At 38.2% G+C, this 144,179-nt stretch overlaps 1 protein-coding gene, 1 non-coding gene and 1 pseudogene across 3 annotated transcripts; 1 reads left to right on the forward strand and 2 right to left on the reverse strand.

Annotated features, from left to right (window-relative positions):
• Window positions 1-869: 869 nt before the first annotated feature.
• KPNA4 (karyopherin subunit alpha 4) lies at window positions 870-67,423 on the reverse strand. 2 transcript variants are annotated; one of them, XM_021669524.2, is made up of 17 exons: window positions 67,290-67,423; window positions 40,593-40,637; window positions 39,692-39,781; window positions 39,549-39,578; window positions 39,400-39,452; window positions 35,891-35,986; window positions 35,294-35,379; window positions 32,732-32,818; window positions 30,245-30,414; window positions 30,111-30,155; window positions 26,473-26,604; window positions 20,679-20,807; window positions 19,319-19,423; window positions 9,189-9,260; window positions 7,305-7,467; window positions 4,261-4,355; window positions 870-1,506 (listed from the first exon to the last, which is right to left on the reverse strand). In XM_021669524.2, exons 1-17 carry the CDS (start codon window positions 67,356-67,358, stop codon window positions 1,408-1,410), a joined length of 1,566 nt encoding a protein of 521 aa, XP_021525199.1. In that variant the 5' UTR covers window positions 67,359-67,423; the 3' UTR covers window positions 870-1,407. The 2 variants fall into 2 exon arrangements, with proteins under 2 accessions (XP_021525199.1, XP_064234945.1); XM_064378875.1 differs by lacking the exon at window positions 67,290-67,423 and adding an exon at window positions 66,585-66,617.
• LOC135275981 (small Cajal body-specific RNA 7) lies at window positions 20,130-20,459 on the reverse strand. Its single transcript, XR_010343557.1, has one exon. It is a non-coding gene; the product is annotated as a small Cajal body-specific RNA 7 (non-coding RNA).
• Window positions 67,424-67,893: 470 nt separating the features above from the next.
• Window positions 67,894-71,526, forward strand: LOC105713544 (keratin, type II cytoskeletal 8-like; annotated as a pseudogene).
• Window positions 71,527-144,179: the final 72,653 nt, after the last annotated feature.

A 144,179-nucleotide genomic window follows, 5' to 3' on the forward strand; every position in this document is an offset into this window, starting at 1 on the left:
GTTCATGGCTGCCTACATCTAAGATAAAAAGATTCTAAAACAATTGAACAGATTAGGCATATTATTAAAGGTGTTCAAACCATTACTTGATTTGTACATCTACTCAAACCTCTTCATCGGTCTTTATTCAGCAGTACATATGCACCAAATTCCATTTTAGAAGTTTCCATATCATTTTCATAGAAAACAAAGTTTGAAAACAAGTAACATTTAAACACAGCACAGTATTCTACCACAACTGAAACTTTTTTCTTCTTCTTCTTTACAGGACTCAACAAAATCTAAAAATGAACTCTATGCTGTAGATTTACCTCATGCAAAGATCTTTATGTTATCTCTGAAAATGAAAAGGATGGCCTTTTAAGCACATTTTACTGTTTTATACTATTATGGCAACTTGTGTACTGCAACACAGTCTATTTTGAGGGAAATTTATGATTTTTTTCATGCAAAAATCTACACAAATTAGTTTTGATGATATGGAAAGCTTTTCATAGCATCAAACATTCATCTGGTGCAAATGCACAGGGAAACCTTCCTGAAAAGTTTTCTGACTTGAGAAGCAACTAAAAAAAAGGCATACTAGGTAAAGTAAATAAAAACTTAAAAAAAAAAAGGAGTGGGGTAAGGGGAAGGAGGTGGGAAAGGAGGAAATAGAAAACACAGGCTGCAGAGTAAACTAATGTCTGCTGCTAAACCAGTCTTTGTTTTCATGTCCAGTGTACATTAACACTTATGATCTCATTATTCTGATGATTTACTAGGTTTGTTATTAGCCCCCTGAAGGTGAATCAAGCTTGCATGCGTTCACATATAGCACCACAACCACACTCTCGTACACAGTCACTCCAGGACTAGGAGTCTGCTTCATGAGTGAAGAGCCCTAGATTTCAAAGATGAACCTGGCTCTCCATCACTGAGCCAGACATTCATTCAATACTGTTCATTCACACACTGCTTCATAGCAAGGCCTGGGCTCATTTTCCTTTGACTTATATGGGCAGCCTATTCTCTTTTATGCTTACAAGGCTTGAAGATGACAGTACTGCACTTTCCCCTCAATTGATATAGAGTAAGTCAATGTTCTTTCTCAGGCACTGACGATCTGTGACCTGTAGCCCTTTTTACTTTGAACAACCTAAATAAGCATTCATGTAAAGTTTTCATTACATTTTGCCACTCATTCTCACTCGCACCCACTCGCCATCTTGACCTCATTTGGGCATTTTCTGTGATTCCAAATGAAATCTTCACATTTTCTTTCCCGATTTAATGCAGCAGCAGATCCCATGAGCCAAGCTTGATGGATCAAACCATTTTTATATATATGTATATATATATATATAGACAGATATATATATATATATATCTCAGTGCTGCATTGTACCTAACTTCCACAACATCTTTCTAAAACTGGAACCCTTCTGTTGGTACATTGGCAGATGAATTGAAACCAAATGTTCCGCCTTGAATTGCCTCTGGAACAAGGCTAGGGTCTTCATCAATCTAGGTGAAAAAAGAAAAAGAATGTGATAATTAGTTTTAAAATATGTGTAAACAGTATTATAGTACTAATCCCATTACCCTTAAAAAAAGTCTGGAGAGATGATGAGTGCCAACACTTTAGAAAGTTGAAACACTTAATAAAAGGTTTAATAAACACTTAATAAAATCCTTTAGAGAAAGTTGAAACACTAAATAAAAGGCTTTTTTCTTTCTTTTTTGAGATGGCATCTCACTCTGTTGCCTAGGCTGGAAGTCAGTGGCACAAACATGGTTCATCGCAGCCTCAACCTCTCGAGCTCAAGTGATCCTCCCACCTCAGCCTCCCGAATAGCTGAGACTACAGGTGTGTTCCACTACAACTGGCTAATTTTTGTATTTTTTGTAGAGATGGGGTTTCACCATATTACCCAGGCTGGTCTCAAACTCCTAAGCTCAAGCAATCTGCCTGCCTTGGCCTCCCCAAAGTGTTGAGATTATAGGTGTGAGCCACTGTGCCCAGCCCAAGGCCTTTTCTTAAAGTATGCCAAAATGAGAACAAACTTAAGAGTATACGTAAGATGGGCATTTTCCAAAAGAATGAAGGAAGAGTAATGATGCCCCTAAGTCTCAAACAGAGGATACACAATTTGGTACTCATTAGTTTCCTTTAATCCTGGGCAAATACGGCCGGGCATGGTGGCTGATACCTGTAATCCCAGCACTTTGGGAGGCCAAGATGGGTGGATCATCTGAGGTCAGGAGTTGAAGGCCAGCCTGGCCAACGGGGCAAAACCCCGTCTCTACTTAAAATACAAAAATTAGCTGGGCGTGGTAGCGTGTGCCTATCCCAGCTACTTGGGAGGTTGAGGCAGGAGAACTGCTTGAACCTGGGAGGCAGAGGTTGCAATGAGTAGAGACTGTGCCACTGCACTCTAATCCAGACGACAGAGCAAAACTCCATCTCAAACAAAAAACAAAAAAACCTGGGCAAGTATATAAAGTCAATCACATTAAAAAAAATTAATGCCACCACTCTTGGAAAGTAAGTGAATCTTTGGTAGATCTTTCAATAGCAATTGGAGACAAATGGTATTTGGGCTTAAAATAGTAAAATACAGATTGAGTATCCCTAATCTGAAAGTCCAAAATCAAAAATACTCCAAAATATGAAACTTTTTGGGTGCCAATATGATGCTCAAAGGAAATGTTCATTGGAACATTTTAAATTTCAGATGCTCAAGGGGTACAAATAATTCAAATATTCTAAAATTCAAAAAAATCCAAAATCCAAAACTCTACTGGTCCCATGCATTTCAGATAAGGGATACTCAACCTATAACAGTTCTGCTAATAATAGCAATTATATATATTATTCTATATGCTTTACATCTTAAGTTTCCTTTTTGAAATTCCACAATATTACAAACCTGTAGTGTACTTCCTATAAACATGTCCATTATCTGAATTATTTTTTTCACAATCTAAGACAAGAACAAAAACTACATGTTGAGGTATTAGAAATTATAAGGTGATTACAATTAGTCACCAAATTACAAATTATGATTTTCAAAAATCCAACTTTAAGACATATGATCAAAGTTACCCTTAAAAGAATATGCCAGGCTGGGCACGGTGGCTCATGTCTGTAATCCCAGCACCTTGGAAGGCCAAGATGGGAGGATCGTTTGATTCCAGGAGTTCTAGATCAGCCAGGGCAACATAGAGAGACCATGTCTATACAAAGACTTAACAAATTATCCGGGCATAGTGGCATGCACTTATAATCCCAGCTATTTGGAGGCTGAGGTGGGAGGATCACCTGAGCCCAGGAGGGGGAGGTTGCAGTGAGCTGTGACTATGCCACTGCACTCTAGCCTGGGCCCTATCTTTAAAAAAAAAAAAAAAAAAAAAAAAAGCCTTTTCTGAATTTTATTTCTGGTTTATTTAACTGGCATTATATTCTAAATAGGACTAAGCTTAGATAACTATAATAGTCTACAATTTTCTTTTCTAGTACTGTCTTTGTTAATGTTCAAACTATACATGCTTAACAAATGTTTAATAACATTCCATTCTTTTCGATAACGTGGAAGGGCATGTAGTAAAAGACTTATTCTTTGAAAAGTTGAGAAATCATTCAAGAAATCCTCTGGTGGCTGCATTGAACCACTATACAATTTTCTAAGGAGCAATTGCTTTAATTTTAGATTTACTTTTCCAAAGAGAAAACACTAAAAATAAGTTAATACTTTAATTTTCACTACTATTACTAACAATCTGAAGGTATTTTTGTATACTATACCTTATATTATATAGTGTCTTATAAATATTTCCATCTTATTTATTTTCACATTTGTTTTTGGTCATGAAATAAAAATAACAGTGACAACCCATTCAAGTGTGGATTAACTATGGTCATAAAAAACTTATTATAGGATATACTAGTATCACTGTTTTGTTTATAAATATGGTACGCTATTAACAATTTAAAAAAATGAGAATTATAAAGATACCAAGTGAAAATAAAGTCTGATTCATCTAGTTTGGTCAAAAAAGTCCTTATCTTCTTGCCATTAGAGCTAACATGCCCTGAAGGGATCTTAAAATATTGAAATATTTATGTTTCCAAAGCAGGTGACATTACTGTCATACATCTATTTAAATCCATTCCCAAGAAATACCTACATGTATATGTCCCTAGCTTACTATACATATTACTTCATCCAGATCTATATTTATATATAAAACAAAGAAAACTATAAAATTATTAAATACATCATCTGAAGAGAAGAACTGATCGATGATCTCATAGGCCAATTTGTAGATGTCTTCATTTTCATGATTTTGAAGTTGTTCAATTTTCTCCAGCCCTGCAAGAAATTTTATAATGTGAAACAACAGTAATATTTATAGTAGTGACAAGTTAGAATAATCTTTGGAACACATAATCCAATTTCTGAATTGTAAATTATTTGAATTACAATTTTTGGGAATTTAAAGATGAATCTTAAATATTAAAAAATGCACAAAGATATAGCATATTTATCCTAAAATTAATAACCTGAGTGTCTAACTGCACGTAAATGTATAAATAAGTAAGGAGACATCTACTTATTCAACAGAATATGTAACCAATGTTTTTAACCAGGAACAATATGTAAAATTCCATTTGCTAAAGTAAAAAGCAGAATCTTCCTATTTTCCAGCACCTGCCAAGTTTTTCTAGTGAGCATATGAGAAAAAAAATTTAAAAAACTGATGATTAATAAATATCATGCTTCAGATACCTGTTAAGTTTACTGGAAAATGTTCAAGATCTAACACAGTATATTTCAGTGGAAAAGAGAATTTTCCCTGTAAACATTAATGAGTTTACTAAATTATAGACAGAAACATTAAAAAGTATATACTTAACCTGTTGATATGCAAACTGGATCCTGTTTTAGGGGAAAAACAATTTTAAAGTCTTTGAAAAAAGTGAAATTGCCTCTTCATAAGTGTTCTTCCTCTATCCATTTCTTAAATGGAGGAAGTTACCTTGGGCTCATTTCTTACTTATACACTCATTTTGGTGATCTTTCCCATTAAAAAATTTAGCTACTATATATAGGCTGAGGACTTGCAAATTTATGGCTTCATTTATTTTCTGAGCTTCACATGCATAAAATTCAAATGCTGGTGTAATTCTACCAGGAAATTTCATGAGTACAAAAAACTCAAACTGTCCATAACACAATTCTTACTTGGTGATAATCAACAATAGCTTGAAATCTAATAGAAAGCCCAAGATCCCCCTTCCCTCAATATCCCACAATCAAATCTCAAAAACTTGAAAGTCCATCCACTTCTTAAATCTCCTCATCTCCCCTTTGTCTCTATTATTACTGCTTTCATTTATTGTGGCCTAGCCACTATATACTTTTTTTTTTTTTTGAGACAGAGTCTCACTCTTTTGCCCAGGCTGGAGTGCAGTGGCGTGATCTTGGCTCACTACAACCTCTGCCTCCTGGGTTCAAATGATTCTCGTGCCTCAGCCTCACGAGTAGCTAGGATTACAGGTGTGTGCCCTCATGCCTGGCTAATTTTTTGTATATTTATTAGAGACAGAGTTTCATCATATTGATCAGGCTGGTCTTGAACTCCTGACCTCAGGAGATCTTCCTACCTCAGCTTCCCAAAGTGCTGGGGATTACAGGCGTAAGCCAGCATGCCTGGCCATATACACTTTCTTAACTGGTCTCTTTCTGTCTCCTGTCTCCAAAGGCTTCATTCCCAAGATATCCATGGTTCCATCTGAACATACCCATCCCCTAGATGAATCTCACCAATGGCTTGTCACATCCTATGGCACAATCCACTGGGGATTCCTAGGTCTTGCCTCTAGTGAGATGGGTAATGTTCAAGAACTTAATATTTTTATTTGAATGTATGAAGATATTTTTGTAATTAAAATCTTTACAAGTTAAAAAAATCAAGTAGTAAAAATAATTAAGTATGCCTATTGTTATTTTTTCTGTTACTTCATCCCTAATTAGTTCTGTAACACTATTCCCCATCTCTTGTTCCTAACTTGAAAGTTACGGATTTTTTTTATTGTTGTTGTTCTATCAGTCACTTTAGTAACTTTAAATATACCTATTTCTTATTACATTAATTTTGAAGCCTCTCAACATTCTCACTTAGTTGAAGTTATAGGTTCTCCTACTTTTCCATTTACCTCTCTTTTCATTCACTTTTCAACAAATAAGTGTATCTGAAATACACTTATCCAGATAACATTTACATCTGTTCCACAGCCACATTTGAAACTTTCATGTTCTCTCTATACATTAACTCTAAGACTTGAAAGCTAATATGCATTGTTTACATTCCAGGAGGCTTTGGTACATGGCCAGATTTGGAAACTACTGCCCTAAAGAATAAAGCATCTGCTGTTCCATAAAGCTTGTTAAGACTTCACAGGAGGTCAGGTGCGGTGGCTCATGCCTGTAATCCCAGCACTCTGGGAGGTGGAGGTGGGCAGATCACTTGAGGTCAGGAGTTCAAGACCAGCCTGACCAACATGGTGAAACCCCGTCTCTACTAAAAACACAAAAATTAGCTGGACATGGTGGTGCAAGCCTGTAGACCCAGCTACTCAGGAGGCTGAGGCAGAAGAAGGGAGGCAGAGGTTGCAGTGAGCTGAAATCATGCCACTGCACTCTAGCCTGGGTGACAGAATAAGACTGTCTAAAAAAATAAAAGCCTTCACAGGAGGGTGGTTACTTCTCCAGTTTTGTCTCTTGGTAGTTTCTACCCCATACTGTGTGATTCAGCAACACTGAAATAGTTATAATTTGCTGAACACTATTTCTCACCTCAGACTTTGCTCACGGTGTTATCTCTGCCTGGAATACCTTTCATTCCTTTTTACTATATTAATCCTTATTCATCTCTCAAAATCCAGCTCAGGTGCACTTCCTGCTTCTTCAAGAATGGATTAGGCATCCCATTTTGTTGTACATTTCTATTAGGGTAATTAGCCATTAAATCAGTTCATATTTATCAAGACTAGACTACATGCCTTGAGGGCAAGGACGGTGTCTTGTTTACCACTGTCTTCCTAATAACTTATCACAGTGCCTGTTCAATATATGGCAGCAATTCAGTAACCTAAGCATACGCAAGAGGCTGAGCAGGACTGCACATATAGAATATAATATTTACTTTATTCTGTTACTTGAATAAGATAGAAAAATACAGATATGCTATATTACTCAGCGAGTAAAAATTTCACAGAGAACATTAAAATGTGGAATAAAAGCATATAATAAACTTACCTCCACATTCTTCTATAAGATTGCCTATGGTTTCTGCCTCATCTTCAGCCATTTTTAATATATTACTTAGTCCATCGAGTACTACTTGCACAACTTGTGCATCTTTTACAGTCAGCAAGTTGCAAAAAGGTGGGATAACATTTTGCTGGATAAGGTAAGCCACCTGAGGAATAAAATCAACATAAAATAATGCAATATAGGTAAACTGTGTGTGCCATGTTATCTCACTGAAATAATTTTGATTTTGAAATTTCCAGTATAGAAATATGACCTTATCTCTCTCACGATGTGTCTACGTTATAAATCTAACCTCCTTTTCTTTTAAATTTAGTATCTTTTTTCCTGAACTTAGAAAAAAACGATGTAAAATGAAAATAAAGGAATCATTCAACTGCTTATTAAACATTTCTTTGCCATAAGAAATACTTCCTTCAAAGATCTTTTTCCCTTCAAGAGTAAGAAATTATGAAATCAATTAAGGAGGTTGTTAATGGAGGCTGTATGCTATTTTTATTTATTTAATATATAGAGTCCAGGTCTCACTATGTTGCCCAGGGCTGGTCTCAAACTCCTGAGCTCAAGAGATCCTCCTGCCTTGGCCTCCCAAGATGCTAGGATTACATGCATGAGCCACTGCACCCAGCCTGGATGCTAGCTTCAAAAAACTACAATGGTTCAGTGTGACAGCATCCAGTGACTCTCATATGCCTGGCTATCTCTCAATTCACTATTCTATTGATTTCATAATATTTTCCAATGATTTCAGTATTTCATTAGTTATTTCCATGCATTATATTAATATTTCTATTCTGCTCTGTATTTAGGCTTTTTTGTTACAGTTATTGATTTATTCCTCTTCAGCTCTAAGTTTGTTCTTTTTACCTACTCTGAAACAGATCTAAGCTCTTTAAAACTATTTTTCCTTTGCCGGTTGGTACACGGTTAAACTTTGTCACCTACACGGCCTGAGAGTGGGTGCCTCTTTCCTAGGCATCTCACATTCCTCACCCTAGTTCCTAAGTCCTAGCCATCTGGTTGAGTTTAATTCCTTGTTTGGTTTGCTGCTGATGAATTCGTTATTGTTGCTGTCTTTTTACCTTTTTTTTTTTTTTTTTTGAGACGGAGTCTTGATCTGTTGCCAGGCTGGAGTGCAATGGCACCATCTTGGCTCACTGCAACCTCCGCCTGCCAGTTTCAAGTGATTCTCCTGCCTCAGCCTCCCGAGTAGCTGGGACTACAGGTGCGTGCCACCACATCCAGCTAATTTTTGTATTTTCAGTTAAGATGGGATTTCACCATATCGGCCAGGATGGTCTCTATCTCCTGACTTCATGATCTGCCGAATTCAGCCTCCCAAAGTGCTGGGACTACAGGTGTGAGCCACTGTGCCTGGGCCCTTTTTACTTATTTTTGTTGTTGTTCACTTGTCAGGAGAATCTGTGATGCAGTTTCTTTCCTCCATATTAACTTAAGAAGTCTGTTCATTCCTAATACTGTTAAAAAAACAAAACAAAAAACTCCACTATAGGGACCTCAATTTTACCACGGATTAAAAAATTCTTGTAGGCCAACAAACTGGAAAAAGAACACTTCTAAGAAGGATGACTAAAGGAAGTCAAGGTGATACTTCTATGTGAAAAAGTTACATACCTGTTACATAAAAGTTAGTACCTGTTATCTTGCTTTTATTTTTTAATAGAGATGGGGGGTCTCACTGTATTACCCAGGCCAGTCACAAACTCCTGGCCTCAAGTGATCCTCCAGCCTTGGCTTCCCAAAGTGTTGCTATTATTTTAAATTATAACTTACTCAAGTCTAAATCAAAATTATCTGTACTTTTATTTTACCAGTTTTGAGAAATAAATGTTAAAAAGCTCAACTTACTTGATCTTTCCTTCCACTAATTGTTAAGTTACTTATGGCCCAAGCAGCTTCTTTCTGAGTGCCAAAATCCCCCTGTAAAAAAGCAAAGCAAAAGATTATAAAAATTGCAACATAGAGTAAACTGGAAAAAATGTTTGCTGTGATGATTTTTCAACTGCTTATTTCCCAAGGTCTCCTTTTAGCCTTTCTGTATACATCATTTTTTCTTATTAAGACAATTCTTTGAACTATACTCAGTCTACCCTAAATACATGGAGACTCCTTTCGGTGAACTCTCCTGGAAACAAACTGAGTTGATATTACTATTTAATAATGTCAAATTAAATGAAGTTGATGATAAAATGAAATAAAAATAATAAAGAAAAATTTAAAAAAATTTACAATTTTGGCCAGGCGGGGTGGCTCACGCCTGTAATTCCAGCACTTTGTGAGGCCAAGGAGGCTGGACACGAAGTCAGGAGTTTAAGACCAGCCTGGCCAACATAGTGAAACCCCATCTCTACTAAAAATACAAAATTAGCTGGGTGCAGTGGCAGGCACCTGTAATCCCAGCTACTTGGGAGGCTGAGGCAGGAGAATCGCTTCAACCTTGGGGTTGGAGGTTGCAGTGAGCCGAAATCGTGCCACTGCACTCCAGGTGGGGCGACAATTCGAGTTTCTGTCTGAAAAAAACCCTACAATTTCACTACAAAGAGTCAAATAAAATAATAAATTCTTTTAACACAAAGCTTTTACACACAAAAGTGTTACCCATCATTAATGAAACTATGATAAAGATGTTATATATTGCCTATCAAATACAAAAGAAATATATTTGTCATTAAAAATTAATATATATAAACTTCATGTCATTTTTGAGAATTTACCCAGAAAATAATACAAAGCAAGGTAATAATACCTTCTTTATATTGTTATAGCAGCACCATAACAGCCAAAAAAAAGCAACTAAAATTCTCAATAAGCATAATTGTCTGGTTATAGTAAATCTACTGAATAAGCAGCTACTAAATATTAAGACAACCTGAAAATATGCTTATAATGTACCAAAAAACCACATAAATAAAAGAAATGCAAACTTAAATATCCATGATATCTCCTCTCATATTTATCAGAATAAGAAAATCTAAATATTTGTGTGTGAGGCTGGTAGGAGTATAAAATGGTATAATTCTTATAGAGGGGAATCTGCCCTATAATAGAAAAATTTACATATATGCTTTTCTGTAGATCCAGTAATCCCAAATATGATTGGGCAAAGACATTAAAAAAACTTACAAGCTATTCTTTTTTTGAGACAGGATCTTGCTCTGTTGCCCAGGCTGGAGTGCAGTGGTGCAATCTTGGCTCATTATATCCTCCAAATCCAGGGTTCAAGTGATTCTCCCACCTCGGCCTCCTGAGTAGCTGGGACTACAGGCATGTACTGCCATGCCTGACTAATTTTTGTATTTTTTGGTACAGACAGGGTTTCACCATGTTGGCCAGGCTGGTCTTGAACTACTGACCTCAAATGATCTCCCCACCTCAGTCTCCCAAAGTGCTGGGATTACAGGTGTGAACCTCTGCACTAGGCCACAAGCTATTCTTTAAAAACTATTTAACGGTCTTCACTTCTCTGTGTCCTCTTCTCCTAGACGCCTAGCTTGTGTGGCCCTGTGACCTTGGAGATCCACAGCTAAGACGCCAGGATCCCCTGGAAGCCTAGAAATGGAACTGCTGACATTTAGGGATGTGTCCATAGAATTCTCTCTGGAGGAGTGGCAATGCCTGGACACTGCACAGCAGAATTTATATAGGAATGTGATGTTAGAGAACTACAGAAACCTGGCCTTCCTGGGCAGACAAGCAACCTCATCAAGCAGCTGCCTGACAGCACTGCCAGGTAAATCCACAAAGATGGGAAAAAACCAGCACAAAAGAGATGAAACCATCAAAGACCAGAACACCTCTTCTCCTTCAGACAACTCCTCAACAACACAGGATCACAACGTGACCAAGGAGTGTGACGAATTGACAGAACAGGCTTCAGAAGGTGGCTAATAACAAACATTTCTGAGCTAAAGGAACATGTTCTAACTCAATGCAAGGAAACCAAAAACCTTGGAAAAAAGTTAGACAAAATGCTAATTGGAATAACCAGGATAGAGAAGAACATAAACGACTTGATGGAGTTGAAAACCCCAGCACAAGAACTACGTGAAGCAAACACAAGTTTTAATAACCAGATCGATCAAGGAGAAGAAAGGATATCAGAGATTGAAGATCAACTCAATGAAATAAAAGAAGGCAAGACAAGAGAAAAAAGAGTGAAAAGAAATGAACAAAGCCTCCAAGAAATATGGGATTATGTGAAAAGACCTCATCTACGCTTGATTGGTGTACCTGAATATGATGGGGAGAATGAATCCAAGCTGGAAAACATGTTCCAGGATATTATCCAGGAGAACTTCCCAAGCCTAGCATGGCAGTCCAAATTTCAAATTCAAGAAATACAGAGAACTCCACAAAGATATTCCTCTAGAAGAGCAACCCCAAGGCACATAATCGTCAGATTCACCAGGGTTGAAATGAAGGAAAAAATGCTAAGGGCAGCCAGAGAGAAAGGCCAGGTCACCCACAGAGGGAAGCCAATCAGACTCACAGCAGATCTCTCTGCAGAAACCCTATAAGCCAGAAGAGAGTGGGGGCCAATATTCAACATCCTTAAAGAAAAGAACTTTCAACCCAGAATCTCATATCCAGCCAAACTAAGCTTCGTAAGTGAAGGAGAAATAAAATCCTTTACAGACAAGCAATTATTGAGAGATTTTGTCACCACCAGACCTGCTCTACGAGAGCTCCTGAAAGAAACATTAAGTATGGAAAGGAACAAGTATCAGTCACTGCAAAAGCAAACCAGATGGCAAAGACCAAAAATGCAATGGAGAAAATGAGTCAACTAATGGGAAAGAAAACCAGCCAGTAACAAAATGGCAGGATCAAATTCACACATAACAATATTAACATTGAATGTAAATGGCCTAAACGCCCCAATCAAAAGACACAGACTGGCAAACTGGATAAAAAGTCAGAACCCATCGGTGTGCTGTATTCAGGAAACCTATCTCGCATACAAAGACACACATAGACTCAAAATAAAGGGATGGAAGAAGATTTACCAAGCAAATGGAGAACTGCAAATAGAACGGTTTGCAATCCTAGTCTCTGATAAAATGGACTTCAAACCAACAAAGATCAAAAGAGACAAAGAAAGACACTACATAATGGTAAAAGGATCAAGCCAACAGGAAGAGCTAAGTATCCTAAATATATACGCCCCCAACACAGGAACACCCAGATACATAAAGCAAGTTCTTTTTTTTTTTTTTGAGACGGAGTTTTGCTCTTGTTACCCAGGCTGGAGTGCAATGGCGCGATCTCGGCTCACCACAACCTCCGCCTCCTGGGTTCAAGCAATTCTCCTGCCTCAGCCTCCCGAGTAGCTGGGACTACAGGCGAGCGCCACCATGCCCAGCTAATTTTTGTATTTTTAGTAGAGACGGGGTTTCACCTTGTTGACCAGGACGGTCTCGATCTCTTGACCTCGTGATCCACCTGCTTCGGCCTCCCAAAGTGCTGGGATTACAGGCGTGAGCCACTGCGCCCGGCCATAAAGCAAGTTCTTAACGACCTAAAACAAGATTTAGACTCCCACAGAATAATAATGGGAGACTTCAACACTCCACTGTCAATATTAGACAGATCAATGAGACAGAAAATTAACAAGGATATCCAGGACTTGAATGCAGAGCTGGACCAAGTGGACCTAATACACATATACAGAACGCTCCACCCCAAATCCACAGAATATACATTTTTCTCAGCCCCACATTGCACATACTCTAAAACTGACCACATCATTGGAAGCAGCAGATCACTCCTCAGCAAATGCAAGAGAACAGAAATCATAACAAACAGTCTATCAGACCACAGCGCAGTCAGACTAGGACTCAGGATCAAGAAACACACGCATACCCACACAACCACTTGGAAACTGAACAACCTGTTTCTGGACAACAACCTGTCGACTGGAAACTCTGTCTCAAAAAAAAAAGAAATACTAGACTTCCATACCATCAACCCAAATGCCCATCAACAATAGACTGGACAAAGAAAATGTGGTATATATACACCATGGAATACTATGCAGCCATAAAAAATGTTTGTGTCCTTTGTAGGGACTTGGATGAATCTGGAAACCATCATTCTCAAACAAGAACAGAAAGCCAGACACCGCCTGTTCTCACTCATAGGTGGGTGTTGAACAATGAGAACACATGGACACAGGGAGAGGAGCATCACACACTGGGGGCAGTTGAGGGAGGTAGGGAGAGACAGCAGGGGGTGGGAAGGGATATCATGGGGAGAAATGTCAGATAAAGTAAATAAATTAATTAAAAAAAATACAAAATAGCCAGACATGGGGGTGCCTGCCTATAATCTCAGCTACTCAGGAGGCTGAGGTAGGAGAATTGCTTGAACCTGGGAGGTGGAGGTTGTAGTGAGCCGAGATCGTGCCACTGCACTCTCTAGCCTGGGCAACAGATCGAGAGCCCGTCAAAAAAAAGGCAGTTATTTTTGAGATGGGGTCTTGCTACATAACCTGGGCAGGTCTTAGTGTTTTGACCAGAAACAATTCTCTAACTTTAATGTACCATATAGCTAGTATTACAGGTGTGAAGCATGATGCCTGGTTCTCTCATAAAGGGATTTTTGTCAGCAATCAGTGACAGATTTTCTTGGTGTCAGAAGATAAGCAAATAGGGCACCCTTTACTTTCTTGTTTTATTAATGTCACTGTCCATATGAATTTTTACTTTTTATTTTCTACTTCAAATTTGTCTGTAATTTTAGGTTCAGACATTTAGGGCAATATACTAGAATTTACATGTTGTGCCTGAATTAAATTAGATAATTGGTATGCAGGCAGGCAAAAAGGAATTACAAAATTTTAGACTGCTTGTTAGTCTATATCTAGAGAATATAATTTATTCCCCAAATATTTGTTTTTTATATGAGACTCTTACCATATTCTGCTAAATATGTGTGTGTGTGTACATATATATAATTTATCAATATAAGGCTATTCCTTGCTTCTAAACTTGGATTACCAGTAGTTTTATTTTGTGTAAAAATGGCATATATTTAAAACTTAAAAATTGACACGTTTCTTTTAAATGCTTATCTAGTAAAGTTTCTCATTAGCATCTCCTATTTCTGACTGTAGTGCATTTTCCCTGAAATTTTATTGCTATACAATAGATGCCAGTAATTTAAAATTCCTGCCTTCCACAAATGCACCGTGACAGTCAAACATTGCAGTTATCTAGACAAAATATTTTTATTTTTTTTGAGATGGAGTTGTGCAGGCTGGAGTGCAATGGCAAGATCTAGGCTCACGACAACCTCCGCCTCCCAGGTTCAGGCGATTCTCCTGCCTCAGCCTCCCAAGTAGCTGGGATTACAGGCATGTGACACCACACCCAGCTAATTTTGTATTTTTAGTCGAGACAAGGTTTCTCCGTGTTGGTCAGGCTGGTGTCAAACTCTGGACCTCAGGTGATCTGCCCACCTTGACCTCCCATAGTGTTGGGATTACAGGCATGAGCCGCAGTGCCGGGCCTATTTGTTAATGTACACTAATGTTGCAAACTAGATTTTATGAGTAAACATTTCTGTTATTATTGTCTTGCAGTTCTGTATTAGTGTGTTTTTTTACTGTAATTTCTTAACATTAGTTTATTGTGTCTATTGGTTTTACTTATGTATTATAATCTTAGATAATTTACAATTGTTTGTATACTTTAAGTTAACGTGGGGTTTAACTAAAAGATAAATGAGTCATATGTCTATCACCATCAGATTATATATATGTGTGTGTTTATATCCACAGATATGACCCCAATTTTGGTTATATCTTATCGTGTATATATTATTTCTTAGGTCATTTTCTTTATTTTGTCATTGAAATGGAGTTTTGCTCTTGTTGCTCAGGCTGGAGTGCAATGGCACAGTCTCAGCAATTCTCCCGCCTCAGCCTCACAAATTGCTGGGAGTATAGGCATGTGACACCATGCACTGCTAATTTTTAATTTTTATTTTTAGTAGAGACACGGTTTCCCCATGTTGGTCAAACTGATCTTGAATTCCTGACCTTGAGTGTTCTGCCTGCCTCGGCATCCCAAAGTGCTGGGATTACAGGCATGAGCCACCTTGCCCAGTCCCTTAGCTCAATTTCAGTGTTGGTTTTATCTTGTCTAAGTGAGTAGCCTTGGAAATAGTCTTATTTTCACCATGTGTTTAATGATGAATATGTATATCCTTTGTGTGAGAAAAACACTTTTATGATTTAAAGCTAATTTTTTTGTTTTTTTTTGAGATGGAGTCTTGCTCTGTCACCTAGGCTGGAGTGCAATGGCGCGATCTTGGCTCACTGCAACCTCTGCCTCCCGGGTTCAAGCAATTATTTTGCCTCGGCCTCCCAAGTAGCTGGGACTACAGGCACGTGCCACCACCCCCGGCTAATTTTTGCATTTTTAGTAGAGACGGGGTTTCACCATGTTAGCCAGGATGGTCTCGAACTCCTGACCTCATGATCTGCCTGCCTCTGCTTCCCAAAGTGTTGGGATTACAGACATGAGCCACCACATCCGGCGATTTAAAGGTAATTTTAAAAAAGATTTATAATTCTGTATTTTTTCAAGTTTTTTAAAAAAAAAATTGTAAAGATATATAATATATAATTTGCTTCTTAAATCTATTTAAATGTACATGTCAGGAGAAGACATGGTGGTGGGTCACATCTGTAAAACCAGGATTTTGAGAGGCCAGGACAGGAGGATTGCTTGAGTCCAAAAGTTTGAAAACAGCCTGGGCAAAATATGGAGACATCCTCTCTACAAACATTTTTTTATAATAAATGGCCAGGCATAGTGGTGTGCACCTGTGGTCCCGGCTACTTGGGAGATTGAGGGGCAGGATTGTTTGAGCCTGGGAGTGTATGGCTGAAGCGAGCCATAACTGTGCCGTTGCACTCGAACTTGGGTTTGAGATCCTGTCTCAAAAACTTGATTGAGATCCTGTCTCAAAAAAAAAAAAAACAAAACCAACAAAACTGTATATTTCAGGCATGTCAACTACATTCACCTCATTATGCAAAACACTTCTTGAAATTTTACCTCTTGTAAAACTAAAACTCAATAAGCGTTAAATAACATTTACCCATTTTATGCTGTCTTGAGCCCTTGACAAACACCATTTCACATTCTGTTTTTATAAGTGTGACTATTTTATATCTCATATAAGTGAAATCATAACATCCATCATTTTGTTACTGGCCTATTTCACTTGAAATATATTCTCAAAGTGTATCTTTAAATGTCACAAGATTTTTTTTTAAGACTGAATAATATTCCATTGTATTAAATATGTCTTCAAGGGAAAAAAAAAAGAACTATTTAACAACAAAACACTGAAGACATCTCAAATGTCATCAATAATAGATTAACTTAATACATTATAGTGCATCTGTACAATGCAGTACTATGCAGCTATGAAAGGAATAAGAAAAACAAGGAATAAGTAAAAAAGGAATAAGGAAGCTCTTATATAGTACTAAGGGAGTGACATTATTTTTAAGTACATTATGATGAAATATATTCTAAAGACAAAAAAAGTCAAAGAAATCTTAAAAGTACATTCAGTAGTCATGTTGTCAGGGGCAATATGACTTTATTTTGATATATGTATATCAAAATATGTATATATTTGCATCTCTTTTGTTTTATGCTGAAAAGTAGGAGAGTTTTTTTGGTCTTTAGGATATATGTCATCAATGATGTACTTAAAAATAATGTATATTGACATATATCCACAAATCTATACATATCAATATATAAGGAAAGTAAATAATGTTTTTAGAAGATTTTCAGCATAAAAGAGATGTAAACATAAAATCAGAGGAACAAAAATAAAAAATATCTAATATTTGATAGCTTCCTTTCATTCATGATTCATTTTTTATGAACTCTCATGTTCTTGAACTCACCATCTTTCACTTTCTACAATGCCTATCACTTTTGTTTACTCAGGCCTAGAAAAAAATGACAACACTTTAACAATGATCATCTTTATATCTGAACTATGATCCTTAAATACCATTCTCTACAAAACAAAATCAAGATACCATAGAAAAATAGTTAATTCTAGTTCTAGATCAGAAAACATGTAAGACAGGCCTGGGAATCATGTCATATCCAAAAAGTGTAGTTCTCAAAAACTATTAGTGACATAAAAGATACAGTCACCAACTCTAAGAGGTTCCTGCTGGTCAGGGACAAACAGCGTGTCAAAAAGAGTAACAACTGAAATGAATTAAAACTTGTAAAATATATTTTAAAATTTCATAATTTCCAAATGACACTAAAAAAACATCTACTCTGGTCTGCTTTCAAGGTTATTAGGGAACATGTCATTCTAAAAAATGACTGATAAGGACAAAGAACCAAACATTTATCTTCCCTTTCCTAAATGAACTATATTTCAAAGTATTAATAAACAATAGCTGATAAAAAAAATGTTCTTGGCTGGGCGTGGATGGCTCACACCTGTAATCTCAGCACTTTGGAAGGCTGAGGTGGGTGGATCACTTGAGGTCAGGGGTTGGAGACCAGACTGGCCAACATGGTGGAACCTTGTCTCTACTAAAAATACAAAAATTAGCCAAGTATGGTGGCGTGAACCTGTAGTCCCAGCTATTTGAGAGGCTGAAGCACGGGAATCGCCTAAACCCAGGAAGTGGAGATGGCAGTGAGCTGAGATCATGCCACTGCACTCCAGCCTGGGTGACAGACTGTCTGAAAAAAACCAAAAAACAAGACAAGTTCTTTCCTAAAGAATCATGGCCAATACATAAACTATGACAGAATTAAAAAGTCACTATTTTGCAATTCCTAGTAAAACAAGGGATCCCAAAAACGATCATCAATGGCTACCTAAACACCATAAGTGAAAGATAAATGGATAACTTTATAACCATCAGTTGGAATAGGCTGATAAAACCTGAGATCACTCATTAATCACTACAGGTAAGACAGATAGTGTGTATCTCCTCATGTGAACCATTAGGAAATACAGAGTTGTGCATGACATATTCTTGCCTAAAAAACTGAACTGGATTTATAGGAAACACAGAGAAACAGATTTATCTTCTCGTTAATTACTATCAGTCTTCAGAACTCGCATGCTGTGACTGTTTCTTCTACTTTCTTTGTTTTGAGACAAGTCTTGCTCCATCACCCAGGCTGGAATGCAATGTCATGACCGTGGTTCACCACAGCCTCAACCTCTCGAGTTCAAATGATCCTCCCACTATAGCCTCCTGAGTAGCTGGAACCACAGATGCATGCTACCACATCTGGCTAATTTCTTTAAAAAAAAAAAAAACTTTTTGTAGAGATAGAGTCTTCCTGTGTTGCCTGGGCCGGTCTTGAACTCCTGGACTCAAGTGATCCTCCCGCTTTGGCCTCCCAGACTGCTGGGATTACAGGCGTGAGCCACTGTACCCAGCTTCATGCTGTAATTGTGATAAACTGTTTTTCCCAAATGCTAATATGAGCATGAGAGATGATATGGCATACAATTAACAGCACACTTATTTGCTTTTTGATTCTGGACAATTTATTTGCCTATACCAGGGTTTCTTCATATATCAAGTGGGGATAATCTTTAACCTTATAGGCTTAATCTCATTAAATGAGGTAATGTATATAAAGTGCTTAGAATACTATGTAAGCATTTATTATCAGCAGTAACAATATGAAATTTTAGTATGGCCCAGGAAAATGGCAATTTTGGCAGAAGAATGAGACTGAGAAAGGGCTGGGATTTGCTGCCCACCCCCTCGCAAAAAAAGTTTCTTGTATATAAAAACTGCTAGGTTTGAAGTTGTAATATTAATATTACCTTACTGTATTCATGCCACTGTATAGCTTCTAATTAAACAGAAAAGTATAAATTCACATAATGTCTTAAGATTTAAATCCCTTCCCCCTTATATCAGATACGTAATATATACAACATGATTTTCTTACCTTATCCAAAAGGTGTATTATCATTGGTACAAGATTGGCATCAATTACTGCCTGTACCTGCTGTTGATTTCCTGCAGTGATGTTAGAGAGGAACCACACTGCTTCCTGTAGAAGAAGACCCTTTTAATATTTCTCATTAAAAAATAAAATCTGCAACTGAACTAAGAAAAAAAGCATTCACTAAACCAATGATTTTACTGTAAAATGAGCTCCATAATAAAAATCTTAGGAATCCCAATTCCTTTACACCCCTTTCCGTGTTTTCTTTGGACAAATAGCTAATGGACCTAATTCAGGTCACAATGAACTAACCCTTCTAAAGAATTCTTGAAAGTAATGCTCCCAAACAGTGTAACTCAAAACAAGCTTGGCTGAACAAATTTGAACGAGAAAATATGAAATAATAAATTGATGAGCATAATACAAATATAAATCCTAAACAGCTGTAAATAAGATTCAGTGCCCTTCCCTCACATAAAGTGCTTTATTCTCTATTCTATTCACATGAAGAATCTTAGCCAAAGTAGATAAATATCAATTATCCACAATAATGGAGACATAAAAAACAAAATAGTGCATTGTTTTAGTATACATATTTGTAATAGTCACTCACTGCACCATTTCTCTCAAGGAAAGTAAAACCAGATGTCTGATTGCTTTATTGGCCTAATCGATGATCTTTTTATTTTGCCCTTTACATCAAAGTGGTGCTACTTTTGACAAGATAACGGTAGCCTTAAGTGTTATAATCATATATAACTAATAAGTTTTACTCTCAAAAATAGTATTAGCTAATGTATACTAGGCTCTTTTGGATCAGATCACAGGACCACTTTAATGAACCTGTTAGAGATTTTAGGGTGCCGGGCTAGTTAGGTGAGCTGTTCTTGGGTTATAATCATCGGCAATGTTGTAATCAACAACCCATGCTATTTCTACAACAGCCTCAGATGCACTCCAATATCAGCATCACCAGTCAGTGCCCCCTTTCCATAGCCACCACAAGCACACACACATGCATACACACTCTCTAATAAGTACCTATAAAATACTAAACTTAGAAGAATTACTTAATATACATATTAAAAATTTCCAGTCATACAACATTCAACACCCAATTATCTCTATTTCATCATTTCCAAGAGAGCCAAAATAGCACTTTTTATAACTGGTTTTATATATGAAAAAATCATTTATTAATGCCTGTTATAAAGAGTAAAATTTTTATTTTCTTTTGATGTCTAAATGACATTTTGTATTAAGAAGCAATATTATAGAAACTTCTAAGACTCTAATTTTACAAATAAAAACTACTGACATTTTAAATGCTATTTATTAAGTAGTATTTAATAGTACTTACTTTATTAATTTTCTCTTTGGGATGTGTCAGGAGTGCTGGGAAGTGTGAAAGAGCATCACAGTTCAAAACTACTTGTGTTTGCTCATCAGTTCCAGTAACAATGTTGCCCACAGCTCTAAGTGCAGCAGTCTGAAATGCACAATGAGATGATGTTCTATGCGAAATACATATATGTATATTTTTGACACAGGGTCTTGCTCTGTCACCTAGGGTGGAGTCCAGTGGTGCAATCTCAGCTCACTGTACCTCTGCCTCTCAGGCTCAAGTGATCCTCCCACCCCAGCCTCCAGAGTAGCTGGGACTACAGCAGTGCACGACCCTGCTTGGCTAATTTTTGTATTTTTTGTAGAGACAGAGTTTCACCAAGTTGCCCAGGCTGGTCTTGAACTCCTAGGCTCAAGTGATCTGTCTGCCTCGGCCTCCCAAAGTGCTGGCATTATAGGCATGAACAATTATGCCTAGCTGAAATACTCCTTATTAAAAGGTATGTTAGCACCTTGTAAAAGAAAAATGCATTCATTCACTCATTCTTTCTTCCAACAAACCTATTCTTTTTTGAGACAGGGTGTCACTCTGTCGCCCAGGCTGGAGAACGGTGGCTTGATCTTGCCTCACTGCAACCTCCACCTCCCGGATTCAAATGATTCTCCTATCTCAGTCTCCTGAGGAGCTGGGATTATAGGTGCATGCCACCATGCCTGGCTAATTCTTTTATTTTTAATAGAGATGGGTTTTGCCATGTTGGCCAGGCTAGTCTCAAATTCCTGACTTTAGGTGATCAGCCTGCCTTGGCCTCCTGAAGTACTGGGATTACAGGCATGAGCCACTGCACCCAGCTCCAACAAACCTATTCTTTTTGCATTCTTAGTGTCAGGCACTGATGCAGGAACAGAGATGTGAAGACAGACAAATGTTCCAGCTCTTACAGAGCCTGTATTATTGTAAGAGAAGAGAGTCAATAAACAATTAAGAAGGATAATTTTAGACGATGCCATAAAAAAATAAGACAGAACTTCAGATTTAGTGTTGAAAAAATAAAAACAGCTAGGTGCAGTGGCTCATGCCTGTAATTCCAGCATTTTGGAAGGCTGAGGTGAGTGGAACACTTAAGCCCAGGAGTTTGACATCAGCCTGGGCAACATGACAAAACCCTGTCTCTACAAAAAATTAGCCAAGTGGTTGCAGGAGCCTGTAGTCCTAGCTACTTGGGAGACTGAGGTGGGAGGATTGCTTGAGCCTGGGAGGTCCAGGCTGAAGTGAGCTGTGATCACATCACTACACTCCAGCCTGGACAACAGAGTAGGACCCTGTCAAAAACAAAAAGACAAAAAAACAGTGCCTTTCTGAAGGAAAGCAGACACCTAACATGAGATTTCAATATGGTATGAATTTGAATTATCAATATTTTTCTGTGGTTGCATGAGGTCATTTTCTGTTAAGTAAAACTTATTTTACTCCTGATTTTCCTTTCTACATGACAAATGATCCAGGTTTTTGAAAAAATTGAGATATAATTAATATAAAATTTACCATTTCAAAGTGTACAATTCAGTAGTTCTCAGTATATTCAAAATTGTTTAACTATTACTAGTATCTAATTCCAGAACACTCTGATCACCCCAAAAAGAACAACTGTATCCGTTAGTGGTCATTCCCACACTGCCTTCATCCCTAGGTCCCTGGAAGACACTACTATGCCTGTCTCTAAGATTTTGGCTATCTTGGACACTTCATATTAACAAAATTAACCGTATTTGGTCTTTTGCGTCTAGCTTCTTTCATTTTGCATAATGTTGTCAAAGTTCATGTTACATCATGCATCAGTAGTTTGTTCCTTTTCACGACCAAATAATATTTCACTGTGTGAACGTATATTTTATTTAACCATTCATTAGCTGACAGACATTTAGATTGTTTTCATTTTTTGGCTATTATAAATGCTGCTGCTGTGAATGTTTGTGTACAAATTTTTGTGTGGATATGCATTTTCATTTCTCTTGTGTATGTACCTGAGAGTAATTAATTGCCAGTTCATATTGTAACCTTATGTTTAACTTTTTCAGGCACTGCCAAACGGTATTTCAAAGCAGCTGTACTATTTTATATTCTCACCAGCAGTATGTAAGAATTCCAATTTCTCACACCCTCACCAAAAGTTTGTTATTGTCTTCCTAACTATAGCCATCCTGGTGGGTGTGAAGTAGTATCTCTGTGGCTTTAATTTGCATTTCCTTAGTGACTAATGTTGTTGAGCTTCTTTTCATGTGCCTATTATCTTCTTTAGAAACCTGTTTATTCAAATATTTTGCCCATTTAAAAACGGAGTTGTCTATTTTCAAGTTGTAACAGTTCTTTGCATATTAAATACTTTAGATGTAAGTCCCTTTGCTGATACATAATTTGCTAATACCTATTCTCTTCTATTCTATGGATTGTCTTTTCACTTTCTTGATGGTGTTCTTTGAAGCACAAGTTTTTAATTTTTGTTAAGCCTGATTTATCAATTCTTTTTCTTTGGTTGCTCGTGGTGTCATATCTTAGAAACTACTGTCTAGTCTAAGGTCATAAAAATTTATGCCTGTATTTTCTTCTGACAGGTTTATATTTTTAGATTTTACATGTAGGTGTTTGATCCATTCTGAGTTTTTGCATATAGTATGAAGTAAGGGTCTGACTTCATTATTTTACTTGTGGATATCCAGTCGTTCTTGCCCATTTGTTGAAAAGGTTTTTCTTTCCCCAGTGAACTGGCTTGGCATCCTTACTGAAAATCAACTGGCTGGGCGTGGTGGCTCACGCCTGTAATCCCAGCACTTTGGGAGGCTGAGGTGGGTGGATCACCTGAGGTCAGGAATTCAAGACCAGCCTGGTCAACATAGTGAAACCCCATCTCTACTAAAAATACAGAAAATTAGCCGGGCATGGTGGCAGGCACCTGTAATCCCAGCTACTTGAGAGGCTGAGGCAGGAGAATTTCTTGAACCCGGGAGGAGGAGGTTGTAATGAGGTGAGATCACGCCACTACACCCACACTCCAGCATGGGTGACAGAGCAAGACTGTCTCATAACAAGTAAAGAAAACAAAAGAAAATTGTATAGGTTTATTTCTGAACTCTTGATTCTATTTCATGGATCTGTATGTCTATATTTATACCAGTATCACAAAATTTTATTTACTATATCTCTGTAGTATTTTGAAAATCAGAAGTCCTCAAACTCTATTGGTCATCCTAACAGTATTAGACAATCCATGAACATGAACTGTTTTACCATTTATTTAGGTCTTCTTTAATGTCTTCCAAAAATGTTTTGTAGTAACCCAGCTTCTTTAACAAATCAATTGAAAAGAGGAAAGATAAAGGCGAAGAAAGTTGCACAGTAACAGAGGCTTAAAATACATAGTAAGCAGATGCAATGTGTGGTTTTGTCTGGATATTGATTTGGTAAATTTGTGAAAAAATAATGAAGCAGTAAAAAAAATCCAGATATCAATTGAATATTTAAAACTAAAGTTTTAAAAAGTGTACTAATGGTATTGTGGTTATGTTAAAAAATAGGCTTAAATTTTAGAGATGCAAGCTGCGTAAAATGATATCTGGAATTTGTATCAAAATAATTTGGGGAAGTGAGTAGAGGTACAAAGAAAAAAGCTACATGGGGTTCCATTACACTATTTTATTTTACGAAATTATGGCACGAAAGTTGAAAGGTGTTAAGAAAATCCCTGTAAGGTGTCAGGTAGAGTAGAGAATTTCCTTGAGCACTGGTTAAAGGTAAATTCCAAGCCCTATCTTCTTAATGACGTCCAGCATGAAAACTGAAGATACATTCTAGAAACACAAGAACAAAATACAAACCAAAATCTGTACCAAGACATAATACCACACAAAATAAACGTAAGAATAAACATATGGCAAGAGCATTTAAGTCATAAATGCCCTTAAATGACAAGTTATTATATTCATTCTTTTTTTTTTTGAGACAGAGTCTTGCTCTGTTGCCAGGCTGGAGTGCAGTGGTGCAATCTTGGCTCACTGCAACCTCCGCCTCCCTGGTTCAAGTGATTCTCCTGCCTCAGCCTCCCAAGTAGCTGGGACTACAGGCGTGCACCACCATGCTCAGCTAATTTTTTTTTTTTAAATTTCAGTAGAGATGGGGTTTTACCATATTGGTCAGGTTGGTCTTGATATCCTGACCTCGTGATCCGCCCACTTTGGCCTCCCAAAGTGCTGGGATTATAGGTGTGAGCCACCGTGCCTAGCCAAATTATTGTATTAATTCTTTCTGGTTTTAGCTACATGTTCTTCCTTTAAAGTTCTTTGATTTTAAGGTGCTAGGGTCTCTAATCTATGTATCAGTATCACCTGAAGAGTGTTTTAAAGCTCAAGTTTCTAAGAAAAATCCCAAATGAAACAGAATCTCCAGGAGTTGAGCAAGAGAAATTAAAACACATTCTTCAAGCTCCACACAGCTGATTTTGATGTTCAGGCATAATGACTTACGCTACACGTTGATAATTTTTCTTATGTGATTACTGTATTTTACAGATTCTAGGCCATCAGCAGATTAACATATACTATTTACCTCAAAAAGGTAGGGGGAGCTTGCTGCATCTCCCCCATTAGCACTGTGGCTTGACAGCTACTGCTTATATCTCTGAGAACTTTTCTCACTCTGTTTTTGGCTCTTTCTAGATGCAAGTTCTTTGGGATAAATATTATGTGATAATTTAAACAATAAAAAATAAATTTAAATAACTGAAAAGGAACAATTTAGAAAGCCCCTAAACAGTACATTTCAGTACAGTGCCTTTATTTCAGCACTAATGAAGCTAAGAGTTAGATAAAGTTGTCAGGTGAGTGAAAAAAGGATGGCTGGCAAGGGGAAAAAAAATGTAGGGAAGTCAAAGAGAAAGAACAAAAAGGAGTAGGAAAAATAAGTGCCTGTCAATACCTGTTTCAGATGCCATGCATGTTGCTATAATGAATTTCCCTGGTCTACATTAAAAATCAGTAATCACTCAAGCCTGTAATCCCAGCACTTTGGGAGGCCGAGGCGGGTGGATCACGAGGTCAAGAGATCGAGACCATCCTGGTCAACATTGTGAAACCCCGTCTCTACTAATACAAAAAAAAAATTAGCTGGGCACGGTGGCGCGTGCCTGTAATCCCAGCTACTCAGGAGGCTGAGGCAGGAGAATTGCCTGAACCCAGGAGGCGGAGGTTGCGGTGAGCCGAGATCGCGCCATTGCACTCCAGCCTGGGTAACAAGAGCGAGACTCCGTCTCAAAAAAAAAAAAAAAAAAAAAAAAAAAAAAAAAAAAAAAAAAAAAATCAGTAATCAGGCCGGGCACGGTAGTTCACACCTATCATCCCAACACTTTGGGAGTCTGGTGGGTGGATCATCTGAGGCCAGGAGTTCAAGAACAGCTTGGCCAACATGGCAAAACCCTGACTCTATCAAAAATAGAAAAAAAATTAGCTAGGCATGATGGTGTGTGCCTGTGATCCCACCCACTCAGGAGGCTGAGGTGGAAGAATGGCTTGAACCTCGAAAGTGGAGGTTGTGAGCCGAGATCACGCCCCCACACTCCAGCCTGGGTGACAGAGTGAGACCCCATCTCAAAGAAAAAAATTAGTACTCTACAATAGAGTCTTATTATTTATTTTCTTCTTTAAAATGATGGTAAAATAACTCTTTCAATTACAGATATGTTGTTATGCTAAGAATATACTTTAAACTTAAAGCAATTAGTGGTAAGAAATACCTATAATTTTACTAGGAACAAACTTACCTGAACTTTAACTTCCTGGTGGCTGAGAAGAGGAACCAAATGAGGAACTATTCCAGAGTCTATTACCATCTGTATTTGTTCATTGCCAGCATCAGTAAGGTAAGAGAGGGCCCAGACTGTATCTACCAATATCTAATGAATAAAATAAAAATTCAAACAACTTTTAAATATTTTCTCATTTTAGTAATTCTTGACCAAACAACTATTCTAAGATTGTTCTACTACCTTCTTCCTTTTTTCTCTCAGTTCAATTCATTGGAATCTGCTCGCTATTGTATTAAACATCATCATCTATAAATGTCTGTATTAAGATGTACATATTTTAGCCAATTCAGGATTCTGATCCCAGATTAGTATCCAATCTTAATTCACTAAGATATATATGCACACTACACAGGACATAAAACAGGAGAAAAAGACATTCTGTTTCCCAAAGGTTGAGGGATAATAGGTCTAAAAACATTGTGGCTCATGTATAGAGCTGGAAAGACTATATGTATCCAACATGCACAGCTGTTCAAAATATCTGGACTACATGAATATATTCAAGGAGTTCTCTAATAATGTAAGTATCATGTAGATATGCCTGAAGCCAATAACCCAAGTATTTGTATTATAGTATAATAGTTTAATCTTTTCCAATCAGTTTGTTTTGCCTTATAGAACTGGAGTCAACTTCTTAAATAGTGGAAGTCCCCTACAGTTGCAGTTTATTAAATAATCACAGGTCAATCTGTGAGATCTATAATTAAAACAAAAAATACACACTTAACTACAGCTGCTACTTACCCCCCTCCAAAAAAAAAAAAAAAAAAGTGCAGCCTGTGTAATCAACTTCTACTAGGTAGCCTGCTATTTTTTAATGATTGTATTTTAAGTACAACGGGCCATGTGTTTGATCTTTCCTAGTATGTTAGGTCCTAATTAGAAGTTATGACCGAAGGGCAGTCTGACAAACAACTGCAACTGCTGCAAATAAATACACAAATTATTGACAAAGAATAATAATTGTGCCTAAAACTCAAAGTCTTTCTGGAATATGAACTCTGTGTCGAGACAAGCTGGAGAAGTGTAAAACCTTTAAAACTGTAAACCAGGCAGGGATGGCTCATGCCTGTAATTCCAGCACTTTGGGAGACAAAGGCAGGTGGACTGCTTGAACCCAGGAGTTTGAGACCAGCTTGGGCAACATGGTGAAACCCAGTATCTATGAAAAATACAAAAAATTAGCCAGGCATTGTTCTTTTTTTTTTTTTTAAACCCTGACTTAAAACAAAACAAAACCCACCAAAAATCCATAAACCAATGTTATGCTTAAGAGAAAATAAAAAATACGATTAAAAAAAAAATGGACACGTAAAAACTCCTAAAAGGAGAAAACAGAGCTTTGCCATTGTTTCTTAAGAAAGTCAAGAAAGCTCTAAGAATATTTCTAATGTAAAAAGAAGACATCAAATGAAAGAGTTCACATAGGACGGGTGCAGTGACTCATACCTGTAATCCCAGCACTTTGGGAGAACGAGGTGGGTGGATCATGAGGTCAGGAGTTCAAGACCAGCCTGGCCAACACAGTGAAACCCCATCTCTACTAAAAAATAAAAAAAATTGGGTGGGCATAGTGGCAGGCGCCGTAATCCCAGCTACTTGGGAGGCTGAGGCAGGAGAATTGCTGGAACCCGGGAGGCAGAGATCACGCCACTGCATTCCAGCCAGGATGACAGTGTAAGATTCTGTCCAGAAAAAAAAAAAAAAGAGTTCACACAAAAGTGGTATCAACATATGTGAGAAAAAAAAAATTTTCAATTTGTAAATGTAACTGAGTTTCTTTTCTGGAATATCAACATATGCTAAAATTTATTGACATAGGCCAAAAGTTTCAAGTTATTTGCTCATAACGGTATATAAAAGCTAAATATATGTTTTTTTAAAGGCCCAATGCTAAACATGTCACTAATATGCTCAGAGCAAAATCATAATTGAAGTCAACCTTCTAAAATATTATTATTTATTAAGCAACATTATTTATCATGTGACTAAAAAGAACAATGCCAACAGGCTTGAGAAATTCTTCAAGATACATCAAAAGCAAGAAAATGGTTCACAATCTCACCTAGATTGGAGTCAATAAGTGGAAAGAATACAATACATCTCTGAATAAAGTCAACCAAAATGTCTTGTTTTCCAGTAGAGATATAAAACTTTGAAGTTAATCTTTCTTTCAAATCTTTTTTTTTTTAAAGACAGGGTCTTGCTCTGTTACCCAGGCTGCAGCAATGGCATGATCACAGCTCAATGTAGCCTTGATCTCCCAAACTCAGGTGATCCTCCTGCCTCAGACACCGAGTAGTTGAGACTACAGGTGCATGCCACTATGCCTGGCTAATGTTTTTGGATTTTTTTTTTTTTTATAGGAACAGGGTTTTGTCATGTTGCCCAGGCTGATCTCAAACTCCTGGGCTCAAGTGATCCTGCCTCAGCCTCCTAAAGTGCTGGGACTATAGGTATAAGCCACCACACCTCGCCTCTTGCAAATCTTTCAAAGCAAAACGTTAAAATTTATAATTTAATCAAATAAATTAGCTATTAAGGAGACAAAACCAAAAATTACTTACATATTTTTTAAGATCCTAAACTATCTGGGGCTAAAAACAAACAAAACTACCTCAGAGATCATGTTCATCTAATGAATTTTATATACTATGTCACTGCTTGATGCAGTATAATTCTAATTTGTTCCATACAAATTAAATTCTGGCCAAAAGGTATAGGCTTATAAATAGAAATGAAGCAGCTTGTCCAACACTGGTTACCATGCCAAACTGTTTTTAAAGAACCACATGAGTTCCTGATTGTTGCTAAACATTTCATTCATGTGTTTTCCCTTACCCATTATATTCCTGGTTTCTCTAACACACCAAAGGCTGGTCTGGCTTTTACAAGCACTCAGGGCAGTTTTCCACCTCATTCATACTCCCTGAGTTGCTTTTTCCTCTGCCATCTGTGTTAGTAAAAATAAGCAAAATGTTTTTGCTATGTTTAAAATCTTGCCTGCACTGATTTGTTTTTTCCTTGTTGTTTGGATAATTAAGAGTTATCTTGATAAATGAAGCCACTGCCATCACTGTAACTGGAGAAATAGAATAAAAATGGAATTAAAGGGCAATTGATGTCCATGGTTTGGTATGTGTATATGAATACAAATCCATGCACAAACATTTTTCCTTTTCATCTTTCAAAAAAACAAAAATAGCACTATTTGTGTGTGCTCTCATTGGCCAAACTGTCAAAATGAGCTTCCATAAAAAGCACATGAACAATTAAAGACATGATCTTAGTAAGAGAAATCACCAACTGGCAACTTTAACAACTTTCAATTTGAGTTTTTACAACACTAACATATATACATACATACATTATTGACCACACCAAAATAACAGTTATGCCTGATTTCTTAACTGGTATTATATATTGTGATATAGGTAAACAGAGTAAATATAAAAATATCTATTACAACTCTTGAAATGGAAAAATCTGAGAGTATGCTGACACAATGTCTTAGTATAGTATGTCCCCCCGTCACAGGGGGAGCCCTAGAAATACATACATATATAAATATATAATGGGACACATTTACTCACATTTACGTCTGTGTGATGAATTAAAACACAAAGGGCTGGAAGAATCTGAAGAGAGAAATATGTAGATCTTAAAACATACATAGATAAAAACATATATAATGGTATCTCTTTTAATTTTTTTTTAAAGTGTTTACCTCCTGAATGGTTTCCATTGGTGGTGGTGGGTCTTTGTGGCGACATAAGTTGACCATAACCCAAGTAACATTTCTTAAGAATGTTATAGGAATATTTGGACTTATGAAGGAAAGTAAAGGTTTCACAACTCCAAGGCTTATGACATAATCTCTACATTGGGGCCCATCACCTGCAGAAAAAAGGATTAATTAACTCAATAAAGTATATTGACAGTAAGCATTTTCAGAAAACACAAAGCACTGGGAATATGCTGCTTTATGTATCTTAACCAGATACACTGTTCAGTTTTAGATAAAAGTTTTAAACAATAATAAACGGGCTCACATTCAAGGTCTCTAAGCCAAGAGAAGCAACATACGGTGATAAGGTATTCTTTTGCACATTACTCCCAGCTTCAGCTTTAGAAGCTGCTTACTTAATTAAAATGCTGCTTTTAATTTCTCTTTCAATGATACTCTCAGTTTAACAAACTTTCATGTGATATAAAAGATCTATCAAGAAAATATTTGTAAAATTTGTACTTTTGATCCAGTATCAGAGCATCAAGGTTATGAACTACAAATTACTCTATACACTTAGAAAACTATGTCAGAAAAAAAAGGGTGAACTAGTACTAGAACAGTGGTTCCCAATGTGATTATTGGGCTCTATGAAGCAGAAACTCTATGGGTCTGGAATTCTGTGTTTTAACAAGCACCCCATGTAGTTCTCACTGCATGCTAAGGTTTGAGAACTACTGTTGCAGAGAACTGCCAAGTTTAATTTCTGTATCTAGAACATCACTGCAGTTTCTAATATGAAGCCATGCTCAAGTGTTACATAAGTGAAAACACTTTCCCTTGCACTATAATATTTGGAGATAAAATATTCTTTTTGCATCCATATATTAATTACAGAATGTCACTGGAATAAAAAACTTAAAGATCAAGATGCTGTACAATAGTTCCAAATCTAACATTTGGTATGAAAGCAAAAGAGTGAAGGACTCTGGATATAGAAACAATAGCATTCCTAATAGTATACCCTATGTCAAGAAGGGTCTACAGAGAAATTCTCCCTTAAAAACTCATAACCACCATCGATGATAGACTGGATAGGGAAAATGTGGCACATATACACCATGGAATATTATGCAGCCATCAAAAACGATGAGTTCGTGTCCTTTGTAGGGACATGGATGAACCTGGAAACCATCATTCTCAGCAAACTGACACAAGAACACAGAATCAAACACCGCATGTTCTCACTCATAGGCGGGTGTTGAACAATGAGAACACATGGACACAGGGAGGGGAGCCTCACACACTGGGGTCTGTCAGGGGGAAACAGGGGAGGGACAGCGTGGGGGTGGGGAGTTGGGGAGAGATAGCATGGGGAGAAATGCCAGACATAGGTGATGGGGAGGAAGGCAGCAAATCACACTGCCATGTGTGTACCTATGCAACAATCTAGCATGTTCTTCACATGTACCTCAAAATCTAAAATGCAATAAAAAAAATCCCCCAGGAAAATAAAAACAAAACAAAACAAACAAAAAACCTCATAACCATTCCCTACTTTCATGCTGGCCCTGTAAAAGGGCAATAAAAAGGCAACATATCAAAGCAGCAATGATTATTTCCATGCAAGAATAAAGAATTTGGCAAAAATAATCTTTAGAATCATTCTCCTTCACTATATTAGTAAGACCTCTACAAACAGTACCTCAGTCACTACTCATAATAGCAAGGTCTCTGAACTATATTGGGGCACAATACAATTCAGATTTTTTCCATCCTTTACTGGAGGAAAATTCTTTGAATTTTTGAGTTTAGGTTAAGTTACGCTCTAGTTAAAAAAAACAAATCTTGAAATATCAGAATTGTCTTTATTCTCCTTATAATTATTTATCAGAGAGAACCTGAAAGTTAGGGTAATCATGGTGTTAAATATTTAACTAGACTGTCAAAAGGCTATAGTTACCTCTTGTTGACTCATGGTGACAGAAAATAGTGTTACCATATTTTATACATTACTAAATTCTAATGTACAAAAGTCTGCAAGAGAGAAAAAATTTCATTTTAGATTCTTCTCAGAACTGTCATTATGGGGAAAAATTATTGGTTTAAGTTTTGCCTTCTCCTTTCTTATTACTTTCTTTGATGGAGAAAGCTGAGAAATAAAAATAGACCCCACTGATCAACAAAGGGAGACAGGGGAAGAAAAAATGGACTCTAGTATGAGATAGAAGGTCTAATTTGCATATATATTGCATAATTATTCAAATAATTAAGAGCTGACTATATAAAAAATGGTATCTTATGCAACAAAAATTCTATTTACTATGACTTTATGCTTTTACAGTAATACAGTTCAAATTTCTGTAAGTTATTTCACAAAAGCTAGTACTGAAGGCAAACTTTTCCCTTTTGGATTACTAGTAGCTATTTTTATTACTTAATATATAGTAACAATTTTTGGATTAGTATTTTAAGTTTTATACAAACCTATGATATTTCCCAATGCCCACACTGCTTGCTCACAGACATTCTGATGGGGTGAATGGAGAAGCCTCAGGAAAAGTGGCACAGCATCTGATAGAAGAAAAGATAACAATACTTAAGGTTGAAGATACTATAAACCAAAAATCAATCTTGATTTTTCTTTTTTGCTGAGACCTCAAAAAAAAGGGAACCTATAAAAATATATTTAAAATATAACCTCATTAAATGAATTTTATTGGAATACCATTATTGGAAAAATTTTGACCAGCGACTATTTACTCAGTATCAAAATGAGTTATACACACAAATGTTAAATTAGGGTTCTGAAATTTCATTAACAATTAAACCTGGAATTAATTTCAAGATTAATTCCTTATAGATTAAGTATTATCTCTAATTTGAAAAAAAAAAGTACATTATTGAAGTAGCTTTTTTTTTTTTTTGAGATGGAGTCTCACTCTGTCATCTAGGCGGGAGTGCAGCAGTGCAATCTTGGCTCACTGCAACCTCTGCCTCCCAGGCTTTAGCGATTTTCCTGCCTCAGCCACCCAAGTAGTTAGGACTATAGGTGTGAGCCTATAGGTGTGGCTCACCAGGCCTGGCTAATTTTTGTATTTTTAGTACAGACAGGGTTTCACCATACTGGCCAGCCTGGTCTCAAACTTCTGACCTCAAGTCATCTGCCTGCCTTGGCCTCCCAAGGTACTGGGATTACAGGCGTTGAGCCACTGCACCCGGCCTGAAGTTACTTTTGAACACAAATTTATGTTGACAACATGTGGGTCTTTAGACAGGCCAGTGATTCCTGGGCCACATGAGATCTTCCAAATCAGAAAGTGATCTTGTTACTCAATAGGATGGGAAACAGAGACAGGTTTGTATCTGAACAAAATACTGTACTGAACAAATGATTCTTCTTCCTTCCTTTTGATATTACCTTAAAAAGCACTATTTAAGTATATGTAGCTCAATCATGCTTGGAAGATAATAAAAATTCACTTATGGGTTTGTTTGTTTTTCAGACAGTGCCTCACTCTGCTGCCCAGGCTGGAGTTCAGTGGTGCCATCACAGATCACTGCAGCCTTGACCTCACCAGGCTAAAGTGATTCTCCTACCTCAGCCTCCTGGGTTGTTGGGACTACAGGTGCATGCCATCAACCTGATTAATTTTTTTTCCTGCATTTTGTAGAGGTGGGGTTTTACCATGTGGCCCAGTCTGGTCTCTAGCTCCTGGGCTCCAGTGATCCGCCTGCCTCAGCCTCCCTAAGTGCTGAAATTACAGGCATGAGCCACCATGCCCAGCCTCATTTATCTATTATTTTTGGTATATTAAAGCAGACTAGCAGGGTCATAAAAAATTCTAAGCCTCTTTCTAATCTTTAAAGAGCATACAAAACAGAATGGAAAAACTGTGAGAGGGAATAAAACATTGTTATGAAAACATAAAATTTACCTAACAGTCAGCTATACAAAACCAAAAAACCACAACAGAAACCACCTGAACCCAAAACTAAGCCAGTTTTAATAGGATATGAGGTAATTATCTTTTTAAAATAATATTACAACACAAGTGTCTATAATAAAATGATTACTTAGCTAACATCTTTGTTCCCCTTCAAAATGTAGAAATTAGTGTTTACATTTTTAACAAGCTCAGACAAGTACACTGCTTACATATTTAAAGAGGATTTTAAAAGTATCTCCTTTAAAATTATTAATTTCTTTGTTTTGTAGAAGAATCAAATAGTATTCATGAAAACAATACATTCAGTTTATTACTTCCAATAGTAATTTTCCACTTATATCTCCTGAAATTAAAAAAAAGCAATCCTATTATAATAACAATAAAAAATATTCAAGCCATTCTTTCAATTAGGACTACTTTATAGAAGATTTCTTTAAAATACATAATAAAAATCTCATTAAGAGAGGCTGAAGCCGGTGTGGTGGCTTCATGCCTACAATCCCAGTACATTGGGAGGCCAATGCAGGTTGATCACTTGAACCCAGAGTCAGAGACCAGCCTGGGCAACATGGCGAAAACCCCATCTCTACAAAAAACACAAAAATTAGCTGGGCACAGTGGCATATGCCTGTAGTCCCAGCTACTTGGTAGACTGACGTGGAAGGATCTCTTGAGCCTGGGAGGTCGAGGCTACAGTGAGCCAAGATTGTGCCATTGCATTCCAGCCTGGGCAAAAGAGTAAGATCTTGTCTGAAAAAGAAAAACGACAATTAAAAAAAAAAAAAAGAAAGGCAGAGAGGCAATGTGGCAAAAGGAAAAACTTTATTTCTACTGATGTCCTATAAATAAAGTGTAACAACAATGTAATCTTCTACTATAACTAGGAAACAGTCTCATATTTATAAAGGAATATAGTGAATTTTTGGAAATACAAAATGTGAGTTACCAGAATAAGAAGATTAAAGTAACATACTTAAGTTGACCTATTTCAATAACTACTTAATAGCTATTATTTTATAATTTAAATTGCTATAGTCTTTTGGGAAAATCACTATTTTTTACTGATTTTTTTTTTAATTATAATTAATAATCAACTTACTGGACTGAACTACTGCTTGAGTTTGTTCAGAAGTTCCAGATGCAATGTTTGTCAAAGCCCATGCAGCTTCAAACTGTAAAGAAGGACTACAAAAAAAACAAGTATTTTTAAACAGCATGGATTTTTTACATTGGGCCAAATATCTACTAACCATTCTTCCCCTCTGCCATTTAAAATGCATTAAATACTTTGTTTCAAAAGATAACTATCCAGCATTTTTTTTAACCCTCAACAACTGTTTAAAACATCTCTTCAGTATAAAAAGCCTGCAACCTCCTCCAGTGTGTCCTTATTTTTAGTAAGAAATATTTTTAAAGATACTTGCACAGTACTCCCCAAACAGTTTTCTCAAGTACCTATCTGATTAAACTAGTTCTTGCCGATTTTCAAAGCTTAAAAGTTAAATTTATCATTTTCAAGTTACTTTTTGGGTATTACCTTCATTTCACGGTGTTAACAAACCTTGCACTGTTTTTCACTTTGACTTCTCAACTTTATCCCATAGCACTTTTCTTTTTTCTTTAAAGATCAAACTAATTACTACAAAGTCTTATCTTCTCCAAAGGATACATTCTAAATTTAAAATAAAATACTCACTTGTCATCTCTTTCAAGACAATGAACTAAAATGGGCAATATTCCAGATTTTATTAAGTCATCAATTGGTGGATTTCGATCACTGGACAAAAGCTTCCTATAAGAGATAAAAACACCCTTGTTTGAAACTTAATAAAATACAACATTATGATTAAATTCATATTTGATAAACATTAACATAAATCTGAATATTTGGTACACGTGTCCTCTCTGAAATTATATTAACAATTTATATAACGGAACCTTCTCTCTAAATTTATAAAAAAATTTATAGATTAAATGTAAAAAGATGACAAATAATTAGAAAAATAAAATACAGACATGAATCACTTTACTATCTCTTTTTTTTTTTTTGAGACGGAGTCTCACTCTGTTACCCAGGCTAGAGTGCAGTAGTGCAATCTTGACTCACTGCAACCTCCACTTCCTGGGTTCCAGCAATTCTCTTGCCTCAGTCTCCCAAGTAGCTGGGATCACAGGCGTACAACACCATGCCCAGCTCTTTTTGTAATTTTAGTAAAGACGGGGTTTCATTATGTTGGCCAGGCTGGTCTTGAACTCCTGACCTCACGTGATCCCTGTCTTGACCTCCCAAAGTGCTGGGATTACAGGTATGCGCCACGGAGCCCAGCCACTTTAATACTTTTAATGGTACAATAATATTAATCCCCTCAGTAAAGTCCTGATTGTGACTTATAAAAAGAAAACTATTTTTAAAAAATGTTACTTTTGGATATAATTTTGAGTTCAGAGAAAAATGGGCAGATTTCTTCAACACATCATTTACCTTGCTAAGAAAGGAATTAAGAGGTCACCAAAATATCCAAAATTATTCATACTAGGTCACAATAGAGTCAAATGACAAAAGCAGGTAGGCTGCTGGAATATGTTTATAGCTAATATTAGTGCCCAATTCTTCATTTTACTTTACACACCAAATTAAAGGTCCTAAGAGTCCAACAGCATTTTCATCTCAGCGACTAAAGAGAACTGGAATAAGCACAGCAACAGACAGGAAAACAACCAGAGAGATGCTAGAGATACTGAGGTAAAAAAGACAGACATATCACTGCTCTCATGAACTTACAAGATAAAAACCAAACAAAATCTAGTGCCTATTTTCCCATGTGGGAGACTGTAGGTTTAGCTGATAAGTCTTCAGTGTGGCCTAATCATATCTTTACCCCGTGGAACACCCTGCATTACTATATAAAAGCAATGTTTAAGAAAGCTTAACCAAATCATCTTCCTATATAAACTATGTGATGGCTGCTTATTTACTACCTTTATCAATGTAAACTCTTTGATCTAGCTTTAAATGCTTCACAAGTCGGCTCCATCTTACCTAACTAATCTTATTCTCTGTAACTCAACAATAGGTCAGTTGTCTGTCACATCATTTCAATTTTCTTTCCAGGCCCTTCATATCCTACACCCCTCACCTGAAATGCCCTGTGTTCTATGTATTCAAACTCTGTTCAAAGTCCATTTTAAGTTCTATGTTTTACATAATACCACCTTTGAATTTCCAGAGGATTTATACAGCATAGTCCTACATTTGCTGTTATTGCTATGTTTTTTTTTTTAGACAGGGTCTCAGTCACCCAGGTTGTACTGCAGTGGTGCCACTTTGCCTCACTGCAACCACCACTTCCCAGGTTCAAGCAATTTTCCTACCTCAGCCTCCGAAGTAGCTGGGATTAAAGGCATGCACCACCACGCCCACCAGTTTTTGTTTCTAGTAGAGATGGGGATTTCACCATCCTGGCCAGGCTGGTCTCAAACTCCTGACCTCAAGTGATCCCCCCGTCTCAGCCACCCAAATTCCTGGGATTATAGGCATAAGCCACCGCATCCAGCCGCCTACTTTTTAAAATACAGTTTTGCCTTTCCAATTAGCTTATAAAGTTCTTAAAGAGAAAGAATTATACCACATGCCATTTCCACAATACATGACACAGTGCTTAGTATAAGTGGAAATTAAAAAAAAAAAAAAAAAAAAAAAAAAACACTCAGAAAAAGTCTTAACCCAGCCTTCTCAAACAAGGTTTCTTGAGATCAAGGGTCAAAATTTAATTATAGAAAAACTTTTTTACACTTCACTGAGAATATTTTAAAAGATAAATCGCTTTTATTTTTTACATAGTGGTGAGGAATACAATTTCTACAAAATATATTATAAAACCAGTTTGGTGCCACTGTCTTGATTTGTACTAAGGAGTCTACAATTTTACTCACAGTTGCTTTGCAGTATCAATGTAAATGTTAACATAGCGAAAAAAAGGCAAATAAAGTCTTAAAATTATTGTGAAAATCAGTTTGTTCTTGCATATCCATGAAATTGTCTCGGAATCTCCCAGTGATCCACAGATCATACTTTGAAAACCTCTTAGGGTACACTGGGCTTTAATTTTCTTGCAGAATGCATATTGAGAAGAACTGCCCCCGAACTATCAAATAATCAACTCTAATGGTGAGCATAATAAATTTCTTAATCATTCTTCCTATAAACATTAATTTGCCATTTTGACATGTGAATGGTTCTGTGATTTTTCTGCCTACATAATGAATTCCTCTCTAAGAAGTTCTTTTACCTCTGGTACACAATACTGTACAATTTTATAATTTCTCTATCAATTCTAAGTTATTTAAGGTGGATAAACAAACACTGGAAAAGTCTAATAAATATAAAACAGATTCATGCACTGGATAAGGTATCGGATGGACCTATAAACTTTTTCCACTTTGGAATTCCGTAACTAGGATCAATTTCTTACTTGTCTCTTTCCTACTGATAAACACAACATAGGGTGTTATTCTTATATTCACAAATATACAAAGCAACCTAAATTGCACTATGATACAACCATGCCTTCCCCAACCTATTTATTAATACGAAGGTCTCAGTAATAGATTTTTCTGCCACTTCCCTTAAAATATAAGAGCATAGATTTCACAATAGAAATGTGCAAAACAACTTGGTATTTCCTGTATGGAAAGACACTGGGAGTATATGCAGTCATTAATCTTAATAATCTACTTGTCTATGTCAACTGACATAGTAAGACTATAATTCTGGATTTATTGTTTGATCAATATGAGGATTGTGAGAGGAAGAATTAGATATCTAGTAAGGATCTGACTTTATAAAATTAAACCTATTCATTAGTAAAAGGTAAAGCTTTACAAATAATGTTTTTCTCTTACTCTACAGCATTTATTTGTTAAATCAACTTTCCGTAGCATCTGTATGCATTATGTATATTAAAGCTTCAGTGTACACACTTTGAGCTAAAAATAAAAATTATGAGTTAAAAAAACTGTCACCAATTTTAATACTCTAAACCAGAAAACTTTTTAAAAAAATAAATTTAGTTCATCTATGACTATTTACTATTGTTTGTCATCAAAGTTAAATATGATTAACAGGGACTACTACATAGCAAAAAATCAAAACAGAAATCCTATCTAAGTTATAAAATCTAAACATATCTTCAAAATTTAACTTACCTAGCTGCTTGAACTGCACTTAATTGAATTCCTTGGTTATCACTTGAAGCATTCTATAAAAAATAAAATAATGTATGATGTAAATATATTAACAATTAGCTGTTGAGGACAAGAAATACAAATGAAGAAAGGGAAAAAATCCAACTTACTTGAACAATAGCTTCTAGAGAGGTATTTTGCTGGGAAAAAAGTTAAAAAGAAAACTGAGTTAAAAAGTCACCTTAAAATTCATTAACGTGAAATCTTTCACTGGTACTTTTAAGTTACCAGAATAACAATAACAATAACTTACCACTCTATAATCACCATCTATATCAGAGTCTTCACAGATATCTTCATGTGGTACATTCCTTCTCTTTAAGAGATGTTCATCTCTTTTATTCTTAAAAAAAATCAAAGAATGAGTTAAAAAGAAAATCTGAATACTTTCATACAAAGCTCAACCCTGTGCCTACAAACTGAAATATGAAGTGCCTTTTAAAGTAAAATTCAAATGTAAAAAATTAAAAACCAAATTGCGAATTGAACACTCATGCAACACTAATTTGAGTCCCATTTCCCAAATATTACATTTTTAATGAACCGTGAACTATGTAAAAACAAACAAAACAAAAACAAAAGTTTGACTAAAAAATACAGTGTACAGTTTAGGCCAGAACCAAACACAAATATTTATTTAAAAGTACTAAACCATTTTATACATGATCTGGGAGCTCCTCTTTATCACCTAAAAGCAAAGTCAAAGCAAAAGTTGGGCAGTTCAAAGTTAGACAAAAACCAACAACGCCTTACAAAAATCAAAGGCCTTTTCAACTTCACTTAAAATGCTTGGGGCAAATTTATAAATATATTCTCAACTATAATACTTAAAAGTTGAAGAGGTTTGCAACAAGTTCTTTTCAGGGCCTTACTACTGCCCATTAATAGCAGAACTATTTAATATAACTGTATCTCAATGACTTTAAGTTCTTTATATTTGTTTTTGCATAACAAACAAGTTATATCCTTCCAACTTCAAAAGATTGTCAAATTCAGTCAAACTCTCTCCTTTAAAAAGTTGAACTAAATTCAGTAAAATTTAGTTATATAATAGGTTACACATTTTACATAAAAATATAATATATATTTGGCATCTTGCATATAATGCTATAATGTTGTTGGAATTATGCTTAGAAGTACCCAATCAGACTCACCTTCCTTAATTCAACTACAACTTCATTTCGTTGTCTTCTCATAGTCTACAAAAAAAATTAAAGGAAAATACTTTTAAAATCACCTCAAATTATCCAGAGAAAACCACTATTAACATTTCAATATACACTTCTAATATTTTCTTCTAGCCATATGGATATAAAGTCAAATCTTACTCATAATAAAAATCATACTATGTAGATTTTCAATCTTCATTTCCCATTTATATTGCAAAACATGAAAAATTTCTTTGAAATTATTAATAGATCTATATTATATATATATCATAATTTAAAAAACTGTAACATAAGATTTATAAAAATACAGAGGTAAAAAGAATAAAAAAGCCCATAATCTCATCCCTCATATGAACCAACGATATTACAAGAAATAACACATGTACAAGATTAAGACTGGTAAATTCAACTGCTTAAAAAAAAAAAAAAGCCAAGGAGCCTTCCTGCTTACCCACCGTTTCCTTCTCAAACACTGTTAGATTTATCGTGATTCTGACACACATCTATCCTGTTCTTTACCTTGTTTTGGTTTACTTTGTTTATAGACCTTAGAGATATTCCATGGTGGCGTATAAAGAACTATTTCATTATTTTTCATGGCCACACAGTTATTCTATGACACACTGAGGTCATTCTTTTATTTTTAAACATATTTCTCTCATTTTTTAAGTTTCTTACTACAGGGATGTGTGCTTACTATAAAACATTGAAATGTTCAGAAACAATATAAGTTCAAGCTGGTTTTACAAATAGGTTCACCTTATTCTTTCTAATGACTGTGTATTATGTAGAGGTAACAATTCAGAAAGTCATACTGAGATGTCTAATAAATATCATAAATCCAAAACTGAGCTTTTGATCTTTAACATAGCAATTCCAAGCTTGCAGCCGCATAGACCAAAAACCTTGGAGCCATCCTTGATTTCTTTTTCTCTCACATTATATATTCAATCTGTTAGCAAATCCTGTTGGTTCAGCCTTCAAAACATACAATCCAAACACATATCACTGCCTCCTCTGCTACTATTCTGGGCCAAGTTGCCATTATCTCTCAACTAGATAACTGCAAAAAACTCCTAACTTGCAGCCCTCCTGCTCTTGCCCTCTATCTTCCTCCCCAGTCTATTATAATCACAGCAACCAGAGTAATTCTCATAGGGAATCTTAATTTTTATATGCCATGGACTCCTCTGGCAGTCTGGTATAATAAATGGACACCTTCTCAGATAGTGTTTTTAAATACACACACTATATATATATATATATAGTTACAAAGGAAACCATCTTGATAAATAAATGTAAAAAAAGAGCTATAAATATAAAAAACAAAGTGTAATGTTAAGTGCTTCTTTATTATCACATTAAATGGGATCTAGCAGTGGGTCTAATAGCTACTATAATTTCAAAGTAATGATGATCATAAATGAGAGAATGAGGTGATTTTTATGGTGGTAACAAAGTCACAGGTAATTCTAACATTACTATGATCAACTGGCTACATTATTAAGTGAAGGAAATATTGTTTCTTAGTGAAAATAAAGATGTAATTTTTTTCTAAATTCCAGGGGCCCTCCTGCATTCTACTCATAGACTCCAAGAAAGGAAAGGTCCAAGGACTCACTAAAAAAATATTTCCTAAAAAGTCAGATCATATCACTCTCCTGTTCAAAACTATCCAAAGGCTCTCACACTCTCCACTTTGGACTTAAAAGCCCAGTCTTTACAGTGGCTTACGTCCAGTCAAATCTTCCCACCTCATTCCCTCCCCAATTACCACCACTCAGACCTTAGCTCCTACCATTATCTTCATTCATTCTGCTGTAGTCACACCAATTTTGCTATTTCTCGAACACACTGGAAAGTCTCTTGCTGCAAGGCCTTAACTAACATACTATATAGTAACTTCTCGGAAGATGGACTCCAGAGTCAAACTGCCTAAGTTCAACTTTTTTAGCCATACTACTTACTAGCTCTCTGTACTTCAGTTTCCTTATCTATAAAACTGGGATAGTAAAAACACCCTCTTCATAGGACTGCTGTAAGGATTAGATCAGCTAAAATATGTAAAGTACTTAAACTGTACACAGCAGTGTGTTACCTTATTATTACTGTTGCTGCTATTTTCTCAGGTTGGAATGCCGTTCCCCCACTACCTGCAGTGCTCAGTCCCTTTTCTCTGAGAGAAGCCTTTCCACTTCCTGACCATTTGTCAACTCTCCATTTGGGTACTCTCTCTCTCTCTTCCCTGCCTTATTTCTCACCATACCACTTATCACATTCTAATACACTATATAACTTTATTTGGTACAGATACAGATTTTTAAAACACCCAAAAGTCAATTTTAAAATAAAATAGGCTGTAAAATGAATAAAAATAATCAGCTAAATACTACAGTAAGTTTGAACATCCATTATCTCATTTAGTCATTATAGCCTTATGAAGAAGAAAATAACCATTTATTTCTTTTTACAAGTAAGGAAACTGAGGCTTAGCGAAGTTAAATTGCTTCTCCAAAGCTGGCTAGGATTAGAATACAGTCTCACACGAAGCCACTTAACCACTAAGCCACACTGTTTTCCACACTTCTTGAAGTCAGAAGTGAATTGGAGGGCCAATGGTTCACATTAAAGCAAAAGTACTATTACCAACACAGTAAGTTTTGCATAGTATCACAATATGAAATAAGCAATTCTAATAATAAGTAACAAAAAACTATGATCTATGTCTCATGCACAGAAAATAATATCTGTAGGATGTATTACTTAAGACTGTTCAGTAAGTTAAATGAGGTAGACTTCTGAGGGGCAGGGGTATTTCCAGTCTAAGGAAAGTTTTTATTAGCAATCTCTTCATCTAAAGTAGCAGGATTAAGGTATAATGAGCTTTAACTTCTTTTTATTAGAGCAAACTATTAAATAAATCCAAACTACTACATACTGCAATTTACATAAATGTTTTGTTTACTCCAAAAAGTTTTGTCCCATTATTTTACATCTTATTTATTAAATCCAAGGATTTAAGAAAAATTTTCTTTGTACTTGATACTCATTTGTTACAACAAAATCTGGAGGTTTTTTGATAATATGAAACTACCAATAAAGGATTTATCAAACCAATTTAGCACTGTAATGACAATGTAAGACCACACTATTACTACTTTCATAGAAACTCTTTGCAAAATAAGTGATATGACAATCCCTTCATTATAGAGCAAGAAAGAGTTTTCTTTTCCTCTCCAAGGTAGAGAATGAATGAACTAGTAGAAAGACACCCTATGCACCACAGCCTGGCAGCATTTAGCCATGTTTTTTACTGCAAACAACAACAAAAAAAGACTGAAAAGTGGTATTGGATATTTAGGCAGTTTCAAATCATAGCCCCATCTCAAATCAAGAAAAACATTTATTTCTTTGAGACCCCATGAAAGGGGGTATGTAAGACTTCTAAGCCTGTCCTTAAAGAGCAGGCTTTGTGTACTACATGAAAATATAATGGTTGTGAATTCACATGACTTACACTGATCCAGTAAGCAGTGCTGTCAGTTAGAATTCCAAAAAGCTGCCAAACTGGCCAAAGGTTTATTTATAGGCCAAAGAGCTATCTAAAGGACAAAGATTGTAAGTGAGGAAGGTTGAAGACTGCTGCTGCTATTTCCTCAGAGGAGGTGGGTAGAGTTTAGGCAGATCACTCAAATATTTTATATTTCTTTGCTTGTCATACAGTTACAAAATTATAAATTCAGGCAAAAGGGGATAAGAAATTGACAAAAAAATTCAAATAAGTCAAAACAGAATGCTATCTCTATTTACAAGGAATGCAGTTTGTGCACTTAATAATTATTTACTATGTGTCCAACACTGTGTTAGGCACTAGGGATTAAACACTTTCCTTGCTTTAATGAGGTATAGATTCTAGTATTTTCTTCCCCCTGAATTGCTACTGAATTTCAAATTAGTGGCTACTTGATTCCTGCTAATTTTCAAGTCAGTTTTACCAACGCATAGTTTTTTTTTTTTAAAGCTCTAAAGATTATTTTAAAATATACAGTAACTGTGCAATTTTGGATATTTTAAATTTTCTTGAGAAAATTTAGTTAGGACTCAATCTCACCAGAGAAAAAGTTTAAAGAAAATTCTTTCTAAATAATACAAGGATAAGAAATATAATGCCTTAATTTTATTTAATCCAGCCTGACTTTCATTGATACCTTAGGAAGGTTAATACTTGGGTAACAGCGCTACAAAAAAAAATAAGGAGAAGAATAAAAAAATTTACACAGGCACGAGAGATCTTTTGTGTGGTGACTAGGACATATTATAAAATAGAACTGTGATCATGGTTGCACAATAACAAAAATCTAAATATCTTTAAATTCTACACTTAAAATTGGTGAATTTTATGATAGGTAATAAAGTGGTTTTTTAAAGTTAAACACACACACACACACACACACACACACACACGCCTTTCCTCCCCCAACATGAGTTAATAGTAAGTATATTACTAATTTAGAGGCTCCTGGAAAGCATTCATTCAAACATTTATTAATTACTTATTTGTCAAGCATTAGAAATACAAAGATGGACCAGACACTGCATATCTATGCCCTTAAGGAGGTAGCAGTCTTATGACACAGAAATAATAATTTAGTAAAATAGTAATAAGGCTCAAACTTAGCAAATAGCAGGTGCCAAACACCATTCTAAACATGTTACTTGATTGTACTTATTTTATACATGTATTTTTTTTTTTTTTTGAGACGGAGTCTTACACTGTCACCCAGGCTTTAGTGCAATGGCACGATCTCGGCTCACTGCAATCTCTGCCTCCTGGGTTCAAGCAATTCTCCTACCTCAGCCTCCTGAGTAGCTGGAACTACAGGCACGTACCACCATGCCCAGCTAATTTTTTTGTGTTTTTTAGTAGAGACGGGGTTTCACCATGTTGGCCAGGATGGTCTCAAGCTCCTGAACTCGTGATCCATCTGACTCGGCCTCCCAAAGTGCTGGGATTACAGGCGTGAGCCACCATACCCGGCCAATACATGTATTAATAACATGGACACAAGGTGCTCTGACAGTAGAGAAAGTAATTACTAAAGATAACAACGTAAACTTAATTTTCAAGACTGAATAGCAATCCATTTAGAGAAAGGCATTCCAGGTAGAAAATATAGCATGTACAAAACTAGAGAACTATGAAAGATGGCATATATGGAATCTGATGAGGAATATCAGAAGCCAGAAATGAACAGGTAGGCAAGAAGACAAATCAATCACATCACATAAAACTAAGCTACGCTTTTCAGAGAAAAGTGAGTTACTGGTGATTTCAACCCAAATTATCATCACAACCCAAACACATCTCGTAGGTAAAACAGTTATTCAACCCTATTATACGGTAAACCAAAAGCTAAAACAACATAACTAGAAAAGTATGTTTTCCTATTCCTTTCTTGTTTCTCTCTCCTTTCACCTCCACTTGCTGATCTCTCCAGCAGCAGCCATCATGGTGCTTATTCATGCTTTTGTCAAATAGTATTTATATTGGCAAACTGAACATAATTAGCAAATAAATTACATTATGACAATAAAAGGGAAATTTTAAATGCCTAACAGTGTTAAATGCTTACTCAAGTGGGTCAATAATTAGTATCTCCTAAGGATAAAAACCCATTATTATAATCTTTCATTTAGAAAAGTTCTTTAAGCATTAAGTTTAGCTCAAATTTTCAATCTGTAGATTTCTCAGAGGTATCACTTATTAATAATAGTATTAAAGGCCTGAAGTTCTACCAGTGATGGGCAAAAGTCTTCTCAAGTAGAATCAAGTTCTTATCTCCTTAAGAAGTGATAAGATTAATGGACACTGAGTATAAGTGGAGTCTGAAAATAAATTGAGTACAGGAGGCCAGACTTAATCTAGGCAAGCTATTAGAGCAATATTAAGAAATAATTCTAGTCTATAGATACCATCCTTTAAAATGATCCATATCTGAACTGTAAGCATTGAAAATTTATTAGAACATAAATGTAATTTTAAAAAATTGCCTAAATGTAAGAAACTCTTAGGTGTTAACTTCAAGGAATGGGATTAGTGTTTCACTATCTCTTTAACATTCAAACAATAGGAAAATGAATTTCCAGAGTTCTCTATATTCATCTGTCTTTTGCAAGAAGTTACATATGATAGAAGAGAAAGTAAATGCATGTATCTCCTCCCAAGATGGTTTCCTAGTATATGGTTATACTACTCTACTAGTATATGGTTACCAGTCCCAGTTCTACCTTTAATGAAATCATAGGCAACTTATCACCTTTATAGACATTAATTCCTTCATCTGTAAAGAGAACTCAACAGATCTCTAAGATCTTTTATGCCTCAAAACTGTTATCAATTTCTTTTCCCCCCGAGACAGAATCTCAGGGAAATTATGAGACTGCAGTGGCGTGATCTTGGCTCACTGCAACCTCAGCCTCTTGGGTTCAAGTGATCCTCCTGCCTCAGCCTCTGGAGTAGCTAGTACTAGCCTGGCTCAAACAAACTCTGTGTGTGTGCGTGTGCATACTGGCAAAGAGATGGTGTTTGACAGGGAGAGAAACAAGGTTATAAATGACCATAGGCTTGGTGAGACACATATAACCTCTCAGGGATGGGAAATACTGCAAGATAAACTTTCAGAATCATTTATAGAAGGTGACTTGAGGACGACCTAAAAAGAAATCGATTCTAGTAAACAAACACATATTTAAGTTTTATATGAGCACAAGGGGAGGTACTCTAGGATCAATGGGTTATAAACGAATTGATCAAATGCTACCAGGAATGATTGCTTCTCTTCAAACTCCCTGCCAAGATCACGCCAATGCACTCCAGCTTGGGTGACAGAGTGAGACTTTGTCTCAAAAAACAAATACTTAGAATCCTTAACAGAAGAAATAAAACTTCACAAATTCAGTGACTTAAAGAAAACTCAACTCATGGAAAAAGACACTGGGAAAAATTACTGAGGAATAGTAAGAGAAGAAATGAGATATACTCAAATTAAGAAGGGCAATGGAACCCAAGCTTTTATATCACTGCTTGAAGGAATCTGTTATCTCTGCTGATTTGGTGCATTCTCAGATGAGAAAAATAGTTTTTTTTACATTTACAAAACAATACCAAATATGAAAAGAGAGATTGAGGAACATTTTCCTTCTGTGTTATAAGAACACAATAAACTCAAACTCATGGTTTTCTTATGGAAAAATGTAAACAACTAGAATAGGATTTTGTAACTGGAAAGAATAGAAATCATTTAAACTATTTCATTTTAATGGGGAAAGGAACTATGGCCTAGTGACTTAAAGAATACCAAAGCTTAGATATCCCGGAACCAGTCCAATGTTCTTTACATTACATCACATTACTTTTTCATTCTAGGTCTACTTCTGTTACATATTCCTTCAAATAAGCTATTTTCCCTTCTCTTTTTCTCCTCAATGTTTACTTTCAAAATATTCTTTAATTTTTCTTTGTGAACTTATGTTCAAAGACTTTAAATTTAGCCACAGAAAAATCCTCATTGAAAGGTAAATTACTGAATTACTTTGCCAAAGCACTATTTAAATAAAGTCCTCTAGTTATGTTCACATACTAAACAGATGTGTACATGTGCAAAGAAAACCATTCATTCACCCAACACGTTTACTGACTGTCTACTATATATGCCACAAACTGTTCTGTTTAAAAAAAAAAAAAAACAGAGAACAAAATGACAAAATCGCTGTCTTCATGGCATTTATTACAGTTTAGTGTGAGAGACAGTAAATAAAGTTAAAATATATAGTGTTTTGTTGGTATTAGACAGAAAAATATAAAGCCAGGAAGGACATTTTTAAATAAAGACCTTGAGAAGAGTGATCAAGCCAGGTGGGTAGCTGACATGCAATGAACAAAAAGGAGTAGGAAATGGAGGCTAGCCACTGTACAGATTTTGGCATTTACTCTAAGTGAGGTAGGAAGCCACTGGAAGGTTTTGAGCAAAGGAGAGAGGAAACACATGTTCTGACTTAAAAGAGAGTTACTCCAGCAGCTGTATTGGGAATATACTACAAGTGTAGTAATCCCAGCAAGAGATAATACCTGGGATCAGAGTGGTAGCAGTGGGGTTCATAAAACATAATGAGCCTGAATATATTTTGAAGACAGAACCTAAAAAATTTGCTAATAGAGTGGATAAAACTGTCAAAGAGAGGAGACAATAATTTCAAGGTTTTTGGTCTGAACAACTGAAGGATGGTTCCATTTACTGAGATGGGGCAGACTGACTTGATTAGAAAGTTTTGGAGCGGGGTGGTAACATCACTTTTAGATAATGCTAAGTTTAAGATACTTGTAATGCATTAAAACGAGATGTCAAGTAGTCAGTTGAATCTTGAGTTCAAGAAAGAGGTTGACACTAAAAATATTAATTTGGAAAGTTGCCAGTGTTGAAATAGTATTTAAAACCAGATCACCAGATGAGATTACCTATGAAACGAGCATAACACGAGGCACTACAAAATAAGAAGTAAAGACTAAGAAGTGAAATCAGTGAGATAGAAGGCAGTCAAGAATGTGTGAGAGGCTAGGCATGGCAGCTCACCGCTGTAATTCCAGCACTTTGGGAGGCTGAGGCTGGTGGATCTCTTGAGGTCAGGAGTTCAAGACCAGCCTGAGCAACATGGTGAAACCCCAACTCTACTAAAAATACAAAAATTAGCTGGACATGGTGGTGTATGCCTGTAGTCCCAGCTACTTAGGAGGCTGAGGCAGAAGAATTGCTTGAACTCAGGAGGTGGAGGTTACATTGAGGTGAGATTGTGCCATTGCACCCCAGCCTGGGTGATAAAGCAAGACTCCATCTCAAAAAAAAAAAAAAAAAAAAAAAAAGAATCTGTGTGAATCTGGAACCAAGTGAAAATACTATTTTTTAAGGAAGCACAATCAACTACATTCAATGTTGGGGACAGGTCAAATAAGATGAGGATCACTAAATGTACAATTTACTTGATAAACTAATGTGGTTAATTATCAACCTTTATTTGGATAAACAAAGGTCCCAATATTACCCTCAACCCCTATCCACTGAATTCTGGTCTGTTTCTGTACCATTTATTCCCATCCCTGCACACTATTTAATATGCTTAAAGTACCACTCAAGACTTAGCATTGCTAACCCACATCTCATTTATTGTGGTATAGTACTGAACTGAGTAAGTTACAAAACTAAAACTGAGCCCTAGTATCTACAATACATTAAATTTTCTCAAAATGAAAACAAAACTCACTTTCCAGTCCTTCTCTTGTCTGTTAAGCCACACTGCAAAGTGATTCCGATTTCTGGTGATGTTCCCAGGGCGAGCTTTTGACTAAATCTGTGTAAACTGACCATAATGGTTCCCTTCTACCAACTAATCAGTGAAGTAGGCGACATTTGCAATCCCAAATTAACCAATTCTATAAGATGAATTTAAAAAAATTTGAACTATGAAATACAAAATATACAAAAAAATTCATGACATCCAATGTATTGTTATCTTGTCATGTTTGCCTTTTTTTTGAAGAAATAAAAATCTTAAAGTGTTATGAATGCTAAAATCTCACTCTATCCACAATCCTCTCTTCCCCTTATTTCCATCCTGCCTAGATGCAACCATTTTCCTCATTACTTGCCTGATTAGACTCTCATGGGTGTTTTGGTGTTTTTACTGCATATCACCAATTTTATATATATTTAAAATATTTACATGAATGATATCATGCCATACAAAAGACTACTTCTTTTTTTTTTCTTTTTGAGACGGAGTCTTGCTCTGTCGGCCAGGTTGGAGTGTGGTGGCACAATCTCGGCTCACTGCAACTTCTGTCTCCTGTGTTCAAGCAATTCTCCTGCCTCGGTCTCCTGAGTAGCTGGGATTACAGTTACCTGCCACCATGCCCAATTAATTTTTTTATTTTAGTAGAGATGGGGTTTCACCATGTTGGCCAGCCTGGTCTCGATCTCCTGACCTCAGGTGATCCACCCTCCTCGGCCTCCCAAAGTGCTGGGCTTATAGGCATGAGTCATCTCGCCTGGCACAAAAGACTACTTTTCAAGCAGTTTTAGGTTTATAGGAAAACAGTAAAAAGTATGGATAGTTCCCATATATTCCCTGCCCCCACCCAGGCAGAGCCACCCCCTACAACAACATCCTGTTACCAGAGCGGTACATTTGCCACAAGTGATGAGCCTACATGGGCTACCATTATCATCACCTACAGTTCACAATTTATATTAGGGTTCACTCTTGGTGTTGCATATGCTATAGGTTTTAACAAATGTATAATGATATATATCCATTAGTATCAAACAGCGTTTTCACTGCCCTAAAAATCTTCTGTGCTATCTATTTATCTCCCTCATCCTCAATCCCTGGCAACTACTGATCTTTTTACTGTCTCTATAGTTTTGCCTTTTAAAGAATGTCATTTAGTTGGAAGTACATAATATATAGTCTTTCAGATTGTCTTCTTTTAGTAATATGCATTTAAGATTCTCCATGTCTTTTCATGGCTTAATAGCTCGTTTCTTCTTAGCACTGACTAATATGCCATTGTCTGGATATGTCACAGCTTATTTATCCATTTACTATTGAAGGACACCTTAGTTGCTGCCAAGTTTTGGCAATTATGAATACTACTATTCTGTGTGGACATAAGTTTTGAACTCATTTGGGTAATTACCAAGAAGTGCTATTGCTGGGTCACATAGTAAGAATATGCTCAGTTTTATACTGCCTCTCAAAGTGGCTGTACCATTTTGCTTTCCCAATCAACAATGAATCAGAGTTCCTGTTGCTCCACATCCTCCCCAGCATGTGGTGCTGTTAGTGTTCTGGGTTTCTTTTTTGTTGCTGGTGGTAAAATATATGTAACAATAAAATTACCATCTTAACCACTTTAAACCTTAAGAAAAATTATAGTAAAAAACACATAAGCATTACCATTTTAACTATTTTTAAGTGAGTTCAGTAGTATTAAGAATGTTCATAGTCATGCATCAAATCTCCCAAAACTATCTTCATCTTATAAAACTGAAACACTATATCCATTAAACAACTCCCTATCTCCTTGGCAACCATCATTCCGCTTTCTGTTTCTATGCATTTGTCTATTCTAGGTACCTTGTATAAGCGGAATCATATCAGTATTTGTTTTTTGTGACTGGCTTATTTTTCTTGGCATAATGCTTATGGTTCACCCATGTTGTAATGTGTCAGAATTTCCTTCCTTTTAAAGTCTACATATTAGTCTACTGTATGTACATACACATTTTATTTATCTATTTTATTGATCAAATAATCTTTTGTTTCCACCTTTTGGATATTGCGAATGCTGCTACTATGAACAAGACTGTATAACCATCTTAGTTCCTGCTTTCAATTCATCTGGATATATATCCAGAAGTGGAATTGCTGGATCATATAATTCTATTTTTCACTTTTTGGGAGCCACCATTCTGTTTTTCATAGTAGCTTCATCATTTTAGATTCTTGTCAATAATTCCAAATTCTCCACATCTTCACCAACAGTTATTCTGTTTTTGTTGTTTTTATAGTAGTCATTTTTTTTTATAGTAGTCATCTTAATGGATGGGAGGTGGTATTGTTGTTGTGATCTGCATTTCCTTAATGATTACTGTTGCCGAGCATCTTTTCATGTGCTTATTGGCTATTTTGTATGTCTTCCTTAGAGAAATATCTTTTCAAGCCTTTTGTGCATTTTAAAATAGGGTTGTTAGTTTTTGCTCTTGAGTTTTAGGCGTCTTTATATATTCTGGATACTAACCCTGTAACAGATATATCATTTGCAAATATTTTCTCACATTCTGCAGGTTGTCTTTTTACTACTGATTGTTTCCTTGGCTGCATATCAACTTTTCAGTTTGATGTTGTTCCACTTGTCTATTTTTGTTTTTATAGCTTTAAGTGTCTTATCCAAGAAATCAGTGTCAAGACTGAAGTTATAAAGCCTTCTCTATTTTCTTCTAGTTTTACAGTTTCAGATCTTATATTTAAGTATTTTATCCATTTTGAGTTGACTTTTGCATATAATATAAAGGTCCAATTTCAGTCTTTTGCATGGTGGATATCAAGTTTTCCTGGCAACATTTGTTAAAGGACTATCCTTTCTCCAATGTGTAGTCTTGGCATCTTTGTCAAAGATCATTTGACTGAATATGCCGGAGTTTATTTCTGGGCTCTCTATTCTGCTCCAGTGTTTATGTCTTATGCCAGTACCATGCTGATTTGACTACAGTGGCTTTGTAATATGTCTTTCAGTCAGGAAGCATGAGGTATCCTGCCTTGTTCTTTCTCAAGATTGTTTTGGATATTCAGATTCCCTGTGGTACCTTACAAATTTTAACACTACTTTTCTATTTTTGTAAAAAATGCTGCCATGATTTTGATAGGGCTTGCAATGGAATATTTAGGTTGCTTTGGTTATCATGGACATTTGAACAATATTAAGTTTTCCATGAATGTTGAATTTTTTTCCATTTATTTGTGTCTTATTTCTTTCAGCAATGTTCTGAATACAAGTCTTTCATTTATTTGATTAGGTTTATTCTTAAGTATTTTTTTTTGACACTATTGGAAATTAGATTTTCTTAATTCCCTTTTCAGATTGTTCACCGTTAGTGTATAGAAACACCGCTGTTTTTTTCTATGCTGATTTGGTATCCTGCAACTTTGCTGAATTTATTAGTTCTAATAGTTTCTGTGGAATCTTCACGGTGATTGTGTCATCTGTGAACAGAGATAATTTTACATCTTTGTTATAGATTTGGATGTCTTTCATTTCTTTTTCTTGCCCAACTGTTCTAGCTAGGGCTTCCAGTACTATGTTGAAGAGAAGTGCCATGGGTGAGCATCCTTGTTTTGTTCTGAAAGAATGTTACTCTGTTGCCCAGGCTGTCGTGCAGTGGCAGTCACTTCAGTGACTTTTGAGTCACTTCAGTCTCAAAATCCTGGGCTCAAGCAATCCTCCCTCCTCAGCCTTCCAAGCAGATGGGACTCCATGTGCATGCCAGCATGCCTGGATAGTTACTATCATTTTTCCTTTGTAGAGACAGGGTCTTGCTATATTGTCCAGGCTGCTCTGGAACTCCTGGGCTCAAGTGATACTCCCACCTAGGCCTCCTTCCAAAGCACTGCAATTATATGCATGAGCCAGTACATACTGTCACTGCTTTATTTCTGATCTTACAGGAAAAGCTTTCAGGTTTTCATCAATGAGTATGTCGTTTGCTGTTGGCTTTTCATATACGGCCTTGATTATGTTGAGATAATTTCCTGTATTCCTAGTTTGAGTGTTTTTTATCATGAAAGGGCACTGAATTTTGTCAAAGTTTGGCACGGAACTTTTCCTGCATCAACTGGTATGATTGTGTCATTTTTGTCTTTCACTCAGTCAATGTGGTGTATCATATTGATTTTCATATGTTGAACCATCCTTGAACCCCAGGCATAAATTCCACTCGGTCATGGTATGTGATTCTTTTAATGTGCTATTGAATTTGGTACACTAGTAGTTTGTGGAGGATTTTTACATCCATTTTCCTCAAGGATATTGGCCAGTATTTTTTTTGTTATAATGTTTTTTTCTGGCCTTAGTATCAGAGTAAGGCTGGCCTCATAGCATGAGTTTGGAACTCTTCCATTTTTTGAAAGAGTCTGAGGAGAACTGGTATAATTCTTCTTTAAATGTTTCGTAGAATTCACCAATGAAGCCAATGATCCCGGGCTTTTCTTTGTTGGGAGATTTAAAAATTACTGTTTCAATCTCCTTAATAGTTAAGGTCTATTCAGATTTACTATTTCTTCATGATTGAGTATTGACAGGTTATGTGTTTCAGGAATTTATCCATTTCATCTAGGTTATCCAAGCTGCTCCATACATATCCTTTTGCAATAATCTTTTGTCTACAAAAACACATGACAAGTAAAAACACTGTCTTACAGGAGAAAATACCAAAATATAGATACATAAATAACTGCTCTAAGAGTTCAGTAGAGGGAAGATTCATATGAATTGATGTGATTAGTGAAAACTTAACTGAGTTGTGGAGCTTTAAGTTCAAACTGGAAGCATAAATAAGAAACGGCAAGATAAAGGGGACACTTGAAGGTATTTCCAGGAGAAACCCAACAAAAGCAAATATAGAAAAAGCAGAACTGAATGTTAAATATGAGGTGGGTTCACTTGCCTGAAGTAAAGAGTAAGAGATGAAGTTAGTTGGATGTGGGAGTTATAAACTAAAAAGGTAAGAATAATTTGGTCAAGTATTTTCACATGTATACCTTTACTAGCATCTATGCATCAAACACTCATATATCTGTTAAACCAAATTGAGAGCCTGAAATGCTTAGCTAATTAAGAACTTTTCAGTGCCTCTTAGAGATAACAGGAAGCCACTGAAGGTTTTTGGGTTGACAAGTGAAAATAGCCACGGTCTTCTGGGAAGTTTACTGAAGTAACTACATTCTAGTAGTGGTTCTCATCTGGGATGAGTCTGACACTCAAGGGATATTTGGCAATTTCTGAAGACCATTCTTGGTGGTCACAACAAGGAGGGCAGATATGCTACTGACATCTACTAAGTACAGGCCACAGATGCTGCTAAACATCCTACAGTGCACAGGACACTCCCTCAATCCCAACAAATTATCTGGCCCAAAACATCAATAGTGTCAAAATGAAAATCTTTGCTGTATTCTAATATGAGTTACTTTCATGAGAATTCAAATTAAGTTCAAATATGTTTGAAAAAAACTACACATGAAAAAGGAAACAATCCAAAAGACTAACAGTAGTGAGAATATGAAAGATGACTTTTATTTTTCCAAATTGTTTTTACAATGATGTATTACTTCCATCAAGGGAAAAAATAAAATTGACTTAAAAATTCTGATTTCATCACTGCACAATCTATACATGTAACAAAACTGCACTTGTACTCCATAAATTTATATATAAATACATAAAATAACTTTAAAAATAAAAATTCTAATTTAGTTACTAATTCTAATCAGAATACATTCCTGTTTTCTTTTTAAAAATTTTTCATTTAATTCTCTCAAATACTTACTTAAATGTGACTACATACCAGGCTCTGTGATGAGACTTAAGAATATAGTGGTGTACAAAATAGATAAGGTTCAGGCAGCTTATTGTCTGATGGGAGACACTAACATTGTATAAATACACAAATTATCATCAGTGCTCTTAAGGAAAACAGGAGGGTTTAACTTTCAACTAACTTTTTCAGGGACGGCCTCTGTGAGTAAATGACTTTGAAGCTGTGATTCAAAGGATGAGAAATAACCATATAAATGAAGGAAAGGGAAGAGGATTGAAAGGGCAGAGAAAACATTCTCACAGACAGAGCAGCACGTGTGATGGACTGAAGAGAACACCATGATGTGATAGTGGAATTAAAAGAAGATAAATGAATGAGAGTGTTAAGTAACTAAGGGAGATAGTAGAGTGAGATGTAGGAGAAGTAGACAAGGACCAAATTTGGTATGGCCTCGAAGGTCACAGTAAGGAGTATGGAAGGTAAATGTGGTGAAAAGCTAATGAAGCAGGGGAGGTGTGATTTGATTTACTTTACTTAAAAAAAAAAACCATGCTGGTTATTTTATGAACTGGAGAAAGGCAAACAGCAGAAACAACGTAACCACTTTAGAGATGAGACAATAATGATTTTCTCCAGATTATGACAGTGAGTAGAAAGTTGACAGGAAAGTAAGAATGGAGGTGGACATTAACTAAAGTAATGTCATATTACTTGTCTAAAAGAAACTACTCTTTCCAGGGATGCTCCTGAAGAGGGGTCAAAGGATGTTACCTCTCATGTGATACCCCCACACTCCTCATACCACAGCAGACTGGTTTTGGGAGTTGGAAGAAAGCACCTGACTCAGGAAAAGCCAATCCATAAGCAGGCCAGCAGTAAAAACAATCTGCTTCAGCTTGGGCAGAGCTTATTAGCTCAGTCAGATTACCTCTCTTAGTAATTTAACACAGCATTACATAAAGACTAAGACCGTCAGTAGCTAGGAAAAATAAAACTTAGTAGCTGACTTAGCAGCTGGCAGAGCAGAACTCTGAAAATCCAGGAACACCTGCCACCAAGACAATACTACCTGATGTGTCTTGAATAATATGAGAATTGGTCCCTGAACTTTCCTAACATCCCATCCTATTTGACCTAGTCTGAATAAGGAAGCGTTCCTTCCATTCTTAAAAGCCTAATGCAAAACAAGTCTCCACATGCTGGTGCCTAGACGGCATGCAAACTCGGTGCCCCTTCCCAAATACCACATCTGGCTGTTTATCTGTATCCTTTGTAATATCGTTTATTAAAAAAAAATCAGTAAACACAAGGAAAGTGTTTCCCTGAGTTCTATGAGCCATTCTAGTAAACTAATTGAAACCAAGGAGCAGGTAGCACAAACTCTGATTTATAGCCAGTCAGTCGGAGGCACAAGCCATAACCTGTGCTTGTACTGCAAAAGAAGTGGGGGACACTCTATGGGACTGAGCTCTCAACCTGATGTTATCTCCATAAAGACAGTGTCAGAATTAAATTGAATCAGTGGTCACCCAACAGGTGTCCACTGCATAACTGATTGCTTAGCTTTTGTGTGGGGGAAAACCCCCATACATCTGGTGTCAGTATTGTGTTGAGTGACTGTGTGAAAGGACAGTGTAGGAAAAGGAGCTTATTTTATTTATTTACTATATCTTCTCAAATATAAATGGAATTATAGAATGTGATCTTTTGTGACTAGCTTATTTCAGGCAGTGTAACTTTTTCAAGGTTCATCCATACTGCTGCATGTGTCAGTACAACAGTCTCCCCTTATCTGCAGGGAATGTGTTCCAAGACGGCCAGTAGATGCCTTCAGCTGTAGAGAGTACCGAACTCCATATGTGGTATGTTTTTTCCTATGCTTATATAGCTATGATAAATCTTACTTTATAAATTAGGCACAGTAAGACATTAGTAATTAATAATAAAATGGAACAATTATAACAACATATTGTAAGAAAAGTCATGTGAATGTGGGCTTTCTCTCTAAATATTAATATCTTATTGTATCATATACACCTAGTTTCTGATCACAGTTAACTGCAGGTAACTGGAACTGCAGATAAGGGAGAACTATTATACTTCATTTTTATAGCTGAACAATACTCCATTGTATGAATGGATATATTATATTTTGTTTATGCATTCATCAGTTAATGGGTATTTGGGTTATTTTTTTCTTTTAGTTAGTATGGATAATGCTGCTATGAACACTCATGTACAAGATTTTGTGCAGACATATGTTTTCAATTCTCATGGATTTACATCAAGGAGTAGAACTGCTGGGTCACATGTTAACTGTTTAACTTTTTGAGGAACTGCCAAACTGGATTCCAAAGCAGTCGTACCATTTTACATTCCCATCAGCCATGTATGAGGGTTCCACATTCTCCACATCCTCACCAACACCTGTTATTGCCTATCTTTTTATATACTGCTATCCTAGTGGGTGTGAAGTGGTATCTCATCATGCTTTTGAACTGTGTTTCCCTAATGACTAATGGGGCTGATCCTATTTTTTATTTGTGTATTGGTCTTAATTAAGCTTTCCATCATTTAAAGATAATACAGGAGCTGGGTGTGGTGGCTCACACCTGTAATCCCAGCACTCTGGGAGGCCGAGGCAGGCAGATCATGAGGTCAGGAGTTTGAGACCAGCCTGACCAACACAGCGAAACCCTGTCTCTACTAAAAATACAAAAATTAGCTGGGTGTTGCAGCGTGTGCCTGTAATCCCAGCTACTCAGGAGGCTGAGGCAGGAGAATTGCTTGAACTGGGGAACTGGTGGTTGCAGTGAGCCAAAATGTGCCACTTCACTTCAGCCTGGGTGATAGAGCGACACTCCATCTCAAAAAAAAAAAAAAAAAGATAATATAGGTTAAGTATCCCTTATGTGAAATGCTAGGGAACAGAAGCGTTTCAGATTTTGGGTTTTTTTGGGATTTCAGAATGTTTCTGAGAATAACTGGGAAAAATTATTCACGATATTAAGAAAAAATGTGAACAAATTTAAGGTGTTCAATAAAACAGCTGATCAACAATGAACCCAATTCTATAGATATATTTGTCATAAAATGAACATCTCCACATACTATTAAAAAGTGAAACAAGGAACCAAACCCTCTGCACTATTCTGAAGAGAGCCGGAAAATATTTCATACCTACTAAAGAACCAGAACGATGTAACAATTATTTGAACATCTTAAGATACTATTTTGCTTGTTTTTCTGGACCAGTAACAGCTTAGAGTGGCTAAAAAGCCAGTGTGAAGAGGCAAGACAGGTGGCAAACAGGACAGGGCCATTTAATACAACCAACCAGAGACCACTTAATGTAGGTCATTCAGGATAAAACTACTCAACTAAATAAATTTATGTAACACCTACCTTGAGGAGGCAGAAACACATACTAGAAAAAAACATAATGAGTAGGTATGGGCAAACTAAAGTTTTCATTAAAGAACAGGACACCGAGATAGACTATGATTTACTTTCTAATATTAGATAATATGTCCATCACTGAAACACATTATCTTAGGATTCTGACATTAGTAAAAAAAATTCATGAAATTCCAAGTTTGTCAAAATGCATCATTAATTAAAATGTAATTTACACTAAGTTTAATGTCAATAAAAACTTAGGGCAAAAATGACAGATGACCAAATTCTGTCCAAATAAACAGTAATAGAAAAGAAATCAGCATTTAAAAATTTCTATCTATTTATCTGAGACAAGCTCTCACTCTGTCACCCAGGCTGTGCAGTGGCATGGTCACAGTTCATTGCAGCCTCCACTTCCTGGGCTCAAGTGATCCTCCTGCCTCAGCCTCCTAAATAGGTAGGACTACAGGTGTGTGCCACCATGCTCAGCTGATTTTATTTTTATTTTTTTTGTAGAGACAAGGTCTGTCTATATCACCCAGGATGGTCTCAAACTCCCAGCCTCAGCAATCTTCCTACCTCAGCCTCCCAAAGCAATGGCATTACAGGCACGAGACACTGTGCCTGGCAAAATTTAGCATTTTTAATAATCAACTTAATCTTGTATTACCAATAAATATCTATGACCTTAAATCATTTTCATTCTGGGAACTAAGGAGTGTGAATTATAGTTGTTTTCTAATTATATTTACAATCTTTTGAGAAAACAGTTACAAAATCTTCATAAAGCATTTATTAACCCACTTACAACATAAGATTAAAGAAATGAAGTCATAAACTATTACTTATATGATAATTTGGCTGAAGTATGTGGGAGAAAGCAGGCTTTCAGGTGACTGTTAAATAAGGGGATTAGGAAGCCTTCCCCAATTTGTGTGATGTGGTTTGGATTATGGCACACAGTGGGTACAAGAGGAATTTTGCAAACAAAATGTTATCCTGTCATGGAACATAGGGGTTTACTTGGATGCAATGTATGACTAAGTAGGCTGGCAGAAATAGTAAGAGGTTCCATTTACTCTGCATGTACTTTATGCTAGGCACTGTTAAGCATTTCAAAGGCTTAGAGAGATTAAGTGAGCCTCCATAATTATTAAATGGAGAAACCAGAGTTCAAACCCAGGCCTATGTGACTCCACAGTTCATGTTCTTTTAACTCCTATACTATAAGGCTTTTTACAAGCCTGTATTAATTAAAAGTGACACTCTTGTGTAAAAGAAACAATGATAAACTAAGAGTGGCACTCCAAGTGTGGTCCATGGGCCCCTATGTGGGCTCTAAGACCTTTACAGAGAGTCCACAGGATCGAAACTATTTTCCTAATAATAACACTAACACTTATTGAAAAAAATTTTATTAACATTTGAATTGATAGGGGTAAGACTGCTGGTGCTTTAGAATGAATTAAGACAATGACATCAAGATGCAATAGTAGTCATTGTATTTCACAACTAAAATTTTTTTTTAAAAGTCAGCTCACTTAAAAATGTCCTTGATAAAACAGTTAAAAAATGATCAATTTTATTAAATATTGGCCTTTTCTAATTGTGTGAAAAAACGGAGATTACATATAAGCCACTTCTGGAACATACCAATTTCTATTGTAGGACAACTGTCTCAAGGAAAAAGTACTTGTGCAACTGAGTTGTCAACTGAACTAGCCACTTTTTTCGTGGAACACTATTTTTACTTGGAAAAAAAAAACGACGGACAGACAAATTATTGTTATTCAGACTTAGGGGCTGGAAGATGTTTTCACAAAAATGAGCAAAGTGAGTCTATGACTTCAAGGATAACAATTCATAGCATTTATTGCTAATGATAAAATTTCAGCTTCCTCTGAACTTGCCCCAGAAGCATGGTAAAAAAAGAAAATTGAGCTTTTGAAAGAAAGTTAGAATTTTAGAAAATCTGCATCCATTACTGTGAACTTGACAGATTCTCAACACTTAAAATTTTTCTGAGCTGTATGGTTAACAATAATCGTGAATTTCTTATTGAATAATAAAACATGCTAGCATTTGGAAGATCTGCACAACTCAATGACATGCTTTCCAAATGATCCAATGCATGATGTTACAAAAAGCATCAGTAAAAGATGGTTTGTAAAAGTTATGTCTGAAATGCAAGACAGACCAATAGATTTTAATGTAACAGTGTAAGAAAATTTCACTCATTTGGCTTCAGGTTCTACATTGCAACTAATCTCTAAGAAACTATCTCTTGTGAAGTTACGGTGTAGTATCACATAATCTCCATGATGATCCTGAAAAGCCTATGAAAACACACATACCTTCCTTTTTCAACTGCCTATCTGTGATATTCTTCACATACTTTGACCAAGCGTATCACAAAAGACTGAATGCAGAAATAGATGAGAATTCAGCTGTCTTAAGCCAAACATTAAGACTTGATATAAATGTTCAACATGGCCATTATCCTCACTGCGTATTTTAGATTTTGAAAATGTCCTTATTTTATAGGTGCCAATATAAAGATAGTTCTCATGTTAACTATACAAAAAGGGAGAACTCCAACCCTGTCTGTTACCAAACCTAAAGGAAAGCACAGAAAACAAACTGTGTTTCCTAGTGTTTAAAAGTCCACAAGTGATACACAATTTCCAAAAACCTCTCTGAGAAAAAAAGGAAACATTTACTGAATACCTAGTATACCCCATGGACTATGCTAGGTGCTTTCACCTAAAACCTTTAGGCATTAAGGGTGAAAGAAGTTAAATGGAGGAAATATGGTACAGTACAAAAAGAACAAGACTCTGACACACCTGAATTAAAATCATTCCCTTGAATGTTATCCTATTAAATCGAAAGCACAAGTTTCTTCCAGATTAACTTAATAATTGCTATTTACACGAATGAGAGAAATGTGAATACAGTTAAAAGCATATACAGTAGGTGCTCAAAAAGTTCCCTTCAATCATACTCCTCTCTTCTGTTCCAAAACTAAATCAGGAAGTACCAAAATCAGCGATCAAGGTTAAATTTGATGATATGCTCTTCTTTCATTCATTATTATGGGCCTCAGATAGATGAATGCTGCTCCAGAAAACATTTAAAAATATTTTAAGGCCCCACATCCACTATCAGGTATTAGAAATCAATGTTTAAAAACCATCTATGCATTTTTTTTCTAAAGTAACTTCATTCTTGAAACCTAAATCACTCCTACAATTATTCTCAATCTTGTATATTCATTTGACATACTTAGTGACTATGAAAATAAGGGCATCTTGGTGTCTCCAAGAAAACTATCAATGAAACAATTCTGAAACTGGCTGCTTTGTAAATCAGGAAAGCTGGCAGGAAACACAAAAACAATCATTTAATTCCTAACTATATTTCTATCAGATATTTCATATTATCACATGCTTGGACTATTATGCGAAAAATTAGACAGTAGTTATTTTAAGTATAGTAAATATGTTCCAAGATTTGTGGTGAGAGAGATCAGTCTCTAAAAGTTAACAAGACTTAATACCTTAACAATGCTTTCACTCTGTACACTTTAACAAATCGCCAAGGCTCTTTCAAAACAACGAAACAGCTGATCAATTTATTAAACTCTTCCCAACCAAGCACCTTTTTTTAGTCCAAACTGACTTCATATTTTATGTTTGTGTGGATAATCACAAGTTTCGAATTATGTAGCATTTTAATATTCTTTTATATTTAGAGTAAGTTGTGTTTTTAAAAGATCTAGCTATATTTTATGCTCTATTTGAACCTAGACACTCAGAACTTTCAGGTTTCAAGTATGCAGGTTTATTAGGAAATCTACGAGAAAATTCCCCTCTACTTTTAAAAACACAAATTGCATGAGTTTAATCTACTTTATCCTGACAAATTTTTAATTTGAAGTCTGGTCACTATCCATTTCTTGTGTTGCACTGTATATCCTCTTTTCTCTGGTGACTATTCTCAAACTAACACTGGGGATCTTCTACCACACTGTAACAAGCAGCCATGCCTTGGTGGATATCATCTGATAGTTCCTGAAAATTATTTTAAATGGATACTCAACAAATGCCTTCTTTGATGCTTTTGTCTTTCAAGAAACTTAACATGACCACATTTTAGAGGAGCCAGAATGGTAAAGAATGGTAGGAACAAATACCAGATTGAAATCTATGAATAACTTTCAACTCTAACACTCAGAAATTATAACTTTAAAAGGATCAATAATTCGGTGTGTCTAAACTGCCCTTTAATGAGCAATTACATCTCTCTGTATTAAAACCTTTCCCTATTAATTGTTCAATGTAACCAGTTATACACCAGAGAGAAAAAACAGCCACTGCAAATAAGGGAGTAAGAGAATCAATTATAATGAATCCTATTAAATCCCTTCCCTCCCCACAAACAGAAAAGCTTGGAGGTGATAAAACACTCAGAGAATTGCCAGGCATCTTCCTAACATTATCTATTAATCTTCACAACACTCATGAAGCAGATGCCAAGTACCTCTAGTTTTACAGATGAAAGAACCGTAAGACTAAGCGATTTCCCCCAAGGTCATATACAAAGTTAGTGATCAGATTAAACTAAACTCTAGGACTTTGCACTCTTCATCATTTCTAATCAAATAAACTGTTAGATCAAAATATGCTACAATTACCTCTCCCTAAATGCTGTTCTCTGTACATGGGCTGTTCCAATAAGGTAGCCCCTAGCCACATGCGGCTATTAATCACTTGAAATGCAGCTAGTCCAAGTGGAGGTATGCCATAACTGTAAAATTATGGATTTTGAAGTATAAAAGGAATAATATAAAACATGTCAATTATTTTACACAAATTAGATGTTGCCATGGTATTTTGGATATACTGGATTAAGTTAAATTCATTGGACAGCACTGGTCCATACTTCTTTCCAAAGACCTCCCATGGAATAGATGTCATCATGAGATCTAAATCAAAAAGCAATTATTTTCTTAGAATTTGCTGTATTGTACATACACAATGTAACACAATGTAGTAACCATACCTAAAGGGTGATAAGTGTTTAGAGAGATACAGGCATATATGTAAGTAACAAATACACAAAATAGAGCACTGTAGTGCTCTCCAAGTATAAAAAAGGATGCTTCTATCTCATTACAAGTATACGTGATTTTGAGTAAGTCACAGTGTGGACAATGTAGGCCTTTCCATTAGAGTCATATGTTATTTCCTTAGGTGGAAAAGTGAAAATATTCCTACTCCTAATGTACACACAAGGATTTCAAAGTCACCGGAGGACAACCATAAGGCACTATGAATTTCTAAACAATAAACAAACAAACAAAAAAAAAACAAACCTGGCTAACGTCAATATATACTTATTTTTTTAAAGTCACACATCACAATATTCGTGTAATACAGACTAGGCCCTTAATCTGATTTTGACTAAAGTGCTGACAGATATGCAGTAAGAGGAAACATCAATTTAAAAAATAAGGATAACTTCAGAAAGCCAAGCAATTCCATAAAAGGTTGAACCTAAGTTTCCATATGATCTAACAATTCTATTCCCAGGTATATAGCCAAGAGAAATAAAACATATGTCCATACAAAAATGTTCTTAGCAGTATCATGTATAATAGCTAAAAAGTGGAAACAATGAAAATGTCCATTAACTGATGAATGGATAAGTAAAATGTGGTATATCCATGAGCTGGAGGATCATTCGGCCATAAGAAAGAATGAAACACTGATACATTCTTGTTACAACATGGATACAGCTTGAAAACATTACACTATCTGAAAGAAGCCAGTTACAAAAAAGTACAAATTGTACAATCCCATTTATATAGAATGTCCAGGATAGGCAAATCTAAAAAGACACACTGGTTGCCTTGGGCTAGGGTGGTTGGGAATTGGAGACTGACTGTTAATGAGCACAGGTTTCTTTTTGGGGTGGTGATAATGTTCTAAGATTGATTGTGGTGATGGCTGCAAAACTATATGAATACACTAAAAAGCCACGTTAGGTGGGTGAATTGTATCCTATGCGAATTACATCTCAATGAAGCTGCTAGAAAAATGAAGCCAGAAATGTAGAGGAAAAAAGAGTTACAGGGATCTGCCAAGCACCTAATTGCTATTTTTCTGGATTCTGTAATTTTGTGGTACTTACCAGTTTTTAAGTTTCATCATTTGAGATTTTTTCTCATTCTAAGTAAATATGCGTATTAATAGAAAACATTTTCACCATATTCTTTCATAACCAAGTAAATTTACTGAAAATCACTGTTATTTAAGCTCATTTTTATGGCATGCGAATTATCTCAATAAAAAAGTTATACTTTTGCATTAAAAAAAAGGGATCACAACGATAATGTTAACCTTAAAAGAATCACAGAATTAGCAGCCCTGGACACTTAGTAGTCCCTCAAATTACGAAATCCAGTAAAACAGCATAAACTACTTTCAAGATAATATTAACAGGTTTGTGAAAAGCCCAAAAAAATCTTAGTCAAGCGAATGCTCACGTTGAGAAACATGCCATGGGAAGTTGAAGATTTCACTACGAAAACGTACCGAGGAACAGCATAAAAAAATACTGCTTGGCCGGGCGCGGTGGCTCAAGCCTGTAATCCCAGCACTTTGGGAGGCCGAGGCGGGTGGATCACGAGGTCAAGAGATCGAGACCATCCTGGTCAACATGGTGAAACCCCGTCTCTACTAATACAAAAAATTAGCTGGGCACGGTGGCGCGTGCCTGTAATCCCAGCTACTCAGGAGGCTGAGGCAGGAGAATTGCCTGAATCCAGGAGGCGGAGATTGCGGTGAGCCGAGATCGCGCCATTGCGCTCCAGCCTGGGAAACAAGAGCGAAACTCCGTCTCAAAAAAAAAAAAAAAAAAAAAAAAAAAAAAAAAAAAAAAAAAAAAAAAAAAATACTGCTTGACCACTTTCCCTAAAAGCTAAACTCGTGATTAAGATGCAGAAAGGAAGTAGTTAAAAAAAAAAAATCTATTTACCTAAACTCTTAAAGCTGAAGGGAAGAAGTCTTCTATCAAAAATTTCAGTGGGGTGTGTGGGTATGCTTGTATGCATGTGTGTTTAACCCATACACCTTATGTAGACTGAGAATCTCGGGAGCAGCTGTATCTAAGACAATGAAGCTTTTTTTTTTTTTCTTTTTAAATAATCAAACGTGATGGTGCCATTCCTTAGCCCACCCCATCCCCCACTACCACCACCAGCAGGTGGAGGGAAAGGATACTGTAGACTAGAGGATGACAGCTTTGTATAACCCTTTGGACTTTATATGTAAGAATGCAGCTGGTGGTCTCCTCTCAAGAGGGGGTAAAGAGATTTGTGGACAAGCTGAAATAAGGGGTATCCTTTGCCTGGAAGAGGGCACACCGTGAGCCACATCTTGAATCAGCTATATCCAGAGTAAAACACAGGCCGCTGGAAGGCACTGTAAGCATCACCAGGATGGCCTCTCACGCCGGGGGTGTTTTTTTCAACGGAGAAGTTGACTCCTGTAGTTTGGATATTGGGGGGAGGCAGGGGTAAAGCGGGAGTCGGGAAGACCAGAAAAAATGCCTTTAAGTGGAGACGCCTCGGGCCTCGCTGAGGAAGTTCAGAGCCCCACTCGGTAGCCACACGCTCACCCTCCCACCCCCACCGCCCTCCTTCCCGCGGCGCCAGACGTCGGTGCCCTAGAGAGAGCAGGAATCTCCGCCGCTGCCTGGGAGGGGGCCGCGGCCAGGCTGGGGCAGCGCCGGCCGCACACGCACGCCTCCTCCGCACGCGTAACGCCGCGCCCGGCCTCCCCGCCGCGCGGCCCGGCCCGGCTCCTCGCACCCACGCCGGGCCGGCTCCGCCGGGCAGGCCTAGGCCGCGACGGCCGTACCCGGGCACCTCGCTTCCAGGCAGAGGCGGAGCAGGCCCAACATAAACTTCCCGGCGCCTTAGCAGAGGCGTCACGGACGGGCCGGCCCCCAGCGCCATTCCCCGAGGCCCGGAGGCGGCTCCCGCCCCTACTCCCCACACGCGGGGTCCCGGCGGAGACCGGCCCCAGGCCCACGGCCCCCACCTCTCCGGCGTCGTCCCCGAGTTTACCTCCAAGTCGCGGCCTTTGTTCTTGAAATTCTTGAGCCGTTGGTTGTCCAGTTTCTCGTTGTCCGCCATGGCCGGGCCGGTGATTCCTTCCCCCGCCCGGGCCCCGCGGGATCCGCCCCAACCACCGCGCCGCACCGACACTCCCAGGAACCCGGCCGCCGCCTGAGCTGCTGTGCCCGCCGCGCCGCCGCTTCCTTCCTCCTCTCACCTGCCTCCGCCGCGGCCTTCTCCTCTCCCCGCCCGCCCCCCCGCCCTAACCCCAGCGCGACTGCAGCTCCGGCAAAGACAACTGTGGGGTCGGGCGGCGGCAACGGCGGCGGAATGTGCTGCCGGCTGAGAGGGGGAGGAAGCCTCGCTCTGAGGGCCCCGGCGCTGCGGCCACGCCCATTGCCTCCAGCCCAGCTCGCCCATTGGCCAACCAGGCTGCGGTGCGTTCGGCCAATCAGAAGGGGCGATGGAGAGCCGGGGCGGAAAGAGCGAACGGAAAGGGGAAGCGAACGACGCGAGGAGGAGCCGGCTCCGGGCCGGGAGGGGTGCGGCGCGGGCAGGCCGGGAAGGACCACGTGCCTTCGGAGAGGCGGGGAGGAAGCGACGGAGTAGACGACTTTAGGGGAAACCGGCAAGGGGAAGGAGAGGCCCGGGAACGCGGCAGGGCGAGTTGTTTTGATCCACGTGGCCGGGCAGCCCTAGATGCCAGGGATCCAGGGATCCAGGGTTAAAGTAACCTGGAGAACCACGTTCTCCCCGGACGTGCCCTGTCTTCCTGGGCATTCCTTGCTCTCTCCGTTCGCTTTGCAGAGAGTAGATCTGAGCTTCGCTCTCTCCTGAGTCGGATACTTGTGGCTCCGTTCCCGGGCAGGGGCTCCCTGCCGTCCTGGGCGGGGTCTGGGGGCCGGGACCTGCTGGGATGACTCGAGTTGAGGAGGCTCAGCGGAAAGCAACACGGACGGTGGGTGGAAAAGGAAAGGGGCCCATTAGACGAATCTGACTCATCTTCTCTGACTAAGCGCCCGCAGCAGGTAGGAATTTAGCAGAGCTGGTGATCCTGGGACAATAGCACTTCCTAGATAATTCGTCTTAGAAAGTTAAAGAAGCTGCTTTACCACAAAGTATGAACTTCTGGAGGGCGGGGCCCGTGGCAGCTGACAGGGAATATTGTGACTGTTGAAAAAGGAAATGCACTCCAAGGATACCAGGGACATCATTAGTAGAGGCAGAAATGACACGAAATACGAAAGAACGTATTCAAAAATTTCAGAAAACAGAAATGGAAAATTATTTTAAAATATATTTAAATATCAACGAATAACACCTCCAATGTACAGGGAGATGTAAAGAAGCTGCTCGGGTCGGAAGCAAGGAATCGAGGCGTTGGGTGTGTTTAAACTTGGCGAGATAGGAAGAAGACACGCTGATACAAACTCCTTCAGAATCTTTGACTCCCAGTCCTTTCTAGTATTAAGTAGAACAACGTGCAGAGATAAATGTTTAAAATGCAGATGTTCCTTAAAGAAACACTTTTTAAGCCTAAAGAGGGGATTTAAAAAAAAATCAAAATGGAAGAAGTCAGTGAGCTTAACAGATATAAACAACTGAGTTTCCTTTGGGGGAGAGGCAATGAAAAGAGCTGCAGTACTTTAGGAATCACTTTGGAGAGGATATTGTAGTGGGGGAAAGGAAGGTAAAAACTTAGGAAGAAGAGTGGAAACTTTAAAGTCGTCAGTACTTTATATGCCGTCAGCTGGGCTGTGGCAAACAAGCTGTGCCTGGAAATAACTCACTGAAGGTTGACTTGAATATAAATTCAGTACAGATCTTAAATACAAATGATGACATTCCATTAGAAATTGTTATTCCTCAAAGACTCATTTAATTGAAGTAATATTGTATTTGCAAACCAGAGCACTAATGTTTTTCAAAATGAGTTTAGGATAAGAAAATTCTCTTGAAAAGCTGGAATATGTGTGTATTATGTGCCATCATAGATTTTATCATAAGCAGTGTTCAAGAAAACAAATTACCAGTGCATTCCCACCTTATGAATAAAAGTTATCTTGTCAGCATATCAATAGATGACTATTTTGTACTTCTTGGAATAAATTTCATGGTAGCTTTCATGATAAAGCTTATAGAAGTATCAGTTATATGTCTTCATGTCTCCAGCTACACGCAGAAGACTCCTAGAAAAGGGCTGCAATTAGTTACCAACTGAGAGAGATGCAATATAAATAGGAAATAACTGCAATTTATAATTTTATTTGTTTATCTAAAATCTGCATTCCTCCCTAGACAGTAAGCTCTCTGAAGTCAAGAACCATACTTGTTTTGTTCACTACTGTATACCCAGCACCTAATAGTACTTGGCACATAAATACTCAGGGACTATTTGTCAAATGCAAGAGTGTATACCCCTAAAGAGGTATACATGAAGCTGGAGACATGAAGACATATAACAGGAAAATCAGAAAAAAAATGCCTTTAAATATTATAGAAATGCTGCAGGCCTCCACTTAAATCGAAAAATAAGCTAACACCTCTTGATAAAAATGTGGATTGAGACCAAGCAGCAGCTTCTCCCCTCCTTCTGGAATGTCTGCCTGGTTCAGCCCGCCTGCCTCCACTCCTGCCTCCCCCATGTCCATTAGGGTGACCCAGAAGTCCTACAAGGTGTCCACCTCTGGCCCCTGGGCCTTCATCAGTGGCTTCTACATAAGCAGGCCCAGTGCCTGCATCCGCTCCTGGAAGCTTCTGAGTGGGCAGCAGCAGCTTCCGGGGTGGCCTGGGCGGAGGCTATGGTGGGCCCAGCAGCATGGGAGGCATCACCGCTGTCATGGTCAGCCAGAGCCTGCTGAGCCCCATTAACCTGGAGGTGGACCCCAGCATCCAGGCCGTGTGCACCCAGGAGAAGGAGTAGATCAAGACCCTCATCAACAAGTTTACCTCCTTCATAGACAAAGTATGTTTCCTAGAGCAGCAGAACAAGATGCTGGAGACAAAGTGGAGCCTCCTGCAGCAGCAGAAGACGGCTCAGAGCAACATGGAACATGTTTGAGAGCTACATCAACAACCTTAGGTGGCAGCTGGAGACTCTGGGCCAGGAGAAGCTAAAGCTGGAGGTGGAGCTGAGCAACATGCAGGCGCTGGTGGAGGACTTCAGGAACAAGTATGAGGATGAAATCAATAAGAGTACAGAGATGGAGAACGAATCTGTCCTCATCAAGAAGGATGTGGATGAAGCTTACATGAACAAGGTAGAGCTGGAGCCTCTCCTGGAAGGACTGACTGACGAGATCAACTTCCTCAGGTGTCTGTATGAAGAGGAGAGCGGGGAGCTGCAGTCCCAGATCTCAGGCATGTCTGTGGTGCTGTCCATGGACAACAGCCGCTCCCTGGACATGGACAGCATCATCGCTGAGATCAAGGTGCAGTACAAGGAGATTGCCATCCACAGCTGGGCTGAGGCTGAGAGCATGTACCAGATCAAGTATGAGGAACTGCATACTTGAAGCTGGCGGGGAAGCATGGGGATGTCCTGCAGCATACAAAGGCTGAGATCTCCAGAACATCAGCTGGCTGAGATTGAGGACCTCAAAGGCCAGAGGGGTTCCATGAAGGCCACCATTGCTGATGCCAAGCAGCATGGGGAGCTGGCCATTAAGGATGCCGACATCAAGCTGTCCGAGCTGGAGGCCGCTCTGCAGCCAGCCAAGCAGGACATGGCGCGGCAGCTGTGTGAGTACCAGGAGCTGATGAACATCAAGCTGGCCCTGGACATCAAGATCACCACTTACAGGAAGCTGCTAGGGTGAGGAGAGCCAGCTGGAGTCTGAGATGCAGAACATGAGTATCCATATGAAGACCACCAGCGACTATGCAGGTGGTCTGAGCTTGGCTTATGGAGGCCTCACAAACCCCGGCCTCAGCTATGGCCTGGGCTCCAGCTCCTTCAGCCTCACCAGTTCCACCAGGGCCATGGTTGTGAAGAAGATTGAGGCCCCCGATGGGAAGCTGGTGTCCTAGTCCTCTGACATCCTGCTCAAGTGAACAGCTGCAGCAGCCCCTCCCAGCTTGCCCCTTCTATGGCTGCCCCAGACACTAGGAGGGAGGCCGCTGTGCAGGGGAGCACAGAGAATGGGAGACTCACCTGAAGCTCAGCCCTAGCCCTCAGCCCACCCTCAGTGGAGTTTACTACCTGGCAACCCCCCTTACCCATGCCTCCAGCTACAAAACAATTCAATTGCCTTTTTTTTTTTTTTTTTTTTGGTCTAAAATAAAACCTCAGCTAGCTCTGCCAGAAAAAAAAAAAAAAAAAAAACGTGGATTCAGTCGTTATTGCTTCTAGTTTATTGAGTTCCTTCTATTTATATAAATTCTTGATTTGGTATCATGCTCATTCTGAGGTGAAAGTTTAGGGAATAAATCAGACATACATTTCAGGGCAAAACCCTCTACGTATTTAAAAGTAATTATGGCACACTTTGTTAAACAATTATTCTGAATTATAATTCTTAGATAGTCTACTGGCTTAAATTTATTACTTGAAATTGTCACTACTCATTTGCCAAGTTTACATGTTTATTGTCTGTACTTCCCGGTTCTTCCCAGATAGATCAAATGGGCAAAGAAGTCCTTCAGGGAGTTGGTAATAACTCTACATGCTGATTGGTAACTGAATTAGCAAGATATGGTAGATCTAACTGGTTAGATTTCAATTTAACTTGCTGAACTAAGGAAGTAATAAAATGCAGAATTATTAGTAAACATTTCAGTATTATATTAATTTGGGCTGTTATAATAAATTACCACAAACTGAGTGGTTTAAACAATAAACATTTACTTCTCACAGGGAGGATGTGGAGTCCATTATTAAGGCAGATCTGGTATCTGGTGAGAACTCACTTTCTGGTTTGGAGATGGCTATCTACTCATTGTATCCTTGTATGTTGGATAGTAGCCAGAGAGCAAGCTCTCATTTCTCTTATACGGGCACTAATCCCATTTATGAGGGCTTCATCCTCATGACCTAATCACCTCCCTAAAACCTCACCCTTAATGCCATCATATTGGGGGTTAAGATTTCAACATAAATTTTGGGGGAACACAAACATTTAGTATATAACTAATATAGACTATTTAACAAAGATGCTTTTGTGTATGTGAAGTATAGCTGTTATAACCAAACACCAGAAAACCTATTCTGTATCTGAGACCTGTTTTCCAACAGGCCATTTGGTGTTAGGTAAGGGTATCTTGACTTGTAATGACTCTTGGAATTGGGAAAGTCTAAACTATTATGGAGTGCTTTCAGTGTGCCATAAAATTCTCTTACAGTCACTTTCTGAATAAAGAGACCCTCTCTGTTCTGAAACAGACGTTTGGGAAGACTTACACAGGATTTTGGTTGATCAAATGCAATCTCAAAAGTAATTATAATTGTTAATTAGTTTAGACTATTCTCATGATTTATGCATTAAACTGGATTATAGAATCTATCTTTATAATATGTATCTTATGATTTCTGTTACTGTTTGTGGGAATACCTTAGATTATGTTTGATTTCTGGAGCAAAAGTCTGGGTAATATTGGCTGAAAAAAAAGGATTTTCTTTTTTTCTTTTTGAGACAGGGTCTCACTCTGTTGCCCAGGCTGGAGTGCAGTGACACAATCTCAGCTCACTGCAACCTCTGCCTCCTGGGTTCAAGCAGTTCTTCTGCCTCAGCCTCCCAAGTAGCTGGGATTACAGGCATTCGCTACCATGCCCGGCTAATTTTTGTATTTTTAGTAGAGACGGGGTTTCACTATGTTGGTCAGGCTGGTCTTGAACTCCTGACCTTGTGATCCGTCTGCCTTGGCCTCCCAAAGTGCTGGGATTACAGGCGTGAGCCACTGCATCCGGCCTCAGGAATTGCATATGTTGCTAAATCTTACTAAAATATAATTGTTGTTACAGTTGGGCTGCTGCTTTTTTGAGAGAAAAACATTGAGCCTTTGATAATATACCTTTATTTTCTCTGGAGAACAAAGTTGATCAGGTAATAGGGACTTCATTCATTTTCATTGCCAGACTTTTCTGACTTATAACTTGGGGAGCCTGGAGAGACAATTGTTACCAAATATTGAGCACCTACCATATTCTAGGTCTAGGTGTTTTATCTATTTAAAGTGCTTTATTATTATTATTATTGTTATTTGTATTTCTGCTCTTATAGGCAGACAATTTTGACTGAAGCCCCTGTTAAAGATAATGAATTAAAAGGCTACACATTGATGTTATTTATTTTTTTGTGTGTGTGAGAGTCTTACTCTGTTGCTCAGGCTGGAGTGCAGTGGTGTGATCTCTGCTCACTGCAACCTCTGTCTCTCAGGTTCAAGTGATTCTCCTGTATCAGCCTCCTGAGAAGCTGGGATTACAGGCACCTGCCACCACGCCTGGCTAACTTTTTTGTATTTTTGTTGGAGGCAGGGTTTCACTGTGTTGGCCAGGCTGGTTTCGAACTCCTGATCTCAAGTGATTCTGCCTGCCTCAGCCTCCCAAGTGCTAGTATTACAGGTGTGAGCCACACCTCACGTAACCATTGATGTTAATTTGATTGAGAGAGATGAGTCACCCAGTTTTTCTTTAGCTTAGTGTTTTTTGTTTTTTTTTTTTTGAGACAGAGTTTCATTCTTGTTGCCCAGACTGGAGTGCAATAGCGCGATCTCGGCTCACTGTAACCTCCATCTGCCAAGTTCAAGCAATTCTCCTGCCTCAGCCTCCCAAGTAGCTGGGACTACAGGCATGTGTCACCACGTCTGGCTAATTGTTTTTTTTTGGAGTCTCACTCTGTCACCTAGGCTGGAGTGCAATGGCGTGGTCTCAGCTCACTGCAATCTCCACCTCCTGGGTTCAAGAGATTCTCCTGCCTCAGTCTTCTGAGTAGCTGGGACTACAGGCATGTGCCACCACACCTGGGTAATTTTTGTATTTTTAGTAGAGATGGGGTTTCACTATGTTGGCCAAGCTGGTCTCAAAATCCTCACCTCATGATCTGCCTGCCTCGGCTTCCCAAAGTGCTGGGATTACAGGCGTGAGCCACTGAGCCCAGTTATGCCTGACTAATTTTTTTTGTATTTTTAGTAGACAGGGTTTACCATGATAGTTAGGTTGGTCTCGAACTCCTGAACTTAGGTGATCCACCTGCCTTGGCCTCCCAAACTGCTGGGATTACAGGCGTGAGCCACTGTGCCCAGCCTTTTTTTTTTTTTTTTTTAAATATATACTTAGTTTTAACTATTTAATTGGAGAAAAATAGAATTATGGGCCCAGCCTCCAGGCCCAATAGTTTTCATTTTAGGCAAGCTCCTTTTTTTTGTTGTTTAAACTTTTTATTTTAAACTAATTACAGATTCACAGGAATTCCAAAAAAATGTACCAGGGGATCCCATATGTCCTTTACTCAGCCTTTCCCAATGGTATCATCTTGTATAACTGTAGTACACTATCAAAACAAGGAAATTGTTACTGATATAATCCACACAGGTTATTCAGAGGGGATGCAAGACATTAGAATGGAGGGAATATGTCAAAGTATGAGGCAATGCCCATGTATTGGAACCTTTTAGAACCTTATACTTTATGGAAAAAATTTCTATGTCAGTGATGACAGTTGTTACCAAATATGGAGCACCTACTGTATTCTAGTTCTAGGTGTTTTATCTATGTAAAGTATTTTATTATTATTGTCATTTGTATTTCTGCCATTATAGGCAGGTAATAGTAATTAAGCACTTATGTGGCAGTCAGTTGTTTTTTAGAGATGGAGTCTTGCTCTGTTGCCCAGGCTGGAGTGGAATGGCGATATTTTGGCTCACTGCAACCTCTGCCTCCCGGGTTCAGGTGATTCGCCTCCAGCCTCAGCCTCCCGAGTACCTGGGATTACAGGCAGAAGCCACCATGACCAGCTAATTTTTGTATTTTTAGTAGAGACAGGGTTTCACCATGTTGGCCAGGCTGGTTTCAAACTCCTGACCTCAAATAATCCACCTGCCTCGGCCTTCCAGAGCACTAGGATTACAGGCCTGAGTCACCACGCCCGGCCTGGCAGTCAGTCTTTTAAGCAATATATGTATGTTAACTCATTGAATCCTCACAACCACCCTATGAGTTGAGTATACTCACTTTACAGATGAGAAAATTGAAATACAAAGAAGTTTAGTAATTTGCCCAAGATCACATAGTAGCTGCCATTTGAACTGGGTATGACACTAGAGTTGGCACTTCTAATTACCATGGTGGTATATATACTTCACTGCGCATGGCAACCTTTAAAGGCAGGCATTTCCATTTTCTGTTTGAGGAAACTGAGGTGCAAAGAAGCGAAGTAATTTGCTCAACACTAACAAAGTAATTTGCTAGAACCCTAGTTGGATTCCAGCCCTGTCTAGCTGTAGACTCCCGCTATTTCTAGTTGACCATTCTAGATAGACCCTGGCCTATCACAGTGATCTCAGCTGGATCTCTGAAGAGGTCTAGTTCTGAAATGCCCAAGGGAATGGTTTGCAAACTTCAGAATGCATTTGAATCACCTGGAAGGTTAAAAACCAGATTGGTGGCCTCCATCTCCAGGGTTTCTGTTTCAGTAAGATTGGGATAGCCTCTGAAAATGTGGATTTCTAACAAGAGCTCAGGTGATGCTAATGATATTTCAGTTCCTAGAATATGCTTTGACAACTACTAGATCTGGCCCAACAGAGCTCATTATAAGGTGATTTCAGCATTAAGTAAGAACAGAATTAAAGGTTAATTAGGCATCACAGTAATAGATCACATGTCATGCAACACTTCAAAGTTATGCAAGTTGGCTGGGCATGGTGGTTCAAAACTGTAATCCCAGCAATTTGGGAGGCTGAAGCAGGTGGATCACTTGGGCCGAGGAGTTTGAGACCAGACTGTGCAACATGGTGAAACCCTGTCTTTACAAAAAAGAAAAAAGAAAAAATTAGCCAGGCATGGTGGCATGCGCCTGTAGTCTCATCTACTTGGGAAGTGGAGGTGGGAGAATCACTTGGGCCTGGGAAGTCGAGGCTGCAGTGAGCCGTGATCACACCACTGCACTCCAGCCTGGGTGACAGGAGTAAGACCTTGTGTCAAAAAAAGGAAAAAAAAAAAGGAATGAATGTGTAAATTCATTATTATACATCTCTTACTAAAAAAAAAGTACCAAATAATTAGTATTTCAAAGACGGCATTTAACAAGCCAGTAATACCCAGTTCCATATTACTCTCTGAATAGATTTATGCACTACTTTCCTGGGATTCTCTCTGCTTCTAGTTTTTCTCTTGAGTTTTCTCAAATGCTATTTTCTTTGTGACATTCTTCACTGAGACTGGCTCTGCTGAGCATGCAAAGTGTATTCTGAGTCTTTTGGTGTTAACTTAAATCTCATATACTCTGCCACTGCCTTCTCTAGCTCCTTGAAGGATCAAGCTTGTCCTTGTTCTTGAATCAATTCTCAAAGAGGCAGACTGTCTCCATTAACTATTCTTTCTCTGTTCCTGAATTGTAGCCCATTTGCCAGATATTCTGTTTACCTTCTGCTAGCCTCCTTCTCAGGGCCCTACCCCTAGAGGTCCAGTCAGGAGGATTGGAGCTTCGTGCCCCATCTGGACTGACCTTTTGGAACTATCTCTGACACCAACAAACAGAACTACTAGGTTAGCTTCTCTGTTTTTAATCACCCTGTTCAGGGGGATTCCTTTACAATCAAAACAAGGAAAAAAAAAAGAAAACTGTTCATTCTTAATCCTGCTAGTGGTGCTACTCAGTTACTCAAGCTGAAAACATTAAGTAACTTTGATTTTTCATCCTTTTCTTTTGCATCCCATGCTCAATCAGTGCCAAATCGTAATGATTAAGTATCTTCAGAGTCTCTCACATTTGCCTACTTTTCATTCTCAATGCCTCTGCCCTGTTCAAGACTTGTAAGAATTGTTTCATATTCATGATATCTCAGAGTTGGGAAAAAGTATAACTATTACTTAGATCAACCATCGGTTTTGTGCTTGCGTTTTCCCTTCAATATTCCCATCAGGTGGTTTTTCCAACCTCAATACTTTTTGAGTCGTAGCCCATTCAGCCTTCGGAGGATACCGCTAGTAAGTTTTTCTTGTAAGAAACATATGCATCTAATCATTTAAAATAAAAAGTAATTGTAATATTTAGGGTAAAAGGAAGTATTTATGGAAATAACAAAGGGCAAATGCATTAAATAGAACTCTTTTTTGTATTTGTGAAAATGACATAATTCTACCTTCAGTAATACCACACACCTGGATCATCTGTTTTGAAATGTGAGAATAGTAGTGCTAATCAAACTGGCAAAAATTAATTCTCAGGAATATAAGTGTCTTTAATCATTTTAATGAAGACAGACTGATGTCCTAAAACAGATGACTGCCTTGGATAATCTCACATAAGTAAGACACTGAAGCATTTATCAGTTGTTTTTCTTTATTGCTGAGCATAGATTATATGTGACATATGATACCATGTATTGGTACCTACCATGTATTGGTACCTACCATGACATACAGTACATGATTATAATTGTGTAACATGAATTAAAAACCAGTGTAAGATTGACCCTTTTAAAGCATGGAATTTAGCCTTAAAATACACACCTCATAGGATTTATCAGATTTCTATTTATAGTCTGTCACCATGTTACACAAAACCCTGAAGTCTTTTGGAGAACTTCTCGAATAGGATTTCAATAGATTCTCCAGATGCCTATGAAGTAAAAGGTTTATAGCTCCTTGGGTTCTATTTACACTTAGTTACCACTGGTTACCTTATGATGGACTTCAGAAAAAATCTTTAACAACAAATCTTTTAATGTTTTTCTTCCTCCTTCCCCACTCTGTTGAATCCTGGAAACCCTTGTCTTTCACCTACATGCTTAGCACAACACTTTCATTAGGGCCTGTTAAAGGTTGCTGTTCATGTAACTAATGAGAATAAGAGCCTGGTAAGTGTTAGACCATCTTTAGAGCCCATTAGAAGGTCTTGTGCCCTTGCTTTTTGACTATATCTCTAAGATCTGCCTAATCAAACCTTGATGTTCTACATGGCAGAACATAGCTACCATACTGATCCCAAATTAGGCTTCCCAGGTTTTTAGTTCTACTTATAAATAGAAGCATCAGAGGAAACGTTTAACTTGTAGACACATTAAGTCAATTAACAACTAGTAACACTACTATTTCGTTAAGTCAAGCATGTCATAGGACCATTTAGAGCAGTAGAAAAATATCAGTACCCAAGTGACCTAGAAGAGCTATTTAATTCCTAGAGATAAGAAATACTTGTTGTTTTACATTTATCTTCTTACTTTTTTCTTATGCTTCTACTTGTGACATGAAAAGAGGAAAAAATTACCCTGCATTTATTGTCGAGATACTCATTAGCATGGGAAACTCTTTAAGAGTAATTAAATTTTGCTACAAAACTCTTTAGTAATACCACACACCAGGATTCCATGTTCTGTTTTGAAACGTAGTTGGAGCCACACATATCTGTTTCCTCGCTGGACTTCCGTCAGTCTTCTTGGAGGCATTCTTGTGGCATTGAAGTGATCCAAATGGTACTCTGGCAAATCGCTGATCTTGGCACCTTTAAAATGATAACTCCCTTTAGGGATAATTTAAATACAATTTGTATTGCCTTTATTACAGTACCCAAGGTAATAACAGGGACAGAAAGGGAAGGATAAACCACATGTGTTTCTACCCACCGCTGATATATAACCCCTTACTGTAGTGTATATCTTAGTACATACTGAGTGTAATTTACAGTGTAGTAGTATATAGTACGGCATATATCTAAGGGTATAGTGTTGCGTATAGTTAGGCCTGGCTTTATGGACATGTGACTCATACAGACAAAGAGAGCTCCATGCATGGCTTAAAACTCTGCTGTCACCATCTTAGAAATTCTGTTTTTAAATTGGGGGCTCCACATTTTCATTTTGCACTGGTCCTTACAAATATGTAGTCTGCCATAGTTAATGTAGCATATATGTAGTAAGCTACAGTGTACCTATAGTGTAGCATATCTATCTTGTACTCCTTACCTACCCACAATTCTTTTTTTTGGCATGCATTCCTTCCATTTTTTTCTTAAAACTATCTATATAATATTTCCAGTTTAAATGTAAACAAGTGACATGATTTGGCTCTGTGTCCCCACCCAAATCTTATCTTGCAGCTCCCATAATTCCCACGTGTTGTGGGAGGGGCCCAGCGGGAGATGATTGAATCATGGAGGGGTGTCTTTCCCATGCTGTTAGTGATAGTGAATGGATATCACAAGATCTGATGGTTTTAAAAATAGGAGTTTCAGCCGGGAATGGTGCCTCACACCTGTAATCCCAGCACGTTGGGAGGCCGAGGCAGGCGGATCACAAGGTCAAGAGATTGAAATCATCCTGGCCAACATGGTGAAACCCCGTCTCTACCAAAAATACAAAAAATTAGCTGGGTGTAGTGTCATGTGCCTGTAGTCCCCAGCTACTCGGGAGGCTGAGGCAGGAGAATCACTTGAACCCAGGAGGCAGAGGTTGCAGTGAGCTGAGATCATGCCACAGCACTCCAGCCTGGCAACAGAGTGAGACTCTGTCTCAAAAAAATAAAATAAAAAATAGGAGTTTCTCTGCATAAGCTCTCTCTTTGCCTGCTGACATCCATGTAAGATGTCACTTGCTCCTCCTTGCCTTTTGCCATGATTGTGATGCCTCCCCAGCTGTGTAAAACTGTCAGTCCGATAAAATTCTTTCTTTTGTAAATTGCCCAGTCTCAGGTGTGCCTTTATTAGTAGCATGAAAACGGACTAATATAACAAGTAAGGTAAATGTAAATACAATCATACTGCATATATCATTCTGAAACCTGTTTTTTCATTTAACATATTAGGGACATTGCTTTCTGTTAATTTATCTATACTCTGTGATTTCTGAAGAATATTGTCTTGTATAAATAAACTGTAATTTATTCAATCAGTCTCCTACTGATGGATGTATATTGTTTCCTGTTCTTTGCTGTGACAAACAGTGAATATATCTGAATATACATGTTTGTGCACTTGCCCTATTATTTCCTTAGAATAAGTTTCTAGAAGTGGAATTGTTGAGTCAAAGGGTAAGAACATTCTATGAACATTTTAAAATGTGATAATACTACCAGGTTGCTCCTCAGAATGATTATACCAGATTGTACCAATCTAAATCCCACCAATAGTGTACAAGCGTGTTTGTTGCCCCACATGCTAACTGAGCATAATAACTCAATTTCATCTCTGCTAATCTGATAGCCGCTACAATTTTCAATGGCTTTGGCCTGTGTTATTAGCTCACTGGGATATCACTGATTCTGCTAATATGGAATGGCAGTTTATTGAATTAAACATCAGTGTACCTATCACAGTGAGTACCTTTTAGGTAGTAATTTTGGATTAGCCTTTTTAGGCAAATGTGAGGTGCTCTAAGCCCCCCAACTTTTCTTTTAAGCTAATAAGGTTTTTGCTTTCCGTGTGTACCATTTAGGGATCCTGTAAGTGCTCAAAGAGATCCTCAGGACACTGACCTTACATTCTGCTCCAGTCCCTAACTATTTAAAAAAATTTTTTTAAACAATTTCAGACTTTCACTAAAGTTGTAAAAGAATAGTACAGAGAATTCCCATGTATCTTTCACCCAGATTCCCCAAATGTTAACATTCTACAGTTTGCCCTTGCTTCCCTCTCTCTTTCCTTGAACTCTCAGAGTAAGTTGCAGACATGATGTTTCTTCCCCAAGTGCTTCAAGTTCATTTTCTTTCATAATCACAGTCTAATTATGTTAGTCAGGAAAATTGACACGAAATTCTTATCTACAGACATTACTTAAATTTCATCAATTTTCCAAAAAATATTCATTATAGAAAAAGAAGAAAAGAATTGGGTTCAGGATTCAAACCAGCATCATACATTGCATTTAGTTGTCATAAGTACCTGCTTTCTCTTTTTGATATTTTTTTCCAGACAAATCTTAAAATGATGTAGATAAATACTTTTTGGCAACATAAATTCTGAAAATATGGTTGTTTAGTTTTTTTGTATCTGGATGTTCTAAAGCAGACAAACATTGCTTAAAAAGGAAAAGACAAGCCGGGTACAGTGGGTCATGCCTGTACTCCCAGCACTTTGGGAGGCTGAGGTGGGCAGATCACCTGAGGTCAGGAGTTTGAGACCAACTTGGCCAATAAGGTGAAACCCCATCTCTACTAAAAATACAAAAATTAGCCAGGTGTAGTGGTGCACACCTGTAATCCCAGCTACTTGGGAGACTAAGGCAGGAGAATCGCTTGAACCCAGGAGGCAGAGGTTGCAGTGAGCAGAGTTGGAGCCACTGCACTCCAGCCTGGGTGACAAGACTCTTTCTCAAAAAAAAAAAAAAAGAAAAAAAAAGAAAAAGATAAGATCCATTAGGTTAGCGAAGTGGTGTATTCTGACCACAGATAATAGAAATTTGCTGCATTAAATCATAAGTTGTAAAAAATTAAAATTTCAAAATCCTTTAACAATACTCTGAACCTAAAGAAAAGATTTTCCAGAGGCTTTCTTTGTGGTTTGTTCATTTATTTGTTTTTTGAGACGGAGTCTCGCTCTGTCTCCCAGGCTGGAGTGTAGTGCTGCAATCTCGGCTCACTGCAACCTCTGCCTCCCAGGTTCAGGAGATTCTCCTGCGTCAGTCTCCTGAATAGCTGGGATTACAGGCATACACCACCATGCCCAGCTAATTTTTATATTTTTAGTAGAGACAGGGTTTCACCATGTTAGTCAGGTTGGTCTCAAACTCCTGACCTTGTAATCCGCCCACCTCAGCCTCCCAAAGTGCTGGGATTACAGGCATGAGCTACTGTGCATGACTTTCCAGAGACTTTCTAAATGGATTGTTTGCCACCTTTGCCAGTGGTATCAGCTGTTGAGAAGTTTTATTTGATTATATGCAAATAAAGTTACCTCCAAGTCCCTAGAAAACCTAAGGAAAAGGGAAAATTAAACAGATATAATGAGAAATACTTTTTTCCCACTCAACACTGTAAATGAAGAGCATTTGTGTTCCTCATAAGATAACACTAAACAGCTTTCCTTTCTCTTGAATCTTTTATTAAAGACCAAAATAACATGTAGATCCAAAATGGTGGCATAGCAGCAAGCTGGTGTCACTCTCCCACACAGAAAACTAAAAACAAATATACAGCACCAAGATTATCACCAGCAATATCCCAGAACTCAAATATGAAGAAGAGACAGTTACTGGGCTCACAGCAAAGTGAAAAAACTGAGAAGACAGAGATTCAGACTTCCACATCCATCATGTCCTTCCCCACATTTGGCCCAGCAGTAAGGGTGGGAAAATTCTTCCCCAACACAGTTTCTACACTGGAAAAGGTGAGATTGAAGTGGACAACCAGCTTCTCTACCAATTTGGGTTCCCTCGCAGAAGACTTGTGCCTGCCTTAACCGCAGGAAGCATCATGAGTGCCTAAAGGGAGAAATGTCCCTGAGAGTAGGCAGAGACAAAGGGAGGAGGCATTACTACCAGGTAGCTCTGAAAACTCTGCTCCGTAACTCAGCTAAAGGGGACGCCAAATGAGAATGATTGCTCAGCAGCAACATGCCGTAGGTCCCCTGGGCACAAACCACTAGCCAGCCTTCCACACTGCCAAAATATCTTCTTTAGGATTTCCCCAATTTAGGAAGGGCAGTGATATGATTGTTTACTACAATTGAGGTGAAGCTGGGCTTAAGGAGCCACCTAGAACTAAAAAGGAGGCAGCAATCTAGTGGTTAAGAACCTCTAAGCAAATATGTCTAATAAAAACCAAAATGAGCTAGTCAAAGAAGACTGGAATAAATAATCCTTCAATGCAAAGACACAGATGTACATCCATAAGAAACAACAGCAAATAGGGAAAGATGATCTCCTCAAATGGACAAAGCAAGGAACCAGTAACTGACCCCAATGAGATTGGTAGTATGTGAACTCTCTGACCAACAGTTTAAAATGGCATTCTTATGGAACTCAGTGATTTTTAAGATAACACAGAAAAGCAATTCAGAAGTTTATCAGGGAAATTTAACAAAGAGATTGAAATAATAATAATAAAAATCAAACAAATCCTGGAGCTGTGAGAAACATTTGCTGAACTGAAATTAGAGGCCCTCAACAGCAGAATGGATCAAGCAGAGGGAAAAAATAAATCAGTGCTCTGAAAGACAAGTTATTTGAAAATACACAATGAAAGGAGAAGAAAAAAAAAGGAAACCAACAAAGATCAGCTACAAGATATAGGAAATTGCCTCAAAAGACCAAATCTAAGAATTACTGGTGTTCCAGAGGGAGTTGAGCAAGAGCATGGGGTAGAAAGCTTATTCAAAGAAATAATAAAATAAAAGCTTCCAAAACTTGAGAAAGATGTAAATATTCAGGTACAGGAAGGTCAGAGAACACCAAACAGATTTGATTCAAATAAAACTAGTCCAAGGCATATAATGATACTCAAAGGACAAGGACAAAGGAAAGATGTCAAAAGTGGCATGATAAAATAAGCAGATAACATGTAAAGAAGCTCCAGTTCATCTGGCAACAGACTTCTCAATGGAGACCACACAGGCCAGCAGGGAGTAGAATAACATTTTTAAAGTTAGGGAATTTTTAAAATTGCTATCCAAGAATACTATCTCCAGCAAATTTATCCTTTAACTATGAAGGTGTCAAAAGTCTTTCCCAGACAAACAAAAGCTGAGAGAATTTACCATCATCAGATTTACCTTACTTAGACATATGAAATGGAGCTCATCAAAGAAAAAAATCCTAATGTGCAAAACAAAAATAAGAGAAAACTAAAAAACCATTTGAAGCTGTAAAATCCACTGGTAAATCTAAGTACATGGACAAACTCAGAATACTCTCCTACTGTAATTGTTGGTTGCATTCTACTCATAATTCTAGTATGAAGCCCAAAAGACAAATCTATCTAAAACGATAATAGCTACAGTAACCTATCAAGAGATAGGTCATTTAAAACACATAAATTGAGACAACTAAAAGTCAAAATGGGGAGGAGAGTGGAGTTAACATGTAATTTTTTTTACTTTTTTCTTTGTTTTTAATTCTATTTTTTGTGATCCAAGTTGCCATCTCTATAAAATAATTTCTTATATCTGTAAGATGCTTTTTATAATTCTCAAAGTAACCACAACACAAAAACCTGTAATAGATACACTAAAAATAAAAAGCAATGAATTAAAACTACTACCAGAGAAAACCACTTAACCATGAAGGAAGACAGTAACAAAGGAAACAAGAAGAACAAGGTACAAAACAACCAGAAAATAAGATACAAAATGGCAGTAGTAAGTCTTTACTTACCAATAATAACACCGAATATAAATGGACTCACTTCTCTGATTAAAAGGCATAGGGTGGCTGAATGGAGAAAGGAACAAGACTCAGCTACATACTACTTACAAGAAACTGATTTTGCCTATAATGATACACATGGACTGAAAGTGAAGAGGTGGAAAAAGAGATACTATGCAACTGAAAAGAGCAAGAGTAGCTATACTTATCTCAGATAAAATAGACTACAAATTAAAGACTCTAAGAAGAGACAAAGCAGGTCACTATATAATAATAAAGGAGCCAAATTGGCAAGACTATTTAACAATTATAAATATCTCTGCACCCAAAACAGGAGCTCCCAAGTATATAAAACAAACATTAATATATCTAAAGGGAGAGATAGATCACAATACAATAACAGTAGGGGACTTTAATACCCTACTGTGAGTAATGGATAGATTATCCGGACAGAAAATCAACAAAGAAACATTGGAGTTAAACTACACACTAGACCTAACAGGCCAAACTTATTTACCGAATATTTTACCCAATTGCTGCCGAATACATATTCTGTTTAACAGCACATGGAACATTCTCCAGAACAGACCATATCTTAGACCACAAAACAAGTCTGAACAAATTTTAAACAGTAGAAATCATATCAAGTATCTTTTCTGGCCAGGTGTGGTGGCTCATCCCTGTAATCCCAATACTTTGGGAGCCTGAGATGGGAGGATCACTTAAACCCAGGGGTGTGAAAGCAGCCTGGGCATCAGAGTGAGACCTCATCTCTACAAAAAATAAACAAAATTAACCAGGCAAGGTGGCAACCTGCCTGTAATCCCAGCTACTTCAAAGGCTGAAGTGGGTGGATCACTTGAGCTTGGGAGCTTCAGGCAGCAGTGAGCCATGATCATACTACTGCACTCCAGACTGGACAACAGAGAAACGCCCTGTCTCTAAAAAAAAAAAATAAAAATAATTTAAAAAAATTACCTTTTCTGGCCACAGTGGAATAAAACTAGAAATCAATAATAAGAGAAACCTCAAAAGCTTCACAAACAAGTGGAAATTAAACAACATGCTCATGAAAGACAACTGGATCAATGAATAAATTTAGAAGGAAATTTAAAAGTTTTTGAATTAATGAAAATATACCAAAAATCTGTGGGATAAAGCAAAGCAATACTAAGAGGGAAGTTTATAGCCATAAACACCTATCTCAAAAGAGTAGAACGACCTCAAATAAACAACTTTATAATGCACCTCAAGAAACTAGAAAAACAAACACAAAACAAACCAAAATTAGTAGAAGGAAGGAAATAATAAAGATTAGAGCAGAAATAAATGAAACTGACACTAAAAAGTATTATGGAAGATAAATTAAATGAAAAGTTTTTCTTTGTTTTTAAAGATAAAATCGCCAAACCATTAGCTAAACTAAGAAGAAAAAAGAGAGAAGAGCTAAATAAATAATCAGAAACAACAGAGATGGCAGAAATGCAAAGGATCATTAGAGATTATTATAAACAACCATATGCCAACAAATTTGAAAACTTAGAAGAAATGGATAAATTCCTGGATACAGCAACCTACCAAGAAAACCTCAACAAACCAATAATGAGTAATGAGAACAAAGCTGTAATAAAAAGCGTACCATCGAAGAACAGCCTAGGACCTCATGGATTCACTATTGAATTCTACCAAACATTTAAAGAAGAACTAATACCAATTCTACTGAAACTCCTTTAAAAAAATGGAAGAGAAGACTTAATCCATTAGGCCATCATTTCCCTGATACCAAATCAGAGAAGGACACAACAAAAAGAAAACTACAGGTCAATACCCCTTATGAAAATAGATGCAAAAAAGAAAAAATCCTCAAGAAAGTACTAGCAAGTTCTCTTTCCCATCTTGCAAGATGCTGGGTGAAAAAGTTGAGAAGCCGGACACTAAGGAGAAGAAACCTGAAGCCAAGAAGGCTGATGCTAATGGCAAGGTGAAAAAGGGTAACAAAAAGGCCAAGAAAAGGAAGCTTCATTGCAGCTGAAATCCTGTCTTTGTCAGAGGAATCAGCAGACATTCTCAATCTGCTATGTATTGCAGAAATATCATGTTCAAGAGGAAGTACTCAGCCAGTAAATCAAAGATTCAAAAGAAAAAGGAGGTGTTTGCAACTATTATAACGCAAAATCAGTTGGTGGTGACAAAGTTGAAGGTACTCAGGTGGTTGAACTTTGCAAAATCCATAGATATATCCTACTGAAGATGTGCTTTGAAAGCTGTTGAGCCACAGCCAAAAATCCTTCAGGCAGAACAGAGAAAACTGCGAGGCAGCATCACTCCCAGGACCATTCTGCCCCCCTTCCCTGGGCGCCACAGAGGGAAGAGCGTGGTTTTCCTGAAGCAGCTGGGCAGTGGCTCCTTACTTGTGACTGGATCTCTAATCATCAATTGAGTTCTTCTATGAAGAACACACAAGGAATTTGTCATTGCCACCTCCACAAAAATTGTTACCAGCAATGTGAAAATCCTAAAACATCTTACTCATACTTATTTCAAGAAGAAGAAGCTGTAGAAGCCCAGACGCTGGGAAGGTAAGATCTTCAACAAAGAAGAAAAGAAAAAAAAGGAGATTACAGAGCAGTGCAAGGTTGACCAGAAAGCTGTGGACTTCCAAATTTTACTAAAAATCAAAGAGATTCCTCAGCTCCAGGGCTGCTTGTGATCTTTGTTTTCCCTGATAAATAAAATTTATCCTCAGAAATTGGTGTTCTAAATATCTTAAGAATAATCTAATTAATTTTTTGATGTGTTGTTGAATTTGGCTTTCTAGTTTATTTTTTAAAATGTATTTGTAAATACACACACACACAAAATCAACAACACATCAAAAAGATCATTCACCATTACCAAGTGGGATTCATCCCATGGATGGCTCAACATACACAAATCAATAAATGTGACATGTCACATTAACAGAACCAAGAACAAAAGCCATATGATTATTTCAATAAATGCTGAAAAAGTATTTGATAAAATTCAACTTTTCTTTATAACAAAAGCCCTCATCAAATTGGGCATAGAAGAAACATAACTAAAAATAATAGAGGTCATATATGACAAACCTACAGATAACATTCTGGTAAAAACTGAAGGCCTTTCCTCTAAGATCTGGAGAAAGACAAGGATTGCTACTTTCACTGATTTTATTCAATCTTATACCGGAAGTCCTGGCCAGATCAATAGACAAGAGAAAGAAATAAAGAGCATCTAGATTGGAAAGGAAGAAGTCAAATTGCCCTTGTTCACAGATAACATAATCTTACACTTAGAGAAAATTCAAGATTCCACCAAAACCCTGTTAGAACTTATTTAAAAAACTCAATAAAGTTGTAGGATACGAAATCAACATACAAAAATCAGTAGCATTTATATACACCAATAGTGAACAATCTGAAAAAGAAATCAAGAAAGCAATCCCGTTTAAAATAGCTACAAAGAATATAAAATACCTAAGAATCAACTTAACCAAAGAAATAAAAGATCTATACAAAGAAAACTATAAAACACTTATAAAAGCAGTTGAAGAGGACACAAACAAAAGATATTCCATGCCTGTGGATTGGAAGAATTAATATTGTTAAAATGACAATACTACCCAAAACAATTTATAGATTGAATGCAATCTCTATCAAAATACCATTGACATTCTTCACAAAATACAAAAAACTTCTAAAATTTATATGGAACCACAAAACACCCCAAATAGCCAAAACACTCCTGAGCAAAAATAACAAAACTAGAGGCATCACACATCTGACTCTAACACTTAGCACAGGCAGAGGGGTGGAGTAAGATGGCAGAATAGAAGGCTGCACTATTTGTCTCCCCCACCCCCCATAGGAACATCAAATTTGACATCTACATACACACACACAGACACACACACACACACACACACACACACACACACTTTCATAAGAACCAAAAGCTAGGTAAGCGCTCACAGTACCTTGTATTAACTTCACATTACTGAAAGAGGCACTCAAAAGCTCAGGAAAGACAGTCTTTAATTGCTGTTTCCTGGTCCCCCAGTAGTGGCTGTGTGGTGTGGAGAATCTGTGTGCTTGGGGAGGGGGAACACAGTGATTGTGAAACTTTTCATTGAACCCAGTTCTGACGAACCTTGTCACTGAGTGCTCTGGGGTTCTAAATAAACTTCAAAGGCATTCTAGGCCACAAGGACTACAACTCCTAGGTGGGTCTTAGTGCTGAGCTGGGCTCAGAGTCAGCAGACTGGTGCGGGGGGCACATAACCTACTCAGACACCAGCCAGGGCAGCTAATGGAGTGCTTGTGACACTCCTCCTCCAACCCTAGGTGGCACAACTTGCAGGTCTGAGAGAAATCCCTCCTTTCCGCTTGAGGAAAGGAGAGGGAAGAGCAAAGAGGACGTTGTCTTACATCTTGGATGCCAGCTCAGCCACAGTAGGATGGAGTACTGGGCATAGTCATGAGGGTCCCATTCCAGGCCCTAGTTCCTGGACAGCATTTCTAGACACACCCTGGGCCAGAATGGAACCTGCTGCCTTGAAGGGAAGGAGCTAGCCATGGAAGGATCCATCATTACTTGCTAACTAAAGAGCACTTGGTCCCTGAATAACTAGTAGCAATATCCGGGTATTCTGAGCTCTGGTTGAGACTGAGAATTGCCAGCTTCAGGTGAGACACAGCACATTCCCAGCTGTAGTGGCTGTAATGAGAGACTCCCTCTGCTTGAGAAAAGCAGAGGGAAAAGTAAAAGGGAACTTTGTCTTGTACCTTAGATACCAGGTGGGCCACAGGAGGGTAGAGCACCAGGAAGGCTCTTGGGGTCTTTAATTCCAGATGTGGCTCTTGGATGGCATTTCTGGTCTGACCTGTGCCATAGGGGAGCCTAATTCCCTGAAGGGTGAGTCCCAGGCTTGGCAACATTCACCATAAGCTCACTGAAGAGCTTTTGGGCCTTAAGTAAACACTGGTGAAAGCCTGGAAGTACTCCCTGTGGGCCTGTGGTGGTAATGACCACAGAGTGAGACTCCTCTGCCTACAGAAAGCAGAGGGAAGAGTGGGAAGGGCTCTGTCCCATGGTTTGAGAGACACAAGCCTGTCTGCTTTACCACCTGTTGACTGTACGGCTCTAGGTCCTTGAACAAACATAGGTGGTAGTCACGTAATGGTAACAGCAGATCTTGAGCAAGATCCAGTGCTGTACTGGCTTCAGGTCTGAACCAGCGCAGTTCCAGTGGTGGTGGCCACAGGGTTTCTTGTGTCACCTTACCTCCAGCTCCAGGAGGCTCGGCACAGAGAGAGACTCTGGGAGAAAGTAAGAGAAGAGAACAAGAGTCTTTGCTTGGTAATCCAGATAATTCTTCCAGATCTTATTCAAGGCCACCAAGGTGGTACCTCTACAAGTGTGCAAGAACCACAGCATTACTGGGCTTTGAGTGCCCCCGAATACAGATATGACTTAGATCACGACATCCAACTCCTTTCAAATGCCTAGAAGGTTTTCCAAGAAGGACAGGCACATTTTGGAAAATATACAAATATATGGAAATTAAACAATATGCTCCTAATGATCAGTGGGTCAATGAAGAAGTTTAGAAGGAAATTGAAAAATTTCTTGAAACAAATGATAATGAAAACACAACATACCTATGGGATACAGTGAAAGGAGTACTAAAAGGGCAGTGTCTACATCAAAAAAGAACAAAAACTTAAACAACCTAAAACTGCATCTCAAGAAACTAGAGAAGCAAGAGTAAGCCAAATTCAAAATTAGTGCAAGAAGAGAAATTATAAAGATCAGAGTAGAAATACATGAAATTGAAGAAAACAATACAAACATAAATGAAACAGCTTTTCAACACAAAAAGGAAACTTTTATTAAAATTTGTCAACAAAATTGGTAAATCTTTAGCCAGACTATGAAAAAAAAACAGACCCCCAAAAATAAAATCAGAGATGAAAAAGGAGATATTATAATGAATACCACAGAAATTCCGAGGATCATTAATAGCTACTATGAGCAACTATATGCCAATACACTGGAAAATCTAGAAGAAATACGTAAATTCCTACACACACACAACCTACCAAGATTGAAACATGAAGAAATCCAAAACCTGAAGAGATCAATAATAAGTAAGGAGATTGAAGCCATAATAAAAAAAGTCTTTAAGCGAAGAAAGTTCCAGGACCCAAAAGTTTCACTTATGAATTCTACTAAACATTTAAAGAATAACTAGTATCAATCCTACTCAAACTATTGCAAAAAAATAGAGGAGGAGGGAATACTTCCAAACACATTCCTCAAGGCTAGTATTACCCTGATAGCAAAACCAAAGGCAGATCAAAGAAAGAAAACTGCAGTTCAATATCTCTGATGAATATTGATGCAAAAGTCTTCAACAAAATATTAGCAAACTGCATTCAACAACATTGAATTAAAACAACTGGACTCATGAAGTTAGAGAGTAGGAGGATGGTTACCAGAAGCTGGGAAAGGTAGTAAGAAGGGATGGGAGGAAAATGGAGTTGGTTTATGGGTACAAAATAGTTAAAAAGAATGAATAAGACCTAATATTTGCTGGCACAAACAGGTAACTATAGTAAAAATAATTTAACAGTACATTTAAAAATAACTATATATAGTCTGAGTTTTTGAAACACAAAGGATAAATGCTTTAGGTGGTAGATACCCTATTTATCCTGATATGATTATTACAGATTACATACCTATATCAAGATATCTCAAGTAACTTATAAATATATACACCTACAATGTACCCATAAAAATGAAAAAGAAACTTACTACAAAGCTATCCTAACCAAATCAGCATAGTACTGGCATAAAAACAGGCACAGAGATCAATCGAACAAAATAAAGAACCAGATATAAATCCACATCTTTACAGCCAACCCATCTTTGACAAAGGTGCCAAGAACACACACTGGGGAAAGGACTCTTTTCAATAAATGGTGCTGGGAAAACTCGATAACAATATGCAGAAGAGTAAAATTATACCCCTAACTCTCAACATGCACAAAAATCAAATCCATATAAAGACTTAAATCTAAGAGCTGAAACCATAAAACTACTAGAAGCAAGCTTTGGGGAAATGCTGCAGGACCTTGGTCTGGGCAAAGATTTTTGGGGTAAGACCTCAAAAACATAGGCAACCAAAGCAAAAATAGACAAGATTTCTTGTTTTATTTATTTATTTATTATTTATATATTTTTATTTCCAAGTTTTAAGTTCAGAGGTACATGTGCAGAATGTGCAGGTTACATAGGTAAACATGTGCCATGCTGGTTTGCTGCACAGATCATCCCATCACTCAAGTATTAATCCCAGAGTTCACTGGTTATTCTTCCTGATCCTCTCCCTCCTCCCATCCCTGCCCTCCGGCATGCCCCAGTATGTGTTGTTCCCTGCCATGTGTGTCTATGTATTCTCCTCATTTAGCTCCCCTTTATCAGTGAGAATATGCGGAATTTGGTTTTCTGTTCATGCATTAGTTTGCTAAGGATAATGGCCTCCAGCTCCATCCATGTCCCTGCAAAGGACATAATCTCATTTCTTTTTATGGCTGCATAGTATTCCATGGTGTATATGTACTACATTTTCTTTATTCAGTGTATCATTGATGGGCATTTAGGTTGATTCCACATCTTTGTTACTGTGAATAATGCTGCAATAAACACACGCATGCATGTGTCTTTATAATAGAACAATTTATATTTCTATGGGTATATACCCAGTAATGGAATTGCTGGGTCGAATGATATTTCTAGTTCTAGGTCTTTGAGGAATCACCACACTGTCTTCCACAATGGTTGAACTAATTTACACTCCCACCAACAGTGTAAAAGTGTTTCTTTTTCTCCACAACCTTGCCAGCATCTGTCGTTTTTTGACTTTTTAATAATTGCCATTCTGACTGGTATGAGATGGTATCTCATTGCAGGTTTGATTTGCATTTCTCTAATGACCAGTGATGTTGAGTTTTTTTCATGTGCTTGTTGGCAGAATGTATGTCTTCTTTTGAGAAGTGTCTGTTCCTATCCTTTGCCCACTTTTTAATGGGGTTGTTTTTTAAGTTACTTATAGATGCTGGATATTAGATTTTTGTCAGATGCATAGATTGCAAAAGTTTTCTTTCATTCTGTAGGTTGCGTGTTTACTCTGTTGATAGTTTCTTTTGCTGTGCAGAAGCTTTTAAATTTGATTAGATTGACAAATTTAAGATTGACAAATTAAATTAGAAAACTGACAAATTTCTTCAAGCTAAAAAGCTTCTGCACAGCAAAGGAAGCAATCACCAAAGTGAAGAGACAATACACAGAAAAGGAGAAAATATTTGTGAACCACCATCTGACAAGACGTTAATCATCAAAATATATAAGGAGCTTAAACAACTTACCAGCAAAAATCTAAATAATCTGATTGAAAAATGAGCTAAAGATCTGAAAAGACATTTCTCCAAAGAAGGCATACAAATGGCCAACAAGCATATGAAAAAATACTCAACATCACTATTAATCAAGTAAATGCAATCCAAAACCACAATGAGATAACATCTCACTCCACTTAAAAAGGCTTTTATCCAAAAGACAGGGAATAACGGATGTTGGTGAAGCTGTGGAGAAAGGGGAACCTACATACACTGTTGGTGGGAATCTGAATTAGTACAGCCACTATGGACTACAGTATAGAGGTTCCCCCAAAAACTAAAAATACAACTACCGTATTATCCAGCAATTCCACTACTGGGTATATATCCAAAAGAAAGGAGATCAATTTAATAAAGAGACATCTGCACTCCCATGTTTATGGCAGCAGTATTTAAAATTAACCTAAGCATCCATCAGTGGATAAATGGATAAAGAAAATGTGCTGTATATACACAATGGAATATTATTCAGTTATAAAAAAGTGAAATCCTTTTACTTGCAGCAACATGGATGGAACTGTAGGTCATTATGTTAAGTGAAATAAGCCAAGAACAGAAAAACAAATATTGCATGTGGTCACTCATACGTTAGAGCTAAAAAAGCGGGATCTCATGAAGATAGAGAGTAGACTGATGGTTACTAGAGACTGGGAAGGGTAATGGGAGGATGAAGAGAAGTTAATCAATGGTAAAACTGTACAAATATATGGTTTGATAGAAGAAATAAGACCTACTATTAGATACATCAGTAGGATGACTATAGTTTATAATAATCTATTGTATATTTCAAAATAGCTAGAAAAGAGTAATTTGAATGTTTCCAGAATAAAGACAAATATTTCAAATGATCAATATCTCAAGTACACTGATGTGATCTTTACAAACTATACTAATGTGTTAAATTACCACATGGACACTCAAACTACGTACATCTGTTATGCATCAATAAAACAAAATAAAAATACACATTGTGCCTATAGTAAACAATACTATATCATACACTTAAATTTTACTATTCTTAATAAAAACAAAAATAAAAAAACATATAAATAAACAAAAAACACCCACACACCCACACAGCCCCAATCTCTAGCCTCAATCTCCCAGTATGGTACAAAAAAATGATCCCCCAAATAATGTGAACTATGTTGATAGGGTAAATTAAAGCTGTATGGCTAACACCTGAATAGGCTCCTTGAAGCACTCAGGAGGCAGATGGTTGAGATCAGTTTACCTGAGAGCTTCTACAACTTCCAGGTCAATTAGTAGATAAGAATTAGATAAATATTTTATTTATTAAACAAATCTTCAGAAAGTGCTCACTTAATGTTAACAATGTTTTAAGCACCTTAGATGAAAATTCATTATGTTATTATTTCATCTCCATTTTACAAATGAGGAGATAGAGGCCCAGAGAGGTAGAACAATTTTTCCAAGGTCACATAGTTAGTGCATGGAAGAGCTAGGAAACTGGGGGAATCTTCAGGGAAGGCCTATAGGATCCTGAGTGGCTTAATCTCATGAACTTTGGAAACTGGCCCACTGGTTTCACTTCCGGGATACGGCCTCATAGTGAGAAGAAATGGCTGAGACTGAAGTCAAAATGTAGCAAGATAGGAACAATGGAGAAGGAAAGAGAAGACCCTGACTAAAGTGAGAGAGGGGAACAGAGTCAGGGAATCTCTGACAGTGCGCTGCCGTACTTTTAACAATCAAGGTTATAAAAGCTATTTGAATCAACCTTCCTTCTTCAAGTTCTGGAAACTAAATTCACATGAAAATGAGCAAGAGAAAAATATTGAGGTAGGATGCCACACAAAGTTCTTAAGGTTGAGTATGTCTTATCGAAAATGCTTGGAAGTAGAAGTGTTTCAGATTTAGGATTATGTTGGATTTTGGAATATTTGCATATACATAATGAGATGTCTTGGGAATGGGACCCAAGTTTCAACACAAAATTAATTTATGTTTCATATATACCTTAGGCACATCACAAAAGAGTGATTTTAAACAATATTTTAAATAATTTTGCCAGGCACAGTGGCTCACGCCTGTAATCCTAGCACTCTGGGAGGCCGAGGTGGGTGGATTACCTGAGGTCAGGAGTTCAAGACCAGCCTGGCCATCATGGTGAAACCCCATCTTTAGAAAAAAAAAAAAAAAGAGAGAGAGAATAAATTTAAAAAAAAATTTTGTGCATGAAACAGTTTGTGTTAAGTACTTAAGTACTTATGTGTGGAATTTTCTACTGTGGCATCATGTTGGCACACAAAAAGTTCTGGATATTGGAGCATTTTGATTTCAGATTTTTGGATTAGGGATGTACAAGAAAAAAGAGAAGAGTAAAATAACATCTATACAGACAATAAAAGTATGCCAAAAAGACATACTCAGGCCGGGCACGGTGGCTCACGCCTGTAATTCGCACTTTGGGAGGCCGAGGCGGGTGGATCACGAGGTCAAGAGATCGAGACCATACTGGTCAACATGGTGAAACCCCGTTTCTACTAAAAAAATACAAAAAATTAGTTGGGCACGGTGGTGCGTGCCTGTAATCCCAGCTACTCGGGAGGCTGAGGCAGGAGAATTGCCTAAACCCAGGAGTCAGAGGTTGCAGTGAGTGGAGATCATGCCATGGCACTCCAGCTTGGGTGACAGATTGAGACCATCTCAAAAAAAAAGTAAAGGATGCTGTTAGCAGGATAACTGAATGACGAATTTATAACAAATCATTCTCAAGGTGAGTAAACATGTAATTTTACAAAAGCCTATTCAATATGACTTGTTTTACAAACTGAGAAAATTGAGCTTGGCTAGGCATGGTACTCATGCCTGTATGTAATTCAAGCACTTTGGGAGGCAGAGGTGGGAGGATTGCTTGAGGCCAGAGTTTGAGAACAGCCTGGGCAACATAGTGAGACCCATTTCTACAAAATATTTAAGAAATCAGTTGGGCTTGGCTGGCACACACCCACAGTCCCAGCTACTCTTGAGGCTGAGGTTGGGAGGATTGCTTGAGCCCAGGAGTTTGAGGCTGCAGTGAGCCAGGATGGCACCACTGCACTCCAGCCTGGGCAACAGAAAGAAAGATCCTATCTTCACCTTTTTCAAGGAATAAATTCAAGCTTGATAAAGTCTGTTCAGTGGTGTTATTCTATCATGAGAAGGCACTACAATGGAATAGGATAAAGCCTGAGATATAGTAACATAAATCCTGAGTGTGTGTACTTCTGTGAGTATGCACACTGGAGGTAAATAGGTGCAGACTCCATGTATTCAAATCATTGTGGCAGATTTTCCAAACTACAGTACTCAGGCCAAACCTATCCAACCCTGGTTGAAAGCCGCAAATATGTAATATTTAGGCCAATTGGAGAGAGATTTGAGCTATGTGCAGAGGCTGTGCATTCTGCTATGGATAGTCTTGAAAACTCTCCTATCCCTAAAATTTTTTGCAGAAAATATCAAGTTAAATAAATGAATGCTGAAAAGTCTTAAAGGGAAAAGGGTGGCTTTGTCAGCAAGTTGTTATTAAGTTGTTTTAAAATTCTCCGTAACGTCTGCCATTTCTTTGAACCAACATCAAGCTGACGGAGAGAACATTTTTAAACCAGATTTTGATGGCTGCGTTAAGTCCTAGGTCCTGATTCAGACTTCTTCAAAACAATTTCTGATCTGGACTTTAGAACCCTAAGGTTGACCTACCTCACCAAGAAAGGAAATGTAGGTGACCTAGATCTGTTTGCTTATTATTCATTAATAAGGTAATTTGCTAGTGTAACTGACGGAGCTACAGATGAGTGCAGATAGCGTTAACCAATTTGTCTGAGGCTTGTTTCTGGGTGAATTTGGACTCTAGACCCAGGGTGAATTTTGCCTGCTTTGTTTCCTAACACCTTAACTTCAGCATTGCACATAGACAGTCCTTTCTTATCTGGTGACTTAATCCTTTCATGACTTGTTAGATTCTTTGCTTTTTAAAAAAAACATGCATTTTCCCAACTCATGGCACATTCTTTGGAGTTTTGAGATGAGAAAATAAGAGACAATTTAACTCAGCCCATTTTATCTTTTGTTAGCAGTTTGAACCAAGAGTCATTAGGATGGAATCAAAACTTTTCATTAAAAAGAGATCTGGATTTTGGAGAGTTTAGTTTATTTTTAGCATCACAACCCTGGGAATGCAAATAATTAACTTGTTCCTATTGACTATATGGACATAAAGCTTTGTTTTTAGATGATGTAACAGAGAATTTTATAGTTAGAATATCAGTACATTCTGCAGAACTTTGGAAAAAACACAGACTATGTCCAAGGGAGATACAAAAAACTACTTATGTAATTTTGGGTGTTTTTCATGTAACTAACTCTGTTGTTATTGTTTTTAAGTTGTGATTTATGGTGATTATAAGGTAATACTTGCATGTGGTAAAAATAAATACATAAAGAAAATTAAACAGGCCAGGCCTGGTGGCTCATGCCTGTAATCTCAGCACTGTGGGAGGTACAGGTGGGTGGATCACTTGAGGTCAGGAGTTTGAGACCAGCCTGGCCAACATGGTGAAACCCCATCTCTACTAAGAATACAAAAATTAGCCTGGCATGATGGCATGCTATAATCCTAGCTATTCGGGAGGCTGAGGCAGGAGAACTGCTTGAACCCGGGAGGTGGAAGTTGCAGTGAGCCGAGATCGCATCACTGCACTCCAGCCTGGGGGACAGAATAAGAATTCATCTCAAAAAGTAAAAAAGAGGCCGGGCCCAGTGGCTCACGCCTGTAATCCTGGCACTTTGGGAGGCTGAGGCGGGCGGATCATGAGGTCAAGAGATTGAGACCATCCTAGACAACATGGTGAAACCCCGTCTCTACTAAAAAAAATACAAAAATTAGCTGGGCATGGTGGCATGCGCCTGTAGTCCCAGCTACTCAGAAGGCTGAGGCAGGAGAATTGCTTGAACCCAGGAGGTGGAGGTTGCAGTGAGCCGAGATTGCGCCACTGCACAAAATGTTGTCTGAATGTTCAGTTCCACACCGTGTATATCATATCAGAAGTATGTCTGAAATGGAATGTATCTGATCCTAAAATGTCTAAGTGTGGAGGGAAAGCTCTACAGATAGAAATATAATGCAAGTTACATTTTTACAAATTTTCTAGAAGGTACATTAAAAAAAATCAAAAACCCAGATGAGATGGATTTTAGTAGTATATTTTATTTAATTGAAGATACTTAAAATAATTTCAACATGTAATCAATGTAATAAAATTAATGAGATATTTTCCCTTTCCCCCGAGTCTTCAAAATCCTATTTTTTTTTACACTTACAGCATACCTTGATTTAGATTAGCCATGTCTCATGTGCTAAGTAACCATATGTGGCTCATTGACTAGTGTAGTGAACAGTAGACCTTTAGATAGTTACATGGGCATGTTAAACCACAGACATAAAATAATCCCCAAAAAACTCTGCCTGAGGTAGCTGGTTGAAAATGCATATCACAAATACACATGTAAATAGAAGATCTGAGTACCTAGGCAGGTGTGGATCAAAGAAGGAAGCTCTATTAGGATTCTCCAGAGAAACAGAACAAATAGTATACACACAGATATATAGAACTAAATTTATTATGAGGGACTGACTTATAATTATGAAGGCTGAGAAGTCCCATAATCTGCTGTCTGCAAATTGGAGGTCCAGGAAAGCTGGTGGTGCTCCATCTAAGAAACCTGAAAGCCAGGGAAGTCAATGGCACAAGTCTCAGTTGGAGTCCAAAGGCCCAGTGTCCAAGGACAGGAGAAGATGGATGTCCCAGCTAAGGAAGAAAGTGAGTTTGTTCTACCTCTGCTTTTTTTTTAGAGACAGGTTCTCACTCTGTCACTGAGATTAAAGTGCAGTGGCATGATCCTAGCTCACTGCACTCCTGGACTCTAGCAATCCCAATAGCTATTTTCATTTTTTTGTAGAGGCAGGGGTCTCTTTATGTTGCTCATACTAGTCTTGAACTCTGACCTCAAGCAATAGTCCTGCCTTGGCCTCCTAAAGCATTGGGATTATAAGTGAGCATGAGCCACTGGGCCCAGCCTTGTATCTCTGCCTTTTTGTTCTGTTTGAGCCTCAACAGACTGGGTGATAGCTGTTCACACTGGTGAGTGTGGATCTTTCTTACTCAATCCACTGATTCTAATGCCCTTCTTCCAGAAATCCTCACAGATACATCTAGAAATGTTTTACCAGCTATCTGGGTATCCCTTAACCCAGTCAAACTGCCTTAACCATTACATTAAATTAACCATCACAGAAGCCATGATAGGTGCTATGATTTAATAAAGGCACAATGAATCCTTGACATATGCAGATTTTACATCTGTAGTACCACCTGCCCAAAGGATCTTGGCATGTAGGTGTCGTATCCATGCTGTGGTGTGAATTTGAAGCAGCGTTCTATGGGAACAGTGCCTTGGCTGGTTTGTAAGCCTGTCTGACCTCCCTGTGTCTGTACATCTCCACGTATCTCATAGTGGTAATGCTCACTAAAAGCCTGAAGGAACCACTTGATTTTTTAATTTATATTTGTGGCATCTTATGGGGGAAATCACATGCATGGCAAAATATATAGACTGCAGGCACTGAGACCGAATCATTTGCCAATGTAAGATTTTTTTTTTTTCTTTTTTGAGACAGAGTTTCGTTCTGTGGCCCAGGCTGCAGTGCAGAGGCATGATCTCAGCTCACTGCAACCTCTGCCTCCTGCTTCAAGCGGTTCTTCTGCTTTAGCCTCCTGAGTAGCTGGGATTACAGGCACAAATCACCGTGCCTGGATAATTTTTATATTTTTAGTAGAGATGGAGTTTCATCACGTTGGCCGTGCTGGTCTCGAACTCCTGACCTCAAGTGACGGACCCACCTCGGCCTCCCAAAGTCTGGGACTTCAGGCGTGAGCCACCACACCCGGCCCAATGTCAGATTTTGATGGATCTATGAGAGGCTTTTAAGAGTAGACAGTTCTCCTGTCTGCTTCCATTTAATTAAAGACTATGCAGTCCCTATGAAGTGTTAAGCCCCATTTACTGAAAGCTTTTATCATATAATACTTCAATTTCTCTTCCTTTCCCAGATATAATGCTATCTTAATGATATTTGTTAATACTGCTGTTTAATGAGCCTAATAGAAAATTCTTACTCTTAATTTAACAAATTATTCCTTTCAGAAAATTTACATTTTAAGTTTCTGTGAAGGAGAAATGAAAGATCTTTACCTGAGGATATGTAAGTACTCTTCCATCAGATACAACTGATTCTCAGTCACAGAGGGCTGGAGTGCTTCTCAAGGATTATCTGGACTCACAGCTCTATCTCTTTCTCCTTGATGTAAAAGGACTATGTTATAAATATGCATTAAATTTTGGTGGTAAGTATGTAGGTGTCTGTTTATTATATTGCAAATATTTTAAAATACTTTTTAAATAATTTAAAAAATTATTGGTCTGGACGCAGTGGCTCATGCCTGTAATCCCAGCACTTTGGGAGGCTGAGGCAGGTGGATTATTATTATTATTTGAGCTTGGGAGTGGCTCATGCCTGTAATCCCAGCACTTTGGGAGGCTGAGGCAGGTGGATTATTATTATTATTTGAGCTTGGGAGTTTCATACCAGCCTGGGCGATGTGGCAAAACCCTGTCTCTACGAAAAATACAAAAACTTAGTTGGACGGGGTGGTGTGTGCCTGTAGTCCCAGCTACTCTGGACGCTGAGGTGAGAGGGCCGCTTGGGCGCAGGAGGAGGAGGTTACAGTGAGCCAAGATTGAGCCACTGCACTGCATCCTGGGCAACAGAGTGAGACCTCATCTCAAAAAAAAAAAAATTTCCTAAGGAAAGAAAGGTCATATAACTTGTTCTCTGATCTCTTTCCACTAATATTCTCAATCTTGGTACTACTGCCATTTTTGGCTGGGGAATTCCCTGTTGTTGAGGGCTGTCCTATATATTGTGGGATCCCTAGTTCTGTCCACTAGATGCCAATATCTTATGATTGTTCTCTCATTGCTATTCCCACAGTCATTATTTATTTTGGGCCCTCAACACTTCTCACCAAGACTCCACATCAGTCCATGGAATAGCCTGTGCACTCAATCTCTTACCTTGGTAATACACCCTCCACATTGCCATAAAAAGAGTGATGCCTATAATTTATTTAGCATCTACTATGTGTCGTTTGAGTATTGATTACTTTCATTTGTCAACTCTAGTCTGACCAGATGAAATTAAGAAACAAGCAAGTTAAGTGACTTGCCCCAAATGACACTGCTAGCGGGTACAAGAAAAGGTTAAAATTTAGGTATGCTTGATTTCAAAGCCTGTGATCTTAATGTCATCATCCTACCTAAAACATGACATTGTCCTGAAACAGAAGTGGAAGTTGTTCCTTTCTTTTCACAAGCTTTCAGTGTCTTCCCTGTACATGCTTCACTCTTCAAGGCAGTATGATTCATCCATTCCTTTCTGGCATCCTTTCCCACAACTATTTCCATGCACACTGCATTCTTATCTCACTGGACAGTGACCATCTTCCCGAACTTGCTGCAATGCTTATATCTCCCCAAAATTCATATATAAAAATCCTAACCCTCTAGGTGATGGTATTAGGACGTGGGAACTTTGGGGGCGTGATTAGGTCATGAAGATAGAGGCCTCATGATTGGGATTAGTGCCCTGAAAGAAAAGACCCCACAGAGCTAGACATCCTTTTCACCATGTGAGGATACACTGAAAGATGTCTTCTATGAATAAGAAAGTGAGCCCTCATCAGACTCTGAATCTGCCAGTGTTTTGATCTTGGACTTCCCAGTCTCTAGAACTGTGAGAAATATATTTCTGTTGATTATGAGCCACTCAGTCTGTGCTGTTTTCTTATAGCACCCTGAACAGACTCAGGCACTTGTCATGCGTTTTCATGCCTTTGCCCATGCTGTTTCTTCAATGCAACATGCACTTTCCATCTTGTTCTCTTCTCTAAAATTCTAATCATCCTTCAAAGCTTGATTCAGATGCCTTTTTGTTCAGTGAAACATTTCCTGATATGCACAGGATTGTTTCTTCCTCTGACTCCCATAGCACATTGCTAGTTGCATATAGCTTTTAAATCATTCTGTTTTATTAGGTGCTTTTCTATATATCTGTCTGTAAATACCTGGAAGGTAGAAATCATTCCTTATTTACACTCTGCTTCCTTCAAAAGAAACCAAGGCAACTAGAGGCTTTCTCTTTTTAGCTCTGTATTTTCTAGAACACAGCACATATGAATTTCTATAACACATCCACACACAACACTCAATAAAATTTGGTCAAATGCATGAGAAGATGAATGAACAAATACACAACAAAAGATTTATGATGAATTTTCCCTGACTATGTGCATCATAGAAAGTTTGGAAAATACAAGGAAAAAAATAAGTAATCTGTATTCTCACCACAGGTATTTTGGAAAATATCTTTCTGGTTAGCTGATGTTGGGCAAATGGCTTAGAAAATCACCAATTAGGTGTCATTTGGTGTAGGTGTAGGGCAGATCACAGTTGCATAGAGACTTGCCCTGTCAGCACCTGGCAGAGGGGTGTACTTGTGGGTAAAGCAGGACACATCAAAGGGCTTGTTATAGGTATTATTTTATTATTTATAGGCATAAAATTCAAGTTACAAAGGGGTATTTAGTGAAAGTAATCTCCTTCCACTCTTGTCCTTCAGTCACTTAGTTTCCCTCCCTACAGGCAACTATTATTATCAACTGATTTTATTGATTTTGTAAGTTAATTGGTATGGTCTGAATAAATAATATGTTGAAACTTAATCACCAATATGATAGTATTAAAACGTGGAGCCTTTAGGGGCTGATTAAGTCATAAGGGCAGAGCCCTCATGCATGTGATTGGGGCCCTGTGAAAGGGCTTGAGGGAGTGGGTTTGTTCTCATCCACTCTTTGGCAATATGACAACACCTAGACAGCACCATCTATGAGGAACCAGTTTTCACCAGATAGCGATCCTGCCGGCTTCTTGATCTTGTGCCTCTCAGTCTCCAGAATTGTGAGGAAATAAATTTTCGAAAAATAAATGACCCAGCCTTAGGCAATTTGTTATAGCAGCACAAACAGGCTAAGATAGTGATTATTCCAAATAGTACTTACTTGGAAAAATAATTTTTATAAATTACTATTATGCCTTAGATAAAAACTGCTATTAAAAATCTAATATCTAAATAATAACTTTGATTTAGCTAGAATTACCAGTAACTTGATTTGTAAATGAGTGATTATTTTTAAACACAGGTGAATGACTAGTCTTGAGGTTGCAATAAACATGTTGCATTTGCTCATTGTGGTGGTTTTTGTGTCTTCAATGACTTACAGTAGGCTTCTGGAGAAAAATCAGATAACCACATAATTTGGCATCTTCAAAACTGCCCCCTAATCCTTTCTTTGTTTTCCAAATCAACCACTCTCATGAGAGGTGAATTTAAAACTGAATTCTCAAATCTCTGATCCTGTCACCTTCCTGTTCACTTCCAGCAGATGACCATGCTTCCTCTTCGCAGGGAAAAAGAAACCGTTGTGAGGGTTTTCTCATAGAATAAGCTTCTGGTAAGCAGATGCACATGTGTGCTTTGGAAGGAACATCTCGTGGTTGATTTTGTATGGAAGGAGATGGTCTGAGGTATGGATTTATATTGATTCATGGGCTAAGTCAGGTCATGGAAAGAACAAGATTGAAAGATTGTGGCAAGAAGATATGGGTGAAGAAGAGCTTAGAGAGACACTTTTAAATTGTGCCCGGAGTATGAAAATAACAGGGTACCATGAGGACACTTGTCAAATGACTCCTTCAGTAGAAGAGATTCTCAATGACTAAGTGGACAAAAGGGCTCATTTAAAAGTTCATACAGTAGCAGGGAAGGAGTTTATGCATAGACTCAACATTGACTTAACCCCCACTGGGGCTTATTTGGCTAATTCAACTCTTGAGTACCTATTACAATTGCTGCAGTGACCAATATCTGAGGCCCTGGTCCGACCCAAGCCCTGGAATGTCAACCAGCCATCTAGTGGCAGGTTGATTACACAGATCTGCTTCCATCATGGAGAGGGCAGCAGTTTTTTCTCACTGCAACATGTGTGTACTATAGATATAGGTTTATTTTCCCTGTATGCAAAATTCTTACCTGCGTCATTATCCATAGATCTACTAACTAATTCACTGATGTCCCATTAACAATTGCTTCTGATCTGGGAATTTGTTTATTGGCAAATGAAGTAAAGCATTGAAATAATTAATTATGTTGAAATTCACCAGTCTCACCATGTATCCCATCACCCAGAAGTAGAAAGGCATTTAGAAAGATAGAAGGTAAATTGGGAGACCTAGTTTAGGTACCAGCTGGGCAATATGACCTTGCAGGGTTGTAGTGCTAACTTTCAGGATGCAATAAATGCATATCATCTTCCATGGCCACAATACATTGGTTCAGGAACAAATGGATGTGAAGTAGGAGTGACATCTCCCACTAAATCTAATGACCCACTCCCCAAATTCTTGTTTCCGGTCCCTGTAACTTTTAATTCTGCTTGTCTGACATTTTTATTTTTCAAGGGAAGAATGGGTCCATCAGGAGACACTAAAGTGGTTACATTGAACTGGGGGTGGAGGCTCATACTTGATCCTTTTGGACTCCTCATGTTTCGTCAACAAGAGAAGGAAAAATTGCACATATTGGCTGGGGTGCTTGACTCTTGTTTAAAAGGGGAAGAGTTTCTACCAGACAATGAATGCCAGGAGGAGTATATTTGGAATCTAGGGCATCATTTGCCTTCTGCTACTACCATGTCTAGTGACAAAAGCTAATGCAAAATCTTGGGAATCTATATGTCAGAGTCATAAAAGGCCTTTTAGGTAGGAAATTTAGATAATCTCATCAGATAAATGATTCATTTAAGCTTCTGTCTGAAGGCAAGGGGAGCATAGAATAAGTAGTTGAGGAAGGAAGTTATAAATCCTAGCTATGGTCTGATGGTCTATAGTATCTACCCTTATTTTCTTCCTTGCTATGTTCTTTTTTCCCCTTGCTCTTTTCATTTGTGTTTAACTTTACAATTTAGTCTATAGATTTCAGATTATCAACACTGAGTTGTGATTTATCATGAAAAGGAAAAAAAAAAACATTACCCAAAGATACATGGAGTAATTGATGAGATTCTGTATCTCAAAGGGAGACAATGAATGTAGCTTTTTTGGTGTGTGTAAGAAATAATTACATTATGAAAGACAAGAATGTGTTGTTGCAATTTGCAGTTTGAAATTTTGACGTGGGAAGAAGGGTGAATGGATGGTGAATCAAAGGGATGGACAGCAGCAAATATTACTGGTTGGCTCGTTCCACGCCTTTCCAATTCCATTGTTACATGGCTTCCTGGGCTTTAGAAGCTGGAAAGCAAGACTATATTTCCAAGACTCTCTCTTGCAGTTAGGGTTGTTCATGGTTTCTGCTGGCAGATCCCCCATCCCCCAACAGACTTGGCAGGCAGAAGTAAATATCACAAGGCAGAGGCCACATGGTTCTTCTGGCAGGGACAGTCATAGAGGCTTTTTTCTACTGCAGCTGTTGGAGAGGCTCTGGTGACCAGATCCTGGATTCATAGGTATCAAGCAGCAGGTGGTGTCAGCAGGAACATATCAGCTGGAAAGTTCCCTTGCTGTGTGGCTGATCATGTCTCCTGGCTGTGTAGTCAATGGCTATGCAACATTCAAGCTTGGTTCCTGGGCTCCCTCAGACATGCTGTAAGCTAACCAATACCCTGTAATAAATCCCTTTCCACTTAAATTAGTGAGAATGTACTATTTTTAAAACTAGGACTCTAATTAATATGTTTCTAAAGTAATCAACATCAAGGGGAATAAGATTCCCCAGTTTTGAGGTGGGCAGGAGTGGATGTTTGATCACCTGACCTCCCATACAGTCCTTAGCCTCTCAAATTTGGCATAGACGTTCTCTGCTACTGCTCTTGTGAAGACTTTCCCTGTGTATCCTCTTGGTAGAATTTGATCCTGTTGCCCACCTAATACTTTTTTTTTTTTTTCAACACTCTCTTCTTTTAGCTTCTATGTACATAGTCTTCTGGTTTTCTTCATTCTCTGTGTTTCTCCTCAGTATTTTTTAAGGGACCCTCTTTCTCAGCTGCTGATCATTTAATGATGAAGATTCCTCAGTGGTCTGTAATTAATTAATCTGCTTCTCTTCTTACTCTACATATTATTCAGAGTGATTTTAGATTTCCTCTACTTACATGGCTTTAATTAATGCCTGCACAATGCCGACTTCCAAATTTACTTCTTTAGGATAGTCACCTCTCCTAAGCACCAGCTGCAGTCTGAAGATCTCTAACTCAGTGTTGCCCAAGCACTTTAAACACAGCATGGATAAAACAGAACTCATCAGCTTCCTACTCTTACCTCCTCAAAATATCTCAAATTAGCAAACTTCTCTTTCATTGTATTTCCTGTATTGGTGAATGGTACCACTGTCCACAGGGTTGCTCAAGCCAGAAACTGGACATCAACTGTCAATCTCTTTTTTGCTTAGTCAGTCTTCGAGCCCTACTGTTTCTACTTTCAAACTATTAATATGTCTTAATTGTTCTCTACTGTCTTAGTTTTAGATGCTGTTGTCTCCAGTCTAGCTTCCTGCAACAGCCTGCCAGCCAGTCTCTATTCCTTCAATCTTGCCTCCATTTCATTCTTCACACTGAAGACAGACTAATACATCCAGATCTCATGTTGAGTCATGTTTTTTCACTGTCCATGGAATGCCTTTACCATTTTCATAGGGCTTGCAGTGTCTTCCATGGGCTGCCTTCTCTAGCATCATTTATTGCGCTCCTTGCTCCCTCTCCAACATGCTTTATGTCCACCATATTGAACTTTTCTCAGGTCCTAGAAGATGCCATGTTCTCTTGAGTCTGTGGAATAGTGTGCCATAAAATTACACTCTATCTCTCTCTAAAGGTACTGATTTTAACTTGGATATTATTTTCTTCAGCAAGTCTTTTTCTTCTGGGCTTTTGTTGCTGTTTGTCTAATAGCAGGCAAGGTACCTTCCACTCTCCCTATAATTCATTTGTGACATGCAATTGTGACACTTGATTTACTTTTCTATCTTGCCTCAATGGACCTAGTACTGTGGAGGCAAGAGCTATGACTATCTTGTGCATTGTTAATGGTCCTATCACGTAACAGAGTACTTGGTGCTTAAATATTTGTAAAATGAGTGAACAATTTACACAATTAATAGGGTAGTATATGATAGGGAGTAAAATAATTGTTCACTAATTGCTGCCCAGTAGCCCTAATTGTAACAATTAGCTAAAATGAAACAATTGAATAAATCTAAATCATTATCCAGCAGTGTGTTTCTTTATACCATTACCAACTTTTAAAAAAGGCTTATTAAGGTACAACTTACAATAAAAAGTATACATCTTAAATCTAAAGCTTCATTGATTTTTGCTTATGTATATGCCTATAAAACCCCCACTCAGATCAAGGTATAGAACACTTCCAGCACCACAGAAGGCTCCCTTGCCCCTCTTCCAATGGGTATCCTCCCAAAGGTAATCTTTATTTTGACCTCTGAGAGCAGCACAATTTGTTTGCCTGACTTTGAACTCCACATAATGGAATTATAAAATATGCCATTTTTGGTGCTTTTTTCTTTTACTCAACATCATTTTGGTGACACTTGTTCTTTTCATTGCTATGTTCATTCCATTGTATGAATACACTATGTCCATTTTACTGTAAAAGAACATTTTGGTTGTTTCTCTTTTATGAATAATTTCACTTGTTATAAATAAAGCTATCACAAACATTTTTATGTATGTCTTTTGGTAGACGTAAGCACTAATTTCTGGTAGCAAGAAGAGAATTTGCTTTATCATAGGCTATGCACATGTTTAGCATAAGTGGATATGCTGCCAAATGTTTTACCAAAGTCATTACACCAATTTATACTCCTATTGATAAATGTATGAGAGTTCTAAATGTTCTATATCCTTGACATTGCTTCCTATTGTCTTTTGCCAACTTACAAAAATGGACACAATTTTCCAAGATGAAAACTGAAATTACAAATTACTATGATACTATAAAAGCATTCAAAATAGGCTTCCTGAGGTCGCTGAGTTTCCAGGGGTAAAATAGTAAGAATAGCTAACATTGAGCATTTGCTGCTTGCTGTATATTCTAGGCACTTTCTGTAGGTTACCTTATTTAATTATCACTATAGTTCTATAATGTAGGTACTGTTATCCTTGTTTTACGGATGAGGAATTTGAGGCATAGAGAGAAATATTATTAATTCATAGAATTTTAAAGAGCTGACCTGTATAAGTCAGTGAATGCAAACCCTCATTACTGACAAAAAAGCCAGCCTGGAAAGCAGGCTGCATCTTATGAAAGGAAGACCACTTAGTCTGTTAGAGATAGAATCTGGATTAGAATCCAGATCTCCTAAGTTCTCATCCAGGATTGATAATAAATCAACAGTGTACAACCTAGATAATATTAAAAGCAACCCAAACAAACATTTTTTAAAAAGTGCTTCATTCCCTTCAGAATTTAGTTACTATAACTTTGGTTTGTGGAATAGTTTCACCAAGTTCTAAAGCCATTTAAAAAGTGTCAGGCAAGATAACAGAGGAAAAGGATTCATGTTTTGCAGGACCAAAAGCTTATACAATTTGGGCAACATGCTTGTTAAGAAAAATATTATAGAAATATCTTACTCTTGCAAATGTTACAAAAACATATGACCATGTGCTCCAGCCTCCAATTATAAAGATTTTCCACAATTGTCCCTCTCCTGATGTTCTTGCCCTTGTATGGTTCTTCTTCCATACTGTATTGCAGTTGGTCTGTGAGGCCACTAGAATATAGTAGAAGTGATGATATGTCACTTCTGAGGCTAGGTTATAAAAGACATGATGACTTCGACCTCTCTTAAATCATTCACTCTAGGAGAACACAGCTAACATGTTGTCAGAATCCTCAGACAGCATTGAAGAGAAGCCTGTGTGGTGAAAAACAGAGGCTTCCAGGTTACAACCAAGTCAGTGAACAATTTTGGAAGCAGATCCTCCAGCCCTGGTCAAGCCTTCAGATAACTGCAGCTCTGGCTGACAACCTGACTGTAACCTCTTGAGATATCCTCAGCCAGAGCCACTCAGATAAGTTGCTCCCAGATTAATGACTCAGAAACAGTGTGAGATAATACATTTATTGCTTTAAGCTGGTACGTTTAGAGTAATTTGTTATATAAATATTGGTAACTAATACAGAGCCCTCACGGGCCCTTGGAAGAGACCCCTATAAGTGAGAGGCCCAGAAGTTTAAGTTTCATAAGCTTTATGATAAATTGATTTCTGCCTATGTTAATAGCCAAATTTATTAGATTATTGTAGCAGAGACAGCTAGTTCTCCACCAAAATTTGTGCTTTCTTCCACTGCAGCTATAACTGGTCTGTCAAACCATGAGCCACATTGGCCAGCTTGCTTTGCAGCTAAATGTTTCATCTGACTCAGCTCTTGCTAATGGAATGTGAACAGAAATAATACATGCCCTTCTAAACAGTGCTTTCAAGAGACTGGGCATTGTGCTTCTTTTTTCCTCATGGGCTGGGATGGTAACAAAGTGACCTCGGAAGCCACATACTGAGATGGCGTAACCCCTGTCTGGTTGTGTCCCTGAACAACTTCATGGAGCACAGCCTCTCCCACTCCAGTTTGGATACCTACTCCAAACCATTTTGTTAGAGAGAAATAAGCCTCTATTCTATTTGAGTGGTCATTTATCAAAATGGGTTAGCCTGCCCTAACTGATTACAGTTATGTTCTTCAAATTTTACATACTTGATTTTTGCTCCCAGAGTCTATTCTTGGTGTTATTTCTTCATTTGTTTGTTAATTTATTAACTTTTAATTCTATAAATTTTGAATCCTACAGAAGTAGAGGAAATCACAGTAGAGGAAGCCTGATCTTCCTATCATTTGGCTTCAGCATTTATGTTATAAGGCCATTCCTATATCCTATGTACATATGCCATATCTACTTACATATGGCCATCCCTGTTTCACTGGTAACCCTTTCTTCCTCTGCTCCCTCATGGATTATTTTAAAACAAATCTCACAATCTCAAACATCATATCATTTTGGGGGGAAAGTTTTAAATATCACATAAGAGACCTCCTGCACATGGAGGAATTCCAGCACCTGGAACTCAGTGCTTTTTGTAAACGGTTTTTTGAGTGTTTTTTGTAAAGTTGCAAAAAAGGTCAATTCCCATTGCTTGACAACACATGATGACAGTGAAAGCTGTAAGGTTAAGCTCGCCTGCTGGTGGGAAAGGCACAACCTATTCCCACAATCTAGCTTCATCCTATTCAAGCTGGACTTTGAGCTTATAAAGGTACCTGACAGTGCTGGGCAGGCTGAAAGTATGAAGTGACCAGCACGAAAGCCAGGTGGAGTGGCAGGTAGTGTCAAGAACTGAGGCTGGTTAACCTGGGTTATCTAGTTGTAAGCTCTTTAACCATTTACTGAATTACTCAGTTCTTCACACCTTCTCATTTATAAAATGGAAATAATATCTATTCTGTGTCTCACTGGCCTGATATAATTAAATCAGCTAAAATATTTTTAAACTAAGGCTTTATATGATTATTGTTTTCAAATGTGGAAGTAAATGTGAGCGATGTTTTTAATTCTTATTTAATGTTTGCCTTTAGAGTAGGATTTGTAGTCACTTAAGCCACAGGGATCTATTAAAATCAGTGTTAACAGTGGGAATAATTATTTTTCCCAGGTAGATTTTGGATATGAATCAGCACCACCGTCCGTGAAAGGGAAAATTATGCTGTAAATTTGTATATTTCTAATTACCTTTCATCTGAGAAAATTGGACAGCACCATGGTGAGCCCCTGCAGGAGAAAAGGGCAAATAGAATCTTGCCAGAACTTTTCCCTGAGTGGCTTAGCTTTTCTCCACTCACCAATGGCCAGGTTTTGAACCAGGCAGTTCTGGATAATCTGGGCTATGGAGAGGAAGTAGACACCACATTTCCAGATTTTAATGACTTCCCTGCTACATAAAAATGTCTCTTTCTGGATCACTGAGCTCGTGCCAACTGGGTTACAGTGTTGGGCAAGGTCGGTGTTGACAGAGAAGGAGGCTGAGCAGGTTGTTTGCTCAGCCCCCACTGTGGGTTCCCTGAGCTTGCTGTGCCTGCTCGGCAGCCCTGAACCCTCATGCTGGCGTCTTCAGCCTTCACCCTAATCTCTGGCTGTGCCTCTTACCCTCTTTTACCTCTCTATCTTCTTTGCTCATTTACTATATTTAAGTAATGCCATCATAGAACTATTCTTAAAAAGGAAGTTTACCATAATTAATGTGAAAAATAAGCAATATGTATTTTCTTCTCTCCTATGAAACCTGTGGAAACATTTCTCCTTGCTAGTTTCTGTTTTTTTAATGATACAAGCACCTGGTAAGTTTGAGCTTTTTCATTTTTTTTAACTTTTTATTTTACAGTAGTTTTAGATTTACAAGAAAGTTGCAAAGAAAATGCCAAGCGTTCTCATATAACTTTCACCTAGTTTTCCCTCTTGGGTAATGTTAACATCTTACATTACTAAAGTACATTTGTCACAAACTAAGAAACCAGCATTGATTGGTACATTGCTATTAACGCCAACCTCTATTTGGATTTCACTAGTTTTTCCACAAGTGTCCTGTTTCTGTTCTGGACCCTGTCTAGGATATCACATTACATTTAGTAGTCATGCCTCCTCAGCCTGCTTTTATCTGGGTTTTCCTTATGTTTCATGACCTTGACAGTTTTCAGGAGTGATGGTGAGGTATTTTGTAGAATGTCCCTCAATTTGATTTTTTCTCTGCTTAGACTGGGGAGATAGGTTTTGGGGAGGATGACCACAGAGATGAAGTATCATCCTTGTCGTATCATATCACGAATAAATATTACCAATTCAATTCAACACTGGTTGTGTTAACTTTGGTCACTTGGTTAACGTATTATCTGTCCAGTTTCTCCACTGTAAAGTAACTCTCCTTCCTTGTCCATACTCCATTCTTTGGAAGTAAATTACTAAATTCAGCCTACACTTAAGGGGGGAAAAACGGATTCAGCTTCGCCTCTTAGAAGAAAAGTATCTAAAAAATTGTTTGGAATTCCAATGGATAGAAGAGTTATATCTTCTCCCTTGTTTATTTATTTATTTAATCATTTTTTAAACCGGCATGGACTCCTGGACATTTATTCTATACTTTGGGTTATAATCCAACACTATGTTATTCTATTTATTTATTTTTCTTTTTTGAGATGGAGTATTGCTCTGTCACCCAGGCTGGAGTGCAGTGGCACGACCTAGGCTCACTGCAACCTCCACCTCCTGGGTTCAAGCAATTCTCCTGCCTCAGCCTCCTGAGTGGATGGGATTATAGGCAAGTGCCACAATGACCGGCTAATTTTTGTACTTTTCGTAGAGATGGAGTTTCACCATGTTGGTCAGGCTGGTCTTTCCCTCAAATCTTTTCAGGTTTGTTTTGGAAGCACTTTCACACTGGCTCCCATATCTCTTTGAACGCCCTCATACTTTTGTTTTTTGAGCATTATAGGATGCTCTATCTCACATTTTCCCTGCCCCAGCCCTAGAATCAGCCATTTCTCTAAGGATTCCTGATTCTATTTACTACAGAATGGTATTAGAATTCAAAATTTGGGCATTGAGTGTGCTCATTGTTACTGGGAGGAGCATTTAAAAATATGTATATAAATATATATACGTATATTATGCATATATATAGATATATATGTATTTAGAAATTGTATTTATTTCAGTACCAGTCATTTTTCTGTGCCCTGTAAACTTGATGGGATCCTATATATTTTACTCTATGGGTTAAAATCTGTGTAGCTTACACTGTTAATCTGTGTAGTATTTATCTGTTAAATGAATTTCCCATTAAAAAGAAAACAAACTGAGGTAGATAACCTAGCAAGTTTAGATTAAAAAAAATCTAGCCTTACAAAAAAAGTAAATATGACAGGATAATTTATTTATATGAACAAAAAGCTTTTTGTTCCATTAAAAAGTCTTAAGCAGAAAATCCTTTTATGTGCACTTAAAATATAATTCAATTTAACAAAATACAATTTGAGCATACCTTTTCAGAAACACACATTGTTTTAGCCAAGGTTCCTGAGAAAACAAAATCTGAGGCAAACTTTACCTGCTAAAAGTTTACTGAAAGTGTAATCCCAGGGCAGCAAAGGTGAGAGAAAATGGAAATGAGGCAAAGAAGGAAGGAAAGAAAATACAGTGTGGTGTGTTATCAAGCTGGTCACAAACTCACAAAGAATACAACTTGCTCAGTTACATGGAACTTCTCTGGGTAAGCCATACAAAATCCTTGGGGCCCAGGACAGACCATGGCAGGAGGAGAAGAAATTTATCTGTTGAATCCTTCTGCTGGAGACTGTGCTGAGGTTCAACCTCATTCCCAAGAAAGCCTGAATAAGTAGTGTTAAGAGATAGGAGATGGTAGTTCAAGTAGCAGAAGTAGGGAGTGGAAGGTGGGGCCATACAAATCTACTGAGGTGCATAAGTGAGTCTAGTACACACACATGGAGCAAAGCAAGTTACCTAGATTTATTATGCATAAAAAACTTAGAAGTGGCCAGGCATGGTGGCTTATGCCTACAATCTCAGCACCTTGGGAGGCTGAGGCAGAAGGATTGCTTGAGCCCAGAATTTCAAGACCAGCCTGAGCAATATAGCAAGATTTTGTCTCTACAGAAGTAAAAAATAATAATAAATAATTAGCTGGGTGTAGTGAAAAATGCCTGTAGTCCTAACTATTTGGGAGGCTGAGTCTGGAGGATTGCTTGAGCCCAGGAGTTAGAGGTGACAGGGACATATAATCGTGCCACTGTACTCACTCCAGTCTGGATGACAGAGTGAGACCATGTCTCTCAAAATAAATAAATAAGTAGCCAGAAGCAAAATCTATTTGAAATTATCTTCTTAGAGGACTGTTACTTCCATATTAGTACTACCAATAATAATAATTTCTTACTTTTGTATAGACATGTCAGTTTCCAAGGGGTTATATCTGGCTCAACAGTTAGTCTCAGTTTCAAATGATGAAATAAGGTATAGAAAGGTCTGGTGTTGAGAGGTCCCATCTTGTTTCCCTAATTGCCATTGATTACATCTTTTGTATTTATAGTACAACATCAAAGCCAGGGAACTGCTATTGGTACTATACGTGTGCAGGAGTCTATATCATTTCATCACATGTAGATTCACATAACCACTGCCACAATCAAAACACAGGACTATTCTATCGCCATGCCTGTGTAGTGACTCTTCCTCCTCCACCTCTACCATCCCTAACTCCTGGCAACTGCTAATTTGTTCTCTATCTAATTTTGTTATTTCAAGAATACTATATAAATGAACTCATACATTATGTGACCTTTTGAAATTGGCCTTTTTCTCAGATGCACTTAGTTTTACATCCTTGCACCACCATTACTAGCTATGTGATTAGGATAACAACTTATCTGAGCTTCAGTCTTCCCATCTATAAAATGGGGGAAATAATATCTTCCTCATAGCCTGTTGTGAGGATTAGCGAGATAATATTTATAAAACATTGCCTGGCACATAGAAAGGACTTAAAAACTATCAGCAATTTTTATTATAATAATTATTTTTATTATTAATGCTATCTGTGAAGCTGTTGCACATTGGACAAAGCATGAGACTTGGAGATTCAAAGCCTGGGTTCAAATCCTAACTCACTTTTTATTCTCTGACCATGTTATCTGTGTTGTTGTGAGAATTAAATGCGATAATATATATGAAAAACACAGCACATCCAGGTGCCCTAAATACTTCATTTTTAAAATTCCAAGCCTACTAAGGAACGCTATAAGCCAGACACACAGCATGTTTTACATTCCTAGGACAGGGGATGGTTGAGTTTCCAGACAGAACATGACAGGAGAGCCTAGGTTGAGCAAGAGAGGAGGATGGACACAGAAATGTTTCCAGCAATTTTTCTTTTTCTTTTTTTTAAATCATGAAAATCCAGTGTGTCCTACAAGTGAATGTTTGAGTTATTCTGAATTAAATTGGGAGGATATGATGATTATCTTTAGTTTGGTGTGCTTAATCTATCTTTTCTTTTGGGGAACTCCTACTGCATTCCTTTGGCCCTTGAGGGTTGTTAGTTACAATGCTCCATTTCACTCCTCTCTCTCCCCTCAGAGAGCAGAGGTGACCACATAACAAGGAAGGTCAACAAGGATTTTCTTCTCTACATGGAAGAAAACCTGCCTGCAGTAGGAGAGACTGAGACAGGCAGCTGTGAGAGAACATGAGGACTTTGCCTAAGCTCCTGGATTCATCTGTTGCTGAAGCTGGACTACACCACAGACTTCCAAGTTGTATAAACCAATATAGTCCCTTTCATTGCTTATACTTACTCAAGCTGGATTTCTGTAGCTAAAAGTGTCCTGGCTAATATAGGAACTTTTGCAAAATGCGCAAGCTTGGGCTCCAAGTCTGGAGTTTCTAATGGGGTAGGTATGAAATATATCTGAAGCATGTGTATTCTTTTTAAACTTCTCTAAGCTCTATATCCTGGCCCAAATTGAGAACCATTGTCCCCCCACCCCAATTTTTTTTTTCTTTTTGGACTTCAAATTCACGGGAGAGATCTGATCAAATTCAGTTCATGGTATGTTGTCATTATTGGTTCCAGTAACGTCAACATTCCCCTCTTATTTTGCTAATTACATCGTACTGCCATACTCCACTACCATTACCACTTCCCCAGAGACCACAATTCTAGTATGTTTAATGAATAGCTTCTTTTTGTATGTGTTTTTGTAAAATGTGTTTTGTTGTTTTCTGTGCACGTCTCAGTTATAAAAACAGCATTTTGTTATATAGCTCATTCTGTTCTTTACTTTTTAAAAAAATTAATATTTATATTTTAGTGCAGTTTTAGGTTTACAGAAAAATTGAGCAGAAAGCACAGAAGGATCCTATATAATATATCACCCTGCCCCTCTGGCAATTTGCCTTATTGTTAACATCTTGCATTAGTGTGGTGTATTTGTTATAGTTGATGAACCTATATTGATAAATTATCATTAGCTAAAGTCCATAGCTTACATTAGGGTTCACTGTTTGTGTTGTTTAGTTCTATGGGTTTCAACAAATGTTATGTCTTGTATTCACCATCAAAGTATAATACAGAATAGTTTAGCAGCCCTAAAATTTCCCTTTTGTTCCACTTATTCATCTCTCTTCCCTCCCTCCCAAAGCCCTGGCAACCACTAATCTTTTTATTGTCTCCATAGTTTTGCCTTTTGCAGAATGTTGTATACAGTAAGTCCTCACTTAATGTCAAGAGGCTCTTGCAAACTTTGACTTTAAGCAAAATGACCTAAAACAAAACCAATTTTACTATAGGGTAATTGATATTTACAAGAGTTAAGTTCCTAAGGCATATTTCTGGTCACAAAAGAATCCCTAAACTTCTAAATAAAGACTCCAAAAACTTCTAATATTAAATATAGAAATAAATGTGAGCTATACATACACTTATGAAACAGTAATAAGAACAAATAATTATTTATTCAATTTTTGGTGAATCAGTGAGTGATGGCAGTTTTAAAAGAATTGAGAATTCTTTTAAATGGCTTGTAAGAAAGCAATCATTCTTGGGCAAACTGATATGGGACAAGAACAGAGTGTGTTACTTCAAGGAGGGTCAGTAAAGCCTGGATAATCTAGGAAGTGAAATACAGTTAAGAACAGAAACATTTCCTAAAACTTTCCGCCACTTCTTTTGTGAAGAGACATTGGAATATGATACCAGAATGCCTCTGCACAGTGTTTGTTGCAGTATTAGGTGTGGGTATAATTCCTGAACTTCATCGGTTTTCTTTTATACTGTGGTTCAGCCAGTTTCAAGTGGCCCTTGAATTACTTCTAAAATCCCCAAGTGAAGAACTCCAATATTGTTATAGATAACAATCAAAGCTGAATGGACCCACATTGACAGTTGCAGTCAGTTGCCCAGATGAGGTGACCAGATGGACTGTGGCCCTGGCAGCATGGCGCCTGGGTGTTCTGTCTGGAGTGCTGCTTGTTACAATGGCACTGGGCAAGAAATGATGTTCACCATGGTGACTGGACCCATGAGAAAAGAGCACTTTATGTTTAGCACATTCTGTTCCAGAAGGTAAGGAAGTATGTAATTTATTATAGAAATAGTGTCATATTATGAGTACTTTTTAAGAAAAGTTCCAGTGCCCAAAAGCAGTGATTCTCTAACATTACTGCACATCTTAATCACTTGGAGTACTATTAAAACAGATGGCTGGGTTCCATCCAGACTTTCTGATTTAGTAGGTCTGGAATGGGTACCTGAGAAGTTGCACGTTTCCATTATCTGGAACATCATGTGGTAAGTTTCTTATTTTTCATAATTCTGGACACTTAAGATATATTGCTAAAAAGTTGGAAGAATTCCCCTTGAAAACCAGCACAAGATAAGGATGCCTTCTCTCACCACTCCTATTCAACATAGTATTGGAAGTTCTGGCCAGGGCAATCAGGGAAGAGAAAGAAATAAAGAGTATTCATTAGGAAGAGAAGTCAAACCGTCTCTCTATGCAGATGACATGATCTCATATCTGGAAAACCCCATCATCTCAGCCCCAAACCTTCTTAAGCTGGTAAAAAAACTTTAGCATAGTCTCAGGATACAAAATCAATGTGCAAAAATCACAAACATTCCTATAATCAATAACAGACAAGCAGAGAGACAAATCATGAACTTCCATTCACAGTTGCTACAAAGAGGATAAAATACCTAGGAATACAGCTAACAGTGGAAGTGAAGGACCTTTTGAAGGAGAACTATGAACCACTGCTCAAGGAAATTGGAGAGGACACAAACAAATGGAAAAACATTCCAGGTGTATGGATAGGAAGAATCAATATCATGAAAATGGCCATAATGCCCAAAGTAATTTATAGATTCAATGCTATTCCCATTAAACTACCATTGACAGGAACTTAAACAAATTTACAAGAAAAAAAATCCATTAAAAAGTAAGCAAAGGACATAAACAGTCACTTCTCAAAAGAACACATTTATGTGGTCAAAAAACATATGAAAAAAAAGCTCAATGTCACTGATTATTAAAGAAATGCAAATCAAAATCACAATGAGATTCCATCTCACACCAGTCAGAATGGTGATTATTAAAAAGTAAAAAAAAACAGATGCTGGCGAGACTGTGGCAAAACAGGAACACTTTTACACTGTTGGTGGGAATGTAAATTAGTTCAATCATTGTGGAAGACAGTGTGATGACTCCTCAAAGATCTAGAACCAGAAATGTAACTGCCCAATGGGTTCACCTTGCCTGCTGCCTAGACAGAACCAATTTATCAAGACAAAGGAATTGCAGTGGAGAAAGAGTAATTCGCACAGAGCCACTGTGCAGCAGACAGGAGTTTTATTATTACTCAAATCCGTCTCCCTGAGCATTCGAGGATCAGAGTTTTTAAAGATAATTTGGTGGGTAGGGGATTGGGAAGTGGGGAGTGCTGATTGGTCAGGTTGGAGATGAAATCATAGGCGTTAGAAGAGAGTTTTTCTTGCTGTCTTCTGTCTTTGGGTGGGATTGCAGAACTGGTTGAGTTAGATTACCAGTCTGGGTCCAACTCAACCAGTTAGATTGGGTCTAACTCAACCAGTTAGATTACTTGTTGAGTTAGATTACTGATCCATCGAGTACAGGGTCTACAAAATATCTCAAGCACTGATCTTAGGTTTTACAATAGTGATGTTCTTTCCATTTGGGGAACTTCAGACTCTTGCAGCCAGAGGTTGCATAACCCCTAAATGTAATAAATTAGATATTACAAGATAATATCTAATCTTGTAGCTAATTTGTTAGTCCTGCAAAGGCAGAGTGGACCCCAGGCAAGAAGGGGGTCTTTTGGGAAAGGACTGTTATCAATTTTGTTTCAGAGTCAAACCATGAACTGAATTCCTTCCCAAAGTTAGTTTGGCCTATGCCCAGAAATAAACAAGGACAGCTTACAGGTTAGAAGCAAGATGGATTTGGTTAGGTCTGATTTCCTTCACTGGCATAATTTCCTCAGTTATAATATTGCGAAGGCAGTTTCAGAAATACCATTTGACTCAACAATTCTATTACCTTGTATAAACCCTAAGGAATATAAATAAACTATTCTATTATAAAGATACATGTACGCATATGTCCACTGCAGCAATATTCGCAACACAAAGACATGGAGACAACCCAAATGCCTATCAATGATAGACTGGATAAAGAAAATGTGGTACATACACACCATGGAATACTACACAGCCATAAAAAGGAGTGGGATCATGCCCTTTGCAGAGACATGGATGAAGCTCAAAGCTATTATCCTCAGCAAATGAACACAGGAACAGAAAACCAAACACCACATGTTCTCACTTGTAAGTAGGAGCTGAACAATGAGAACATATGGACACAGGGAGGGGAACATCACACACTGGGGCCTGTTTTGGGGGCACAGGGGTAGAGAGAGCATCAGAATAAATAGCTAATACCTAGGTGGTGGGTTGATAGGTGCAGCAAAACACCATGGCACATGTTTGCCTATGTAAGAAACCTGCATATGGGGACCCCAGGGCTCAGACGCTTCACAGAACCCTTAGGGTGTCTGCTTCAGAGGGTGCCTTTCTAGCTCCTGGCATCCTCATTTTCCCTCCCGATGTCAGCCATGTGGCTCCCCTTGCCCTGCACATATATCCCAAAACTTAAAATTAAATTAAATTAAAAAAACCATTAAGAATAAAAAGGGCAATAAAAATAAAAATGACCTGAACAGACATTTCTATAAGAAGACATACAGATATATTAAAAAATGCTCAAAATCACGAATCATTAGAGAAACCACAGTGAAATATCACCTTGTACCTGTAACAATGGATACTGTCAAAAGATGAAAGATGACAAGTATTGGCAAGGATGTGGAGAAAAGGAACCCTTGTACACTGTTGGTGAGAATGTAAATTAGTACAGCTATTATAAAAAACTGGATGGAGGCTACTCGAAACACTCAACAGAATTACCATATGATCCCACAACCTCACTTCTGAGTATTTATCCCCCAAATTCAAAGTCAGCTTGTCAAAGAAATATCTGCAGTCCCATGTTCATTGTAGTGTTATTCATTTGGCTAGAATTGGAGAACATTACGCTAAGTGAAATAAGCCAAGCACAGGAAGATAAATATCTCACGTTCTTACTTTATGTGGCACCTAAAATAACTGAACTCACAGAAGTGACAATAAAATGGTAGTTAACAGACTCTAGGGCAATCACCCTTCTACTTTCTATCTCTGTGAATTTGACCACTCTAGATACTTCATGTAAGTGAAATAGTACAGTATTTGCCTTTTTTTGTGATTGGCTTATTTTCACTTAGTCAAATGTCCTCCAGGTTCACCCACGTTGTAGCATGAAAGCAACACCCATTTATTATCTCACATAGTTCAGAAGTTTTCTGAAGGTCAGAAGTTTTCTGTAGGTCAGAAGTGCAGACACAGTGCAGCTGGTGTGGAGGAGGTTGTATGTGTGTTGGGGAAATGGGTATATGAGAGCTCTCTGTATTGTCCACTTAATTTTGCTCTGAACCTAAAACTGGCATTAAAAAAATCTATTTAAAAATGTATCACTAAGTGACATGGGAAGCAGAGTGCTCATTACAACCAACCCTACTTCCTTTCCTGCACCCAAGGCTCCCAGGACAGCTCTGCTGAACTCTATCCTTCCAGCAGCACCTACCTCCAAACTGGAATCTAAAGTGGGAGTTCCCTCTTGACTTTCTCTTCTCTTTCTTAATTTCTTTCTTCTCTTTTTAAATTTCTTTCTTCTCTTTCTTTTATTTCCTGGCACTAATACATGTAAAGCAATTATGAATAAAACATGACAATAGAATTGAGCAATTGGGTTTTAGGAGTTAACAGAAATGAACAATTAGGAAAGACCCATGGTGGAACTAAACTATAAGCTCGATCTTGATAGAAGAATGACATTTGACTAATCAGAGAGAAGATGGCACACATGTCAGACACAGGCAGTATCTTGGGCAAAGGTCCAGAGGCAGGACAGTGGAGAGGTAGGCCTGAAAAAGAGGTACTGGGGAGTACTAAGACAGAGGTTTGAATAGGAAGGATGGGGCTGAAGAGCCAGGCAGCGTTTAGAGTTGACTTAGTAAGACATGGGGAGGTGTAGAAGGTTTTATGGTGATTAAAAACTTGTTTCAAGCAGATTAGGTAGGTGATGGAGTGACAGGGTGGCTTGACAGGGGAGGCCACCTAGCAGGCTGTTCTGGAAATTCAACCTGTATGAGTCAGCACTAGTCTCCTTCTTAACAACCTGAAATGTGTCTGATCTGTGACCTAAGACATCCCTAGATAATGATTTCCTCAGTTTATCTGGGTAAGCTGGGCTACATTATGTTCTGCTCAGTTTCTTAAACTTTCTAAAAATCACTTTCACTTGCAGTATTGCATGCCATTCATTGTTCAAACCGGTACACATATATGTATCTCAAAGCATTATCTTTTCTCTCTTTTTTTTCCTGCCTCAATAACTTTTCTCCTTATTTGATAATCTAAACATATACTATCTTCACATTCTTTTTCTACCTGGCTTAGTTTAGAGGTAAGGATTTCTGTTGCCTGATCATTAAACTCTCTAAAATATACAGTGACAGATGGTTTTTCCTTCCCATGTTGTTTCCACTTAATTTATGTCGTATATGATTCACAGATCATCTCAGAATAAAAACAGGATATTTTCATCGTTTGAATAAGAGAATAAAGCATTGTCCTTTATGTTATCTGACTAACCCACATTTCGCTGGGCCATCATGACAAAATAGCAGTGTGTGGATCTGTCTTTATTAGTAAAATATGGAGACCCCAGGACTCAGATCCTTCACAGAACCATTAGGGTGTCTGCTTCAGAGGGTGTCTTCTAGCTCCTGGTATCCTCATTTTCTCTTCTGATATCAGCCATGTGATTCCCCCTGCCCTGACATCCCAACACTGGCACATGCATGGTTGCTTCTTAATTGCATTCTCAAAGGCTTTCTTGCCACCCTTCTCTCCCAGCTTGCCCTCTTCCTGAGCCCTGAAGCACATGTTTCTTGTTCTCTGTGGTTTACAGGGGCTCTGTTCTTTATTGCACCTTTCCAGGAAGACAACACGAGTCCCAAGACTGGACTGAGTGCAGTCACAGGACACCTCGCTGTGCTGCCTCACCACGCTGCCTCATGACCTAGAGGAATGTATACTTTGGATACATTCTTCCAATGCACCCAGTTTAAGCATGTGCACCTTAACTCTCATCTCAGGGAACAAACAGAATCGTGAATTACTTTGAGTGATTCATGTAGCTTATTCCATAAGCTTTGGACATTTTAAAATAGTTTCTACAACTACAGAACCCTATCTTTGAGAAATTTGAAAACATTTCCCCAACCTTCCTATTTCTTACACCCTCCCTAGATGCTATACTTATAGCCTCAATGCATCCAGGAATGTGAATCAAAACCATCAGCTCTGTTAGCACCAAATACCATCAAAATATCCAAATGTCCAACGTACAAATATTAACTCTCATTCATTCATTTAAAATTATATTTTTAGCATCTCCTCTGTGCTAGGCATTGTTCTCAGCACTTGGGTTATAGTAGCAAACAGGACAGACAAAATCTCTGTCCTCAGAAAATGTATGTTTTCATAGAAGAGAGTTAACAAATAATTTCAGAGAGTAATATGTACTATGAAGAAAATAATACAAGCTAATATGATAGACAGTGATAAGGATGATGAAGGAGGCCTCCTTAAAGAGGTTTTGCCTGAGACCTCCATGATAAGAGAACGACAGTCAGGAGAAGTCCTAGGCAGAGAATACTCCAAGCAGGAGAAAGGTTAAGTTAAAGACCTTGGAAGAGTTGGAAGTAGGAGCACCAGTGAGCCTGCAATGTAATGTAAATGGGGGAGAGATAGTGAGGGAAATGATGGGGGGTGACATAGAAGAGGTAAAAATCATATTACCTAGGGACTTGTAAGGTAAGGAGATTGAATTTTATTTGAGTATTACAGGATGCTATTGAAAAGTTTAACCAGTGGAAGATCATGATCTGATTTAAGTCTTTTAAAAAAGTGAGGTATACTTTACATAACATAAACTTTAGTATTTTAAAGTGTACATTTCACTGGTTCTTAGCATTTCACAATGCATGCATATACGTCATCACAAATTCCAGAACATTTTCATCATTCCTCCACAAAAACACCATATCTCTTAACTGTTACTCTCCCTTCCACCTTCCCCTCAGCCCCTGGCAACCACTAATTTACTTTTGGTCTCTGTGGATTTGCCTATACTGGACATTTCATAAATAGACATACAGCCTATTGTGTCTATTTTCTTTCATTTATCATAATGTTTTCAAAGTTTATTCATGTTGCAGCATGTAACAGTAATTTATTTCTTTTCTATGACAGAGTAATAGTTCACTGTGTGTATATACCACATTTTGTTTACCCATTCGTCAGTTGAGCATTTGGGTTGTTTCACTTTCTGGCTATTATGAATACTACTTCTACAAGTATTCACATATAAGTTTTTATATAAACATACGCTTTCATTTCTCTTGGGCATATAACTAGGGCTGGAATTGCTCAGTTATATGGTAACTTTACATGTAACTTTTTGCCAAACTCTTTTCCAAAGTGGTTGCACCATCTAATATTCCCAGCAGCAACGTATGATGGTTCCAGTGTCTTCACATCATGGACAACACTGTTGTTTTCTGTTCATAGCCATCCTAGTAAGTGTGAAGTGCTATCTCATTTCAGTTTTAATTTGCATTTCCCTAATGACTAAGGATGTTGAGAATTATTTCATGTGCTTTCTGTTTATATGTATGTCTTCTTTGGAGATATTTCTATCCAAGTCCTTTCCCCACTTTAAAATGGAGTTGTCTTTTTTATTGTTGAGTTGTAGGAGTTCTTTATATATTCAGCATACTTGGCCCTTACCAGATATATGACTTATAAAATTTTTCTCTCATTCTGTGAGTTGCCTTTTCACTTTCTTGTTAGCATCCTTTCACCTTATGTAAGTTTTTAAAAGATCACTATGTAGCAGCTATGTAGAAGATGGACTGTTGAGACAAGAAGTGAAACACGGAGATGAATTAGAAACTATCGTGATGATCCAGACCAGAAGATAATGGCTTGGATAGTAGACAAGGTTATGGCTTTACATTATTATTGACAGCTCTAGGTAGGCAGTGTTAAGTTAACTGTCTGAAACTTTATTTCACTTTATATTGTTTTGAGTACAAGAGAGAAAACTGTGGCACAACTATTTGTGAGGCTTGTCTATAGACTCAAGGGTCAGCCCTATCATGTGGGCTTAAGTGGTTCTGGATTTGTTTTATAAATTTTGACCATGGCCTTAGATTTTAGAGGACCAGATTGCAAATCCCACTCACAAAAGATGGAAAATTTTATTAGTAAATTTATTAATAAATGAATGGAATGGAATGGGCAAGAATGGAAACTCTCAAGGTAAAGGGAATATGCCATTTTCTTGGGTTGAGGTAGAAAAATAACTCAAAGGCCTGTGCCTGGATAATTCATCCCAAGTAATGAAGTTTCCTCAGGAAATCGAGGAGGAATGGGTTGATTTGAAACTTCTACTTCAGTCTGACTATAAGAGCAGAGAAAATGGGAAAATAAAAACAAAATAAAAGAAGACAAGATGATTAGCTGGAGGGAGAATAAACTTTTCTTAGGAAACAGAGTGAGTTCTTAGCTGGAGATGAATCATCTAGGAAGGTCAATATGAGCCCTTGGAGGTCAGGATGGATATACCACCCAAAAGTAGTAGGAGGTGTAAACAGGTCTAATTGTTCATAAGGAGGAATTTAGAAAAGGTGAAGATGTTTCAACTATTACTAGCTCAGGAATAGTGACTGGGCCCAATGGAAACAAATGAAAAGAGATAAGATATCTGGGTGAAGCCCCCTTGCCTGCAAGAGGCCAGATTTGGAAACAAACTGAGAGGCTCTCCTGAAAGGTGTGGATGAAGAATCCATAGTAAGAACAATTGGAACAATCTTTTGACTACTGGTGTGGCTATACCATGTGGTCACAAATAATTTAGGGAGAGTTGAGTGGGGAAGATGAGGCAGATATGCAAAAAATATTCAAATACTTGCCAAATGATGAGATTCAGAGACAGACAACTAATGCAGATGGTGCCTGTTCCATGAGGGCATCTCTCAGATTTATAAAGTTGGCATTTTAAGAGAAGGCACAGTAGATATGAAAAATACAAATGGAGAGCCAGACAGAAAAATAATCAGCCAAGTCCAGGCCTAGATTGGATATTGCTTTGTTGGGATGATATCTCCCAGGTGGATCTTTCCAACAAGGGTGGGAGAAAGTTGCTAAGATTTTGTTTGAATAGTGTAGCTTTTAGTAGCCCTAGACTTCACTGATTTCATATCTCTTAGTAAGGTGGAGCCCTACACATCAAACCTAGAGGAATATGTTAGAAAAACCATTTTCTGGGTCAGAAGGCAAAGAGAAAATAGAGAGGAAGGAAGGCCCTTAATCTCAGCCCTACATGTGTTAGAAAAGGAATGAAAGCAATTAAGAAAGTGGTTTAAATTTTTAGAAATTCAACTGTGTCTTTCTGGAAAGGAAAGAGTAACAACAGAGGGAATGAAGCACCAGAGGCATATGCTAGTACGTCACTTAAAGATTCACCAGACAGCAATGCTACTTAAGGCCTGGAATATTAAAAAATGGAGGAAAGATGGTAAATCAAGAAGCCCAGTGGAGAGGAATTGATCTTCATAAACCACTGCAAACAAACTCTGAAGCCTCAAGAGTCATTCAGTTTGGAAATCTGCTAAGGTTGATTCTTCAACTGAATCAAATGTGACGACTAGGCAAAAATCCCTTCCCTAAACAGATTTTATAGCCCTAAGCAATTTCATGACAAGTGGAAAGGGAAGCACTCTTTGAGGCTCAGGCCTGAAAAGTTCTGCTCACAGGCTGCTGACAAGGCTCACATTCAGTTCTGCTCTGGAGTGCCAGAAACATGGGATTCAAAGGAAAAATGGAAAATTAGATTATGAATAGGTTGAATAGAAAGGTGAGGGTGTCTGTGATGATTAATACTGAGTGTCAACTTGATTGGATTGAAGGATACAAAGTATTGATCCTGGGTGTGTACGTGAGGGTGTTGCCAAAGGAGATGAACATTTGAGTCAGTGGGCTGGGAAAGGCAGAGCCACCCTCAATCTGGGTGGGCACCGTCTAATCAGTTGCCAGTGTGGCTAGAATATAAAGCAGGCAGACAAACGTGAAAAGGCTAAAGTGGCTTAGCCCACAGCGTACATCTTTCTCCCATGCTGGATGCTTCCTGCCCTCAAATATTGGACTTCAAGTTCTTCAGCTTTGGGACTCAGACTGGCTTCCTTGCTCTTCAGCTTGCAGACAGGCTATGTGGGACCTTGTGATTGTGCGAGTTTAATACTCATTAATAAACTCCCTTTGATATATATATCTACCCTATTAGTTCTTTTCCTTTAGAGAACCCTAATGAATACACGCCTCAAATAAAGCCTGGTGATTTGGCCTGACACCAGTTAAAGTTTCTGATTTTGCAAGAATATTGTGATGTCTCAAATGTTACTATCTTGGAAAGAAGGCTATTTGCAGAGTCCGCATCACCTTCCTCCAGCATCACCCCTGCTATGGAGATATATGGTATGAAAACTAACTAATAAATGAGAGGTTGTTCCTAAGATTCACTGTAAATTCAGACTGTGAACTTCAGATAACTATCCCAGAATGACCTGCATAATGGAGAGGTTAAACCAAGTTATTTTTTTGGTCTGACCTGTTTCCAACCAATACCAATGAATCTCTGCTAGAGTCTTTGACAATACTAACTCTGGGCTCTGGAATTTTTTATTGTATGATAGCAAGATTGGCTTGCTTTCTGGATTTGGTGGGTCAGGGCCCATGCTGGGATAGTCTTCAGCATTCAATTAAACCTTGGAGCCTTTAAACACAGGACATAGTAGAGATGTATTCAACTTCTAAAGTCCTAAAGGACCTACATTTATTCCATAGAATATAGCCCAGGTTGCAGCTGCCTACTCCCACCCCGACCCCAGGCCATCCTAGCTGAGACTAGGCAAAGTATTAATAAGAAATTGGGGAGGATAAAATTTAAACTTCAGTTTCTTTGGGTTTTAACTCCCAAGTTCATGAGAATGTGATTTTGGACTTTGATTCTTTTGACCTCTAAAATCCTTGGACTAATTTGCATGGAGATTTAATTTTTAACTTTAATTTCCTCCCAGGAAAATCCATCTTAGAAGGCAATTAATATTCAAATCCGGGACTTTGTTGTTGTCAGTTTTATTATTAGAGCATTTTTATACTGTTATTTTAATCATTGCCAAATCTTATATTAGACAATGTGGCTGGACATAGTTTGGGAAAGGAAATTAGAGAAATAATTTTCAGTTTGGATGCAGGTTTTAGAATTAATTTAATCAATATGCTATTCTGACCCATTTTAGAGTCCCTGGGGGTAAAAATAAAACACTGCCCACCAGCATCTCAGAACAGCCATGGTTGGTGTTGGAGGGATAATTTTTTGAAGATGGGATGAGGATTGCCCAAGTAGATTCTTAATCTTGTCCCCCATGGAGGTCAGCCACACTACACCACTAGTTGATGGTTAAGCCAAAGGGAGTAAGAGAACAAAAATTGGGGGAATTATAGACGAGGGAAATCATCTTTCCTGTGACTTGCTTATAACCTTCCTGCCTCTTTACTCTTCATCACTCATTCCTCCCAGAACTTGTCAGACTTACAGCCCATACAGGCAATGCTGGACAATGCCAGCATGTTCTTCCCACCACCTCCCTCCTCAAGATCTGTCTGCCTGCATCCAAAAATGTGTAGCCTGCTCTATTCCTCTGCTGCAAGTATTACAGGAGCAGGCACTCTCTTCCCTGCACAGTGAAGTCTCTGGTGGTTCATGCCATCTGGGGCTGAGTAGGAAGCCTGTCTAGCTGTGAGTTCACTGTTAGAATGCCTTCTTACCTGCAGACAGAAGAATGTGTTGTCCATATTAGCTCTAATACTGATAAAGGTAATACTTTGACCTCCATTTGTCTCCATTTGTCTGACTTTTGTGTCTATTTTCAGTTGGTTCTTAACTGGAGATGGGAATGTTTAAGTGTTAAGTATTAGGCCCTCTTTAACTCTATTAGGATTACTATAAATTTTTGAGATAGAGCTGATAGGGCTTGCCAAGTTAGAATTAATTTGAGTTAGTTACTCAGAATTAATTAGAGTTAATTCAGTGTGGGTTATGAAAAAAAATGACAAATCGAAGATGATTTCTAGGTTTTTGATTTAAGTGACTAAGTAAATAGTGCTTCCGTTTAATGATGTAAAAGCCCTAATTCCGAGATTAGAGGTGACATGCGGTGAGAATGATGTGCATGTGTCAGGGGAGGGTATATATATATGGTGAGTCATTTTTGGGGAGGAGGGTATAAATACAGTGACAATGGCTTAGTAGGGATGAGATGGCTTGGGGGCAGCAAGAGTGAGCAGGAGAGCATTGATTTAGTTCCACATAAGAGATAAGGGCTTTAAGTAGGGTACTGGAAATAGAGAAAGGGGATTTAAGGTTGGAGACATTTAGAAGGCAGAATTTATAGAACTTGGTGACCAGTTGGATATGGATAGAGGGATGTGAAGAGGGAGTTGAGAGAGAATCCAAGGTTTCAAGTTATGGACTTTCTCACCTAACTTAAACATTAGATCATTACATAAAGCTGTTCATTTGATAGATTCTGCCATTTTGAATATGACAGTTCTTTTAGCCACTATAAAAACATGCAGTGTATACAGAAAAGAATATAGAAGGATAAACTTCTCTAGAGCCTAAGTCTTTTGTTCAAGAGAAAACAAAAATCCCGCAACTATTCAAAACCTCTGGAAAGCAGCAGCTAAGGTGGATCTTTTGGATGTGGTGGTCTTGATTTTGTTAATAGGCATGATACACTATATCAGGGATTGGTAAACTTTTCTGTAAGGAACCAGATAGTAAATATCTTAGGTTTTGTGGAATGTGGTCACTGTTGCAACTATCCTACTTTATTTTATGCAAAAGCAGTCATAGACAACAGGGTAATGAATGGGCATAACTGAATTCCAATGAAACTTTTCTCATAAAACAGTCAGGGGGCTGGATTTGGCTCACAGGCCATAACCAAAGTTTACTAGCCCTCGTAACAATACCTTTTATGAGTGATGAGGTTGCCTTTCTCTCAACCCTACTAGAAGGCAATGGCTAGTCCCTAAACTAGTTAATAAAAGGAAGGCTTGCAATGTTATACAAGGTTGGGAGAGAAGTGGTGCTCTTTTGATTGATCAGTTATAGCAGCAAGGGGAATATGACTTCCATACATGGACCTGTTGAAAGCTGTTGGCAGGAGATCAACTCTCTTGTGCAAGACCTTTTTAATGAGCTGGACAAAGAAGAGAGGGAGAAGAAAAAAAAAAGAAAACAAATGTATCCAGGTAGTGTTTTTCTGACCACAGCTCTGTTTTCAGGATATAAATCTTCCCTCTCCTCTCATCCAGCAGCAGGAAAAAGTGGAAGAATGGTTGTGACTCCTAGCCTGTGCCAGGGACTGACAGGATTTCCAGGCCACAGGAGGAGGCCAAAGGCTTGCTAATGCTGGAGAAGTGTCACTTCTGAAGAGGGAGGGTAGGGATAACATACAGGAAGGGAGAAGAAGTGAAAGCACTGAGGGCAGGGGAGAAGACGGTAGTGTGATGAGAGAGAAGGTGTCTGGAAGAACACTTTCCATTGCCCAGGGAACATCCATGGGGGAATACTATCAAGGTCTGATCAGTGAGGTCTGTGCTCACAGATCATGCTCAGAGATGAAGCAGTTCAATAAGGAGGGCAATGGTGAACTTCTTTCCACTACCAGATTCATACAGATTGGAATCTGTCCCTGATAATTCTTAAGAACTGTTTGACCCTAGTGTGTTTGTGTATGTTCACTTGGTCTGAGAAGGGGCTTAGACTCCTAGCCCCACCAGTCAATAACCAGAGATAGTAAATGATATAAATGAAAACAAGAGAAGTTGAGAAAATGTGGATGTGATACTAGTCACAATTATAAAACCACAGAACTGGAAAGGACTGTAAGAGAGTATCTGACCTAGTCTTATGCCTTTAGAAAAGTTACTCTTTCTTAATGATGTGCCTGACAAAAGACCAGGCATTCTCTTTCAATAATTCATTCTGATATTTTCACTCTGGAAGCCTGTAAGCCCTTCTTTATATCCAATAGAAATCTCTCCTACTTTACTTTCATTTTCTCTTATTCTATATGTGATATAGATAAAACCAAACCAAACCATCTTTTTCAAGAATAATTTATAGTCATTCAGATGTAGTAAAGTGTCATTTACTAAGATGTTTGAACACCCTTTGTTTGAATACAAGTCAAACAATAGACTTGTAATGATATTTCCCTCTGCCAGTGTTAGCCCAGCCTTGCAGATCACGCCGTGCAGACAAGGTAGGATGGATTATAATGGACAAATAGAAAATAACCTTGTCAGTAGCTATTCCAAATGGAAAAACGTTTCATACATTTAAAAAAAAATCATTTAATACTGAGCAAAAACTCACTGCTGTGCAGGCCAAAATAGACATTCAAAAAGGACAAAGACTACAAAAACAAACAGACATTGATGAATCTGTTCAAATGAGTGTTGCGTTCACCTCTCCTTTAGTTTTGCTAGAAGCAATTTTAACAAATTGTGTTAGCAATTTTCTCATACTTCTCTCTGCAGATAACAATTTCACACTAAATAAAAATGGTTTACTTTTTGTATTATTGCATACTTCTTTTGGGGGATGTTGTTTTAAGGAAACTAATAATCATTATGAATTTTTTTTTAGTGTGAAAATTGAAAAGCATGATCTTTATGTTGTTTTTGACATCATTCAATATTTATGGTTTTTCATAATGTGCCACACTTTTTTTGTTGTTGTTGATGTTGCCTTCAAGTAAGCTGCATATTTTTGCTTAATGCAAAAGGACAATAAATCCTTAATTCATGTTTTATCTGATTTACCTTTGGTGTTGTTGTTGCTAGAGACAAGGTCTCACTCTGTTGGTATTTCAATTTGGTTTTAATTTGTATTTTCCTAATGACTGATGATGTTGGGTCCTTTTTATGTGCTTGCTTATCACTTGTGTATCTTTTTTGAGAAGCGCCTACTCAAAAGGGAAAAGGGTTTGACCTATGAATTGCAATTCAAAAAATAATCACTTTTCGATTTTAGAATAAGTTTCCGTTTATGTCAGAAAAAAATCCCATAAAGTGTAATTCTATGAGGATAGGAAGATTGGTAATAATTCCAGTTGCAGACTGGCCATCTCCCCCTTATTTTCAAGGCATCAAACTCCTTAACCCAATTCCAGAGCTCTTTACTATGACTAAGCTGTCCTTGGTCTAGGTACCATTTTGTCCAAGCAAGCATAATGTCCAGTAAGCCTTTATTCAGAGCAATTGGTCACTAAACTCTTTTCTTATCAATGGGACCTCACAGTTTAAATGTCACCTCAACTATCCAGCCTTCCCTTGTAAGATTTCCATGGGTTATTCTGATTACTTTAACCAATGGCAAAAAAGCCAACGTCCAACCAACTAAATGTGCAGGTTTCCCTACAGAGTGAGGTTGGACGTTATCACCACAAACAAAGTTACCTGCTGGTGAGAGACCTAGGCTGTCATCAGCCCTGGCATCTCTGGATGTCCGGTGAGGCCCATGGGTCCTTTTCCAGAATAATGCCTTAAATGACTCAATAAAATAAAGCACATTTAAAAGTCATAACATAACAAAATATAAAAATTAAATTGGCAATATGATAATATGTACGCCACTCCATGTGCCTCCAGTGGGGCTTTCTGAATGGTATAAATCTGAAATAGTGACAAGCATGAACAATTCTATAAGATATCAAGACCAATATTTCTCACAGTGACACAGTCATGGGTACTGCTGACCATGCTCTGGTTTGTTGGCAACATACATAGTTGAACAGAATGCTAATTTTTGCTCAAAGATGAGTGAAAAATAAAAATGCACTTTTTTCAATTTATGAGTTCATGGAACTTTGCTGTGGACTGTAATGTTCAAGAGCTATTTACCAATTCTGCCATAATATTTAAATCATATATGAAAATTATTTATATATTATAATTATATATTATATAATATACATTATTTTCAAATTATCTATAACTATATAATAAACATACATAATAAAATTATTAATTATACTTATATATAAAAATTATGTATAATTTGAGTATGTTTAGTTTGATATATATAAATTATATATAATTTGAATGTCATAATATGGCAGAATAGGTACTTTTTGCAGTAAGACTGGATACCGAGATTCTATCCAACACTCAATTGCCTACCCTATGCACACATATTCAGCTACACTGCTATTCCTTTGTACTTGCATCCAACTGCCTTGAACCTCATTCTTTTGTTCGAATGCCCAAAAATCATGTACTGAAACCAGTTTATAATTTATATTGACCACAGAGGGGCACACCTCAAAAGCAACGTAAGCTGATGGACTATTTTCCAAAGCATATTTATTATCATTATCGTCATCAGTGCTATCCTTTATCCCCTGTCTAAACAGGCCAAGATTATGTTAAGATGGCTTATTTAATGAAATACATATCTCTGCAATTTGATGGTTTATTACTCTTTTGAGTTTGATATTATCTATACTTAAAGGAGAGTTGCATTTTCTTACAATTTCTTTCTTTCAGAATATATTAGTTACCCATATTTTAGTGTCTTTTGCTCATGAGTGCTCTTTGTTATAATAAATGCATGCACTTATTTATAATAAATGCATGCACTATAACCCAGGGGACCAGGCCAGCCAAGACATGGTCACTGGGTGCCAGCCAGCACCTGGGCCAGGCACCAGGTGGGAAGGGCTCTGGCAGATCAGCCCCACATGCCCCACAGCCCCACAGCGGGGCCCATCCAGGGTCACACACCTGCCCCCAGGAGCAGGATGTCCCTGGGGCTAGAGTCCAGCTGCATGGGTGGGGAGCCTCATCCTGTGCCCTTTGACTTCACTTGTAGGTGCCCTTGCTGGGCTCCTGTGCACTGCCCCACACCCTGCTCTGTCACCAGCCCCATTGCAATGTCATAAGAGCCCAGCGGCCCAGTGCCCCACACAGACACAGACTAGTGGGTGACTCAGGACTACCCTCTCCATTTCTGACCATTGTATTGGTCTGTGCACAACTTCCCAAACATGGGAAATTTGCTGAGTAAATTTTGTTCCTGGTTCCACCGCAGGCCCCAGCAGCAGTGGCAACTGCAAGGGTCACCTCCTGTCTATGCAGACTCTTTGGCTGGCCAGGTTCACCCTGCAGTTCCTACGCATGCGCCTCCCCCACAATGGTCACCTCCTGTCCATGCGGACTCTTTGGCTGGCCAGGTTCACCCTGCAGTTCCTGTGTGTGCGCCTGCCCCAGGAGCGCTACACTTTCATCAATTCTTCTTGACCCCTGAGCCAGGTCTTCAGCTCGGTATGTCAGTCAGCTGCAACATCCTGAACTTGAGTGACCAACTACGGGAACCCCCTCCTCTGGTCTGGAGGCCCCCCCAAGGAAGAAACCCGTGCTGTCTCCATGCAACTTTGCAGGCAGCAGAAGCACCGTGAGGATCCCTCCTATAAAACTCAAGTTTCCCCTTCAACTGCCGTCCCTACAAGTGCCGGGCCCAATCCAGAAGACGGAGGTGAGGGCAGAAGAAGAGCCGGAAGAACCAATGGAGGTGGACAATCAGGTAGAGACCCAGGGGCAGGAGGAGGAGAAAGGGGGCCCCTGTAGCCGTGGGGGAGCAGCATCTATCTCGAGGCCCCTGGAGACTCAGGGAAACCTCGTTTCCGTCGACTGCAGTCCCAGGGCCTTAAAGGGAAATGTGCATAGCAGGAGCCTAACAGAAATGAACAGGACTGACAAGGCCCAGGTGCCTGTGAGTTTCCACTCCAAGGGCCATGGAGTGCCCAGCGCACACAGCCCTGCAGGAGGTGTCCTTCCCTTTGGGAAGCCTGACCCAGTGTGGGGATCACTCCAGCGTAGAGACCCCTAAGTGTCTCCGCCATAATGGAGTTTGAGCCCAGACACATTTCTCCCCCCTGGAAGCAGTTGAGCTGAGGGAAAGAAGGAACTGAAAGGAGTTTGATATTGCAAAAGTCTATTTCTGGTTCACTCACCTAATATTATGGCTGGGTGAAGGTTGTGTGGTTTTATTAGACATTGTGTTTCTTGAAGTTTTTGTACTGGGCTAGTTTTATCACTTTGTTTACCAGGTATTCACTGAAGCTTGCGATTATTCGCATGCCATTTGAAATTGTTGTCCTCAAGATTTATCGCTTGCTTTGACAGTTGTAAAATGTTATCTTATTCCTGTAAGTAGAAAAGGTCATCTGTTTGTTTTATGATTTTTTGGATCAATCTTTATGTACTAGTTTTATCTTGATCCCCAGGCTTGCAATGTTCTATTCCCCTTTGTTGTAATGATTTGACGTCAGCCATTGTGGTCTGAAAAGTATATAATGAGACCCTGTGCATGAAATAAACTGCTGACTGGGGCATTGCCTCATCAGTCCTCCAGACCCCATCTTTCTGTCATTCTTTTCTTCTGCGCACTCTCTCTTCCAGGTATTGGGGCCCTGTTCCATCTCAAGAGGCCCCAACAACCCAGCTCCAGCAGTGCTCACTGGCCCAGTTCCTGGCTGCTCCCATTGGCCAGACAAGGTGGCCTCTCAGGTGCTGGGGAAAGACCACCTCCGCAGCTCCTCAGACTCGCCGATGGAGTGGGAGGACACCCAGCCCAAGGATGCTGCAGCTCTTGTAGTAAGCAGCTGTTCCCTACCCACAGCTGGCAGCCACAGTCTTCGACTGGTCCCTCCCCAGGAATGGAGGTGGGGGAGAGACGTGGGGCCCCTACCTGCTAAACGTCCCCGCCAATCCCTGGAAGGATTCAGAGACACCACAGGCAGACGTAGAAGACCAACATCCAGGAGACTGAAAAAGCGACATGGGAGAAAAAACAAGATGTGATAAACTGCAGTGCCAGCCAGCCTGCCCCGATGTCTCCCCACCCTGCCCCAGGCCATCTACATCTCAAAAATCCCAGCTCCTCGGTAGAAAACTGGGAAATCACAACCTTTTTATATATAGTATTCTGCAGCCATTAAAAGTGATGTTTCTGAAAAGTTTCTAATAAAACTGAAAAATACCTATGTGATAATCTTAGGTTATTATCTAACTTAATTAAAATATTTTAAAAAGCAGGACAAAAATTCAACATTTTGTATTATTATACGTACATTAAAATATGTCTAGAAAATACAGCCAGAGGAAATAAAAACTTTCATTGCCTCAAATTGCCCCAAAGCCCAGGGCACTGCCCATGGCCAGGGAGGGTGAGTCCTGGAAGCACAGAGGCTGCTGACTCCCAGCCCCCAGTGCCTGGTTTCTCCTTTCACATGAATGCAGGTCCCAGCATCTTGTGATTGATGGGAGCAGCCCTGGCCCACTCGGAGACTGGCTTCTCCTCTTGGAAGACTGGAAGATGCTCATGGATGCTGGCTGCGAGGTATCCTGAGGGCTCTGCAGATCTCCTGTGGGGCTCACACGGGGGCCAGAGCCTCAGCCTCTGAGACCTGAAAATGGAGTTGGCAGGATGGGTGGGGCAGAGAAGAAAGTTCTCGGGATGTCCTGGCACGTTTTTTTCCTGTATTTTGGACTGGATATGAAATGTGTCTTTTGGCTTTTGGCACAATTAAAATCCAAGAAGGGAACAAGAAATTTCATTTTTGTTGCTATTTGCTTTTCTTTTTTTCTCCAGAAAAACAATATTTGAATAATTGGCAGCACACCTGGGTTCTGGTGAGGGCCAACTTCTCATTGCATCTGTACAGGGTGAAAAGCAGGGAGTGAGAAATCAAGCTCTCTTGGGTCTTTTAATGAGTGTACCGATCCCATCATAAGGCTCCACCCTCATGGCCTAATTACCTTCAAAGGCCCCAGTCCTACTATCACATTGGAGGTTAGGAGGACAACACATGAATTTGGGAAGAGGACAGAAACATTGAGCCACAGCCCCTCTCTAAAGTGTTCAGGCTTTACAGGACTAGCACAAGTTCTCAAGCAGGAATGCAGACCCTGCAGCCGTTTTGCAGGGTCAAATTCCCACTTCACTGGGACTGGTGTTCTAAGCCCCTCTGGGGACTTCTGTCATCCCTCACTCTGGCCTAAATCTAAAACATAGCAGCCCATTTCATCAACATCATGCATTCTCACAGGGGCACAAATTGATCTGTGGGGAGGATAAGACAAAAATTGTTAGCTCTGTTTATGTGTAAAGCACAGATAGAGGGTACATGAACAGATACACAGTTTATCTGGGGGTAAAGGGTACATGAAGAGATACACAGTTTATCTGGGGATAGAGGGGACATGCACCGATATACAGTTTATCTGGTGATAGAGGGTACATGAACAGATATACAGTTTATCTGGGGTATTACAATTTCCCTTTGGAAAGGAGTAAATAGATGACAAATGTCTAAAAGGCTCCTTAAGAGAGAAATAATGGGAAAAAAAGCGGAGGAACACTGGTCTGTACCGTGTGGCAAGATAACTATAGGTATTCTCTCAGCGGGACCTGAGGGTTCCTAGGAATTGGGAAGGGGTCAGAGGTGGGTGGGCTCTGGTCTATGAGTGACCCCGACTGCCCACCACACCCCTCACAGGGCCCCCTTTGAGAGGGAACAGTCTTGAACTTTGGGGTCAGGGATGGAAAGTGAAAGAGGACCCTCAAGGTCCTGGACATGGGCCTCTCTGGTTGTCCCTGAGACTCTCCCAGGGAAGAGCTCAGCTGGTGGAGACCCATTGTGCTCCTTGTGTGGGCTTGGAGGAGACGCCCAGGCCCACCCCCCAAACCTGAAGTCTCCACTCTGGGAAACTCAGCCAGCAGCTTGCCCATGAGCACATCACAGATGCACCTTCCTTCCTACTCACCTCCCCTCCCTCCTAGAATCCCTGGGCTGGCGGGGCCTATTGGCGGTGTCCTTCTACCCCTGAGGCCAGAATCTGGTGCTAGCAAAGCTCAGCTTGTGTGGAACAGACAGTGATCCCAAGCCAGGGTTATTCCCACCAGCACCAACAGTAGCCCCAGCAATAAAGGCCCCTCCTGACAAGCGGAGGCTCCACTGTGCTCTTTCTAGTCAGTAACCCACCCCTGCACCATCTGAGGTTACCACTGTCCTGGTATTTTCCACCATAGATGACTTTTGCATTTTTTTTTTTTTTTTTTTTTGAGACAGAGTCTCTGTTACCCAGGCTGGATGGAGTACAGGGGTGCCATCTTAGTTCACTGCAACCTTCTCCTCCTGGGTTCAAGCGATTCTCATGCCTCAGCCTCATGAGTAGCTGCAATTACAGGTATGCACCCCCATACCCAGCTGATTATTGTATTTTTAGTAGAGATGGGGTCTCAGCATGTTGGTCAGGCTGGTCTTGAACTCCTGGAAGAGGGAGCTGTCTCCACCTACTTTGGCCTCTCAAAGTGCTGGGATTACAGGTGTAAGCCACCATGCCCAGTCAACTTTGGCATGTTTTGAATTCATGTAAATGGAATCACACAGTATTCACTCTGCAGTGTGTTTCCTTCTTTCACTCATCTTAATGCCTGTGAAACACATCCATGCTGTGGCTTGTATCTCTAGTTCACACATTTTCATTGCTGAAGAGCATTCCATTGTATGGAGGGACTACAATTCATTCATTCACATTTCCTTCTTGATGGACATTTGAATTTATTCTATATTTAGGCTATTATAAATAAAGCTGCTTTCAACATTATTTTGCAATTCTTTAGATATGCTTCCATGTCTCTTATGTAAATACAAAGGAATGAATTACTGAGTTATAGGGGAGGCGTATAACTTGAACTTTATAAGAAGTTGACAATTTTCCAAAGTAGATGTACCATTTGCGTTTCCAACCACAACTCCCGTGGATTGGTTTTTTGTTAACATTAGGAAATATCAGTCATTTTAATTTTATTAATTTTAATCAGTGCAGTGGTATTAACTACCAACTGTGAGTTGGTAGTTAAGAGATGTGAGTTTCATTCACAATTCTAGCACTTTGTGATTTGGAACAAGTTACTCAAACTCTCTTGGCCTGCATTTCCTTATCTGTAAGGAGAAGTTATTAGACTAGGTAAGAGCTCAGATCTTTCATCTTGAACATCCTAAAAATACATGAAATATCCCACAGATTGTCAGTGTTTCTATGTCAAAAAAGAATAGTAAAAACACACAAACACACACACACACACATACACACACACGCAGAGACATATATACATACACATAACAATGATATTTTCATTGTGAAAACTTGTAAAATGGGTCCTACATAAAATTCATGAAATACTAATATAATCTTTAAAACTATGATGAAAAGAACAATAATTCCTTAGGAGTTATCTTTAACACTTGTAGTCTTGATCTGCTTAGAATCTTTCAAAGTGTTAATTAACCACTGGACAAGATTTTTTCAAATAGGATCATTTCATTTTACAATTAGGTAATGAATTCAGTTAAAAGAGAACAGTTACTATTTTTCATGCCTAATGGACAGCCAGGCTCTGAACAAAGCACTCTTCAAATGTAATCTCATTTAATCCTCACAGCAACCCGATGAGGAAGGTATTATCTTGTTTTACAGGTGAGGAAATGGAAACTTAAGGGTTAAGTAATTTGTCAAAAGCCATATAGCTCTCAAGTGGCAGAGCCAGTTTTCCAACCCAGGTCTCTCTGACTCCAGAGGCCAGTGCTTTCCATCGCAATCTGTTTTGTAGATCTTTGTCTGAATTTAATTAATATTGGTTTTCCTCTTATAATAATCATATCTTATTTGAACTAATTTCTAATATCCTGGCTATTATTTTTGGATGTGGCTGAACCGAGGAAATCATGCAAGGAACCCAGGTGATTTTCGAAATAATTGAAGTTTAGGCCAGGTGTGGTGGCTTAAATTTGTAATCCCAGCACTTTCAGAGGCCAGGTATAAAGGAGGGTTACTTGAGCCCAGGAGTTTGAGACCAGGTTGGGCAACATGGCGAGACCCCAGCTCTACAAAAAAATTTAAAAAATTAGCTGGGCATGGTGGTACACACCTTTGGTCCCAGCTACTTGGTAGGCTGAGGTGGGAGGATCACTTGAGCCCAGGAGTTTGAGGTTTCAGTGAGCCATGTTTGCACCACTGCACTCCAGCCCAGGCAACAGAGCGAGTACCTATCTCAAAATTAAAAACTTAAAATACCTTCTTAATTAAATTATTTGGACATTTTGGGCAAATCTTTTTTTTAAAAAAATCTAAACTTCTAGTAAAAATAGTAATCTTGTCTATTAAAAAATATATATGCATATACAAATATATGCAAATATATAGAGAGCATCATTATTTCAGTTATAAATAATTTCCTCTATATTCTATAACTTTCCATATTTCTTTCTAAAATAAGGAAAAGAAGAGCTTTCCCACCATCCACTAGTTGCTCAAGAACATTTAAGCCAAAGTTTCTTTCTGAGTCTCAATCATTGTCAGATATATCCTAAAGTAGTTTTTTTTTCTCTTCCAGGTTTCTTTAGAAGGATATCTCTTTCTATTATTTATGTAAAGATGGGGTCTTGCTATGTTGGCCAGGCTTATCATGAACTCCTGGCCTTAAGAAATCCTCCTGCCTTTGCCTACCAAAATGCTGGGATTACAGGTGTGAACCATTACATTCAGCCAGATATCCCATTTTTAATTATTATTATTTAGCATGCAACTACAACATCAGGCTTGAAAGCCTTTTGCAATTATTATCCAATAAATTCTTCTAGCAGCTTCTGGGGAGACCAACATTTTACAGAAGGCAAAATGAGATGTAGATATATTAATTTATTTGGCCAGAGTGAAATAGTGCCTTTCCGCAGACATAGCCAAGGGACAGCTGAGCAGTCATGGATTATGAAGACAGAAATTCTGCTCCTGGAATGATAACATTCAATGTTGCATTGGTTTTATAATTGCAGAACAGCCCACTTCACCTTGCAAATGAGCCAGTGGTAGGGGTGTCTTAAGAAAAAAAAATAGAGAGTTCCCAATTTGCTACCCAGAATTGATTTATCTGATTTTCCAGTGATTTTTAAGTGTTTGCCCTTAAGTAAACTGATAAAAGGCTGCTTTTGCTCTTCATTCTTCTTATAAATTTTTGTACTGATTTCAAAATGATAGACACAATGCTGTTTTGTGTACAGTAGGCTTCCTTGCCTCCATTTTAGCTTCCTCTTTCAATTCTTGTATTAACATGAGGCTTGATGCTAATTGCAAGTATGAGAGAGAAGTGGAAGCTCTCCCCATAAATGGATGTCCTCCTGTATCTGACTTCTAGCCATATCCATCTGAGCATAGGTCCCTGCTGTTAAATCGGTATTTTCTGATTCACTTTACTGTTCTCTCTTGGCAAGAGGACTTCCGCCTTTTAACCTTTCTGATGACTAAACTGAATGTGTCTTTGGTTTGGATGAATAATTATGCAGCTAAGTGAAGGTAGTAAATCTTTGCTATACGGCTAACAAATAATACTGTGGTATTTTATATTTGATTTCTTGATGCTTCAAATTTAGAGTTAATAAGCAGACTCTTCAGCATCATATTATAAATAAAATGCCAACTTTATTTAAAATATTATTGGCCGGGCGTGGTGGCTCACGCCTGTAATCCCAGCACTTTGGGAGGCTGAGGAGGGTGGATCACGAGGTCAAGAGATCGAGACCATCCTGGCCAACATGGTGAAACCCGGTCTTACTGAAAATACAAAAAAATTAGCTGGGTACGGTGGCACGTGCCTGTAGTCCCAGCTACTTGGGAGGCTGAGGCAGGAGAATTGCTTGAACCCAGGAGGCAGAGGTTGCAGTGAGCCGAGGTGGTGCCACTGCACTCCAGCCTGGCGCCTGGTGACGGAGTGAGACTGTCTCAAAAAAAAAAAAATTATTATGTTAGGCCATATGATAATTTGACAATAATTTTGAATAGCAACAAAGGAAATGAAACACCAGCAGAATCTATTTCAGAAGCTGTGTCATACTGTACATTTAGAATTAAAAAAATAAAACTCCAGAAACACAAGAACTAATCTGTTTTATTAGGTAAAATCTGAACCATATAGTCTTCAGAGGGATTCAGTGGTAATTTTACAGATGGGGTATGTACTAATTTTTTCTGAAGTATAATTTAGAAATTTTGAAAAATGGATAGTTAAAATTACTTAGCAACTATTGACAGCCCCCTTTGTAATTAATTTTTCTTCAAACTATCCTTTAAGGATGTTTTCTGAAAATTAATTAGGTTGTATTATTTAATTCATTTAATTTAATATTTTGAATTAAATTACCTCTTTAAAAACATTCATATAAGGTCAGGCTTCTTGGGAAATTCAGATTAAATGGAAATAAACTTATGCAGCTGAGAAATTTAACATATATTTTATATATGTGAGTGTGTGTGTATATGTATAAAACAATTAATATGAATTCAAACACTTTTGTTTGACCACTCTAGTGTGATGTACTTTAGTTTTTATAAAATTAATTGGGAAAGAAAATGAATTAGTATATTGATGTTTCTGTCACTAGATTAGTCAGTTGACTCATTTCTTGGCAGAGGAAGTGAGGCTGCCCACATGAAGTAGTCACTGGACTAGGAACCTAGAATGTCTGGGTCCAAATCCTGGCTCTGCTGCTGATGAGGTTACTTAATGTCTGTGCATCAGATCCCACCCATAAAATGTTATAATGCTATTTTTGGACTTAGGTAGATTGTGAAGGATATTTTATCAAGTGCTTATAAAATGCTTTGAAGTCTACAAGTCCTGAATGTTATTAGATCACAATATTCAGGATAGGTAGAATATTAAAAAGCTGCTTTCTCATTGTCATCATATGTGAAGGGATTTCTTAGGATTGGGAAACTTACTTAGCTAAATATAGAGCCCAAATGCTGGTGTTTGGAGGAAAAACTGCTATGTTGGACTCACTGAGCAATAGTGTGTCAGTCTCTAATGAAGCTTGGATATAGACTTGTATGCCCTACTTGACTTTATTTATTTTAGCTTTCTGAAGATTTCATAATCAAATTACGAACTTCAAAATTTTTAATTTCAACCTGTTTATTTTACTATTACTTTGGTACTGTCCAGTCCTTAAAGGCAGGGAGATATTTGCTTGAGCCCAACCACAGAAATGTAAATGGCTTCATTACATATTATTTTAGTGATGGCTCTTTTATTACCAATGCTGTGATGATTGTATCACTGATTGTTGGGAGCTCTAGGTTTTTAGTTGATCTGGATACATGGATTTTACCATTTTTCCCCAACAGGTGACAGTCCCAGGAATGATTTTTCCTCTCGAAAACATGGTTACAGAGGTACTTTCTTTAATAGTCCTCTAAGAATCTCCAAGGAAAAACAAACGAAATGACTAACACAAACTCAAACTCCTCCACATTAGTAGGCTTATAAAATTATATGATTATTGAGGTCACTTCTAGGAACAAAGTGCTATAATTCTACAAAATAAAGTTGGAAAAATAAAAAACCCTCCTGGCGGTTTCCTCTGTTCCCCGCACCGGTAGATAATAACCAGGGTTGGTCTGCTGCACTGTGGTATCTGCAGCGTTCTGCCAGGACGTGTTCATTAAGGTGAGACTGGGATGCTGGGGAACAATGACAGATCACAGGAGGGCTCAAGGGCTGGAAGAATTTTTATTTCCAGGTAGGAGAGGCCCAAGCTAGGGTGAGGCGAGTGAGGCACCTTGGGTGCAAAATTAAAGGAGACACTCACTCTCAGGGGCAGCTTGAGAGTGAGTGCCCCTTAAACTTTGTTCCCCAGAAGGTTCCTCCCTGGGAAAAGTCTTAACGAGGCTTGTGCCAGGGAGTAGGCAACCAGCCACAACCGAGGAATTTTGAAGCAGCGAGTATGAGTTGGAGAAGCCAATCAAATCAAATGAAGAGCTCGGTGAAGTTCTTTATTTTTTGCTGTGTACTGTTTCTGACCTTGGGACACTAAAGTCCAGCATCTTCACAGCCCGAATGGCCTCCCATTATCTCCCACTCTCTCAGGGCACTCATGAAGAGGGAAGGAAAATTCTAGGAGTCAATATGGAGACAGCAGAGAAGAATTAAGGCATAGGGAGAAAAAAGTAAGATCAGAATGAATATTGTACACAGAGGCTTGGCCCCAGGGTTCCTCCTAGGTCAGCAATCTTTCTGCTTGCCTGGGCATGGGTCCTTGAAGGAGTCCACCCTGCCAGGTGGCTGTAAAGCCCCTGCTTTGGAGGAACCCTTTCATGCTCTTGGTAGTTACTGCTCCCTTTGCACAGATCCAGGGTAGACAGACTTATATTTTCAATTCACAAAACTCAACTTAAAAATCTATTACTGAACTTTAAATCTCTATTTCAAG

Source organism: Aotus nancymaae, unplaced genomic scaffold (assembly GCF_030222135.1).
Source record: "Aotus nancymaae isolate 86718 unplaced genomic scaffold, 86718_ANA_hifiasm-v0.15.2.pri h1tg000019l, whole genome shotgun sequence".
In the NCBI taxonomy this organism is placed as follows: domain Eukaryota; kingdom Metazoa; phylum Chordata; class Mammalia; order Primates; family Aotidae; genus Aotus; species Aotus nancymaae.

Excerpts from the sequence above, each read along its gene's own strand:
- KPNA4 (XM_021669524.2), bottom strand. The coding sequence starts at position 67,358 with ATGGCGGACAACGAGAAACTGGACAACCAACGGCTCAAGAATTTCAAG. Across the intron at positions 39,579-39,691 it reads TAGATGGTGATTATAGAGTG|CAAAATACCTCTCTAGAAGC; the intron begins GTAAGTTATTGT and ends CTTTTTTCCCAG. Across the intron at positions 4,356-7,304 it reads TCTTATAGAAGAATGTGGAG|GGCTGGAGAAAATTGAACAA; the intron begins GTAAGTTTATTA and ends AATTTCTTGCAG.